At 42.2% G+C, this 134,397-nt stretch overlaps 3 protein-coding genes across 4 annotated transcripts; 2 read left to right on the forward strand and 1 right to left on the reverse strand.

Moving 5' to 3' along the window:
• Nucleotides 1–40,367: 40,367 nt before the first annotated feature.
• Nucleotides 40,368–85,566, forward strand: LOC132829235 (arrestin domain-containing protein 5-like). Its single transcript, XM_060846605.1, has 4 exons — nucleotides 40,368–40,644; nucleotides 62,308–62,534; nucleotides 66,224–66,584; nucleotides 85,427–85,566. The coding sequence occupies exons 1-4, from the start codon at nucleotides 40,368–40,370 to the stop codon at nucleotides 85,564–85,566; spliced, it is 1,005 nt and encodes a 334-aa protein (XP_060702588.1).
• On the forward strand, nucleotides 85,275–107,333 carry ticam1 (TIR domain containing adaptor molecule 1). Of its 2 annotated transcripts, none has more exons than XM_060846216.1 (2): nucleotides 85,275–85,639; nucleotides 103,027–107,333. In XM_060846216.1, exon 2 carries the CDS (start codon nucleotides 103,250–103,252, stop codon nucleotides 105,362–105,364), a length of 2,115 nt encoding a protein of 704 aa, XP_060702199.1. In that variant the 5' UTR covers nucleotides 85,275–85,639; nucleotides 103,027–103,249; the 3' UTR covers nucleotides 105,365–107,333. The 2 variants fall into 2 exon arrangements, with proteins under 2 accessions (XP_060702199.1, XP_060702200.1); XM_060846217.1 differs by having other exon boundaries at nucleotides 85,275–85,567.
• Nucleotides 107,334–107,628: 295 nt separating this feature from the next.
• On the reverse strand, nucleotides 107,629–117,013 carry LOC132828976 (protein fem-1 homolog C-like). The gene has a single exon (XM_060846218.1). The coding sequence runs from the start codon at nucleotides 116,821–116,823 to the stop codon at nucleotides 114,973–114,975; it is 1,851 nt and encodes a 616-aa protein (XP_060702201.1). The 5' UTR covers nucleotides 116,824–117,013; the 3' UTR covers nucleotides 107,629–114,972.
• Nucleotides 117,014–134,397: the final 17,384 nt, after the last annotated feature.

Below are 134,397 nucleotides of genomic sequence, written 5' to 3' on the forward strand. Positions count from 1 at the left end.
TTTCTTTTCTTTTGAATGAACCTCTGTACTGTATCCTTTATTACACCGAGAAACTCCCGCCATTGTTTCTCTACTGTCTTCCCCACCAGACTCTGCTTCCAGTCGATTTTCATCAGTTCCTCTCTCATGCCCCTGTAATTACCTTTACTTAACTATAAGACCATTACATCCAATTTTGCCTTCTCTCTTTCAAACTGCAGACTGAACTCTATCCTATTATGATTGTTGCCTCTAAAGTGTTCCCTTACTTTATAATCTTTCATAAAATCGGGCTCATTATATAGCACTAATTCCAGAATAGCCTGCTCTCTTGTGGGCATCTATCACAAGCTGTTCCAAAAAGCCATCCTGTAAGCATTCCATGAATTCCCTTTCTTTGGATCCACCAGCAACATTATTCACCCAGTCCACATGGATATTGAAGTCCCCCATGGTCACCATGACCTTGCCTTTCTGACATGCCCTATTCTACTTCCCAGTACATCTTGCACCTCTGGTCCTGATCACTGTTGGGAGGTCTGTACATAACTCCCTTTATGGTTTTTTGCCTTTGTGGTCCCTCAACCCCACCCACACAGACTCCACATCATCTGACTCTATGTCATTCAGTGCCATAGATTTAATTTCATTCTTAACTAACAAGGCAACCCTGCCCCCTCTGCCCACCTCCCTGTCTTTTCAATAAGTCATAAATCCTTGGATGTTAAACTGCCAGTCCTGAACCACCAGCAGCTATGTCTTTGTGATGCCTACAACATCATAATCATTCGCGATGATGTGTCCAAATATTAATAACTTTGAGGACCTCCTTTTTAAATTCCTGCCTAACTTTCTATATTCTCCCTTCAGAATCTCATCTTTTTCCCTTCCTATGTCGTTGGTGCCAATGTGTACAACTATGTGTACCACTACCTCTGGCAGCCCATTCCAGATACCCATCACCCTCTGTGTGAAAACATTGCCATTTGGACCCTTTTGTATCTCTCCCCTCTCACCTTGAACCCATGCCACCTAGTTTTTAATGCCCCTACTGTGGGGAAAAGCTGTCTACGATCTATCTATGCTTCTCATAGTTTTATTGTACAATGACCTCCTGCTGGCCCCTCTCCCCTTTGAGAACATTCTGCACCCTCTCTGAGACATCCTCGATCCTGCCACCAGGGAGGCAACACACCATTCTGATTTTTCGCTGCTGGCTCCTAACTAGAGAGTCCCCCAACAGAAACGATTACTTGGAATCCGATGTACCCCTCATTATATTAGAGCCAGTCTTGATACCAGAAACTTGGCTGTTCATGCTACATTCCTCTGAAAGTCCATCATCCCCTATTTGTTCCAAAACAGCATTATTTTTTGAAATGGGGATAGCCACAGAAGAGAGCTGAAAATGTGTTGCTGGAAAAGCGCCACAGAAGACTCCTGTACTATCTTTCCTACCTTTATTGGAGTTAACCCATCTACCTGACTATATATACGGCTTTTCTCCCGTCATATTACTACCATCCATCACAACCCCGAGCTCTTGTAAATTCCTCATTGCCTCTAACTGTCTCGCCAACTGATCCATTTGATCTGATAGGATTCACAACCAACAGCATTTATTGCAGATATAATCCTCAGTAACATGTAAACTCTCCTTAAACTCCCACATCCAAGAAGAGCATATCTCTCTACTAAAGGCTACAGACTTAGAAAATAGCACTGCCTTATTCCTCTACAAAACATTACTCCAGGTTAATTTAATACTTATGGCTCATATTTGTAATCAAGAGACAAATCCCAATAAAAACATATAATGAAGAAAGAATGCACTCTACTCACTATTGTAGATTTACAGTAAGGCTATAAGTAAAACTATTCACTTATCTGTTTCTGTGCTGTGACCTTTTCCAAACAGGTTGCTCCAAGATCAGTTGTGAATTTCACTATTTGTTAAGTTTTCCTAGATACACTGTGATGTCACGCGATACATGAATTCAAATGGCAAAGGCAGTAACTGCATAGATTCACTGTTATGTCAGTTAGCAGTGTGGGTTTCTTTCTCTCTCTCCCTTACAGAACATGTGCTTGCTGCCTTTGTCTGTCTTTCTTCCTTTTAAAATCCATATGTTTGACGGTAACTATAATTGGAGATAAGGGTTTTGAGTATATCATTGGTGAATATTGAAGGTAACAAATAAACAGTTCATAAAGAGAAAGGTTTAAGTATTTATTTATTGAAAGGGAGGAAATTTCACTAAAGATTCCACTGTGATAACACAGATTACAAGATCATAGAGTCATAAAGGTTTACAGAATGGAAAAAGGCCCTTCCGCCCAACTTATTTATGCTGCCCACTTTTCACAATTAAACTAGTACCATTGCCTGTGTTTGGTCCACATCTTTGCATACCTATCCTATCCATGTACTTGTCCAAATGTTTTCTTAAATAACGAAATTGTACTTGCCTCCACCACTACCTCTGGCAGCCCATTCCAGATACCCATCACCCTCTGTGTGAAAACATTGCCATTTGGACCCTTTTGTATCTCTCACCTTGAACCTATGCCACCTAGTTTTTAATGCCCCTACTGTGGGGAAAAGCTGTCTACGATCTATCTATGCTTCTCATAGTTTTATCAACCTCTATAAGGTCACCCCTCAGTCTCCTACTCTCCAGGGAAAAAAGTTCTCAGCTTATCCAGCCTCTCATTATAACTCAAACCTTCCAGTTCAGGTAGTATCCTAGTAACTCTTTCTAATTAAACAGTATCCTTTCTATAGTATGCTGTGCTCTGACCAATGAAACCAAGCATGCAAAAAACCTTTTCACCACCCTGTCTACCTGTAACTCTACTTTCAAACATCTATGAACCTGTACCCCTAGATCTCTTTGTTCTATGACATTCACCAGGACCCTACCATTGACTGTCCTACCAAAATGCAACATCTCGCATTTATCTAAATTACAATCTATCTGCAATTCCTCAGCCCACTGGCCCAGTTGATCAAGATCTCACTGTTTTCCAAGATAACCTTCTTCATTGTCCACTTTCCCACCAATCTTAATGTCTTTTGCAAACTTACTAATCATAGCTCCTAAATAATCATCCAAATAATTTATATAAATGATAAATAACAGTGGACCCAGTACCAATCCCTGTAACACACTGCTGGTCATGGGCATCCAGTTTGAAAAACAACCTTCTACCACCATGCTCTGTCCTTTATTTTCAAGCCAACTTTGTATCCAGTTGGCTAGCTCTACCTGAATCCTCCCAGATTTAACTTTACTCAACAACGTACCATAAGGTACCTTGTCAAAGGCCTGGTTAAAGTCCATGTAGACAACATCTACTATACTATCCTCATCTACTTTCTTCAAAAAGTTAAGGACACCTCATACAGGACAGCTACACAACACTATCATAATAGGCATATGACAACAGAGCACAGGTATTGTAGATTGATGACAACATAGCATTTTGACATGTGATGACTATGGACAACAAATTTAAATGTAGCAAATAGCATGATAGTCATTGCGTTACAAATGGATAATGTCACGATAGTGATAAAGTATGGACTATTAATTTTCAATGTCTAGCATCTAATTATAATCGAGAGTGTGATGCTGAAAAAGCACAGCAGATCAGGTGGCATCCGAGGAGCAGGAGAATCGATATTTCATGCATAAGTCCTTCATCAGGAATGAGGCTTGTGGGCAAGGGGAGCTGAGAGATAGATGGGAGGGGTGTAGTGCTGGGGATAGGTAATTGAGAATGCAATAGGAAGGTGAAGGTGGGAAGAGGGTGATATATCAGAGAGGAGGGTGGAGCGGATAGATGGAAAAGATGATGGAAAGTTCAATAGAACAGTGTCATGTTGGAGGTTTGGGTCTGGGATAAGGAAGGGGGAGGGAAAATGAGGAAATTGATGATATCCACATTAATCCCCTGTAGTTGCAGGGTGCCAAGGCAGAAGATGAGGCATTCTTCCTCCAGGCATCAGGTGGTTAGGTTTTGGTGATGGTAGAGGCCCAAGACCTGCATGTCCTTGGTGGAGTGGGAGGGAGAGTTGAAGTGTTCAGCCACAGGGCAGTGGGAATGGTTGGTGCAGGTATCTCAGAGATGTTCTCTGAACTGATCTGCAAGTTGGCGTCCTATCTCCCTGGTGCAGAGGAGACCATATTGGGTGCAATAGATACCATAGATGATGTTTGTGGAGGTACAGGTAAATTTCTATCAGATGTGGAAGTTTCCTTTGGGGTCTTGGATGGAGGTGAGGGGGAGGTGTGGGTGCAGCTTTTGCACTTCCTGCATGGCAAGGGAAGGTGCTGGGCATGGGGTGAGGGCTGTTCGGGGAGGCATAGATCTGACAAGATCCACACTTTCCACCTCATTAACCTCTATGTACATCACATTATCCTCTGCCACATCTACCAACTACAAACAGACCCTACCACTAGGGGATATATTCCCCTCCTCACCCCTATCAGCATTCCAGAGAGACCATTACATCTGCGACTCCCTTGTCAGATTCATGCCCCCCACCAGACCTGACCCCATGCCCGACACCTTGCCCTGCCACCACAGGAAGTGCAAACCCTGCACCCACACCTCCCCCCTCAACTCCATCCAACACCCTAAAGGGAACTTCCATATCTGACAGAAATTTATCTGTACCTCCACAAATGTCATCTACTCTATCTGTTGCACCCGATGTGGTCGCCTCTACATCAGGGAGACAGGACACCAACTTGCAGATCATTTCAAAGAACAGTGTCTGGGACACCCACCGCCCCATGGCTGAACACTTCAACTCTCCTCCCACTCCACCAAGGACATGCAGGTCCTGGGCCTCCTCCGTCACCAAACCCTAACCACCTGATGCCTGGAGAAAGAATGCCTCATCTTCTGCCTTGACCCTGCAACCACATGGGAGTAATGTGGATTTCACCAGTTTCCTCATTTCCCCTCCCACCACCTTATGCCAGTCCCAAGCCTCCAACTCAGATCGCTCTATTGACCTGTCAATCATCTTTCCCATTTATCCACTCCACCCTCCTCTCCTGTCTGACCTTCTCCCCCACCTTCACCTACTCATTGCATTCTCAGCTACCTTCCCCCCAGCCCTACTCACCTCCCATTTATCTCTCAGTCCCACGGCCCACAAACCTCATTCCTGATGAAGGCTTATGCTTAAAACATCAATTCTCCTGCTCCTCAGATGTTGCCTGACCTTCTGTGCTTTTCCAGCAACACATTCATCTCCAGCATCTGCAGTCCTCACTTTCTCCATCTAATTTTAATGCCTGCCACCTTTGTTTTAAGGAACATGAAACATGGATTTGTGATGGCCATATAGGTCTCATGAACAGATTGAGTCAACTTCATGCAGCCAATGTGAGATAAACAAGACAGCCTAGACAAACTTAACATTTTATCAAAAGGCACAAAAACTCATTCATGTACGAACAAATCCTTGTTTCCTATTTTTGATTTACATCTTTCTGAAGGTTTCATATACTAGAATAAAGGTTGCCTGTGGATTATCCAGTTTGGGAAGAACCAATCACACCAGATATGAAAATACACAAGTGGACAATGTATTTCAAAAAATACAGCTTTTGCCAGGTGAGAGAATGAACATGGATTGGTAATAGCAGTTACTGAAAAATTCCCTTCCTCATTATTTTCTTCTTAGCATCTTGAAAGTCTGCACCAATGACACAACAAATCAGAGAAACATTAATTTATCAAGAACCGAATTTAACCAAGTTAATAATTAAAGTGTTACCCAAGAAAACGTTGTCATTGGCTCCTTAAGTTTGACCAGTACATTGTTTTAATTGAAGCATGAAATGGCAACATGCTAAAAGAATTTAAAGTATTTATTGCAACCAACTGAGGAAGTTAAAAAGAGGGGAGCAGATTTCCACCCCCCCACCCCCCACCCCCCCCAACTTTGCCTGGTCATAACTGTATTAATTCAATATGAGTATTATTACCAAAGATTACGATCACAATGCTAGAAATTTAAATTGCACATTGTAAGAGTAAGGAGGATCCGTAAGTACATACACACTGCAGTGGCTATAAGTTTACTTAACAGTGTCTTGGAAAGGCTAAGGCATGAGTTTACATCTGTCATTCCCCACAAGCTGAATTTGGGATCTCATCTCTGCAATTGGTAGACAACAGACAAAATTTTGCTTTGGGAAAGCACAAAGAGGGGGAAAAAGGGTAACTGTACTTCCAATTGTATATTTTCTAGTGACCATTTTCCAGTAGGGTGGCACTGGTGGTCACTGCAAGGCACATTAGCCCACATGGTGTCTCAGATCAGATGATATACAGCACTGGCAGACTATTGAAGGAGAAAAGTGTGTGAAGGGTCATTACAAAAAAAACAGGAAGTTTTGAAGCCTTTCACTGCACCTCTTTTTTATGCATGTAGCTTATGACTAATGAGTAGCTTACATTTCCTTTTGAAGATATTCTTGGACTTCAGACTTCCCAGATGACTAATTTGCAGTCATCTAATTTCTTTAATTTATGCCTTTTATATCCCTGTTTGAAATAAAACTTTATTGTTGAAAAAGAATGATGTTATCTGAGTCTTCGCACAAAGGTAACGTAACTTATTTACAACTAATGCTCTGACTCAGCCAATTGAGAAAACATGACAGATTTTCTCACTTTTTGCAGATTCATTCTTCATGAAGGTATCCAGTGTCAGCTTCCAAGTGACTCACTGCCAGTATGATTACAGCCCTTTTCGTAAAGGGCTACTGATCTGTACCAGTAAACATTGTAATAGATATCACATTGTGTGATAATATTATTTAGGAACATAGCTTCACACGGGATTAGAACTGCATACTGAGTGCAGAGAAACAAGGGGCTTTCTGTAGTGGAAGGATATTTAATTTATCCATGAAGGTGTATATGTTTCAAACTGAGATCATTTAGCATGATATTTTATTCCCTTTAACTGTTTCATATCAGTAAAAGATTAAAGGCTCTTTTTGTTCCACTGTCTGTTAACTGTTTCACAACTTATGTGAACATAAGTACAGTTGCTATCATGTGTAGATATGGGGTCACTTGCACATATACACTAATGACATCCAGTACTGTGTCTCCATCACCTCAGAATTCCTCAATTATCTACTGGTCATACATCCAGCCTTGAGTGATTGTGTGATGTCCCTTAAGTTCAACATTGGAAAGATACCATTATCTACATTTCACTCTGACCAAAAACTACAATATATTGTCACTAATTCTATCCCCTCAGATGTATTGATTCTGAGTCAAGATGTGGTGCTGGAAAAGCACAGCAAGTCAGGCAGCATCTGAGGAGCAGGAGAATTGACATTTCTCATGAAGGATTTTTGCCCGAATTGTCGATTCTCCTGCTCCTCGGATTCTGCCTGACCTGCTGTGCTTTTCCAGCAGCACACTCTCAACTCTGATCTCCAGATCAGAGTCCTCACTTTCTTCTTTATTGATTCTGAGCTAAGTTTTAGACTCCACTTCAGATCATAAGCCTCTAATTACACCACCTCTAACAGGATGCCATCACCAACATGTATTCTCCTCTCTACCCTTGTCAGCATTCCACAAGGCCATTCTATGCGGGACACCCTAGTCCTCTCCTCCTCCACTCACAACACTATTCCACACCCCCATGGCACCTTCCCCATTGCAACTGCAGAAATTGCCTGTTTACCTCCTCACAACCCAAGGCCCCAGACACACCTTCCAGGTGAAGTAGCAATTTACCCAAACTTCATTCAAACTAGGTCAACAAAGGTGGCACTGGAAAGGTACAGCAGGTCAGGCAGCATCTGAGGAGCCTAAGAGTCAATGTTTCAGGCATAAGTCTACTATATTCACTGCTCACAATGTGATCTCAACACTGGGGCGACAAAACACAGGCTGTATGACCGCTTTGTAGAACAACTACATTCTGAACCTAAAAAGGTGACCTCAAACTCCAGTTGCTTGCCATTTCAACAACCACCATGTTACTTGGCCAATATTTTTTGTCTCAGGCCTGATGCAGTGGTCCAGTGAAGCTCAACATAAGCTAGAAAAACAACACATCAATTTCTGCTTGGGGACATAACAGCACTCAAGACTCAATATTGAGTTTAACAATTTTAGAGCATGACCACCCTTTTCCATGTCTATTATTTACCCCCACACTCTGTTAAAAGGGAGAGGAACAGACAAAGGCAGCACATAGTCTGTCAGTGCAGGAGAGAGAGAGAGAGAGAAAAAAAAAGATACCCACACACTACTAACTGACACAGCAGTGGACCTGCACAGTTACTACCTTTGCTGTTTGAATTCATATTGCCGGACATCAGAGTGTGTCTGGTAAAATTAACAAACAGTGAAATTCACAACTGATCTTGGAGGAACCTGTTTTGAAGAGGTCACAGCACAGAAACAGATAAGTGAATAATTTTAAGTGTAGCTTTAGGGAGTGGAGTGGGTTCTTTCTTGATTATATGTTTTATTGAGATATGACTCTTGACTAAACTTAAAAATATAAGCATAAGTATTACGTTAGCCTGGAGCAGTGTTTTGTAGAGGAATAAGACAGTGCTATTTTCTGGATCTGCAGATTGAAAGAAGCAAAACTGGCCTTTAGTTGAGTGAGATGCTCTTCTTGTTGGATGTGGGAGCTTAGGGAGAGTTTATGGGTTACTGAGGATTATATCTGCAATAAATGCCGTTGGTTGCGAATCCTATCAGATCAAATGGATTGGTTAGAGAGACAGTTAGAGGCAATGAGGAATTTACAAAAGCAAGGGGGTGTGATGAATGGCAGTTATAGGAAGGGAGAAAAGTTACAGATACAGTCACATAGATGGGTTAACTCCAGGAAAGGTAAGAGAGGTAGGCAAGTAGTGCAGTAGTCTTCTGTGGCTATCCCCATTTCAAACAAGTATGCTGTTTTTGAAAATGTAGGGGGTGATGGATTCTCAGAGGAATGTGGCATGAACAACCAAGTGTCTGGTATCGAGACTGGCTCTAATGTAATGAGGGATACGTCGGGTTCCAAGAGATCAATTGTGTTAGGGGACTCTGTGGTCCAAGACACAGTCAGACAATTCTGTGGCCAGCAGCGAAAAATCAGAATGGTGTGTTGCCTTCCTGGTGCCAGGATCATATATGTCTCAAAGAGGGTGTAGAATGTTCTCAGGGGGAGAGGGCTCAGCAGGAGGTCATTGTACACACTGGAACCATTGACACAGGCAGGGAAAAGGATGAGATTCTAAAGGGAGAATATATAGAGTTAGGAAGGAATTTTAAAAGGCGGTCCTTGGGGGTAGTAATATCTGGATTACTCCCAATGTTGCGAGCTAGTGAGGGTAGGAATAAGAGGATAGGGCAGATAAATGCTTGGCTGAGGAGCTGGCGCATGGGCGAAGGATTCACATTTTTGGATCTTTGGAATCTCTTCTGGGGTAAAAGTGACCTGTACAAGAAGGACAGATTGAACCTGAATTGGAAGGGGATGAATATTCTGGCAGGGAGATTTACTCGAGCTGCTCAGGAAGATTTAAACTTCAAAGTTTGTGAGAAGATTTGTAGCTTGGGTGCTCGTTGTTGTGGTTCTGATCGCCGAGCTGGGAATTTGTGTTGCAGACATTCCGTCCCCTGTCTAGGTGACATCCTTGGGAGCCTCCTGTGAAGTGCTTCTGTGATGTTTCCTCCGACATTTATGGTGATTTGTATCTGCCGCTTCCAGTTGTCAGTTCCCGCTGTCCGCTGTAGTGGTCGGTATATTGGGTCCAGGTTGATGTGCTTGTTGATTGAATCAGTGGATGAGTGCCAAACCTCTAGGAATTCCCTGGCTGTTCACTGTTTGACTTGTCCTATAATAGTAGTGTTGTCCAGTCAAACTCATGTTGCTTGTCTTCTGTGTGTGTGGCTACTGGGATATGTAGTTTACATGCATTAGTTAGGGGAAATGTAGAGTAATAGGGTAGGAGTATGGGTCTGGGTGGGTTTTCTTCAGAGGGTCGATGTGGACTTGTTGGGCCAAATGGCCTGTTTCCACACTGTCGGGATTCTATGATTCTATGAGCATTACACTATAGCGAACCATCTAGTCTCTAACTGCTCTCTCTCTTCCAGACTTTTACATTCAAAACTGCTCAGCGATATTTTAGGAAAGCCTGTCACCCAATTTCACAAAGGCTTCCTCCGTACCCTTCCCATTTCAAAGGCCATCACAATGACAATGTGAATCAAATGAGCCTCGTATCCAGGTAGTGATGCTAATTAGTCATGCTTGAAACTTCAGCTTGCTTTCATTTTGGAACTAAACAGAAGAACAATTGTTTTCAACCCAATAATTTTTTACAACTTTGGGGACACAGTCAATGTACTTTTAAGACACAGGCTGCTGTTGTTTGCAGGTGTTGTAGACATTCTGCACTTGCATTTCCTTCCTAGGAAAATAATTTGGACCTCCCCTAATTTCTAAAAATCAAACCACGTTCTGTCTGACAGACTTCAGAATAAGTACTTGACACCCTTAACTTAAAAGTTCCAAATCTCATTGTTGTAACAACTGTTTTGCTTGGAAGTCCAGTTAATGAAGAATCATATTGAACCGATCTTAACTCAGATACATTCGTTTGCAGATTGATACAGTACAATCCCACACATTTTTGCACAAATATTGTTCGTGTCTCGCAATTTGACAAACCGACCCCTTTTTGCAATATATATAGTTACAGAAAGTTTCTCATTATATGTGTTCAAGTGAAAAGTAAAAATCCTCTCTACCTACAAATAATTAAACATAACTAAAAATAATACAATTAACATTAAGTAAACTCATCACATTGCAGGCTAATTAGATTGATAACAAATGTAAAGATTAGGGCTACAAGAAACATATACCAATTACACATTTTCAGTTGATGAAAATCCCACTCCGTACTGTTGTATTTCATGTGGTCTTTGCATTTGTTTTTGCTACCACCATGTTGCTATCTTCCTCTCCTAAGATTGTTGACATTTCCTGAATTGTAGTTGCATGGGTGTTGGCCATTGTGTTAGTGGATACTACACGTATCCAGCAGTCTTGTGGATTTAAAATCTGCTGCGAACTATTACGGTTTCTTCCTTATCTATATTTGTAATTAATTAATAGTTCACTGCACGTCCATAAAGTAAATAAAGTTAGAATGCTTGATGGTAGATGTTAGCTTTACCTGTTGCATATTTTCTTACTCCAAAAGTAAGAACATGTGGTATAAAACTGAGACTCATTGGCAGATTAGTCTCTCGGAGGGGCCTGCTTTATTTGACCATCAACAATCCTTCAGCCTACCCTACAAGCTTGGTTCAAAGTTCTTCCATAGTATGTTTGTGGGTCTTCCACTGTGAAGCCCCAGTGATTTGATTTAATGATTTGTTTAATATTACTGCCATTTTCTTTATCTCATTATCATTTGCCCTTTAGAATTGAATTGAATTTATTGTCACGTGTACCGAGACACAGTGAAAAGCTTTGTCTTGCGGGCAATACAGGCAGATCACAGAGTTAAATAGCATAGATAAGTAAATAATAGGTAGACAGTGGCAAAAACAAAAACACAGGTACAGGCGAATGTTCAGAGTTTGTGAGTCCATTCAGTATTCTAACAACAGTAGGGGACACATATTTTGAAACCGGCTGGTGCATGTGTTCAGGCTTCTGTACCTTCTCCCCAATGGTAGAAGCCGTAGAAAACTATTGCTAGGGTGAGATGGATCTTCGAGAATGCTGGCAGCCTTTCCTTGACAGCGGGCCTGGTGGGTGGATTCTGTAGATGGGAGGTTGGCCTTTGTGATTGTCCGGGCCGAATTCACCACTCTCTCTATCCGTCTCCGATCTTGAATGGTACAGTTGCCATACCAGGTAGTGATACATCCAGACAGAATGCTCTTGATGGAACACCTATAAAAGTTGCAAGGGTATTCACTGTCATGCCAAATTTCTGCAGCTGCCTGAGGAACAAGAGGTGTTGTTGGGCCTTTGTAACCAGTGCGTCCACATGAACAGTCCAAGAAAGCTTGTTGTGGATGACCACTCCCAGAAGCTTGACACTCTCCATGCGTTCTACCTCTGCTGTTAATGGGTAGGGGGGCATGAGTAACATCCCGCCGAAAGTCAATAATGAGTTCCTTGGTTTTGCCAGCATTGAGAGCTAGGTTGTTCTCAGTGCACCATTTTTCCTGGTCTTGCACCTCCTGTCTGTAGTCTGTTTCATCGCCATCTGAGATTCAACTAACTATGGTGGTGTCATCAGCGAACTTGCAAATGGCATTAGTCTGGTATTGGTGATGTAGTCATAGGTATACAGCGAGTACAGGACGGGGCTGAGTACGCATCCCTGGGCGGTTCCAGTGCTGAGTGTTAGTGAGGATGAAATATTGTCCTCAAACTTCTGTGATTGTTGCCTGTGGATCAGGAAACAGGATCCAGTTGCAGAGAGTGGTGCTTGGTACGAGATCACTAAGTTTAGTAATCAGTCTCAAGGGGATAATAGTGTTAGAGGCTGAACTGTAGTCAATGAGTAGGATTCTTACGTAGCTGTTCTTGGTGTCAACATGTTCGAGGGAGGAGTGAGGGCAAGTGATATGGCATCTGATGTCGATCTGTTGGCCTGATAGGCAGATTGGAATCGGTCAAGAGTAGTGGGGAAGCCTTTCAAAGCACTTCATGACCACTGAAGTTAGGGCCACTGGGCATTAGGGGACCCAGTGTCTACTTTTGTAGCTGGTATTCTTTTTATATACTTGTAAACTTATTTATCCACTCTATGAAGAATATAGGCCATAACTATTATATTATATTTGATATAGGCTCCTCCTTTTGATTAATATTCTGTCCAGCAACAAAGTCACAATTGTAGGACTATAAACTACTTCCTATATTTTTCATTGCACCTTATTATTTCTTGTCTCCACCCATAGAGAATCTATTTTCTGAGCCAGAATCTCCCCTTACAAAGACCTTTATCATCCTTTAGTGTCATGGCCAACAACTACCCCACTCCCTACCCACACTCCACACCATCTTTCATATTTTCTGTTGTTTCAAAGTGTCAAATAACCTTGAGTGTTTAGTTCCTAATTTTGGTCACCGTGCTATTGTGCCTCCAAACTGGCTACTAGACTAACCCAATTTATCTTTACTTGAGCCATTAATTTGCATGTCTTCTCCAAATAGAAGTCAAGAAAAGTTAAAAAGAAGGAACTTATGTGAATACATTATTGAACAGGCTGATTAAAGAAATATGTACCCAAGTGTTTTCTGGCAGCAGGCCACTCATCCAGTCTGCTGGAGGAGTAGGACTAGAACAGTTTAGTAAAGGGAGAATGCTGGAAGGAGACCAATGGTATCTACTTTGTTGTGATTGGGAGTTCATGATCCTGTAGTGTCATTTTGTAAAGTGGGTTTTGCTGAAAACAGTTGTAATTCCTCAGTATTTTATTTGTGGCCTCTTTTCCACCTATGCTTTCTATCATCCTTGTGGCATCAAATCAGATGTAAGTGATCTAATCTGTATAGAGTTTGCGTATCTGTTTTATGTCTCATTAACATTTTATTTATATTCCATAACACATCCCATCAGTCTTATGAAAGTGCGAAAGCAAATGTAACATTTATTTTTGAATTTTAGTGAGCAAAACACATTCAGATAAAAAATGCATACATTATTTCCAGCAGGTTAATGATCATAGAATCCCTACGGTCTGAAAACGACCCTCTGAAGATTAAACCACACAGACCCATTCCCTTACCCTATTATTCTACATTTCCCCTGAGTAATACACATAACCTATACATCCCTGGACACTACGGGCATTGAGAATGGCTAATTCACCTAATCTGCACACCTTTGGACAGTGAGAGGAAACCGGAGCACCTGGACGAAACACATGTAGACATGGGGAGAATGTGCAAACTCTTTCATACATAATGTAATGCTAATCACAGAAGTGATAACGCTTTCATGATCTCTTTAAAAGCATCTGATGTGAAACTTATTCTTGTTTCATGCCTCATACAGTAAGCAGATGCCTGAGTTATTTTTATCCTGATTCACTTTGCTTCACAGGTGTCTCAGCTCAACGTGTTACAGGAACAACAACCCTGTGGTGAATTTGAATAACAGTGGGATTTGATTTCTGCCTTTCATTATCATTTCCCAAATTTATTTCCAACACCAATCCTGGCAGCAAATTACTTTTCCTCTGTTATTGTTAGCCATTCAGTCCCTCAATCCTGTGCAGATATTCAATTAGGAGGAGAAAGTGAGGACTGCAGATGCTGGGGATCAAAGCTGAAACTGTGTTGCTGGAAAAGCGCAACAGGTCAGGCAGCATCCAAGGAACAGGAGATTCGACGTTTCGGGCATAAGCCCTTCATTCCTGATTTTCAGATATTCAATTAGATCACATCTGATATACCTTACCAAAGAAATCCTGTTTCATGACTACTTACTGTGTCTTCCAATTGTTGCCCAATATCACTTTGATTGCTTCATTATAGCAATAAAGCAAATGATAAAATCAAAATAAATGATATTTAAATTAATCTTTTCTCAGAAACAAAGCTTCCAATTTTATATGCTTATCCCGTAAGATCAATAAAAACCTTTCATCCATGATAAAGCTAAACTATCTTTTCTATCTTGCAATACTTTCTAACTAAAGCCGCAGTTGTAGGGCTTTAAACTACTTCCAATATTTTTCATTGCCGGGATTATGTCTTATCTCCACCCATACAGAATCTATTTCCTGATTTTTTGAGCCAAAGTCTCTCCTCACATCTCTCATCCTTTAGTGTCATGGCCACCAGCTAACCCACTCTCTAACCACACATTCACACCATCTTTCAAACATTTACTTACTTTCCAAACATTCCAATAGATTTGTTATGTAAGAACAGTGTTCACCACGTGCAAACACATCAAAGTATATCCTTGTACAGAAAGGTAAAGGACTTTTAATTCCCAAACAGTCAAGGGTACACATGTAACATGCAGCTTTATTTTCTCTTGTTAAAACATGTTTTACATTTAAAATGATATAAAATTTTAAAAACAGCTTAAGTTTGAATAGTGGGAGAAAGTGAGGACTTCAGATGCTGGAGATCAGAGCTGAAAAATGTGTCGCTGGAAAAGCGCAGCGGGTAAGGCAGCATGCAAGGAGCAGGAGAATCGGGCATAAGCCCTTCTTCAGGAATGAGGAAGGTGTGCCAAGCAGGCTAAGATAAAAGGTAGGGAGGAGGGACTTGGGCAGGGGCGTTGGGAATGCGATAGGTGGAAGGAGGTTAAGGTGAGGGTGATAGGCCGGAGAGGGGGTGGGGGCGGAGAGGTCAGGAAGAAGATTGCAGGTCAAGAAGGCGGTGCTGAGTCCAAGGATTGGCACTGAGATAAGGTGGGGGGGAGGGGAAATGAGGAAGGTGGAGAAATCTGCATTCAGATGAATAGTACCTATCCATTTTTTTCTACTATCAATTTCTATTCATGCGAACTGAATGAAGTGAATTTGTTTCCCATCTGATGGCAGTCACTGAATGAGAAATTTCAAAGCACAAAAGTATAAGTTATAAACACAAGGAGTTTAATCAAAATAAGAATTTACCTTCCCAAAGACTTTGAACTTACTGTTTAAAAGATCTTAGTGGTAGTGGCTATCCCTCAATTTGTGGATGACCGCGACTCAGCGTCCCATGATTCTGTAACGGCACATCATACAATGCAGAGGCCCTTTGGCCCATCATGCAACTGAATAGTGGCAATTTCTGACCCACGTTGGATAGGCCATATAGCAAGGTAAGGGATCCAGACTGAAGGATGTGCTTCTTTTTCTTTCCTTCTCTACTGCTGCTCTGCTCATCATTAAAACTTCTGAGCTCAAGCATTGTGCAGCTTGATGGACAAGTTATCACATTGTGATTGGTTGGTATTAAGGTTCTCCCCGTCATTACGATTAGTGTTACTCAAGATACATTTCAAAGTGTCTTTGAAGCATTTTCTCCATTGTCATTTGAAAGTTGAGAGAATAGGTCCTGGTAGGGGAAGATTGTTTGCAGCCATCCAGATGAGTGTCCGATCTATCAAATTTGCATGAGTTTTGGCCGAAAGCTTGTGAATTGGCTTCACAAAAGATACTAATATTTGTTCAATGATCCTTATATTGAGCCTTTAGAATATAGCAGTGACGTTGCTGATGGAACAGGACATTGAGATATTTTTATTATTTCTTTCTCCACAATTTCAAAACAGTTGTTAAGGGTTTGATTTAAATTAATGACGAATTAGTTAACCCAGAATACAGAAGTAAATAATAACAGGCATGCTAGCATGTTTGTTATCAACACCAAAGAATAATTGCAACTTTAAAATTCCTTACAGTTTCAGGTTCACGTCAAATCGTTCACCATTTACTTCCATTTCATAGAAATCCTGATCTAAACATCTCATAGAGAAACTAAACTCCCACAATTACGTTTTTTTTTATTATTAGACAAATAACGCTCTTCTTAAATACACTAATCTTTATCATCTGTTTCTTATTGTTATGGTTAAAACATTGCTTGGTAATTTATTTGAGCCAGCTGCACTGCAAGAAATGACAGCTAAATCCTGTAAATACTGCTTTTGTAAAGCCTAATGTTCAAGGTCTGTTCTTAGCTGGGAGTGAAAAATATTTTATAGCACACATGATTACAATAGTTTCCTCCAAAATACATGGATTCTTGTTCAACCTGATGTTTCAAGGAAAGCAGTAATCTGGTTAATTTATGTACATCAAGCCTGCTTCTATCTAATCTTAAACTTACTGTTGTGATGATGCTGTCACTTTAACAAGGTTATTTTGTCCTTGGGGTTTTTTTTAAGAGAGGTCGTAAGGGCAGAGGTGCCCGGGGGTCGAGAATGAACCTGGTTTAACAAAGGCAGGGGAGCAGCCAGTTCTCCCAATTCAGGTTTTTTCTAGTTTGATTTAGGGGCAGTCACAAAGTGCTGGAGTCCACGCAAGGTTGAGCTTCAGCAGATGATTCCTGACTGACTTTCTCTCTGAAATTTCTTTAGATGTTGTTCCCTCCTGCCTTTAAGAATCAGTGTTTCAATCTATCTTTTTGCCAAGGGTTGTGATTATGGAATGTTACTGGCTTGGAACAATTCTTTACTTAAGTGTCTGTATCAGGTCAGTTATGTTTTCCAATAGGTAAAAACAAGGACTGCAGATGCTGGAAACCAGAGTCTAGATTAGAGTGGTGCTGGAAAAGCACAGCAGGTCAGGCAGCATCCAAGGAGCAGGAAAATCAATGTTTCAGGCAAAAGCCCTTCATCAGGAATAAGGGCTTTTGCCCAAAACGTCGATTTTCCTGCTCCTTCGATGCTGCCTGACCAGCTGTGCTTTTGCAGCTGTACTCTAATCTAGTACCTATGTTTTCCAACAGTTAAGTTTTTCTAAATTCCATTGTCTTTTGTTTTTGTTTCAACTGTAGTGTTTAAATAAATTGTCTTGCTTAAAGCTGAGTGATTTGACCAGCTGTATCATATCTGGAATATCCATTTCACATCTGCCTTTAAAATAAACAGTTAGGGTTTAGGCTGCCTTCTTAGAATATTTTGAAGGTGTCTCTGTAATTGAGTATAGTCGATGGTTTTGTTTTTATTTCATATACAACAGACCGTCTAAAATGTTTTGAATTTTAACAGTATATCCTCACTTCTCTACAAAAACAGAAGTTGCCAGAAAAGCTCAGCAGCTCTGGCAGCATCTGTGAACAGAAATCAAAGTTAACATTTCAGATCCAGTGATCCTTCCTCAGAACTGATGGTAGCTCAGAAAATGTTGTTTTATATGCAGAAGATAGGGGGAGGGGGCAAAGAGTAAACGTTAGGAAGTGATATTGCCCAAAGAGAGAGAACAGTTGATGAAGGGTCCTGTCCAAAAAGTCGACTCTCCTGCTCCTCAGATGCTGCCTGACCTGCTGTGGTTTTTCCAGCGCCACACTCTGTCTACTCTGATCTCTGGCATTTGCAGTTTTCATTATCTCCTAGAATAGCTTGACAGACAAAGGAGTCGATAACAATTTGGCTGGGTGGGTGAATACTTATTAATGGAGACTGTTAGTAGCTAACAATAGGTAGTGTGAAATGGCAGACTATGTGATAACAAGGTCTGGTGTGTGTGGTAGGGGGCTCAGGCCCCAGAACTATTGAATTCAATATTGAGTCTGGAGGGCTGCAGAAAATGAGGTGCTTTTCTACCAGACTGCACTGTGCTTTACTGGAAGACTGCAACAAACCTAACAGAGACGTTGACCAGGGAACACGGTGATGTGTTAAAGTGGCAGGCAGCTGGAAGGTCAGGGTCTTTTTTGCAGGCAAAATGTAGATGTTCTTCAAAGCAGTCACCCAGTCTATGCTTCATTTCCCCTGAGGAGAGGAGACCACATTGCAGCAAAAGCAGTAGATTAGATTGTGAGAAGGACAAAGTGAGGACTGAAGATGCTGGAGGTCAGAGTGAAAAGGTATGGTGCTGGAAAAGCACTGCCAGTCAGGCAGCATCTGAGGAGCAGGAGAGACGATGTTTCGTGCATAAGCTCTTTATCAGGAATGTGAGATGTGCAGGTAAAGTGCTGCTTCATCTGGGAAGTATGTTTGGGTCCTTGGATACTGAGAAGGTAGGTGTTACACCTTTGGCAGTTGCAAGGGAAGGTGCTGTGGGGCTGTTCAAGGGTATTGGGTCGTGGTGTCCAGGAGGGAACTGTCCCTATGGAAGGCAGACAAGGGAGGGGAGGGGAGGGGAATTATGTTTGGTGGTGGCATCTCGCTGGTGGTGATGGAAATGGCATTGGGGAAATGGAGCATGGACTGCTTGACCGCTTTGCTGAACGTCTATGCTCTGCCTGCACAAAAGACCCTGAGCATCCAGTTGCCTGCCACATTAACAGACCACCTTGTCCCCCGGCCAATATCTCTGTCTCAGGCTTGTTGCAGTGTTCCAGTGAAGCAGAGCACAAGCTGGAAGCACAGCACCTCATTTTCCCTTTGGGGACCCGCAGCCCTCTGGGCTCAATATTGAGTTCAATAATTTTAGGGCCTGAATTCTCCCATGTCTGAGCCCCCCTACCCCATACACCAGGCCTTGTTATCACATGCTTAGTCAGCCATTACACAGTACATTTTGTTAGCCACTCACAGTTTCCGTTAACATCCACTCACTTTCTGAGCCAGATCGTTACCCTGACGAGGAAAGTAAACAGCGGTCCAACTTTTCTGTCTCTTTGGGCTGTATCCCCACCCATTGTTTACTCCTTACCCCCTCCCCCATCCTATCTCCTGCATATAAACCAACATTTTCCTAGCTACCATCAGTTCTGAGGAAGGTTCACTGGATCTGATATGTTAACTTTGATTTCTCTTCACAGATTGCAACAAGACCTGCTGAGTTGCTTTCCCAGCAACTTGTTTTTGTTTCTGATTTACAGCATCCACAGTTCTTTTGGTTTTACTTCTCTACAGCTGTTTATTCCCCCAAGGCTCCCCTACCCTGCACTGAGAAAGTGAGATGTGTACACAGCCCTTAATGTTACTTTGAAAATGGAACAATGTGCCTCAGAAGCTTTTCCCCCTTTCTTTCCCTGTCCCTAACCCCCAATTCTTGCTGGATGTGCTGAGTAACACTGGGATATACATTTTCATAGTTGCCTCACTCAAGCAGGCCTGTGAAAAGGTACATAAATGTCAGGCTATTCCACGTAGCAATTTGTTCCTGTGTCATTGCCTCACTCAAGGGCTTTTCTTAAAATGACCTGCTCAGCATTTCCAGTATCAATAAGTTTTATTTTGGGCTTCCAGCATCCACAAAATTGCTATTTTGTACCAAGATAACAATAAATCTGTCTTTTTCTCACTGGGGTTCAAATTGGAGCATGGTAGGGAGTTTGTGCAGGAGAAAGTGGCAATTTCTTATATTCAAATACTAATTAAGCAAAAGTGAAATATTGCAGATGTCTGAAATCTAAAATAAAAAGAGAAAAAGGTGCATACACTTAGCAGGCCAGGCAACTTCTTTTTAAAATCTTTTATGTGTACATTGTTGCAAAAGCAGTTTGACTCTGTAGTTGCATATCAAGTAAATAAACAAAACATTGGATTTTGCCTCTATCCAAAAAAAAATCAAAGACCTCTCTTACACAAATAATACTAATATTTGAGGCATTAAGAGGGTCAGATAACTGGACGGAGGACCCATTTACCTTCAGCAGGAAACCCTCAGACCACTGCCTTTCCTCACTGCACCTTGGCAGGCAACAACTTTCAGGAGAGAAACAGAGATAACATTTAATATTGATGACCTTGCATTAGACTGGAAGAAGCAAAATATTTAATCATTTATCAGTAAGTACAAAAGGCAGAGAGGTGACAAGATGATGAAGGGAATGAACAAAAGGCAATGTCTGTGAGGGTGGAGCCCAGGACTAGTTAAATTACAAAAGCGCACAGCAAATGGAACAATACAGAATCTAATGGAACAATATAAAACAAGATAATAGAGCTAAAGGAGGTGTAAATAGCAACATTCGAACCGGTGCCAGGATCTGCGAATTGAGAAAAATGGGAGTGGTGATTAAGATCTGAAACTGTTGAACACTATATCAGAGCTGAAACTAATTACATTACACTGAATTGGATAGCCAGGAATGTTGATATATGCATAAAGTGTGTTTTTTCTCTCAATTGAAGTTAATAGAACAGACTATAGATGATTAGAAGGCTTCAGTCCACTACTTATTCACTTTGATTAAAATTTATTTGACCACAAAGGAAAACATTTTGACCACCAAATGGAAAGGTGCCTTTAAAAACCAAACGTATTTTGACTCTTAAATTCACTGGGCTGAAGTTTCTGATGAAGGGCTTATGCTCGAAACGTCGAATTCTCTATTCCTGAGATGCTGCCTGGCCTGCTGTGCTTTGACCAGCAACACATTTGCAGCTGTGATCTCCAGCATCTGCAGACCTCATTTTTTACTTGAAGTTTCTAACAAATCACCTCAGTGTCAATATTATGAGCTTCATTGAGGTTTCTATCCATGAGCCCTAGTGAGATTTTTTATTGTATTCTCCACATACGCCTCTTTAGCTATGCACATGTCTCTGGTGCCCCACTCATCCTATGCCCCTCTTGGTGTGGACTGGTTGGGCCGAAGGGCCTGTTTCCACACTGTAGGCAATCTAATCTTGTCAGAGATGAAAGGACAGTACTTGCTCCTGCTGGGAACTCCTGGATTTCTGATGCTGGCTCCACTTTTGAAGCCCAGCCATGCATTGTCAGACATTAGTTGCCCTTCATGGAGTGAGAGAGGAACCAAAAAGATCGGCTTCTCAGGGCACATCGACGACATGGCTAACACTTCACGGCAAGATTAAAAATCACACAACACCACGTTATAGTCGGCATGGTGGCACAGTGGTTAGCACTGCTGCCTCACAGCGCCAGAGACCTGGGTTCAATTCCCGCCTCAGGCAACTGTTTGTGTGGAGTTTGCACATTCTCCCCGTGTCTGCGTGGGTACCCTCTGCGTGCTCGGTTTCCTCCCACAGTCCAAAAATGTGCAGCTTAGGTGAATTGGCCATGCTAAATTGCCTGTAGTGTTAGGTGAAGGGGTAAATGTAGGGGAATGGGTCTAGGTGGGTTGCTCTTCGGAGGGTCAGTATGGACTTGTTGGGCTGAAGGGCCTGTTTCCACACTGTAAGTAATCTAATCTAATAGTCCAACAGGTTTATTTGGAAGCACTGCTCCTTCATCAGGTGGTTATAGAGTCATAGAGACGTACAGCATGGAAACAGACCCTTTGGTCCAACCCATCCATGCCGACCAGATATCCCAACCCAATCTAGTCCCACCTGCCAGCATCCGGCCCTTATCCCGCCAAACCTTCCTAATCATATACCCATCCAAATGCCTCTTAAATGTTGCAATTGTACCAGCCTCCACCACTTCCTCTGGAGCTTATTTCATACACGTACCACCCTCTGCATGAAAAAGTTGCCCCTTAGGTCTATTTTACATCTTTCCCCTCTCACCCAAAACCTATGCCGTTTGTTGTGGACTCCCCGACCCCAGGGAAAAGCTTTGTCGATTTATCCTATCCATGCCCCTCATAATTTTGTAAACCTCGATAAGGTCACACCTTAGCCTCCGATGCTCCAGGGAAAACAGCCTCAGCCTGTTCAGCCTCTCCCTGTAACTCAGATCCTCCAACCCTGTCAACATCCTTGTAAATCTTTTCTGAACCCTTTCAAGTTTCACAACATCTTTCCGATAGGAAGGAGACCAGAATTGCATGCAATATTCCAACAGTGGCCTAACCAATGTCCTGTACAGCCGCAACATGACCTCCCAACTCCTGTACTCAATACTCTGACCAATAAAGGAAAGCATACCAAACACCTTCTTCACTATCATATCTACCTGCGACTCCACTTTCAAGGAGCTATGAACTTGCACTCCAAGGTCTCTTTGTTCACCAACACTTCCTAGGACCTTACCATTAAGGTAAGTGTATAAGTCCTGCTAAGATTTGCTTTCCCAAAATGCAGCACCTCACATTTATCTGAATTAAAATCCATCTGCCACTTCTCAGCCCATGAGCCCACCTGGTCCAGATCCTGTTGTAATCTGAGGTAACCCTCTTCACTGTCCAGTACACCTCCAATTTTGGTGTCAACTGCAAACTTACTAACTGTACCTCTTATGCTCACATCCAAATCATTTATGTAAATGACAAAATGACCGATCATTGTGGCACTCCACTGGTCACAGGCCTCCAGTCTGAAAAACAACCCTCTACCACCACCCTCTGTCTTCTACCTTTGAGCCAGTTATGTATCCAAATGGCTAGTTCTCCCTGTATTCCATGAGGTCTAACCTTGCTAATCAGTCTCCCATGGGAACCTTGTCGAAAGCCTTACTGAAGTCCATACAGATCACATCTACTGCTCTGCCCTCATCAATCTTCTTTGTTACTTCTTCAAAAAATGCAATCAAGTTTGTGAGACATGATTTCCCATGCACAAAGCCATGTTGACTATCCCGAATCAGTCCTTGCTTTTCCAAATACATGTACATCCTGTCCCTCAGGATTCCTGGCCCAACACCGAGGTCAGGCTCACTGGTCTATAGTTCCCTGGCTCCGTCTTTATCGCCCTTCTTCAACAGTGGCACCACGTTTGCCAACCTCCAGCTTCCGGCATCTCACCTGTGATGATCGGTGATACAAATATCTCAGCAAGTGGCCCAGCAATCACTGCTCTAGCTTCCCACAGAGCTCTCAGGTACACCTGATCAGGTCCTGGGGATTTATCCACCTTTAACCGTTTCAAGACATCCAACACTTCCTCCTCTGTAATCTGGACATTTTGCAAAATGTCACCATCTTTTCCCTCCAGTCTATATCTTCCATAGATTTTCCACAGTAAATACTGATGCAAAATATTCATTTAGTATCTCCCCCATTTTCTGTGGCTCCACACAAAAGCCGCCTTGTTGATCTTTGAGGGGCCCTATTCTCTCCCTAGTTACCATTTTGTCCTTAACATATTTGTAAAACCATTTAGATTCTCCTTACTTCTATTTACCAAAGCTATCCCTTTTTGCCCTCCTGATTTCCCTCTTAAGTATACTCCTACTTCCTTTATACTCTTCTAAGGATTCACTCGATCCATCCTGTCTATACATGACATATGCTTCCTTCTTTTTCTTAACCAAACCCTCAATTTCTTTAATCATCCAGCATTCCCTATACCTACCAGCCTTCCCTTTCACCTTGACAGGAATATACTTTCTCTGGATTCTTGTTATCTCATTTCTGAAGGCATCCCATTTTCCAGCCCTCCCTTTGCCTGCGAACATCTGCCTCCAATCAACTTTCGAAAGAGGCTTCATGAGCAATCCTAGGAAGAATTCAGTAAAATAAATAGTGGGCACAGCTGCCAGGTCATTATTGCAGTGAGGTAAAAACAATGACTGCAGATGCTGGAAACCAGATTCTGGATTAGTGGTGCTGGAAGAGCACAGCAGTTCAGGCAGCATCCAAAGTGCAATGAAATCGACGTTTCGGGCAAAAGCCCTTCATCAGGAATAAAGGCAGTGAGCCTGAAGCATGGAGAGATAAGCTAGAGAAGGGTGGGGGTGGGGAGAAAGTAGCATAGAGTACAACGGGTGAGTGGGGAGGGGATGAAGGTGATAGGTCAGGGAGGAGAAGGTGGAGTGGATAGGTGGAAAAGGTAATAGGCAGGTAGGACAAGTCCGGACAAGTCATGGGGCCAGTGCTGAGCTGGAAGTTTGGAACTAGGGTGAGGTGGGGGAAGGGGAAATGAGGAAATTGTTGAAGTCCACATTGATGCCCTGGGGTTGAAGTGTTCCGAGGCAGAAGATGTGGCGTTCTTCCTCCAGGTGTCTGGTGGTGAGGGAACGGCGGTGAAGGAGGCCCAGGACCTCCATGTCCTCGGCAGAGTGGGAGGGGGAGTTGAAATATTGGGCCACGGGGCGGTGTGGTTGATTGGTGCGGGTGTCCCAGAGATGTTCCCTAAAGTGCTCTGCTAGGAGGCGCCCAGTCTCCCCAATGTAGAGGAAACCGCATCAGGAGCAATGGATACAATAAATGATATTAGTGGATGTGCAGGTAAAACTTTGATGGATGTAGAAGGCTCCTTTAGGGCCTTGGATAGAGGTAAGGGAGGAGGTTTGGGCACAGGTTTTATAGTTCCTGTGGTGGCAGGGGAAGGTGCCAGGATGGGAGGGTGGGTTGTAGGGGGATGTGGACCTGACCAGGTCGTCACAGAGGGAATGGTCTTTGCGGAAAGCGGAAAGGGGTGTGGAGAGAAATATATCCCTGGTGGTGGGGTCTTTTTGGAGGTGGCGGATGATTTGGTTTATGCGAAGGTTGGTAAGGTGGAAGGTGAGCACCAGGGGCGTTCTGTCCTTGTTACGGTTGGAGGGTTGGGATCAATGTGGACAAGATGCATTGGAGGGCATCTTTAACCATGTGGGAAGGGAAATTGCGGTCTCCAAAGAAGGAGTGTTCTATGGTGGAACTGGTACTCCTGGGAGCAGAAACGGCGGAGGTGGACGAATTGGGAATATGGAATGGCATTTTTGCAAGAGGTAGGGTGGGAAGAGGTGTAATCCAAGCAGCTGTGGGAATCGGTGGGTTTGTAAAAAATGTCAGTGTCAAGTCGGTCATCATTAATGGAGATGGAGAGGTCCAGGAAGGGGAGGGAGGGGTCAGAGATGGTCCAGGTAAATTTAAGGTCAGGGTGGAATGTGTTGGTGAAGTTGATGAATTGCTCAACCTCCTCGTGGGAGCACGAGGTGGCGCCAATGCAGTCATCAATGTAGCGGAGGAAGAGGTGGGGAGTGGTGCCGGTGTAATTACGGAAGATGGACTGTTCTACGTAGCCAACAAAGAGACAGGCATAGCTGGGACCCATACATGTGCCCATGGCTACCCCTTTGGTCTGGTGGAAGTGGGAGGATTCGAAGGAGAAATTGTTAAGGGTGAGGACCAGTTCGGCCAAACGAATGAGAGTGTCAGTGGAAGGGTACTGTTGGGGACGTCTGGAGAGGATAAAATGGAGGGCTTGGAGGCCCTGGTCATGGCGGATGGAGGTGTGGAGGGATTGGATATCCATGGTGAAGATGAGGCATTGGGAGCTGGAGAAACAGAAGTCTTGGAGGAGGTGGAGGGCGTGGGTGGTGTCTCGAATGTATGTGGGGAGTTCCTGAACTAGGGGGGATAGGAAAGTGTCAAGGTAGGTAGAGATGAGTTCAGTGGGGCAGGAGAATGGTGAGAGAATGGGTTTGCCAGGGTGTCAGGCTTGTGGATCGTGGGAAGGAGGTAGAACTGGGCAGTGCGGGGTTCCCGGACTATGAGGTTGGAAGCTGTGGATGGGAGATCTCCTGAGGTGATGACGTTCTGTATGGTCTGGGAGTTGATGGTTTGGTGATGGGGGGTGGGGTCGTGGTCAAGGGGGCAATAGAAAGAGGTGTCCTTGAGTTGGCATTTGGCTTCAGCAGTGTACAGATCAGTGCGCCAGACTACCACTGCGCCCCCTTTATCCACTGGCTTGATGGTAAGGTTGGGATTGGAGCAGAGGGATTGGAGGGCTGCGCGTTGTGAGGGTGAGAGGTTGGAGTGGGGGAGGGGGATAGACAGGTTGAGGCGGTTAATGTCCCAGCGGCAGTTGGAAATGAAGAGGTCGAGGGCAGGTAATAGGCCAGCGCGGGGTGTCCAGGTGGATGCAGTGTGTTGGAGGTGGGCGAAGGGGTCTTTGGAAGGTGGGCGGGAATCCTGATTGTGAAAGTAATCTTGGAGGCGGAGGCGACGGAAGACTTCCCCAGAAGGCAGCCAGCATTGGAACAATAGGCTGCAGCAATGTCAGGAGATCCTTTTTAAGATTGCCCTCAATTGTTGCTCACAATGCAGTCTCCTGGTGAGGTCATTTGCCGACTAGGTGACTGCTTTGAGGAACATCTCCACTCTGTCCTTAGGAATGACCCTGAATTCTCTATTCCTGAGATGCTGCCTAACCTGCTGTGCTTTGACCAGCAACACATTTGCAGCTGTGATCTCCAGCATCTGCAGACCTCATTTTTTACTCGAATGACCCTGACCTCCCAGTTTCTTGCCATTCCAATAAAGTATCATGCTCTCATGTTAACTTTATGGGCCTGCAGCAATGTTCTAATGCGAAGCACAACACAAGCTCATGGAACGTCTTATTTTTGGTGAGGCACTTTACATTCTCGAGGTATCAACATTGAATTTAGTAACTTCAGAAACTGTCTGCATTGTGTCTGTTCTCCATTTATCTTACAACTGCTCCCCCCACCCCTCCTCCACCCCTCCACCACACCCTCATTCTTTTTTTTTAGATTAGACTTACAGTGTGGAAACAGGCCCTTCGGCCCAACAAGTCCACACCGACCCGCTGAAGCGAAACCCACCCATACCCCTACATTACCCCTTACCTAACACTACGGGCAATTTAGCATGGCCAATTCACCTGACCCGCACATCTTTGGACTGTGGGAGGAAACCGGAGTACCCGGAGGAAACCCACGCAGACACGGGGAGAACGTGCAAACTCCACACAGTCAGTCGCCTGAGTCGGGAATTGAACCCGGGTCTTCAGGCGCTGTGAGGCAGCAGTGCTAACCACTGTGCCACCGTGCCGCCCGTCTTGTCTTGTCTTGTTTGTGTCTTTTTTACTTTGCTCTTAGTTGAGTGAGCCCATTCTCTCCCTTTTGACACTCTAATCAAGACCCATTTTACACCATTTTCTCTTTCACCACCATTAACAACACCTTTGTCTATTGCATTTGGCCTCTCCACAATCTGCCCCTTACTCTTCCTCATATCTCAGAAATATATTTTAAAACTTGCCAACACCATTCAATTCTGAAGCAAAGTCACACCGGACTTAAAATGTTAATTCTATTTCTCTTGTTTTCGATGCTGCCAGACCTGCTGAGTTATTCCAGCATTCTCTGTTTGTTTGACACTTGGTTAACCACCAATGAAAGTTGGGTAGCCATCATCCCCAGGAGATGTTTCTCTGAAAATACACAGCAGGCATGATCATGACCACAGACTAGAATACTTTTCCAGTGTCTTGTGGACTGTTGGTCTCACACAGAAAGACACATTTGGGCAAGATGCCAAAAATCTAATATCACAGCAATGCACAGTACCTCTCAGAAGAGATAATGGGCCTGATGAGGGAAGAATAATTGCAATTCGTTGCCCTTCCCCACGCAGTCACAGTTATTGTACTACTTTCTTTTTAAATCTGACAGTGATGTTTATCTAATTTTATTAGGTTTCGATGTTAAGGTCTTTACACAATAACAAAGGCCTGTCCCGACTGTTTTAGAATTATCTTCTCTATTTCACTTCCTTTGCCAGTGTGGCAACAAGTCCACTACAGAGACTAAAATGTGTAAACCACGCTTTACTGAACCTGAATGGATTCGTATTGTTGAGATTTGCCTGTGTGTGGTTTCAGTTTTCAATGAAAATTTACAATTCTATTTTCCCAGCAATTAGAATCCTGCTAAACTATATATTACCGGCACAAATGACTGTTCAGAATCTCAGGCGTCTCAGAAAGGAGCCTGTCAGTTGCAATGAGAAATATGAAACATAATCAAAACTTTGTGGAATAGTAAGACCAGCGTGGAACTAATAAAGAGTATTGCATTTCACTGTGCAAATTTAAGAGGCTCCCTTCACTAAGCACTTATCGTTTTTCAGAGAAGGGACATGGGATGTGATCCAAGAGAGCACAATGAACTTAAAGGCTAACACGATTTGTACACATCACATCTTACAAAGGCATTTAGTCAATCATTGAGGAACATATGGGATCTGGGAGCATGCTGTGCTTATATACAGCTAGCGCTGTCTGTGTGTGTGTTTTTGCCTTCGGGGAGGTCACTTACGGCTGATTCCGCTCAAGTGAATACCTGATAAGTGAATGTTTCCACTAAACAATTTGAGAACAGGAAACCCAAACCCATTTTCTGTCTGCGGTCTCTTATTCCCACACATTCCTAATCGGTGAATATTTTCAATTGCACATTTGTTACATCTCTTCTGGGTTTGATCGTTGCCAAAAGAAACTCCACCAAACAAGACAAGTTAGTGAATAGCTATTCTGAACAAGCAACATACAACAGACCTGTGCAGCAGCAGGATAGGGAATATGTTGAGGCTCAACACATATTCACAAAGCAAGCCCTGCCAAGTCCCAGCACTGTGAAAGAATAATGGTAGTATTGCTAAGCTGATCACAGAGGTGTACAGCAAGAGGACAACAACTCAGTTGCGTTCCATAACAGATGTACTCATCAGCAAATTAGTAGCATCACAGAATCCCAAAGCAGAGACAGTAACAACAGGATGCCAGCTGTCACAGTCCTATCGAGAGAGACAATTATCATTTAGCTCTTCAAAGCAGTGGCACATAACATCAAATTCTTACTTCTAATCAAACCCGAACAAAGAATAATTGCTTAAATGATTTCATTCTGTTTTCCACAAAAAGACAACCCAATCATCTGGTGGATTCTAGTTCCAATGAACTGATGTATGTCTCAGCAAAACGACTTTGTTAAGTCTAGAAGGTAAAATGATACCATATTAGCTGACCGTCTCGATAATGGAAAGAGACAAAGGACAGAATCTTCACAGCCACTGAACAAGGGCGGCACGGTGGCACAGTGGTTAGCACTGCTGCCTCACAGCGCCAGGGACCTGGGTTCAATTCCCGCCTCAGGCGACTGACTGTGTGGAGTTTGCACGTTCTCCCCGTGTCTGCGTGGGTTTCCTCCGGGTGCTCCGGTTTCCTCCCACAGTCCAAAGATGTGCGGGTCAGGTGAATTGGCCATGCTAAATTGCCCGTAGTGTTAGGTAAGGGGTAAATGTAGGGGTATGGGTGGGCTTCGCTTCGGCGGGTCGGTGTGGACTTGTTGGGCCGAAGGGCCTGTTTCCACACTGTAAGTCTAATCTAATCTAAAAAAAAAGTACGATTTGGTGAGAAAGTGGGAAAATAGAGTGAGACCAGCTTTCAGGAGATTCTCAATGTTGACTAACCGAGTGCAAAATTATGAATTGGAGCTCTCATTGTGAGCAGTGAGAGGTGTATTTACATTCTTTGGCATTAAACCCTCATGGTACACCTCCAACCCAGTTATCAAATGGTTCTGTAGCTCAGTGCTACACTTTGGAGTGTGTTGACCTCCATCATTGGAATGCTGCTGCTGGGACACTTTGCATAGTCAGGCAGTCATCTCATGGATTGGGCCAGGGTGTACCTCAAGACTTCTCACTTCATGTCTTAGCACTCATTAACTTTGCATCTACTTGGATGATCATAGCATCTCTGCCTTGCTTTGCCCTGTTATAGAATCATAGAGATGTACAGCAAGGAAACAGACTGTTTGATCCAACGTGTTCATGCTGACCAGATATCCCAACCTAATCTAGTCCCATTTGCCAGCACTTGGCCCATACCCCTCTAAACCCTTCCTATTCATATACCCATCCAGATGCTTTTAAATGTAATTGTACCAGCCTCCACTGCTTTCTCTGGCAGCTCATTCCATACACACACCACCCTATGCGTTGAAAAGTTGTCCCCTCTCACCATAAACCTGTGGCCTCTAGTTCTGGTCTCCTAGTTCTGGAAAAATCCTTGTAAATCTTTTCTAAACACTTTCAAGTTTCACAACATCCATTTTCTCCTCATTCATATCTTAAAGGCTCACAGTACTTCTGTCTTTACTTGACCTTTAGCCTTGTTGCTAATCATAAGACAATAAGACCATAAATCATAGGAGCAGAAATTAGGGCATTCGGCCTATTGAGACTGTTTCACCATTCGATCATGGCTAATAGATTTCTCAACCCCATTCTTCCACTTTCTCCCTTTAACCTTTAACAATCAAGAACCCATCTATCTCTGTCTTAAATATACTCAATCACCTGGCCTCCACAGCCTTCTGTGGCAATGAATTCCTTAGATTCACCACTCTCTGGCTGAAGAAGTTTCTCCTCATCTCTGTTCCAAAGGGTTTTCTCTTTACTATATGGGCTGTGCCCTAGGGTCCTAGTCTCTCCTACTAATGGAAGCATCTTCCCAACGTCCATTTTATCCAGGCTTTTCAGTATTCTGTAAGTTTCAATCAGATCCCCCCTCATTCTTCTAACCTCCATCAAGTATAAACCCAGAGTCTTCAAATGTTCCTCATATGATAAGCTTTTCCTTCCTGGTATCATTCTCGTGAACCTCCTCTGGACCTGCTCCAGGACCAGTACATCCTGATTGAGGTATGCGGCCCAAAATTGATCACAATATTCTAAATGTGGTCTGACCAGTGCCTGAGACCGCCTCAGAAGCACATCCCTGCTTTTATATTCAAGTCTTCTCGAAATAAGTGTCAACATTGTATTTGCCTTCCTAACTACCGTCGCAACATGCAAGTTAATCTTTAGAGAATCCTGGACTAGGACTCCCAAGTCGCTTCCCACTTCAGATTTCTGAATTTTATTCCCATTTAGAAAATAGACCATGCCTCTATGCTTCCCACCAAAATGCATGGCTTCACACTTCCCCACATTGTATTTCATCTGCCACTTCTTTGCCCACTCTCCTAACCTGTCTAAATCTTTCTACAGCCTCCCTACTTTGTCAATACTACTCGTTCCTCCACTTATCTTTGTTTAATGTGGTCAGAATGCTTTCAGTTCCTTCATCTAGATCATTAATGTATAAAGTAGAAAGTTGTAGTCCCAACACTGAGCCTTGAGGAACACCACTAGTCACCAGTTGCCATCCTGAGAAGGACCCCTTCATCCCCACTCTTTGCGTTCTGCCAGACAGCCAAGCTTCTAGCCATGCTAGTACCTTGCCTCAAACACTATGGGCTTTTATCTTACTGAGTAGCCTCCTGTGTGGCACCCTATCAAATCCTTCTGGAAGTCCAAGTAGATAACACTCATTTGTTGTCCTTTGTCTAACCTTCTTATTATCTCCTCAAAGAATTGTAAAAAATTTGTCAGGCCCCTTGATGAAACCATACTGACTTTCCCATATTTTACAATGCACTTCTAATTCAGAAATCTCACCCTTCACAATGGACTCTAAAACCTTACCAACAATGAGGTGAAGTTAATCAGCCCATATATTTCCTGTCTTTTACCTCACTCCCTTCTTAAACAGGAGGATTATATTAGTGATTTCCCAGTCCTGTGCGACCGTCCCTGACTCCAGTGATTCCTGGAAGATCAGCATTAAGGCCTCCACTTTCTCCTTCAGAAATGTGGGGTGTAGTTCATTTGATACAAGTGATTTATCCACCATCAGTTTTGCTAGCACCTTCTCCTTGATGATGATCACTATACTCATCTCTTCCCCTGACTCTCTTGAATTTTTGGGATGTTACTCCTGTCTTCCATCGACAGGAAGCACTTATTCAGTTCCTCTGCTGTTTTTTTTGTTCCCCAATACTACTTCTCCAACATAATTTTCTAGTGGCCCAATGTCCACATTTGCCTCTCTTTTGCCCTTTATATATCTAAAGAAACTCTTGCAAAGTTTTTTTTGTATTACTGGCTGGCTTATGCTCATATTTAATCTTTTCTCTCCTTTTTTAGTTGTCCTCTGTTTATGTTTGTAGAATTCCCAATCCCTGGATTCCCACTGCCTTTTGCTGCATTATATGCTTTCACTTTTGCTTTTATGGAGTCCCTGAATTCCCTTGTCAGCCATGATGTATCTTTCGCCTAGGGATGAATTTTTGCTGTGTCTCCTGAATTACTCTGAGAAATTCCTGCCATTGCTGTTCCACAATCTTTCCTGATAGGTTTCTCTCCCAGTCAATTCTGGCCATCTCCTTCCTCATGTCTCTGTGATTGCCTTTATTCAACTGTAATACCATTTGATTCCAGCTTCTCCCTCTCAAATTGCAGAAAAAAATGCTATCATTTTATGGTCGCTGCCTCCTAAGGGTTCCTTCACCTTAAGCTCCTTCATCAAGTCTGCTTTATTGAAAATCACTAAATCCAGAACTGCCCATTTGTCAACAGTCATCAGTCAAGAACTTGTTGTTGTATAGTACTGTGCTTTATCAATCTCACAGATGCACCATGTGCCAGCAGTGTATACAGTAAACACACTGTATGTGCAACAATTAAATGGTTATGTCTTAAATTCCAAGGAAAGTGGTCCTCTGTCAAGTCAGAAACACCCTTCATCAGAGGCTCCCAGCACAGTAAGTGAATATATCGATCCAATATCAGACCAGGGGCTTGAGCACATTCAGTCAGTTGCTCAGAGTTGTCAGGGTTAGGGGTCCGTATCTCTACAGTTCAGGGAGAGGGCCATGGTCAGCCCTTTGGGTCCAATGCTACCTGTGTAAGGAATTGCACTAAATCAGTCGATAAGGTGCACAGATATCAGTCACGGCTCTGATCAGGCATCAGTCAGGGCTGTCCATCCAGTCTAGGTAGTCAGTCACAGTCAGTCCGAGGGATCCATGAATAAAAGTCAAGGGGAGTTATTAGGGCCACAGCAGGAGAGAAGCAAGGAATCTCAGTTGTGGGGACTGGAGGCAGCACATTGAGGTGCAGAAGGGATAACAATTGTGAAAGAGGAAAGTCCACATATAAAAGTGTGAGATATTAGACCATGGGAGGGAAAGGGGTACTGTGGGAGTGGGGGAATCATCAACAGTCAGCATCTTGGCTTCAATGGAGGTACAATGCATAACTGTGCCTAGCAAGATGACTTCGGCTAAGAGGGTGAAGTGTGGAGATAAACAGTTAAAAACACCTAAGAATACTTAATGAAGTGGCCCTAGAAATAGAGAATGCAGTGGTGGTGATCTTCCCAGACTCTTTAGACTCTGAAACAGTGGATTGGAGATAAGTGGAGCTAATATAACCCCACTTTTGACAAAATGAGGTAGAGACATAACGAAGAATTGCCATTCTTGGAATTTGTAAAGTACTTTTTGTGAGTAATAAATAGTTATTCCTGTTGTATGTAAAACAAATGGTATCACGGGTCTACGTAATAAGTATAGCTGAGATGCTTTAAATTGAGAGAGAGGTTAATTGGGAGAAGTTACCGCAGTAACTTCACAAAACTTTCATCTCATCTTGGTGTTTGTCCATATGGATAATTCAGTGTCCATGACATAATTAACCATATGGACAACACAAAGTGGAGATTACGATGACTTATGACACCATTTCTTTAACATAAAACAGGAATAACTACTTATTACTGATGAAAAATTCCAGGATTTACAAAACTCCAAGAATGGCAATGATAAAAATTCTTAAAAGCCACTAACTAACTACGCAGATTATTAGCCCAAAATCCCACTTTTTCCCGAAATCATCATTTAAACCTCACAGACAGGAGAAAGGGTTAGTGGTGGAGGTTTAAATAGAGTATAGAGTTATAGAGAGAAACAGCACAGAAACAGACTCTTCGGTCCAACTCATCCATGCCAAACAAATATTGAAAGTAAATCTAATCACATTTGCTAGCATTTGGCCCACATCCCTCTAAACCCTTACCATTCAAATCCCTATCCATATGCCTTTAAAATGTTGTAATTGTACCAAACTGCATCACTTCCTCTGGCAGCACATTCCATACATGCGCCACCCTCTGTGTGAAAAAGATCCCCCTCAAGTCTCTTTTAAATCCATCTACTTTCACCTTAAATGTATGCCCTCTAGTTTTGGACTCCCCCACCCTGGAGAAAAGACATTGTCTATTAACCATGCCCCTCAGGATTTTATAACCCTGTATAAGGTCATCCATTAGCTTCTGACACTCCAGGGAAAATAGTCTTTGTCTATTCAGCCTCTCCCTATAGCTCAAACCCTCCAACCCTGTCAACATCCTTGTGAATCTTTGCTGAATCCTTGCACGTTTCACAACATCCTTTCTATAGGAGGAAGACCAGAATTGCATACAATATGCCAATAATGCCTTATACAGCTGCAACATGACCTCCCAACTCCTATACTCAATCCACTGACCAACAAAGGAAAGCATACCAAATGCCTTCTTTGCTATCCGAACTACCTGCATCCCCACTTTCAAGGAGCTACAAACCTGCACTCCAAGGTCTCTTTGTTCAGCAACACTCCCTAGGACCTTACCATTAAGTGTATTTTGCCTTTCCAAAATGCAACACCTCACATTTATCTGAATTAAACTCCATTTGCCACTCCTCGGCCCATTAGACCATTTGATCAAGATCCTGTTGTACTTTGAGGTAACCGTTTACATTGTCCATGATACCTCAATGTTTGGTGTCATCTGCAAACTTACTAACCATACCTCATATGTTCACATCCAAATCATTTATATAAATGATGAAAAGCAGTGGACCCAGCATCGATCCTTGTGGCACACCACTGATACAGGACTCCAGTCTGAAAAGCAACCCTCTTCCACCACCCTCTGTCTTTTATCTTCAAGCCAGCTCTGTATCCAGGTAGCTAGTTCTTCCTGTATTCTGTGTGGTCTAACTTTGCTAACCAGTCTACATAAGAAACCTTGTTGAATACCTTACTGATATAGATCACACCCACTGCTCTGCCCTCACCAATCTTCGTTATTACTTAGTGTCATAGAGTCATAGAGATGTACAGCACGGAAACAGACCCTTCAGTCCAACTTGTCCATGCAATCCAAACTAGTCCCACCAGCCAGCACCAGATCCATATCCTTCCAAACCCTTGCTATTCATATACCCATCCAGATGCCTTTTAGATGTTGTAATTATACCAGCCTCCACCACTTCCTTTGGCTCATTCCATACACGTACCACCCTCTGCGTGAAAATGTTGCCCCATAGGTCTCTTTTATATCTTTCACCTCTCATCCTAAACCTAAACTCCTCACCCCAGAGAAAAGACTTTGTCTATTTATCTTATCCATGCTCCTCATAATTTTGTAAACCTATATAAGGTCATCCCTCAGCCTCCGACCTCCAGGGAAAACAGCCCCGGCCTGTCCAGCACAAATCCTCCAACCCTGGCAACATCCTTGTAAATCTTTTCTGAACCCTTTCAAGTTTCACAACAGCCTTCTGATAGGAAGGAGACCAGAATTGCATGTAATATTCCAACAGTGGCCAAACCAATGTCCTGTACAGCTGCAACATGACCTCCCAAATCCTGAACTCAATACTCTGACCAATAAAAGTAAGCATACCAAATGCCTTCTTCACTATCCTATCTACCTGTGACACCAATTTCAAGGAGCTATGAACCTGCACTCCAAGGTCTCTTTGTTCACCAACACTCCCTAGGACCTTACCATTAAGTGTATAAGTCCTGCTAAGATTTGCTTTCCCAAAATGTAGAATGTTGCATTTATCAGAATTAAACTCCATCTGCCACTTCTCAGCCCATTGACCCATCTGTCCAGATCCAATTGTAATCTGAGGTAACCTTCTTTGCCATCCACCACATCTCCAATTTTGGTGTCATCTGCAAACTTACTAACTGTACCTCTTATGCTCACATCCAAATCATTCACATGAAATAGCTTTGGTGAATAGGGTAAAAGAGAATCTAAAGTGATTCTACAAATACATTAAGGACAAAAGGCTAACTAGGGAGAGAATAGGTCGCTTTAAAGAACAGCAAGACCGCCATGGGTGGAGCCACAGGAGATGGGGTTATATTAAATGAGTATTTTTGCATGTGTTTACTGTGTAGAAGGACATGGAAGATATAAAATGTGGGGAAATAGATGGTGACAGCTTGAAAAATGTTAACTTTTAGATCCAGTCTAACCTTATCCATCATTGTCTTAAAACAAATAGGTCACTGGCACCAAAGTGCTCCCCCATTGACACCTTAGTCACTTGCCCTGCCTTAATTCCTGAGAGTCGGTCAAGTTTTGCACTTTCTCTAATAGGTACATCCAGATACTGAATCAGAAAATTTTCTTGCGCATACTTAACAAATTCCTCTCCATCCAAGACCTTAATACTACGGCATTCCCAGTCTATGTTTAGAAAGTTAAAATCCCCTACCATAAGTACCCTGTTATAGATAACTGAGATCGCCTTACAAATTTGTTTTTCAATTTCCCATTGACTATTAAAAATTAAAGATAGAAAGAGAGAAAGATGACAAGCCAAGTTGCTGGACTCAAGAGTATTTGAATCTTGGGCTAGCAGTTCCAACTTCCAAATGTGCTAAATCCCTCTGAGCATCTACACCACAGTTTGATCATAAAAGAGCTGAAACCTTTGAAAGGGTTACTGAGTTGAGTTGTTTTTTTATTCTGCACAGTTTCTTCATGACACCCCACCAATCAAACCCTCATGTGAAAATGGTCTTCCAGATCAACCTTCCCTGCTCCAATCACAGTTATTTATTCTTTGCTTCAAGCAGCATCTCTGTGGTTCTCTACCAACTGGTCACTCACAGAGTGCCTCCTCTCAAGGAGGAATCCTTTCTTAGACCTCATTGCTCCAGTTCAAGCTGTTGACTCCTCACACAGGGCTGCAGGGTTTGGCTGTGTAAATTCGGCCCCCCGATTTTACCAGTTGCTTTTGTACTTGTCGCGAGGTCATGTGGGTCTTAGCTTTGGTTGGCTTCCTGGAGTGTCAAAGTGACCAATCAGTGGCCAATCCCGATCCATGCTGATTCCTGCTGTCTTCAAGATTGATTGATCAGCAGGGAAGGATGGAGTTGGCTCGATCAGTCAACCTAACATTGGTCGTAGGGAAAATGCTGCAGTCTATTATAACAGATTTAATTGCGGAGCACTTGAAAAATAATTACAGGATTGGACAGAGTTAGTATTGATTTACAAAAGGGAAATCACTCTTGACAAATCTACTAGAAGCTTTTGAGGATGTAACTAGTAAAATTGATGAAGCGTTAATCGTTGAAGTTTACTTGTACTGACATGGATAGAGAACTAGTGAACTAATTGGCAGAAAGGAAACAAAGAGTAGAAATAAAAGTTTTTTTTCAAATGGCAGGTGGTGACTAGTGGGATCCAGGTGAAATATCTCCACAGAGGCTGGTATCCTGTCACCAAATCATCCATATTTACATGTGGTGAAAGTGAGGAGAGCAGATGCTGGATTTTAGAGTCGAGAGTGAGGTGCTGGAAAAGCACAGTAGGTCAGACAGCATCCGAGGAGAATGATAGTCAACATTTCAGGCAAAAGCCTTTCATCAGGAAGTCAATGTTTAGGGCAAAAGCTCTTCATCAGGAATGAAGAAGGGCTGATGAAGGGCTTTTGCCCAAAACGTTGACTCTCCTGCTCCTCGGACGCTGCCTGACCTGCTGTGTTTTTCCAGCATCACACTCTCGACTATGTTTACATGTGGAGAGTCCTTGACACTGATCCATCTCCCTCAGAGCCTTCTCTCAAAATGAACAGGATGTCTGAGACTCCTGTTTATACCTGTCAGCCAGGGTCCACAGATTGGGGCTGTTAATCTTGTCTCATATTCTATGAGGTCCATCTGGCTGACCTCATTACTATCATGATAAAAGGGATCAGTGCTTAGACCCCAGGTATTCACAAAATATATTATTGACTTAGATGAGGGAACTAAATGTGGGTGACACAATAGTTCACACTACTGCCTCACAGTGCCAGGGACCCAGGGTTAATTCCTGTCAGAGGTGACTGTGTGGAGTTTGCATGTTCTCCCCGTGTCTGCTTGGGTTTCTGCCAGGTGCTCCAGTTTCCTCCCATAGTCCAAAAATGTGCAGGTTAGATGGATTGGCCATTCTCAATTGCCCGTAGTGTTCAGGGATGTGCAGGCTAGGTGGATTAGCCATGGTAATGTTTGGAAGGTCAGTCAGAAACTCATTGACCTCTTTGTGCACTGTAGGAATCCTATGATCTAAACGTAATATCTCGAATTTTGCATGTGGTACAAAGCTGAGCTGTGACGAGGTTTCAGAGATGCTTATGTGTGATTTGGACAAGTTAAGTAAGTGGACAAATCCAAGGCCGTTGAAGTGTATAAATATTTGGTTTTCCACTTTGTAACAAAAACAGAGAGCCAGATTAATTTTTCAATGGTGATAGATTGAGAAAGGGATAGGTGTCCTTCTCCATCTGTCACTAAAGATAAGCAGGAAGGCGGCAAATGGTATGTTGGCCTCCATAGTGAGAGGTTCAAGCATAGGAATGGGGATGTGTTGCTGGTTAAAGCACAGCAGGTTAGGCAGCATCCAAGGAACAGGAAATTCGACGTTTCGGGCCAGAGCTCTTCATCAGGAATGACATTTTCAGCTCTGATCTCCAGCATCTGCAGACCTCACTTTTTACTCTAGGAATGGGGATGCCTTGTGGAAGTTGTACAGGGCCTTGGTGAGACTGCATCTTGAGTACAGTGTACAGTTTCGATCTGTTTATCTGAAGAAGGATGTTCTGACTATGCAGGGAGTGCTGCAAAGGTTTACCAGAGTAATTCTTACGTTGGCAGGTCTGACATATAAAGACACTGAGTTGGCTAGGAGTTTATTCATTGCAGCTTAAAGGAATGAGAGGGGTGGAATCTCATAAACACCCATAAGATTCTAACCGGACTGGACAAGAAGGATATTCCTGATGACTGGGAGTCCACAGCCTGAGGTCATAGTCGAAGAATATAACATGATGTCCGCATTCTTATGCAACCCTGTATTCTAGAAAAATCACACTTTAGAAACAGCACTTAAAGTGTTGGTGATGTAATTGCATTACAGCCAACAGACTTTTTTAAAAGTTCATGCTTTAGAAATAGTGACCCCAATTCGTCAATTGCGTGATAGCAAATTCGTGTTAACGAAGGGCGCCTTACAGCAGAACGACCTGTAGGCCATTTAGGACTGAGATGAAGAGCAATTTCTTCACTCAGAGAATGGTGAGCTTGTGGAACTCTTGCCAAGAAAGTGGTTGAGGCCAAAATATTAACCATCTTTAAGAAGGAGTTACATGTAGCCCTTAGGCTGACCAGTAATGATCATATTGAATAGGGAATGGGCTTGAAGGGTTGAGTAGCTTATTCCTGCTCCTACTTTCTAAATTTCTTTGTGTTCTTAACCCTATCGTAAGATACTTCAGCTGACTCTCCAGTTCAATGTTTAGGGTGTGTTGGACTGGTGATGGTTTTAGAGGAGTTCTTCCTGGTATTCTCACCACCATTTGTCTTTCAGCTAGCATCATGAAAACAAGATGATCCAGTGATACTCACATTGCTATTGTGCTCAATTTAGCTACTGCATTTCCTACAATTTGAAAAAAAAGCATATCCATTTGGCTGCAAACGCCCTAAGCTCTTAAAGAGGCTGCATGAATGCAAGATTTTTTTTAACTAAGAGAGTTTATGGTGATGCCACAGAGCTCTTCCTTATCCCATCCCAATTGTCTATAGCACACAACTATCATCACAGTCCACATTATGAACAATAAAGAAATATGGAAAAAGAAAACAACACATTCTAGATTAACACCACCAATCTTCATGCAAGTAATACAGAAGATGTACATGGTAGTGTTTTCAATTAGTCTGTTTTGTTGCCCACTGTTGTGACATCAGATAAATAATTACACAACAAAAGAGTATTCGACTATTAATGCTGTGAGACGAGCTGTCATTCCATTCGTGACATCATAATCATCTTTGACCTTTGAGCAGAGGAGCTCCTAAACTGCTCAAGGTATCCAGAGCGAAAACAATCAGTACCTGGGCCGTTCAAAGGCCTGTCCCTGTCATGGGGACAGTTTCTATATTTGTCCCCATACCAAAGGTTACGAAGTTGGAACTGATTTTTAAAGATCAAGTTTATCTGGCTGGTGAGACAATTGATGGCAAAGTTATCCTGGAGCTGAATGAACCTTTGTTCCTTTATTCGGTAAAGTTAAAGATCGCAGGAAAAGGATTTGTGGAGTGGATTGGAGAATCCGACGAAAATCTAGATTACACCAGGAAAATCCACTGCAGTAATAGAGAAGATTATTTTCATCATATCTTCACACTTTGGGGAGCAGGTACAAAGTTGAGATCAATAACTGAAAACAGGACAGCATTTGGAGACGGGCATGTGAAATCTGACAAACAGGATTATTCATACTTTGTGGTAGAAAAAAATACTGTGCCTTTCTTTCAGATCCTTTTTAAGATTTTGATGCACTTAAGTGGGGTCTGTAGTATACAATAATGTAACGCTGTATTGTGCAAATCAGAGAATGTGGTGGAATAAATGAGTTCAGATTATAATTAACTTGGGATGATAGTAAAAAAAACTGACCATGAATTTGTGGCTGAAAGCATGTCAGATAAACTTGTTACAGAGAGTAAATATGATATTCATTACATGCAATACAATACAAACTTTTAAGTATTTTAGACAAACATAGAATTTGAAAAAGGCATAGTTTTTTTTTAGCTGGCCTCTTTGGTGTTATATAAAAAAATGCCTTTAAATATATTTTCTTTAATGACTACAGGATGTACGAAAGCACTTTAAAACCAGTTAATAATTTTTGATATTAGGTCACTGTTATAATAAAGGAAACACAGCAATAATCTGCTCATAGCAAGATCACAGAAACTATAACATGATAAAGACCGGATATGTGCTTTTTTTGTGCTGTTGATAAAGGAGTAATTGTTGGTGTGGATACTCAGGAGAACACCACTTCATCGAAGAAGTGACGTGAGATCTTTTAGATCCACCTCGGAGAACAAACAAGGCTTCAAAGTGTTTCACTTGAAAGGCAACTTCACTGACAATGCAGCATTGAGCTGTCAGCTTAGATTTCTGCGCTCAAGGCTCTCAAGGTAGTTAACAACTCCTTGATAAAGGGGCAAGAGTGCTACTACTGAACCATAACTCACCTCAAAAAACTCTAGAAGTACTCAAAATTAAAATCTCGCTCTATCACGATTTTCCTTTTTGAAGACAAATAAATACGTAAGAAATACGAGCAGGAGTAGACCACCAGACCCCTCGAGCTTACTCTGCCATTCAATAAGATCATGGCTCCATTTACCCGCCTGCTCACCATAACCCATAATTCCTTTAATTGTTCAAAAATCTATCTTTGCCTTAGAAACATTCAACTAAGGAGCCTCGACTAATTTACTGGGCAGGGAATTCCATGGATTCACAACCCTTTGGATGAAGAAGTTCCTCCTCAACGCCGTCCTAAATCTGTTCCTCCTTATTTTGACGCTGTGCCCCCTAATTCTAGTTTCACCAACCAGTGAAAACAACCTCCCTGCTTCTCTCTTATCTACTCCCTTCATAATTTTGTATGTTTCTTTAACATCCTCCCCTCAACCTTCTAAATTCCACTGAATATATTCCCAATCTACTCAATCATTCCACATTAGGCAACCCTCTCAACTCCGGAATCAACCTTGTGAACTTCCTCTGCCTCCCTCCAACGCCGTTATATCTCAAATAATGTCATAACATATTGCATCAATCTTGAAAAGGGATTGATTAAAGTTTTAATGAATGGGATAATACAAGCAAAAATCACAATGAATAATTATCAAATAATACAGAATGATATTGGTTTTAGTATCGTCCAGTTTTCTTGTCCCCGGTTCCCTATGCAAAAGGCTGCCTGACTGTTTTAGTGAATTATCTCAGACAGTTAATACACAGTCCCATCCAATGTTGACAATGTTACCTGTTTTGTTTGGAGGCATTCCTGCAGGTTGGATCATGTAACATCACTTTCCCACTATTTATATCATTCCCTCCAAAATAAAAATATTTGGGGACAAAAACTAACAAAAGGATCATGATGCAGTATTAAATTGCAATTGTTTCTTTTAACGCAGGCAGCCCTTAAATATGAGGTTTGCCTGATGGTTTAAATCACAGGAGCATGAAGCCCAGTGCTGAATGTGCAGAGCTGATGTTCTTGTGAAAAGAAGGAACAACTCAAGCTGAGCTGCACCTCCTGGTTGCAGAATGTGCTGGAAGTGGCTGAAAGTAAAATTCTTGGAGAAAGAGAGTGAATGAGTTGTGAAAGGGAAGTAACTGAGCTCCCAAAGTCTCTGACTCAGTTCTGGAGTTCTTATTATAAGAGTTGGACAGGAAAGAGTGTGGTCCTCTACTTACAAGGGCGAAGAGGAGCAAACACCCTCCCTGTTTATTGCCAGACAGACACGGAGAATGGAAGCTTTAGAAATGAATCACTCATCATACACACACCACTCAATTCATCATGCACAACTCACTCACTTACTCACAATTATTTTCAATCAGGACCAACAAGTGACATTCATAATTTTACATCATTCCCACAAACTTAGTGTTGCTGCGTGACTCACAACCACATCTCACAGCTTGAACACACTGCAAGTTATTCAACCATGAAAATCAATAACCCCAGACACAGTCACGCTCATACTTAATCCTCTTCCTTCTCATATCCTAGTTCCTCCACAGCCCACAAAGGCACGGGGGTTGGGGGGAGGAGGGTGTGTGGCAGCTGATGGATAATGGAAATACACACACATGGCCACCATCACTTTTACACAATGCTTTCCCTGCTCCCACGCTGCAGCTCAGCCTGTGACGAGTGGCAGGTTTCAATGAACATCTCTCAATGCATTGGAGGCTTCATATCAGCCATTCTTTTATGGATTTGACGAATGGATTAAAAGCCAAATGTCCTTCCTGCAGCTAAACCTACCAATTTATCTGTGCTGAGAAACCACTCCCTCTAGTGGATGAGAAAAAAGTAATAAGGATGCATCCAGTAATATGAAGATTTTGACTCTATCTCATAAGTTATACGCTGAAGCAGTATGTTTGCAGGAAAAACTACAGATCATAACAGATGTGCAATCCAGAGCAATAGTCTTACTGGGCACGACATTGTGTTTATTTACAAACACACTGTCCATGGCAACATAATGGCCATTAAGGCACAATTAACTCAGCTAGATCCGGTAGGAGCAGTTGAGGGACAAGGAATGTCCATATGACAAAGGCCCAGAAAGCTGGCCTTCTGGCCTTGAAAAGGTGGTTTGAGTATCAACAGTTTTTACAATTATAGAACATGCATTCGGGACACTTGGGAATCAGCACCTGCACAGTTAGAGCTCAATGTGATGGGTCTTGGATCTCGAAAGACATTGAGGAGCTCATTATCGATTGTGAGACTTGTGCCATTGACTGACTGTAGCGATGAGAGCTGTTCCTCCTCACCATACTCCCCATACAGGTCCATGTGCCAGGAAAAATAATTTGTGAATTTTCCTGTTGAATGGAGATTAAGAAGATACATACCACAGATATTGTTATCCAAGTCTTACATATAATGTCCTTGATGTGGTCATTTCTGACGACAGGCCACATTTCACGAATGAGTCCACTCCATATTTACTCCTACAGTACTATCAAAATGTTCACAATAAGGAGCCATTCTGTGGTGCGCAACTGGCCACACACTATATTAAGCAGCAGTGTGCAAGCCAATTGTAACACTTAGGACAGGGACACAGGACCTGAACAGAAAATAAATAAACAGTCATCCACAGAGCTGGAGACCCACAGAGATTGTACTTTGTTCATACCCCCAATGGAATCATACAAAGGAACCACAGAAAACTTATTCCATTACAGGTGAATTGACCAACACATTGGTTGATTGGGGATGAAGCCAGTGGTGAACTTAATAATACAAGTAGTCCTAAAGCCCTCAGACTGTCAGGAAGAAGATCAAAAACAGTGGTCTTCCACCTATCAAGCTACCAGTGTTCCGAGAGAAAAAGTGACACCTTCAGATCACCTGAACTTTTAAAACCATAGATTTAGAGGTAATTGTAATTATCCACACAAATGTACAATATTTATAATGAGAATTAACATTCGGGCATGGAGATGTGTGCAGCATGCTGCAATACAGAGAGACTGGGAGTCCTTGTGCATGAATCACAGAAGGTTGGTCTGCAGGTACAACAGGTAATTAGGAAGGCACATGGAATTTTGTCCTTCATTGCTAAAGGGATTTGAGTTTAAAAAGCAGGAAGGTCATGTTACAGTTGTACATGGTGCTGGTAAGGCCACACCTGGAGTACCGTGTGCTGTTTTGGTCTCCTAACCTGAGAAAGGATGTACTGGAGGGGGTGCAGAGGAGGTTCACTCGGTTGATTCGAGAGTTGAAGGGGTTGGCTTGTGAGAAGAGACTGAGTAGACTGGGATTATATTCACTGGAATTCAGAAAAATGAGGGGGGACCTTATAGAAACATATAAAGTTATGAAGGGCATCAATAAAATAGAAGTAGAGAGGGTGTTTGCACTGATGGATGAGACTAGGACAAGAGGGTATGGCCTCAAGATTAGAGGAAGCATGTTTAGGACTGAATTGAGAAGGAACTTCATCACCCAGAGGGTTGTGAATCCATGGAACTCCCTGCCAAGAGAAGTAGTTGACGTTACTTCAGTAAATGTTTTTAAAGCTAAGATAGTTTTTTTTGAACAATAATGAAATTAAGGGATACAGTGAGAACGCGAGTAAGTGGATCTGAGTCCACAAAACGATCAGCCATGATCTTATTGAATGGCGGAGCAGACTCGAAGGGCCAGGTGACCCACTCCTGCTCCTAGCTCTTATGTCTTTACATGGTACATTGATATAAACAGATCTGAAAGGGTTAACTTTGAGGAATGATATAAACGCCAACCTAACATGACGTGATATGGACTTGTGAATGGAACACTGCGGACCCCAAGGGAGCAAAACCTAACATCTAGTGGTCCTCCTAGTCTCTGTATGAATATCTATCACAATGGCTCCCAACCTTTCTAGTATCAAGGCACACTTATTGCATAAATCTTCGAGTAAAAAATGAGGTCTGCAGATGCTGGAGATCACAGCTGAAAATGTGTTGCTGGTTAAAACACAGCAGGTTAGGCAGCATCTCAGGAATAGGGAATTCGACGTTTCGAGCATAAGCCCTTCATCAGGAAACGTCAAATTCCCTATTCCTGAGATGCTGCCTAACCTGCTGTGTTTTAACCAGCAACACATTTTCAACACTTATTGCATAACTGAGCAAATTCTTTTCTCTCCTGTGCATGCACGGTGTCAAATGTCAGCAGGTACTGCTTTCAACATTGGACAGTGAGGATCCAGAGCAGATCAGCTGCACAGATGTGAAGATTTCGTAGCACACTTCTCACCTTGTTGTACACTGTTTGAAAACTAGTGATCTGCCATAACAATGTAACTGGTAACTAGTTGCTAACTAACAGTAAACAGTATGAATTATAAGATACCAGGAAGTGGTTTTTCCTCTACCTCAGCAGAAACCCAGACCCTATAGACTTTAAGATGATTGAGGTGGTAATTTGCATCATGAGCTGTAGCTCATGCAGCATTGTGAGCTGAGTGCCATTACAACAGTAATTAGATCAGTCACAATCTTACCGAATGGTGCAGCAAATTCAAGGGGCCAAATGACCTGCATCTCCTAATTTGTACAGATTCATTCAGGAATTCATGAGTTCAAGAATCTTCCAGTCATTCCTCAATGATGAGAAATCCGAAATGTCAGATCAGTCATCTTTCGTGCTGAATAGGCTAGGGATGTTTTCCCTGGAGCGTCTGAGGCTGAGGGCTGACCTTATAGAGGTTTATAAAATCATGAAGGGCATGGATAGGGGAAATACACAGGTTTTTTCCCTGGAATGTGGGAGTCCAGAACTAGAGGGCATAGGTTCAGGATGAGAGGGGAAAACATTTAAAAGTGACCTCAGGGGCAACTTTTTCACACAGAGGGTGGTACATGTATGGAATGAGCTGCCAGGGGAAGTGGTGGAGGCTGGTACAATTGCAGCATTTAAAAGACATCTGGATGGGTATGTGAATAGGAAGGGCTTTGAGGGATATGGGCCGGGTGCTGGCAATGACACCACATTAGTTTATGATATCTGGTCGGCATGGATGAGTTGGACTGAATGGCCTGTTTCCACGCTGTACATCTCTATGACAGGCACCCATGGGGTACGGGACCCTGCATCCTAAGTTGAGCCCCATTGATCTGTTTTATATTCAAATAACAGATGTAACAAGATCCAATTTCTACCGTATAGTGTTACTTTCTAAAGGCGAAGCAGAAATTTGATATTGACACTGAGATATAAATCACAAACTGACCTTTGATCTTCAGGTTAAAGGTTACTCTACCATAAAATGTAATCTGCCTTTGAGCAGAGGGAGCATGCGGCATTTTTAGATTCCAATCCTGTACTAAAAGATATATTTTTTACTTGCATTTGGAAGACGTTAACAAAATCTAAATGAAATCAAAGTGCTAACAGCACAGGAGAAGCAACAGTACTGTCATAGTAGCACAGAGTACAGTTGCAAAAGCAGGAAAACAAAGCTCACAAAAGCACCAAGTAGAGCCAACAGCAGTGAGGCAGTAGTGATATGCAAGCTGCCAAAAACATGCCTCTATTATGCAGAATCTTATGTTGTGGAGCATGCATGAGATGGGATAACAATTAAGGAATGATGAAGATCGAGGGAACCGAATGCACAGGGGTTTCTGAAAAATTTGAAGCAAGTGATGGAGGAAACAATAAATACTTGCATTTACGTAGCAACTTTAATGTAGGAAAGTACTCTGAGATGCTTCACGGACAGAAAAGAAGTTGGAACTGGTCGAATGCACAACGAAGAGTTAGGTTTTCAGGAAGATTATAAAAATGAGGAGATTGTAGGGAGAGATTTTCAATGTGATGATGATGTTAGAGTAGAAGGGGAATAATTGGGAAGATGAGAGGGTAAAATCATGATAGACCAGAGAGGGCAAATTGGAGGGTGTCACCAGAACAAAGCCACACAAGGAAAGAAAAGTCAAAGGACAAAATATGCAGAAGGACAGAGAGATAAACCTCTTTTTGTTCCAAAGGTTTTTACATCTGATGGGTACCTTTTGGAAATGGTGAGGACTGCTGATGCTGGAAGACAGGATTGATAAATAGTGGAGTTGGAAATCCTAATGAAGGATCCTGACCCAAAACATTAAGTTTCCTGCTCCCCGATGATGCCTGACCTGCTGTGCCTCTCCAGCTCCATTTTTGACTGACTAAGTCTTAACAATTTGTCACTTGCTATAATGTAGAGAAACACAATAGCCAATTTATACACATCAAACTTTCACAAACAATAATATAATAATTCAGTCATGTTGGGTGCAGAATAAATACTGGCCAGGACATTAGGAAGAACTTCCCTGTTCTTCAAATAGTGCCAAGGAATCATTCACAACCACCTGAGAAAGCAGATAAGACTTCAATATAACGTCCCATCTAAAAGACAGCATGTCAACAGTGCAGTACACCCTCAGTTCTGCACTGGATTGTCAGTGTAGATTTTCTGTTCAAATCCCTGAAGCACTTCATAAACCCACAAGCTTCTGGCCTCAGAGATGACATTGTCTTTGACTGAGTCAGAATTGACAACTTTGAGAGATGGGGTGGCACGGTGGCTCAGTGGTTCACACAGCTGCCTCACAGTGCCAGGGACCCAAATTCAACTCCCACCTTGGGTGACTGTCTGTGTGGAGTTTGCACATTCTCCCTTGTCTGCGTGAGTTTCCTGTGGGTGCTCTCGTTTCCTCCCACAGTCCAACGATGTGCAGGTCAGGTGGATTGGCCATGCTAAATTGCCCAGAGTGTTAGGTACATTAGTCAGAGGGAAATGGGGTTGGATGGGTTACTCTTCAAAAGGCCAGTGTGGACTTGTTGGGCCAAATGGCCTGTTTCCACACTGTAGGAAATCTAATCTTTAAAAAAAAGAACAGGACATATTGCAGCATTGAATGACACAGAACGGAACAGGCCAGAAGAGAAATGCCTGGAGATATTTTCTAATTAACCCTGTTCAGCGATGTTATTACACACTCTTTGAATTACATGGACAGAGGTTGGGACATTGCACCACACCATAAGACACCTCCCCCCCAACCACACCCCCTCCCCCAGATCTGGGCACTATAATTCAGAGAAGCAGCAGCTGCAACTTTAAAGCCACCAAATTGAAAAATGGATTACAGGTGTATTTTACTTTATGTAATTCTCAGCAGCACTACAAGTGGTTAAAATAGACCCAATATATCTGCACTGAGTCATCTTTCAACCCCAGCATATCTCACAAACCACCAGATAAATCTATGTAAATCATTAATTTGTAATCCCCCAGCTCATTTGAAACATTCTTACTTGTGTATAAAGTGCTTCCTACTTTGTCCTTAGTTGCAGACGTAAATGGATTCACCAGCATTGAACACGTGTACTGAATAAAACTGTATGTGGTTATGCAGCTGCAATGGACCTTGGCGCGGTATGAGAGGATGTGGAGTTGGTGGCCCTGATTAGGTGATGGGAATGAGCGCAAGCCCAGTGCCTTCCCAAAGCTGGGGAAGTCAGAAAACCCAGGGTACTTAGAACAAACTGTCACATGAAAGCCTCCTCTGGCTGGTCACTATGCCTAACCACTGATAGGCCTGCCAGCTGCAATCTTGGCCAGGGCTACGATAGGTCAAAAGATGTAGGAACAGAATAAGGCTTTTTGGCCTATTGAGTCTGCGCCAGCATTTGATCATGATATGTTTCTCAATTCCATTCTTCTGCTATCTCCCCATAACCCTTGATCCCCTTAGTAATGAAGAACCTATCTAACTCAATCTTAAATACTCTGAATGACTTGGCCTCCACAGCCCTCCTGCAGCAATGATGCACCACCCTCTGGCTAAAGAATGTCCACCTTATCTCAGCACTTCAACTCAGTAAGCATAGGAGATTTGCAACGTAAATATAGGATGGGGTTTGGATGTAAAAGAAAAGTGTACATTTATATGACACTTTTGATGACCTCTGGATATGTGAAAGCACTTTAAGGTCAATGAAGAATTTATAGTGCAGGTACTGCTGTAATTTAACAAATATGGCAGCCACTTTGATCACAGCAGAGTCCCAGATACAGTAATAATGCAATGCCTGGATAATCTTTCTTAGGTGTTGGTTAGAACTAAATGTTAGCCAGTACAGCAGGAGGGCTATACTAAAGGGTAAATGTGGCTTCAATTTAATGTCTCATTCAAAAATGACTCCTGCAACAGTGCAGTACTAGAGTGTTATGAATGAGCAGGTCCAAAATCTATCATCTTCCAACTCAGAGGCAGTTCCCAAGAAATTCTTCTTCAGGTGAAATGTTGTGAGCCTATCTGTTTTTCTCCTCAATTTTCTGTTTACATTCTTGGAAATGACACATATAAAAATCTGTATATTCTGTATGTTTCATAGAGAGCATCTTGCTACTGATTTTCATTAAAATGATATTTATGCGCTGAATTATTTGAAATCTTCCAGTCCCCATATTTGACTGCAAAGAATGATTTCCTGTGTCATCTGCGTTGTTGAGAATTAGAAAGCAGTTGCATAATGACATCAATGTATGCGTGAAGTCAGTTGATTGTAGGGTGAGATGAGATCTTTACTAACACACTTAAAATCCTTAAGATCTTGCCTTGTTGATCCTGAAAAAAACTATTCATCACACTCAAAAGGATTGGCTGTGGGATGGGGGAAGTGTTCATGTAACGCAGCTCTGAAAAAAGGAAATAAATAGAAAAGTCAAGTGTAAGTACTTCACAGGGAGGGTAGCTGGTTCAATGGGGTTGCAAAGGAAGATTATCTAGTTAAAAATCATACAACACCAGATTATAGTCCAACAGGTTTAATTGGAAGCACACTAGCTTTCGGAGCGACGTTTCTTTATCAGGTGATTCTCCAAATCATGAAGATTATCTAGGTTGATTGCAACAGAAATTTTAAGAGTGATAGACAAGGATTCAATGAGAAAACATCGGGCCATGAGTAGTGGATTCAATTCTCAATTTAGAGCAGAACATTTCTCGTTTGTAATGTGTCAGGAGTTGAAAATAATACTTCTGTCCTATTACTGCCCCCTAGTGCTCTCCTCCTTTATTAGACTAACTTCTGAGTTCTCACAGGATTGTTCCCATAACATTCCTGAATCGGTGAAAAGAAAGGATTTGCTATAGAGATGTTCATTTAATGCTAAGCATATTAGGACAAATATTAATTGCTAGTTTATAAAAATTCATTCGGGGGCATGGCTGTTGCTGGCTGAGCAGCAGCTATTGCCAATCTCTTGTTGCTCTTGAGAAGATGCATTGAGCTGCGTTCTTGAACTGCTGCAGTCATTGGGTTGTAGAAACACCCAGTGCAGGGTATTTGGGAGGGAGTTCCCGACATTGTGAGGGCAATATCTTTCCAAATCTGGACGGTGAGCAGCTTTGAGAAGAAGCTGCAGGTGGTACCTGCCTCTCTCGTGTTCCTCACGGGTCGTGGTTGACAGTTTGGAAGGTGTTGTTGAAGAAGCCTTGCTACATTTCTCCAGTGCATCTTACAAATAGTACACACTGCTGCAATCATGCATTGATGGTGGAGGGAGTCAACGGTTTTGGATGCAGTGGCAATAAAACAGGCTGCTTTGTGGTGTCAAGCCTCTTGATTGTTGTTTGAGCTGCACTCACCCAGATAAGGGGGGAGCATTCCATTACATTCCTGACTTAGTTCAAAATCACACAACACCAGGTTATAGTCCAACAGGTTTATTTGGAACTAGCGTTCGGAGCGCTGCTGCTTCGTCAGGAAGCTGTGTTCAGTTCTTCCCAGGAGAGGAGAAACTCTGCCATGTTCTTCGCAGCCTGAAACACATCATCGATGAGGATGGGCACCTCGCCAAGACCCCCCCAACACCTCCACGTTTTATCTTTAAACAACTGTCAAACCTTAAACAGACCATTGTTCGCAGCAAACTGCCCAGTCTTCAGGACAACATCGACCATAACACCGTACAACCCTGTCAAGGCAAGCACAAGACATGTCAGAGCGTTGACACAGACACCACCATTACATGTGGGGACATCACCCATCATATCTGCGGAATGTACTCATTGACTCAGCCAGTATTGTCGATCTCATACACTGCAGGCAAAGATGTCCCAAGGCCTGGTACATTGGCAGGACCAAGCAGACGCTATGACAATGGATGAATGGACACTGCACAACATTCATTGGACAGGGTTGTTCCCTCCCAGTCAGGGAACACTTCAGCGTTCAGGGACATTCGGCCTCGGATCTTCAGGTGAGCATCCTCCAAGGTGGACTTTGGGATACACAACAATGCAGAGTGGCTAAGCAGAGGCTGATAGTCAAGTTCAGTACCCATCAGGATGGTCTCAACTGGGACTTTAGGTTCATGTCATACCACAGGTGAGCCCACTATGCACGCACACATGTCTCACGTGCACTCACACGCGCACTCTCACTCTCTCTCTCATGCACACAGACATACATATTACTCTATGGGGAGAGTTTGCATTTGCAGAATGTGGTTGCAGATACATTCTATTTTGCTCAAAAAGTGCACAATCTGCAATCAATGAAGGTAGTCAATCCAACGAACATTTTATAAATTCACTGCTGCAGCCCTGGGTTTGATTCCTTGTCAGGGAAGTAACATTTAGAAGACCTAACAACATGTATTTGTTTCCAAGTCATGTTGGTGCGGTAATGTAAATAGTTTTCACATAACTATTCCAGCTGCAATATATTAGGGATGGCACAGTGGCTCACAGCACCAGGGTCCCAGGTTCGATTCCAGCCTCGGGTGACTGTCTGTATGGAGTTTGCCCATTCCCCCATGTCTGAGTGGGTTTCCTCCGGGTGATCCTGTTTCCTCCCACAGTCACAAAGATGTGCAGGTCAGGTGAATTGCCCATTGTGTTAGGTGCCTTAGTCAGAGGGAAATGGGTCTGAGTGGGTTACTCTTCAGAGAGTCGGTGTGGACTGGTTGGGCCGGTTTCCACAGTCAGGAATCTAATCTTAAAAAGAAATTCCTACTTTTGAAATAGAACCAGTCAGACTCAAGATTGAAATACAGACAGATTCTAACCTCACACCTTTAATGCATTGTCTGAGCTGAGATGTCACTTGTTTTTTATAAAAATGAGAGTTATCTTGAGAATGTGACTTAAAAGGAGTTCAGGGTTTACATATTAATGAACTGAAACCTGCAACCCATTCTAAAAAATGAAAGACTTAACATCAATCGAGGTTTGTTCAATATATCGTTTCAGTTGCATCACACCATAATTTTTTGCTATAAATTTTGTCTTATGATCCTGCTCCACAGCTACCTGAGGAAGGAGCAGTGCTCCGAAAGCTAGTGCATCCAAATACACCTGCTGGACTATAACCAGGTGTTGTGTGATTTTTAACTTTGTCCACCACAGTCCAACAACAGCACCTCCACATCATCCCTGACCTTTGCCTTGTACATGGTAAGTAGGTTTTGAGCTGTCAGAATATGAGTTTGACCCTGCAGGCTTCCTTGCATCTGAATTACAACAATATTTATGGTTACTCCAGTTCAATGCATGTTCAATGATAACTACCAGGATGTTGACAGTAGGGGGAGCAAGAGACTCCTAAAAGGAAAATGTTTCTCTCGTATAATTTGTGTGATTGCACATAGAGTTATAGAGTCATAGAGATGTACAGCATGGAAACAGACCCTTCAGTCCAACCGTCCATGCCGACCAGATATCCCACCTGCCAGCATCTGGTCCATATCCCTCCAAACCCTTCCTATTCATATACCCATCCAAATGCCTCTTAAATGTTGCAATTGTACCAGCCTCCACCACATCCTCTGGCAGCTCATTCCATACATGTACCACCCTCTGCGTGAAAATGTTGCCCCTTAGGTCTCTTTTATATCTTTCCCCTCTCACCCTAAACCTGTGCCCTCTAGTTCTGGACTCCCCAACTCCATGGAAAAGGCTTTGTCTATTTATCCTATCCATGGCTCTCATAATTTTGTAAACCTCTATAAGGTCACCCCTCAGCTTCCGATGCTCCAGGGAAAACAGCCCCAGCCTGTTCAGCCTCTCCCTAAAGCTCAAATCCTCCAACTCTGGCAGCATCCATGTAAATCTTGTCTGAAAAACAACCCTCCACCACTACCATCTGTCTTCTACCTTTGAGCCATTTCTGTGTCCAAATGGCTAGTTCTCCCTGTATTCCATGAGATCTAACCTTGCTAATCAGTCTCCCATGGGGAACCTTGTCGAACGCCTTACTGAAGTCTATATAGATCACATCTGCTGCTCTGCCCTCATCAATCTTCTTTGTTACTTCTTCAAAAAACTCAATCAAGTTTGTGAAACATGATTTTCTACGCACAAAACCATGTTGACTATCCCTAATCAGTTCTTGCCTTTTCAAATACATGTACATCCTGTCCCTCAGGATTCCCTCCAACAACTTGCCCACCACTGAGGTCAGGCTCACTGGTCTATAGTTCCCTGGCTTGTCTTTACCGCTCTTCTTAAAGAGTGGCACCACGTTTGCAACCTCCAGTCTTCCGGTACCTCACCTATGACTGTCAATGATACAAATATCTCAGCAAGAGGCCCAGCAATCACTTCTCTAGCTTCCCACAGAGTTCTCAGGTAGACGTGATCTGGTCCTGGGGATTTATCCACCTTTAACCGTTTCAAGACATCCAGCTCTTCCTCCTCTGTAATCTGGACATTTTGCAAGATGTCACCATCTATTTCCTACAGTCTATATCTTCCATATCCTTTTCCACAGTAAATACTGGTGCAAAATATTCATTTAGTATCTCCCCCATTTTCTGTGGCTCCACACAAAGGCTGCCTTGCTGATCTTTGAGGGGCCTTATTCTCTCCCTAGTTATCCTTAACATATTTGTAAAAACCCTTTGGATTCTCCTTAATTCTATTTGCCAAAGCTATCTCATGTCCCTTTTTACCCTCCTGATTTCCCTCTTAAGTATACTCCTACTTCCTTTATACTCTTCTAAGGATTCACTCAATCTATCCTGTCTATACCTGACATATGCTTCCTTCTTTTTCTTAACCAAACTCTCACCCTCACCTTGACCTCCTTCCACCTATCACATTTCCATCGCCCCTCCCCCAAGTCCCTCCTCCCTACCTTTTATCTTAGCCTGCTGGACACAGTTTCCTCATTCCTGATGAAGGGCTTATGCCCGAAATGTCGAATTTCCTGTTCCTTGGATGTTGCCTGACCTGCTGCGCTTTTCCAGCAACACATTTTCACCTCAATTACTTTAGTCATCCAGCATTCCCTATACCTACCAGCCTTCCCTTTCACCCTGACAGGAATATACTTTCTCTGGATTCTTGTTATCTCATTTCTGAAGGTTTCCCATTTTCCAGTCATCCCTTTACCAGCGAACATCTGCCCCCAATCAGCTGTCGAAAGTTCTTGCCAAATACTGTCTAAATTGACCTTTCTCCAATTTAGAACTTCAACTTTTAGATCTGGTCTATCCTTTTCCATCACTATTTTAAAACGAATAGAATTATAGTTGCTGGCCGCAAAGTGCTCCCTCACTGACACCTCAGTCACCTGCCCTGCCTTATTTCCCAAGAGTAGGTCAAGTTTTGCACCTTCTCTAGGAGGTACATCCACACACTGAATCAGAAAATTGTCTTGTACGCACTTAAGAAATTTCTCTCCATCGAAACCTTTAACACTATGGCAGTCCCAGTCAATGTTTGGAAAGTTAAAATCTCCTACCACAACTACCCTATTATTCCTACAGATAGCTGAGATCTCCTTACAAGTTTGTTTCTCAATTTCCCTCTCACTATTAGGGGGTCTATAATACAATCCCAATAAGGTGATCATCCCTTTCTTATTTCTCAGTTCCACCCAAATAACTTCCCTGGATGTATTTCCGGGGAATATCCTCCCTCAGCACAGCTGTAATGCTATCCCTATCAAATATGCCACTCCCTCTCCTCTCTTGCTTCTCTTTCTATCCTTCCTGTAGCATTTGTATCCTGGAACATTATGCTGTCAGTCCTGCCCACCCTGAGCCATGGTTCTGTCATTGCTATGATATCCCAATCCCATGCTCCTAACCATGCCCTGAGTTCATCTGCCTACCCTGTTAGGCCCCTTGCATTGAAATAAATGCAGTTTAATTTATTAGTCCCACCTTGTCCCTGCCTGCCCTGACTGTTTGACTCGCCTCTGCTCTCAACTATACCCGTCTCAGATCGATCTCTTTCCTCACTATCTCCCTGGGACCACCCCCCTCCCCCAACAACCCCCCCCCACCTTCCTAGCTTAAATCCTCCCAAGCAGTTCTTGCAAATTTCCCCGCCAGTATATTAGTTCTCTTCCAATTTAGGTGCAATCCGTCCTTCTTGTACACGTCACTTCTACCCCAAAAGAGATTTCAATGTTCCAAATATGTGAATTCTTCTCCCATACATCAGCTCCTCAGCCATGCATTCATCTGCTCTATCCACATATTTATACTAAGTCCTTATTTGGGGAAAATTGGAAATAACACCAGTTTTATTTCATCATGTCAATTTGAAGTGTTTATTAATTTAACCCTAACATATTTTCAATTGTCTAAATTGGCTCAATGGCATCTTGTCCTCTTACAAAACAGATAGAGGTACAACAATTATGACAGAGAGGCTATTTGGCCTGTTGTGCCATTGTTGGCTTTCTGCAAAAGCCATTCAATGAAGCACAATGCCCAGCTCATTCCCTAATGAAGCCCTGAAACATGTTTTCCCCTAAGTTGCTGATCGAATTCTACGTTGAAAGCCCAATTACTTCCACTAGAGTCTCAAGCAATCAATACAGTTCCTAAACATTTGCTTCATAAAATTATTTTCCTTATATTGCAGGGTTTCCTTCAGTCAATCACCTTAAGTTGATATTTTATGGTTCTTGACCTTTCCGACCATTGGAACAGGCATTCCCTATCTATTCTGACATAGTTACTATGGCTTTGAATATTTCGATCAAATTTCCTGAAATGCTTTTCTACAGAGAACAAACCCAGCTTCTATAATTTACTTTCACAGTTGAAGTTTCTTGTTTTGAAACCATTCTCAAATCTTTCCTGCATCTTCACAAACGCCTTTACATTTTTCTTATATGCAGTATCTAGAATTGGACACAGTACTCCATTTGAAGGCCAACGAGTATTTTACAAAGGTTTATCATAACTCATGTGCTAATGCAATCAAAACCTCCATTTTAAAAACCCAGGATCTCTATGCATTTTAACCACATTGTCAATCTACCCAGTCACCAATGATGTATTCACACAATCCCACAAGTCCCTTTGCAGATTACTGTAGTTTTAAAAAGTAATATTGCCTCTTCGTCTTCTGCCAAGCTATATTTATCACTTCACACTTTGCTACATTAAATTTCATCTGCTACTTACTTTCTGATCTCCAGGTCTCTCTTCCATACTTCGACAGTCCCCGTGATATTCCCTGACATCCTGGAGATATTGACGAATGTTCTTTATTTCCTTCTTGACCATGAGATTCACTTGAATTGCATTTGATGTCTGAATTTACCTTTTCTCCTGCCAACATGTTTTACCATGTGATCAGGATTTAACTAACTTTAATCTCCAAGTACTGTTACCTGAGTTAAAGGTCCTTTGTTAAATCATAGAATCCCTAAAGTATGGAAGCAGGCCATTTGACCCATCGAGTCCACACTGCCCTTCTGAAGTACATCCCACCCAGACCCACCATCACCATAACTCTACATTTCTCATGGCTAACCCACCAGGCAGCATATCTCTGGACACTGTGGGCAAGTTAGCATTATCAATCCAGCTAACCTGCACAGAGAGGAGCACCCCGAGGGCACCTGCACAGACCCGGGGAGAATGTGCAAACTCCCCACAGGCAGTCGCCCAAGGGTGGAATTGAACCCAGGTCCCTGGTGCCGTGGGGCAATATTGCTAACCATGGAGCCACTTAAAATGAAGCCACTTATTTTAACTCTAGATTGCCCATTTTTATTTCTATAAATAAGCTAAATCACATTATCCAATGATCACTGTTCCCTAAATGTATCCTGATTAATCCCCAACCTGCCTTGCTCTCTAGAACCAGACCAGATCCCACAATGCATTCTTCCTCACTGGGCCAGAGCATAACAATAATATGATCATCCTAAATGCACTTCTTTACTCACTCTGTCCTTTTTCATGTTAATATCCCAGTTTATATTAACATTTCCCATTATCATAACTTTATAGTACCTCTGTAATTTCCTTGTAAATATGCTCCCATATTATTTTTCCCATAACAGACCATATCAGTGGTATATGGGCACTTCAAATGTTTCTTAACCCCATCACCAAAGTTTTTTAAATACCTCCCAGAACTTCTTTTCTCTTCAGTCCTGTAATATTCCCCATAATCTTTTCTGTCACCCTCCTTTGTTTCCCACTTTGTTTTATTTGAATACTTTCAATCTAGTTAAAAATCACACTACTCCAGGTTATAGTCCAACAGGTTTATTTGGAAGCACTAGCTTTTGGAGCGACGATCCTTCATCAGGTGAGTGTGGAGAATAAGGTCATAATCACAGAATTTATAGCCAATGGAAGTGTGATACATTTGGCAATTTTAGATTAAACCTTTCAGCTCTTATAAGGGCACAACTTTACCTTGCTCCAGCCTCCTATTTTTACACTCATTAGCATGTGGCACAGAGTAATTCAGAGATTGTTACTTCTCAGGTCCTGCTTGCATGTCTCTTTCTTAGCTCCCCAAAAATTAGCTGGCAAGATTTTCTTTCTCTTTCTACTGATATTGTTGGTATTGATATGGACTATGGTTTCAGGCTTCCCCGGACAGCTTTGTAGGCCTCGGGTTCCATCTTTAACTGTGAGGTAGTATGTCAGCATGGTTTCATCTCTGCTGCTGTAGAAAGCCAGGTCAGTTTCTCTAACCACAAAATCTCCTGTTAAAGTTGCTGTCCCAAACATTTTCCTTTGCCTCTCAACTGATCCACACATTGCTGTAGCTGCACTCCCCAGAAGGCCACTTCCCACTGGCACCAGTAGGCAGGGTGTGTTTCAGTCCTTCCCTTTCCTACAGCACTCTCTGACGTTACAGTGTGACTGCGCCCAGAAACATACTTTCCACATAGTTCACAGACACTTGTGGCTGATGAGAGCTGAAACTGACAAGCAGCATCTTGGAACAGGATGTGCATTACACTGAACTGGTGTGTTCTGCCTTTATTTATCAGACTGACTAAACTTCAAGAGAAATGTATTAAAGAGGTGCAAAAGAATACCCTTCCTTGTGCTGGTGTCATTTTTAGTTTCCACTAACCTCCCTCCCTGACACTTGTGTTCACTGCACCAGCCCTGAAGTCATTCAGCAGCTCACCTCCAGGCTTTCTGAATTTCCAAAAGGAAGAAATTACTTTTTTTTTCACCCACCCCATCTGCCCGCCCTCCAAATTCCACCTGATTAAATATTGTGATGTCAATCTAAATTCCGAGAGTGCTCCGGCATTTGTATTAGATGATTACTCCCTCCTTCTATTCTGTTTCGTCTTGGCTGGCCTCCTCCCTTGGTCTCTATGCTTTCAACTTTTATAACTCAATCACTTTCAGTTTTGGTTCTGCCCAGTTTTATGGGCAAAATTTTAATTGATTTTTCAATTAAAATAACAATGTCAACTCCGGATGCTGTGCTAACCACCTTACAAAGTCTTCACTGTTTAAAACTCTCAAACGAGATAATAATGAGACCTGGGTATATTGTCAGCTGTGACTCAGTGGTAACACTCTTAATCGAGTTGAGAGTGTGGTGCTGGAAAAGCACAGCAGGCCAGGCAGCATCTGAGGAGCAAGAGAATCGACATTTTGGGCATAAGCCCTTCATCAGGAATGAGGCTTGTGGACCAAGGGGTGGACAGATAAAAGGGAGGGGGATAGGGCTGGGGGTAAAATAGCTGAGAGTGAGATAGGTAGATGTAAGGTGGGGATAATCAGAGAGGAGTATGGAACAGAGAGGTGGGAAGAAAGATGGACAGGTAGGACAGGTCTTCAGGGCAGTGCTGAGTGGAAAGGTTAGAACTGGAATAAGGTGGGATGGAGAGAAAATGAGGAAACTGGTGAAATCCACGTTAATCCTGTGTGGTTGGAAGGTTCCAAGACAAAAGATGAGGCATTCTTCCTCCAGGAGCGAGTGGTTAGAGTTTGACGATGGAGGAGGCCCAGCACCTGCACGTCCCTGGCGGAGTGGGAGGGAGAGTTAAAGTTTTCGGCCACGGGGCGATGGCTCAGTTTAAACTATTGAGCATGAAATCTAGTGCAGCATTCTAGGAATTGTGCAATGTAGGAGATGTGGCATTTTGGATAACATGTTAAACAGAGGCCTGCTGGACAAACCTTCCTGAAGTCAGGAAGACTACAGACCTTGATCATTGGGGGTCAGAAGGCAAATGCAGAAATCCTGCCCTCTATATCAAACAGCTATCAGTAATTCTTGCCAAATTGGACATATGCAGGGAATGATTCTCAGGAGAGATTCAAGCAAAGCAGGGCTATTTGAATTTAGTACTGAGTTTGTTTGTTAATTCACAGTGGGGGAAGTGAGGACTGCAGATGCTGGAGATTCAGAGTGCAGGAGCGACAAGTCATGGAGTGGATGCAAACTCTTGGGGTGTGGATCAGATCTGTTCAAGTGACATGATCCCCATCCCCAGCTCCTTAAACCCGGAACACAAAAGAGGCTAAGCTATCAGTCAGAGTAAAAGAAATGATGATCTGCTGAAATCCTTTGGTTAAGTAGCCATCTAGAATAGATGAAAAAATAAAACATGACTACCCACTCCACAATTTAAACAGAGTGCTTTGACATTCTCCAAGAACAATTATGTCATCTTGGAATGATTAATAGAGTTTCAAAAGATACAATTATCTAAGCAGGAGATATTGGAATAATGTATTGACAGTTTAAAGAGACTAATAAAGTACTAAGTTCTGATGACATCACCAGACTCAAAACCTCAGGAAGGACATACTTAGGAAAGATGTGGAAGCTTTGGAGAGGGTGCAGAGAAGATTTACCAGGATGTTGCCTGGAATGGAGAATAGGTCGTACGAGGATAGGTTGAGAGTCCTCGGCCTTTTCTCGTTGGAACGGCGAAGGATGAGGGGTGACTTGATAGAGGTTTATAAGATGATCAGAGGAATAGATAGAGTAGACAGTCAGAAACTTTTTCCCCGGGTACAACAGAGTGTTACAAGGGGACATAAATTTAAGGTGAAGGGTGGAAGGTATAGGGGAGATGTCAGGGGTGGGTTCTTTACCCAGAGAGTGGTGGGGGCATGGAATGCGCTGCCCGTGGGAGTGGTAGAGTCAGAATCATTGGCGACCTTTAAGCGGCAATTGGATAGGTACATGGATGGGTGCTTAATCTAGGATAGATGTTCGGCACAACATCGTGGGCCGAAGGGCCTGTTCTGTGCTGTATTGTTCCATGTTCTATGTTCTATGGCACTGGAACGTGTCCAGCGGAGATTCACACGGATGATCCCTGGAATGGTTGGTCTAACATATGAGGAACGGCTGAGGGTCCTGGGATTGTATTCATTGGAGTTTAGAAGATTAAGGGGAGATTTAATAGAAACTTACAAGATAACACATGGCTTGGAAAGGGTGGATGCTAGGAAATTTTTTCCATTAGGCGAGGAGACTAGGACTCGTGGACATAGCCTTAAAATTAGAGGGGGTCAATTCAGAACAGAAATGCGGAGACATTTCTTCAGCCAGAGAGTGGTGAGCCTGTGGAATTCATTGCCGCAGAGTGCAGTGTAGGCCGGGACACTAAGTGTCTTCAAGGCAGAGATTGATAGATTCTTGATGTCACGAGGAATTAAGGGCTACGTGGAGAATGCGGGTAAGTGGAGTTGAAATGCCCATCAGCCATGATTGAATGGCGAAGTGGACTCAATGGGCCAAATGGCCTTGCTTCCACTCCTATGTCTTATGGTCTTATGGTGTTATTAACTCTGCTTTCTCCCCACAGATGCTCACAGACTTGATTTCACCAAAAATTTGTTTTTGTTTCAGATCTCTAGCATCCACAGTTCTTTTTTTTTGTTCTATGTTAAAGGAGTAACTATCTTTGATATAAAGACTACCCACTTGAGAGTTTTAAAAGATTTGAATGGATTGTAAGTTTCACGAAAGGGAGATTTTCTCACTGTCAGGTAGATTGGGAGTACTGTCCACTATCTACTTTCGAGTCAATGGTCCTAACTCTATTCAGCCTCAGCAAAACCCACCCCACTGGAGTGAAAATTGGTGTAACAAAAGCCCTTTAAACTGAGGTGTGTGACTCCAAGCTACATGCTTTGGTGATGAAAATACCGCCTCACATCTCTCAAATTAACATAAAAAATCCAAAGGCATTAATTCAAAGAGAGCAGGGTTCTTTCTCTAATGTCCTGGTGAATATTTATCAATTTATTCCTCAACCAACATCACCAACAGATTATCCGTCCACTTATTCCATAAACGTGAGAGCCTGCTGTGCAATAAATGACTGCCATATTTCCTACAGTACCAAAGCAACTGAAATTAAAATTGCTTCATTTGCGATAAAGCACTTCGGGATGTTCTGAGATCATAAAAAGTGCTGTACAAACATAACTCTTATCTCCAAGAGCTAGCTTTTACCTAAAATGTACTCACTAATCACAATATCCAACTTTTTTCTCCATAGATCATGATGCAGAGGGATTGGAACAAGCCCTGGAAGCTGGCCCCCATGTTTTCCAGTTCAGCTACAAACTAGAAGATGCCCTCCCATCTACCTTTAGTGGCAGTCATGGGAAAATCCGATATTTCATACGGGCGTTCTGCACAGCAGTTGGGGGAACTCTAGCACAGGTGGAGAAGATCTTGAAGATACAGGAAACATTCAACCTTAATCTCGATCCCAGTAACAAGGTAGCTACTAGTTATGACGCATTCTAGAATGAGCTAATAGTGTAACAAAGGATAAATTGATACTGCTTGACCTGCTGTGTTTTTTCCAGCTCCACACTTTATCAACTCTGACTTTTCGGCAGCTCCAGTCCACACTATCTCCAATAAATCGTAAAGTTAACAAAACACTCCCATCACTTGGATTTCTTAAGGCCAAATTATGTTTAGCTATGCTATTGTGTTTTTTGTCAAGTGAACAGAAAGAGTTGGTGAGGATAATATGTGGTGTAGACAGGTTTCCAAATGGCGTTTCATAAAGTGTAGCACAACCGACTTGTCAGCAAAGTTAGAGCTCATGGAGTAATAACAAATAAAATCAGATCAGATATGAAATTGCCTCACGGTAAAGAGTTGCTTTTCAGATTAGAGTAAGGTTTATATTGGTGCTTTCCAGGGGTCAATGTTAAGATCTGTTTTTCCTGATCTTCATTATGACCTGGACCTTGATGAACAGGGAACAAAATCAACATTTTGCGATGATACAAAACTTATAAATATTGTCTCCTAGGAAGGTGTCAGTAGATCTTCAGCAGGTAGAAGTAAAGTTTACATAAAGTGTTGGAATGGATAGATTGGTGGAAGATAAAACTTAATTAGAGAAGTGTGCAATGATCTGATTGAAGTTAATAAAAAAAGGTACAATTCTAAAGGTGTTGGGGGACTTTTGGGAACTGAGGGACCTGGATGTTTATAGAGAAACCTGTAAATGGGAAGGACAGGTGAAGCAAACAGTTAACTAAACATTAGGGATAATGGGATTGATAAATGAGACACAGTGCACAAAGGCAGGGAAGTAACATTAAACATTCCTGAAGAAGGGCTTATGCCCGAAACGTCGAATCTCCTGTTCCTTGGATGCTGCCTGACCTGCTGCGCTTTTCCAGCAACACATTTTCAGCTTAAACATAACTGGATCAACCTCACCTGAGTACTGAGACCATTTCTAGACACTACATTTCAGGAAGGCTGTGAAGGCATGAGAGAGTGGAGAAAAAGTTCAAGAGAACGATTCCAGCGTTGAAGAAGTTCAGTTATGTAAATAGATTTTAGAATCTGGAACAGTTGTCCATCGAGTAGAGAAACTGGACTTAAGCCCTCCTCAAGAGAAGATTCAGAGGAGATCTGATGGAGGTATTCAAACTCATGAAGCGTTTATAGAGAGTTGGTGAGGAGATGGGAGGATGAAGAACGAGAGGGCACGGATTTAAGCTAGCTGGCAATAGAGGCAAAGACAATGTGTGAAGAAACTTTTTACACACAGGGAATGGGAAGGCTGTGGAGCGTGCTGATTAAACGCATGTTCAATCAGTGTACTCCAGGTGAAATTAAAGTTTTCAACAGAAAATGGTATCATTCCCTGAAAAAGGGAAAATATACACTGCTGCAGGGAAAAGGCTGGAGAGGTACAAGTTGAGTTATTCCTTTAGACAGCCAATACAGGCATGATGAGTCACATGACCTCCTTCTGTATCGTAACGATTCCATGACTGTATGGAAAACAGGCATTTGGCTCAACAAGTCCACACTGACCCTCTGAAGAGTAACCCACTCAGACCCATTCCCCCTAAGTTATGCACCTAATGCTCTGGGAAATTTAGCCAATTCACCTGACCTGCACATCTTTGGATTGTGGGAGGAAACTGGAGCACCCAAAGGAAACCCACACAGAGCAGGGAGAATGTCCAAACATCACACAGTCACCTGAGGCTGGAATTGAACCCAGGTCCCTGGTGCTGTGAGCCACCGTGTCGCCCCAAAGAGTAATCTGTGGGTTGGTTTTATGGATACAATGGTCCTTGAGCCCACTCTGAGACTTAAAAAAAATCAACACTAATCCTGGAGTCATTTTACACTCAGCGGATCATTAACTTGTTCAATGTGAAACCTCCACCCCTGCCTGGACAGATATAGTATATCCTGCATAAGTGAGCTGTCAGTCGATTGTAGCAGCAGCGCCACGTTCAAGTAGTGGCCACTGCTGGGACTGCAAACAGTGTCACAAAGAAGACAAAAGTTATGGAAGTCAGGCCCTGACTGCAGACCGTAGTCAGGGTAAGCGGGGTATGCAGTACCAGGTGTGGGACATGATGGGGCTGGTTTAAAGGGGGTGAGAGGGATGTGTATCCCATGCGCACAGGGGACCTCTTCAAAAGGAGATTCCTCAATCACCCTCTTGTTTGAAACAAGTCCACCCAACTATATCTGCTGGATTCCCACTTGGCATGATACTCACCCTGCCTGTGGCCAAATAGCCAAGGGGAAAAAGTGTGGCCATTAACTGACCACTTAAGTGCCTCAGTAGACTCGAGCATGTCAGCCATTTAATATTGCCACTACCCTTTGTAAAGTGGGTCAGGGTATGTGTCTGGGAGTGCCACTTACTGCATTTTATAAAATTCATTCACCTTTTCTGCCAGTGGAGTATAAAAACCAGTTTCTATTTTGTGCTCAAATCTCTAGAATTGACTTCGAATTGAACAAAAATTGACATTCAACACCAGCAAAGAGAAAAGCCAATTTGATGTGGAAATAGAGTCATAGAAATGTACAGCACGGCAACAGACCCTTCGGTCCAACCCGTCCATGCCAACCAGATATCCCAACCTAATCTAGTCCGACCTGCTAGCACCCGGCCCATACCCCTCCAAACCCTTCCTATTCACATATCTATCCAAATGCCTTTTAAATGTTGCAATTGAACCAGCCTCCACCACTTCCTCTGGCAGCTCATTCCATACACATGTCACCCTCTGTGTGAAAAAGTTGCCCTGTAGGTCTCTTTTATTTCTTTCCCTTCTCACCCTAAACCTATGCCCTCTAGTTCTGGACTCCCTGACCCCAGGGAAAGACTTTGCCTATTTACCCTATCCATGCCGCTCATAATTTTGTAAACCTCAATAAGGTCACCCCTCAGCCTCCGACGCTCCAGGGAAAACATGTACCTCAAGCAATGTAATCTTACAGCATAAAGACCAATGCCACAGAAACAGGCAATTTGGCTCAACTGGTCCAAGCTGGTTTTTATGCTTCACATGAATGTCATCAATTGCACTTCAGCTAACCCTATTCAGAAAATATTTACAAGGGTGTTGCCAGGGTTGGAGGATTTGAGCTATAGGGAGAGGCTGAATAGGCTGGGGCTGTTTTCCCTTGAGTGTGGCTGAGGGATGACTTTACAAAAGTTTCTGAAATCATGAAGGGCATAGAGAGGGTAAATAGACAAGGGCTTTTCCCTGGGGTGGGGGGAGTTCAGAACTAGAGGGCATAGGTTTAGGGTGAAAGGGGAAAAATTTAAAAGAGACCTAAGGGGCAACTTTATCATGCAGAGGGTGGTACGTATATGGAATGAGCTGCCAGAAGAAGTAATGGAGACTGGTACAGTTACAACATTTAAAGGTATCTGGATTGGTAAAGGAATAGGAAGGGTTTAGAAGGATATGGGACAAGTGCTGGCAAATGGGACTAGATTAGGTTAGGATATCTGGTTGGCATGGACAAGTTGGACTGAAGGTTCTGCTGTCGTGCTGTACATCTGTATGACTCTAAACTGACCTGTTGTGATCCTCGGGAACTTTTCATTTCATCTTTAAAGCTATATTATTCTATTTTTCAACAGTGTCAGTGATCCCATTTATTCCTTCTGTCTCCAGCTTCCTCTGAAGTTGACAGCTGAGAAAGAAATTTCATACTGGTGCTGGAGGATGCCGGGGATTTCTATGAACGTGACAGTGGACAAGAGTGGGTTCGTCCCTGGTGAAGACATCATCATCACATCTGAAATCGACAACCGAACGATGAGATTTCTCCGGATAATCTGTTACTCCATTGCAGCTGAGATCAAGTACAAGGCATTTGTTCAGGAAGCTCTGTGCGACCATTACCGCGAGTTCATAGAGAATAGTGAAGTTAAGAAGATGGAGGCAGTGATCGAGGCTCCACCAAGAGAAGTTACAAAAATCCTCGGATCCTTACAGCTGCCTAAACCAATGTTTATCAGCGACATGTCAAGGTGTAAGATTATTTCAATCTCATATCAGCTGCATGTTACAATTCCCATCCCAGCGTATCACGTCACAGTGTCAGCCTCAGCCCCCATTAAGATTGGAACAATTCCAGTGCACATTTCTCTGTAGAACTAGCAATTGTATCACTTAAATAATCAACTTCTATTTAATTCATATGGGAACCCAGGACCAGATAATTCTGTATGTTACGTAGGTATAAACATTACTAAATTCAAGCAAGTGCGTATCTTTTTCTAAAATAAATGTTTTATTTAAGTTTTCAGCTGTGTCATTTTATTTAATGGATGTGGTACAAAAATGACAGGCAAGTATTTGGAGAGGCAATGATTAGGAACAGTCAGCATGGTTTTGCATTAGGGAGATACTGTCTCACAAACTTGACTGTGTTTTTTGAGGAAATAACCAAGAAGATTCATTTGGGCAAAGCAGTAGACATTTCTTACTTGGACTTCAGTAAAACCTTTAACGACGTTCCGCATGGTTAGATTATTTAGTAAATGGGATTGAAGGTAAGCTTGCCAGTTTGGTACAAAATTGGCTGAATGACAGGAGACAGAGAGTGGTGGTGGAGGGTTGTTTTTCAGCCTGCGGGTCTGTTGCCAGCAGTGTTCCACAGGGATCGATGCTGGGCCCACTTTTGTTTGTAATTTAAATAAATTATTTTGATGAGAAGATAGAAGACATGGGCAAATATTTCTGCGGATGACACCAAAATTGAGGGTATAGTGGATAGTCATAGAGATATACAGCATAGAAACAGACCCTTCGGTCCAACTCGCCCATACCGACCAGATATCCCAACCCAATCGAGTCCCACCTGCTAGCACCTGCCGCATAACCCTCCAAACCCTTCCAATTCATATACCCATCCAGATGCACTTTAAATGTTGCAATTGTACCAGCCTCCACCACTTCCTTTGGCAGCTCATTCCATACATGTATCACACTCTGTGTGAAAATGTTGCCTCTTAGGTCTCTTTTATATCTTATTCTCTCACCCTAAATCTATGCCCTCTAGTACTGGAGTCCACCACCCCAAGGAAAGACTTTGGCTATTTATCCTATCCATGACCCTCATGATTTTATAAACTGCTATAAAGTCTTCCCTCAGCCTCTGACGCTCCAGGGAAAACAGCCCAAGCCTATTCAACCCCTCCCCATAGCTCAAATCCTCCAACCCTGGCAATGTCCTTGTAAATCTTTTCTGAATGCTTTCAAGTTTCACAACATCTTTATGTTAGGACAGAGACCAGAATTGTAAGCAATATTCCAATAGTGGCCTAACCAATGTCCTGTACAGCCGCAACATGACCTTCCAACTCCTGTATTCAATACTCTGACCAATAAAGGAAAGCATACCAAACACTTTCTTCACTATCCTATCTACCTGCGACTCCACTTTCAAGGAGCTATGAACCTGCACTCCAAGGTTTCTTTGTTCAGCAACACTCCCTAGGACCTTACCATTAAGTGTATGTGTCCTGCTAAGATTTGCTTTCCCAAAATGCAGCACCTCACATTTATCTAAATTAAACTCCATCTGCCACTTCTCAGCCCATTGGCCCACCTGATCGAGATCCCGTCGTAACCTTCTTCGCTGTCCACTACACCTCCAATTTTGGTGTCATCTCCAAATTTACTAACTATACCTCTTAAGTTCACATCCAAATCATTTATGTAAATGACAAAAAGTAGAGGACCCAGCACCAATCCTTGTGGTCACAGGCCTCCGGTCTGAAAAACAACCCTCCACCACCCCCCTCTGTCTTCTACTTTGAGCCAGTTCTGTATCCAAATGCCTGGTTCTCCCTGTATTGCATGAGAATTAACTTTGATAACCAGTCTCCCATGTGGATCCTTGTCAAACACCTTACTGAAGTCCATATAGATCACATCTACCGCTCTGCCCTCATCAATCCTCTTTGTTACTTCTTCAAAAAACTCAATCAAATTTGTGGACATGGTTTCCCACACACAAAGCCATGTTGACTATCCCTAATCAGTCCTTGCCTTTCCAAAAGCATGTACATCCTATCCCTCAGGATTCCCTCCAACAACTTGCCCACTACCAATGTTAGGCTCACTAGTCTATCATTCCCTGGCTTTTCCTTGCCACCCTTCTTAAACAGTTGCAGCATGTTTGCCAACCTCCGGTCTTTCAGCACATCACTTGTGACTATCGGTGATACAAATATTTCAGTAAAAGGCCCAGCAATCACTTTCCTAGCTTCCCACAGAGTTCTAGAGTACACCTGATCACGTCTTGTGGATTTATCCACTTTTATGCGTTTCAAGATATCCAGCACTTCCTCCTCTGTAATATGGACATTTTTCAAGATGTCACCATCTATTTCCCTACAGTCTATATCTTCCATGTCCTTTTCCACAGTAAATCCAGATGCAAAATACTCATTTAATATCTCTCCTATCTCCTACACAAAGGCCACCTTCCTGATCTTTGAGGGGCCCTATTGTCTCCCTAGTTACCCATTTGTCCTTAATGTATTTGTAAATACCATTTTGGATTCTCCTTAACTCTATTTGCCAAAGCTATCTCATGTCCCTGTTTTGCCCTCCTGATTTCTCTTTTAAGTATACTCCTACTGCCTTTATACTCTTCTAAGGATTCACTTGATCTATCCTATCTGACATATGCTTCCTTCTTTTTTTAACCAAACCCTCAATTTCTTTAATCATCTAGCATTCCCTGTACCTACCAGCCTTTCCTTTCACCCTAACAGGAATATACTTTCTCTGCATTCTTGTTATCTAATTTCTGAAGGCTTCCCATTTCCAGCCGTCCCTTTACCAGCGAACATCTGCCTCCAATCAGCTTTTGAATATTCTTGCCTAATACCATCAAAGTTGGCTTTCCACCAATTTAGAACTTCAACTTTTAGATCTGGTCTATCCTTTTCCATCACTATTTTAAAACGAATAGAATTATGGTTGCTGGCCCCAAAGTGCTTCCCCACTGACACCTCAGTCACCTGCCCTGCCTTATTTCCCAAGAGTAAGTCAAGTTTTGCACTTCTCTAGTAAGTACATCCACATACTGAATCAGAATTTTTTTCTGTATACACTTAACAAATTCCTCTCCTAAACTCTTAACACTATGGCAGTCCCAGTCTATGTTTGGAAAGTTAAAATCCCCTAACATACCCACCCTATTATTCTTATAGAAAACTGAGATCTCCTTATAAATTTGTTTCTCAATTTCCTGCTGGTTTTTAGGGCTTCTACAGTATAATCCCAATCGGGTGATCATCCCTTTCTTATTTCTCAGTTCCATCCAAATAACTTCCCTGGATGTATTTCCAGGAATATCCTCCCTCAGTACAGCTGCAATGCTATCCCTTATCAAAAATGCCACTCCCCCTCCTCTCTTCCCTCCTTTTCTATCCTTCATGTAGCATTTGTATCCTGGAACATTAAGCTGCCAGTCCTGTCCATCTCTGAGCCATGTTTCTGTAATTGCTGTGATGTCCCAGTCCCATGTTCCTAACCATGCCCTGAGTTCATCTGCCTACCCTGTTAGGCCCCTTGCATTGAAATAAATGCAGTTTAATTATCAGTCCTCCCTCGTTCTCTGCTTTGTCCCTGCCTGCCCTAACTGTTTGACTCACCTTTGTTCTCAACTGTACCAGTCTCAGATTGATCTCTTTCCTCACCATCTCCCTGGGTCCCAACCACTCTCCCCCTTACTGGTTTAAATCCTCCAGCAAATCTCCCCGCCAGTATATTAGTCCCCTTCCAATTCGGGTGCAATCAGTCCCTCTGATGCAGGTCATGTCTACACCAAATGAGTAGATCCAAAAATGTGAATCCTTTTCCCATACACTAGTTCCTCAGCCATGCATTCATCTGCTCTATCCTCCCATTCCTGCCCGCACTACCTCATAGTACTGGGAGCAATCCAGATATTACTACTCTAAAAGACCTCCTTTTTAATTTCCTGTCTAACTCTCTGTAATCTCCTTTCAGAATCTCAACCTTTTCCCTTCCTATGTCATTGGTTGCAATGTGTACAATGTCCTCCGGCTGGCCTCTCTTCCCCGTGAGAACATTCTGCACCCTCTCTGAGGTATCCTTGATCCTGGCACCAGGGAAGCAACACATCATTCTGATTTTTTCACTGCTGGCCACAGAAACGTCTGTCTGTACCTCGGACTACAGAATCTCCGAACACAATTGATCTCTTGAAACTCGACATACCCCTCATTGCATTAGAGCTAGTCTCAATACCAGAAACTTGGATGTTGGTGCTACATTCCCCTGAAAGTCCATCACCCCCTACATTTTCCAAAACAGCACACTTGTTTGAAATGGGGATAGCCACAGAAGATCCCTGCACTACCTGCCTACCTCTCTCACCTTTCCTGGAGTTAACCCATCTATGTGACTGTATCTGAAACTTTTCCCCCTTCCTATACCTGCCATCCATCACATCCCCTTGCTCTTGTAAATTCCTCATTGCCTCAAACGGTCTCTCCAACTGATCCATTTGATCTGATAGGATTCATAACGAACAGCATTTATTGCAGATATAATTCTCAGTAACACATAAACTCTCCCTAAACTCCCACATTCAACAGGAAGAGCATCTCACTCTACTAAAGGCCATTTTTGCTTCTTTCAATCTGCAGACCCAGAAAGTAGCACTGTCTTATTCCTCTACAAAACACTGCTCCAGGTTAAATTAATATGACTTATATTTTAAGTTTAATCAAGAGACATATCTCAATAAAACATATAATCAAGAAAGAACCCACTCTACTTACTACTGCAGACTTACTATCAGGCCACACTTGAAATATTCACTCCCAAAAAGGTTCCTCCGAGGTCAGTTGTGAATTTCACTGTTTGTTTATTTTCCCAGATGCACTCTGATGTCCACGAATACATGAATTCAAACAGCAAAGGCAGTAACTGTGCAGGTTCACTGCTCTGTCAGTTAGCAGTGTAGGTTTCTTTCTTTCTTTCTCTCTCCCTCTCTCTCCTGCACTGACCTCACATGTGCTTCCTTTGTCTGTATCTCTCTCTTTTAAAAAGTGCTGTTGTTTTGACTTTATTTTTCCCAAAGTTGCAAAACAATGCAACAGCATATAAAACAGTAATTGTTGCTCCTGGAATTCGAAGAAATCACCTAGAAGGTTATCTAAGAATACAAAGAGATCTTGATCAATTGAGTCAATGGGCTGACGAGTGGCAAATGGAGATTAATTTGGATAAATGAGAAGTATTGCATTTTGCTAACACAAACAAGCAGAATTTATATAATTAAATGTAGGGCCTTAGGTAGTGTTGTAGAACAGAGACCTGGCATTTCAGTTACATAATTCTTTGAAGTTTGCATGACATATAGACAGGAGAAAGTGAGGACTGCAGATGCTGGAGATCAGAGCTGAAAATGTGTTGCTGGAAAAGTGCAGCAGGTCAGGCAGCATCCAAGGATCAGGAGAATTGACGTTTCGGGCATGAGCCCTTCTTCAGGAATAGCATATTCCTGATATATAGATAGGGTGGTTAAGAAGACGTTTTGCTTGCTTGCTCTCGTTGCTCAGACCTTTGAGGATAGGAGTTAGACATCATGTTGAGGTTTTACAGGACATTGGTGAGGCCTCTTCTGGAGTACTGCTGGATAGGCTGGGATTTTTTTCACTGCAGCATACAAGGTTGAGGGGTGACCTTATAGAGTTTCATTAAGTCATGAGGGTCATAGATTAGATGTATGGCAGAAGTCTTTTTCCAAAAGTGGGAGATTTCAACATAAGGGAGCATTTTTTTTTAGGTGAGAGGAGAAAGATTAAAAAAAAGATATGAGGGGCAAGTTTTTTACATAAAGAGTGGTTCATGTGGAATGAACTTCCAGAGGAGGTAGTGGATACATTTACAACATTTAACAGACATTTGGATAAGTACATGAACAAGAAATGTTTGCCGGGATATGGGCCAAGTGCAGGCAGGCAGGACTAGTTTAGTTAGGAATTATGGTCTGCATGAACTGATTGGACTGAAGGGTCTACTTCCATGCTGTATGACTGTATTAAAAAAGGACCATCAAGCCTGGCTCACATTCATGTGACTACATACTTCTTCACCACCATCCAAACCCTGCCTCACCCCATTTCCCTCTTCTCTGCTGTCCAAACTCCTTCAAGTTACAAAAGAGAGAGAACACTCTGAAAAATTTTCTTGATTCTGTTGTGCAGTTATTGGACTGAATAGTCTATTTTTTGCTGCTACTGACTTATGGAAGTAAGTCCGAGAGATCATTTTATTTTTATGCTTTCATGGAATGTGGACATCTCCAGTATTTGTTGCTTATCCCTAATTAGTCTTGAGAAAGAGTAGATGAATTGCCGTCTTAAACTACTAAACATGATCTGCTGTACCTCCACTCAAATGCTACTAGGGAGTTCCAGAATCTTGATCCAATGAGAGTGAAGAAACTTGGACCAAATCTTAACTGTGAAGCTATTTATGTACTTTACGATGAGATCTCTGTTGAATGCATGCAGAAAAGCAGCACTCAGGGCACCAGCCAATAACACTGTTGAGTAGTCAACAAGTCGCAAGCTTTAAAAATTTCTAAATTCTGTGCAATTTTAACAAAAAGCTGAGAATTCTGGAAATCAGAAATAATATGTTGGAAACGCTTATGTGAGAGGTGGATCTTTCAAGCATGACCCTTCATTGCCATTGGTCAACCTCTGCATTTGCTGATTCCTGCGATGATAAATGTTTGGTCAGGAATGATATTGGCCTGGATATGGTTTACTGTATACAACTGATTTAATCCAACGTCAAACCCTCAAGCAGGATTAGCAAAAGATATGTTCATGATAGGTAACGTATGTAATCGGTTAACAAGATGATCAGGATGAATGATTTATGAAGAGCCTACGTAATTGGATGGATTTTATAATCCTAATGTCAGCTCCTTCCATTCCTACTGAGTGAGGGAAGGGCAAAATCATTCCTGATTAATATCCAGTGACTCCAATGAGGACAAAGCTAAAAATCACACAACACCAGGTTATCGTTGAACAGGTTTATTTGAAAGTATTAGCTTTCAGAGCACTGTTCCTTCATCAGGTAACCAGTGGGGCAGGACAATAAGGCACAGAATTTATAGCAAAAGATCACAGTGTCGTTCAGTTAAAATAATATATTAAACAAACCTAGATTATTGTTAAGTCTTTCATCTTTTAGAATGGATTGAAGGTTTCAGTTTATTAATATGTAAATCCCAGAACTTCTAAGTCACATTCTCGAGCTAACTTAAGGTTTCATAAAAAAAGGTGACATCTCAGCTCTGACAATGTATTAAACATGTGAGGTTCGAGTCTGTCCGTATCCCAATCTTGAGTCAGACTGGTTCTAACTCCAAAGTAGGAATTTATAAAATGTTATACGGATTGACTGTCTGCAGATTGTGTGCTTTTTGAACAAAAATAGAATGTATCTGCAAATACAATTCTGCAAATGCAAATTCACCCTATAGACTTGTGTTTGCGTGTGCGCGTGGGTGTGAATGTGGAGGGGTGTATGTGTGTGTGTCTGAGAGCATGTATATGAGAGAGCGTCTGTGTGTGTGAAAGAGTGTGTGTGTATGTGTGCTTGTGTGTGAGTGAATAGTGTAGTGGGGTCACCTGTAGTGTGACATGAACCCAATATCCTGGTTGAGGCCATCCTCAAGGGTACTGAACCTGGCTATCAGCCTCTAATGAGGTACTTGAGGGTGAAAGTTGCTGGGGAATAGTGCTCTGCCTGGAGAAAATACCATGGTGGGAGGGGTGAATAAATCAAAAGAAGGAAATAAATTCTAACACTAGTTATGGAATTATCAGGCTGTGATGAAGGGTCACAGCAGAAATGTTAACCTGTCTTTCTTTTTAAGATAAAGTGAGGACTGCAGATGCTGGAGATCAGAGTCAAAACGTATGGTGCTAGAAAAGCACAGCAGGTCAGGCAGCATCTGCCTGACAAAGGGCTTATGCATGAAACATCGATTCCCCTGCGTCTCAGATGTTTTTTGACTCTTTTTAAGATGCTGAACTACCTACTATGCATTTCGAAAATGTCCTTTTTTTTCATATTCTTTCCAGATGTTTTTATTACAAAATAATATTCCAAACACACGTGAGGAGTAAAAGGCCTCTTGAGCCTGCTCAGCCATTCTGTAGTTGATCAGATTGTGATCTCAACTCCACATTCCTACCTATTCCCAATAACCTTTGATTCTGTTACTAGTCAAGATTCTCCCTCTGCAGTAAAACTCTGCCTCCACTGCACTCTGGAGAAGAAGGCTTCTACAATTCATGAACAAACAAAATGGAGGAAGGTGATCAACCAGTATTGTGAAGTCTCATGTAACATGGGAAAAGCTGTAAAAAAGAGCAAGGGAGAGCTACTGGGATTAGGTTTTGTCCCTAATTTCAGAATTGAAATGGTTTCAAGAGGTACCTATTCTTTTATTGAGAAAGGTAGATAAAAGTCTATAGTGCTGCACACTAGCGAGATTGGAAAAAGTAACAGAGAAAACGAGATTACAAATGATCATTAGGTGGTTTCATGGTTACAGTTTAAGTTGTGTCAAATGGACAAGGAAGTGAAAGCTGAAGGAGGAAAGAAGTTCCATACTTTTGAGGTTCTGAGAATGAACAAGTGAGAACAGAAAGTTCCAATAAATTTTGATTTGTTTTCCTTCTACTAAATATTGACAAAATGCAGTGTTTCAGGTTATTTACCTGTCAATCCTTTCCAATTCACCTCTGATCAAATCTTTCAGTACTAATTTGTGAAGATAGATTTCAGGTGATATTAAAATAAACAACATTTGTGTGATCTATTAACAAGGTGCACTTGAAAAATGGTAGAAATAAACATTTTCTCAATAATTTCAATTTGGTAAACTGTTACTGTGAATTGAATGGTGTTTCAATGGGGCAATATCTTCTGGGACACAGCTTGCTTTCTGAGAAAAATAACTTTGTAAGTCCAGAATAATATTTACGGGTCTTCATATGCTGGTCTAGTTACATTCTCAAAATACTTCACAGGCTTGCTGGGACACAGCTTGCTTTCTGAGAAAAATAACTTTGTAAGTCCAGAATAACATTTAACTCTTGCACCAATATCTTCTTGTAGACCTATAAAGGTGTCAATCCAACAAATTGTCTTAATTCCAAATAATGTCATGTCAGATTATTCAAATGTTTAAATCGCAGGTCAGAAGTATAGCAGACTGTCACAACAGACCTAATTTTCCTGTGGACTTTGGGTCTCTGGAGGGATTGATTGGGGATCTTGACTCTGCACTTGCTGGGAAAGGGGCCTTGTTGGACATTATTGGAGATCTCCAACTTGGTTGTTATCCAATAAAAGATGGTAGGCTGACTCGTCAGAGGGTCAGCAGATCTGGAACCTCAAAAGCCTAATCGGGAGAGGTAGGCACGCTGGGGAAGGACAAATAATAGGAGTTATAAAATTACTAAATATTTGTAGCAGCCAAAGAGGCAGCCCTTCAATTGGAGGGAAAGTTGGTGTCATGGGCCCTTCCCTACAAGCAACTCTGTCTTTAAGGATGGAGCTCTCTAGACCACTGCAGGGAGGCTGCTTCTAGTATTTTGTCACTGTATGTTGAGGGGAGGGGGTACTGCACCAGAAGTAGAAAATTGCCTCTCACTAGGATATTATAACTTAAATTTATTGCCTGTTTCCATTGAGTTGGGCAATTGATCCATTGCTGGGCTGCTCTAATTTTCTAGCCTACCCCTGCTCCCAAGCCATCAGGCTAGTGATGAAAAATGCCACCCCTATAAGGTGACTATATGAATGTGTTGTGGATTTACCACCCTGCAATAAATACCAGAACAATGAGGACAAGCAAAACAAAGATGGTCTTTTACGAAAGATGGGGAACGTACAAAGGTATCCAAAATACCAACTTAGAAATTGCAAACCTCCAGCAGTATCTTGAGTTAATGAAGTACTTTTAAAGTATTAGTACTGTTGCAATTTCAGAAACATGACAATCAATTTGTGAAACAAAATTGTACAAGCTCCCATGACCAGATGATGTGTTAATGATACTAATAGCAGGATAAACATTGGTTAAGGCACTGCACCACTCTTAACTGTGGCTTCTCTTCAATCAGTGCTAAGGATTTTCTAACATCCACCCAAGGAGAAAAACAGGGCCCCCAGTTTAACATTTAATCTGAAAGACATTAGCTTCAACAATGCTGCTGTACTGTATTGGAAGGGTGACTTGAGCTATGTACTCACGTCTCTTGAGTGGGATTTGAACACATGATCTTCTGACTTAGAGGTGAGTGTGTTACCATGTGGCTAAGGCTGACATTTTCACACAGCCTATTTACTAACCTAGTAACTTGTATTTTAAGGTACCCCAAAACAATTCCTTGTTCCTTCTTCCATCAGTACATTACAGTTGTATTTGTGTAATCATATGAAGAGTCTTGAGCTCCATGTTATCCAATGATGGAGATGGATTTGTGCCCCTCATTTGGAGTGCCTAATTACACTGTCAAAAGTGGCTGGCATAAGCTGAGCTGTTCCAGACCTGGGCAAGGCAGAATTACTGAAAGTGAATTGAAGCAAAACTGACCAGCTTGACTACCCTTTCAGCCAGTTGGCTGTTCCTTCATTGGTCAAAATCACTGAAACTCCTTGACAGCTCCACCATTATGACTGCAGCAGCTCAAGATGAAGATCCATCATCACATTCTGAAAAGCCGCTAAGAACCATAAATAAATGTAGTTTTGGCAGCAATGCTGATAACTTGAGAATACATTTCTAAATATTTCTTTTATATGAGTTTGCTGATGTCAGTGGAAGTTCCACACTTATCCAGCTAAGTGCTGGACATAAGAGCATATTGGTCACTCAACACTACAGTTTAGGAAGAGTAAAGAGAGCAGCTGGGGACATAGTCTTCGGCTTCTGAAATTGTTGGTTACTGAGTAGATGTCAGGACGCGATTTCACAAGAGTCTGGGGTATAAAGGAAGAAAATAGGAAATAACTCACAAAAGACATTAAAGTTGTTAGAAGCAACTGAAAATTGAGCAACAGCAAAAATTATGAATTTAGCATATGAATGCCAAAATTTGAATACAAATTAGCATTTGAAGTAAGATTGGACTTTCTCCTCAGTTTCCAATCAGATTTAATTGAATGCAGAATGTAAGATTTAACTCTTGTCTCTTTGTTAAGGTCAGACTTCCTCTTTATTGAACTATTTTTCTCCTGTTCCTCTTTCTTTTTGTTGAGATTTAACAATATTTACAGGGCTCAATGCTCAAACATAAACTTGTGACCGTGTCTGCTGCTCATGTCTGTTAACATGATGCTGTTGTTTCAGTCAAACTAAGCAGATGAAGGAGACCCTTATACCCCTTGCAATCCTGCTCCAGTTTTGTGACTTGATGGTGCAGCTCTTGAAAACAGCAAAAATGTGAGATTTCAAAGCTATCCAGTCTCCATTGAAAACAGCAAAATAATATGCCTCACAGAAATGTCATGCTATCACATTCTTTGAAAAGAACAAATCTTTCCACCTCCTCTTCATGCTCATTACTGACTATCTATCAATCCACATCCTGGGGTTACCACTGACCAAAAGCTCACAGTCTAATAAGTGCCAAGAGGTCAAAGGGTTGTCAGAGGCTGGGCATTCTGCAGTAAACAGCTCTCTTCCTGCCTCCTAAAAACTTTGCCACCAGGTAAATGCCTGATGTTTGATGGTTAATGTTCTGATCACTGGCCTGGACTCAAGAAGCTTGACACTAACAAAAACACAGCTGTCTGTCATCAGTGCACTATTAGGTTAAACATGCATTCCCTCAGCACACAGATACAGGAGTGTATCTACCATTTGGAACACACTTCAGGAACTTGCCAAGATTTCTTCAACAGCAGAGCGACTGGCACCACCTTCTAGTCATTCACCATTTCAATTTGAACATCTGCTACTGTTCCTTCATTGGTCAAAAATCACAAACTCCCTGACAGCACTACGGGACAGCTTCACCATTATGACTGCAGCAGCTCAAGATGAAAGGCTACCATCACATTCTGAAAAGCCGCTAAGAATCATAAATAAATGTAGTTTTGGCAGCAATGCTCATAACTTGAGAATACATTTTTTTTTGTAGATATTTTTATTGAAATGTAACATTTTTGCAAATTTACAAAAATAAACAAAACTCTCAAATACAAACATTGATGTACAATTAAATCATATATACAATAGTCATAATTTAACAAAGAAAAGAGAAAGAAAGAAAACAAAAAGAGAAAAAAAAACGAAAAAAGAAAGAAAAAAAAACTCAACTTTCTACTAATCTAACCTATAACTAACCAGAGTGTATACCCAAGTCTCTTACATGCTCGGAATGTATAAACATCAAATATAATAAAACCCGTATTCGCGCAGGATTCCTCTCCCAAGGGGCCCCGGAGCAGCCCGGTCTGAAATCTTCACTAAATAAAAGCCCTTGTTAGGATAGCCGAAATATCTGCATTTATATAATTCAAAAAGGGCTGCCATATTTTATAAAATAATTCAGTCTTTCGGTGCACCATATTTGTGAGGAAGTCAAGGGGGATATATTCCATAATTAACCTGTGCCAATTTGAAAGTCCAGGGGGGCCCTCAGCCACCCAGTTCACCAAAATCTTTTTCCTTGCACAGAAAGAGAGAATAGAAAATAGTCTCTTCCCATGCATATCCAGAGATGAGAGGTTCGAAAAGCCCAAAAGGAGAGATACAGGGTCCACCCTAATTTCCGTTCCTAAAATTTCTGTCAGGGTATTTGCCACCGGATTTTCTGACAAGTCCACAGACAATGTGCAAGAGTACCCACCTCTATTTTGCATTTGGGACACATTGGAGATGCTCCTGCCTTAAATTTTGCCAGTCGAGCCGGAGCTATATGGGCCCTATGAAGTATCTTTAGTTGGATAGCCTGAGTTCTGTTACAGATAGCAATTCTTCTAGCATTTTCCCAAATGTCATTCCACATATCCTCAGAGATTTCTAGCCCCAAGTCCTGCTCCCATGTTTTAAGCAGGTCATCCATGTCTCCTGAGACTCCATCATGTAGCAAATGGTATATAGTACTAACGGAGGATGCCCCCGCTGGTCGTAAGACATTACGTTCTCTGTCTGATTTATAAAGACTATCTATTAATGTAGTCTTCCTCTGTATATAATCTCGAACTTGGAAGTATCGAAAGAGATCCCCATTAGGTATTCCGAATTTCAGACGCAGCTGCTCAAAGGACATCAGGATCCCATCTTTAAATAGGTCCCCTAAGCATGAGATGCCCCTGGTTCTCCAGAGTTTAAAGGTGGCATCTGTAATCCCCGGTTGGAATCCCCATGCGCCTACTATTGGTGCATGGGGGCATGTTTTATGTGAGTTACCCTCATTTTGCCGCATTATATTCCAGGCCTTAAGTGTGTTTAATATTATGGGATTTTTACAGTGGTCTGTAATGATTTTCCTCTTATCTGAAAATAAAAGGTTAATAAGTGGGTATTTTACTTGGGAGGCTTCGATATCCAGCCAAATTGATTGTGGATCAGATGAAACCCAATCAGCTATGTAACTTAGTAGGGAGCTTAACTGATATTTCCTAAAGTCTGGGAAGTCCAGTCCTCCCCTTTCCTGTGGAAGCTGTAGCTTCTTCAGCTTAATAAGGGGCCGTCTATGGTTCCAAATAAAGGAGCCCAACCAGCCATATAATTTACGTAGGGCTAGCCTTGGCAGCATCAGCGGGAGCATTCTCATAGGATATAAGAGACGGGGCAGAACATTCATTTTAATTAATGCTATTCTCCCTAGCCAGGAAGTCGGAAGGTCTCTCCATCGCTGGAGGTCCTGCCTTATCCTTTCCATTAATTGTACAAAATTAGCCCTATACAGCTGATCAAATACTGGCGTGATAAAAATACCCAAATATAAGAAGCCCTCCAGGGACCAACGGAAGGGAAAAGGGGATCCGTCCATTAAGTGGGGTATCATAGCCAGACCACCCACTGGCATGGCTTCCGATTTTGAAAAATTAATTTTATAGCCTGAGAATGCACTAAATGTATTAATAACTTGAATTAGACGAGGCACTGACATTAAAGGATTACTGAGGAATAAGAGAACGTCATCTGCATAGAGGGTAATTTTGTGTTTACCTGTACCAATCCTCGGGGCCGTTATATTAGGATCAGTCCGGATGGCTTCTGCTAATGGTTCGATTATCAGTGTAAACAACAATGGTGAGAGAGGATATCCTTGACGGCAGCCCCTACCCACACTGAAGCCATCCGATCTTAACCCATTAGTAATAACAGCTGCTTTGGGGTCATTATACAATGTTGAAACCCATTTGGTAAACACCTGTCCAACGCCAAACCTTTCCAATGTGTAAAATAAATATGACCATTCAACCCTATCAAATGCCTTTTCCGCATCCAATGAAATTACTACTCCTGGTATCTTTCCCTGATGACAGGCTTGGATCATATTCAAGACCCTTCTGATATTATTGGATGATCTGCGGCCCTTAATAAATCCCGTCTGGTCCTCCTTTATAATATATGGCAGTACCCTTTCTAGTCTTAGTGCTAACATTTTTGAGAGAATTTTAAAGTCTACATTTAGTAAGGATATTGGTCTGTAAGATGCACAATCTTCTGGGTCTTTTCCTTTTTTGAGGATAAGAGAAATATTTGCTTCTTTCAGCGTGGGCGGGAGACAGACCTGACTATGCGCAAAATTATACATATCCATAAGTGGGTCAACCAATATTCCTGTAAATTCTTTATAGAATTCAGCTTGAAAACCATCCGGGCCCGGTGCTTTTCCGCTCTGAAGTTGCCTAATTGCCTCAAGTATTTCTTGGACTGTTAAAGGGGTATTTAGGGCCGACACCTGTTCCGGAGTCAGGCCCGGGAAGGTCAAATTTTTTAAAAATGACTGCATCCTCCTAATCCTATCTTCACAACCCTGTGATCTATATAGTTCAGAATAAAATTCTTTAAAGGTCGCATTGATCTTTTTATGATCATGAGTCAGGGTACCTGTACTTTCCTTGATGGTCGGAATAGTTTGAGGGGCTTTCTTTTTCTTTGCAAGAAATGCTAAGTATCTACCCGGTTTGTCGCCATATTCATATAATCTTTGTTTCGCAAATAATATTTCCCTTTTAGCCGTTTGAGTAAGCGCGGTGTTTAAAGCTGTCCTAAGAGCTGTAATCCTCTGCAATTTTGTGATAGAAGGTCTATCAGCGTATGCTGTTTCGGCTGCTTTTAGGCGAGCTTCGAGCAGACGCTGTCGCTCTCCCTTCATTTTCCTCTGGGTCGCTGAATAGGAGATGATCAAACCTCGTGCATAAGCTTTGATGGTCTCCCACATCATTGACGGATTGCTAGCCGTACCAGTATTAATTTCTAAAAAAGTTTTAAGTTCTTGGGAGAAGTACTTTAAACATTTGCTATCTTTTATCAGGAAGGGGTCCATACGCCAATGCCGAGCGGATGTCCCATTGTTCTTTACCTTAGTTTCCATGTATACAGCGGCATGGTCAGAGATTGCTATAGTACCTATTTTACAGGTTGCTATAGAATTTAGAAAAATCGATGGGGCAAAAAACATATCAATTCTTGTGTGACATTTATGTGGATTAGAGTAGAAAGAAAAATCTCTACCCTGTGGATGGAGACATCTCCATACATCTACCAATCCTAATTCTTTATTCAGGTCCGCCAGTTGTCTAGATCTGGGAGATACTCCAGCGGCACTCTTGGGAATCCTGTCTATTTCCGGATCCATAATACAATTAAAGTCTCCCCCTATAATTGTATGACGGGCACCAAAGGCCATCAGTTTTGAAAAAGCTTCCGTTATGAATTTAAAGGGGTGTGCCGGGGGGCAGTACACATTTAAGATCCCATATTCCTCTCCATTTATGAGGGCTTTAATCAAAATATATCGTCCAGATTCGTCTTTTATCTGATTTAGAATTTTCAAAGGGAAGTTCTTCCGGACAAGGATAACGACTCCCCTGCTTTTTGAATTAAAAGAGGAAAAAAAGGCCTGATCAAATCCGCCCTGTCGTAATTTTAAGTGTTCTTTATCCGACAGGTGTGTCTCCTGTAGGAGAGCCATTTCAACTCTCTCCTTCTTAAGATTTGATAATATTTTCTTCCTTTTAACTGGCGAATTACTCCCCCTGACATTCCAGGTGCACCACTTAACCGACTGTTCAGCCATAATCATCTGGACAGATCCGAGACCCCTCGGGAGGGGAAACCCTATCTAGAACATCCCGAGCATGGAGCATACAAGATTTACAAAAGTAAAGACTCTCTGATACACTCAAAACAATATGACAAAAAACTCTTTCTAAGTATAAAAGATATAAAACATTCCGAATTGGAGATTTTCTCCCTTGTTCCCAGGGAGCGTCACTTCCTCTCCCACAGTCCATCTTACCCTCTTCCAACCAGTGCCCCACCCTTGACCCAGGTGTTCCTCAATAAAATGAGGAGAATTCAAATATAATATAAAGCTAGAGTTAACAGTGAACAGCCCACCCCCACCCACACCCACATCTAAATATATTTGAGAATATTAATACCATATATAACTATAAGATTACAATCTCAACATGTAATACTTAAATATAATACCACAAAATAACAGGGGAAAGAAAAACAACCCCGCTCCTAAAAACAGAAGTAAAATAGAATAAGGTGACCACCTCTCCCCATCAACATTAACCAAACGCCCCAACATATATATATATATATATATATATATACACACATACACATACACACATAGGGGGAAAGATAAGAAAAGATGAAGGGATGTAAACCAAAATAATGGGAAAGGCAGACCAGCGTCCACAATCTCTTACAGTTTATCTAAGAGAGTCCAAGAATTCCTTAGCCTTCTCCGGTGATCCGAAGTTATATATGGATCCTTCGTGGCTAAGGCGTAGCGTCGCTGGATATTGTAAGGAGTACTGAATATTTAAGTACCTTAAACGCTTCTTCGCCTCATCGAATGCCTTCCTCTTTCGGACCAAAGCTGGGGAGAAGTCCTGGAACAGCATGATCCTGGATCCTTTGTGGGTCATAGCTTGGGGATCTTTTCCCAGATTTCTTGAGGCTTCCAGGAGCATCTGCCTCTCCCTATAGCTCTGCAGCTGGAACAGGACCGGGCGTGGGCGCTGGGTTGAGCCGGGCCCACGTACTGTGACCCGGTAGGCCCATTCTACCCTTACCTGGCCTGATCCAGCCTGCAGATTTAAAAGTTGTGGCAGCCAATGCTCTAAGAATGCTGTCAGCTGACCTCCCTCATCCTGCTCGGGCAGGCCCAACAACCGAATATTTTTTCTACGACATCGATTTTCGAGGTCATCAATGTGGTTTTCTAGGTTCTGGACTCGATTCTCGAGAAAACGGATGTGGTCGGCTGCCGATTTTAATCGCAGTCTCTGAGGCTGCGGCCTTCGACTCCACCCTGACTCGGCACTCCAATTCCTGAATGTCTCTGCCCTGCTTCTGCAGCTCGGCTGATTGAGTCTCGGCAGAGCAGAGAAGCACTTCGATAAAAGCATCAATCTTCGCCTCCCACCTGGCAAACATCTCCTTAAAGCTCATCTTCATTGGTAAATCTCCTGAAGTAGCTGAAGACACCTTTGTTGCAGCTGAAGAGGGAGAGGGTGGGGGAGGGGTCCCTGCTTTCTTAGAGCCGCCTGTTCCCTTCCCTTTACTCATTTTCCAGCTAGTATTAGACTATTTAAATGTACTAATAGGTAACTATTTAAGGTTAACAACTATTATAAATGGTTTAGTGAGTGTGGTGGGGGTGGATAGCCCACTTTGCCCAAGTTTTGGGTAGAGCACTGTGGACTCAATCTTGCTGGGTCGCTGCCATCTTGGATCCCCGAGAATACATTTCTAAATATTTCTTTTATATGAGTTTGCTGATGTCTGTGGAAGTTCCACACTTATCCAGCTAAGTGCTGGACATAAGAGCATATTTGGTCACTCAACACCACAGTTTAGGAAGAGTAAAGAGAGCAGTTGGGGACATAGTCTTCGGCTTCTGTCACTTTTGGTTACTTAGTGGATGTCAGGAAGTATATGAGAGTTCATGCTCCCCTCTCAAGGACAGAGTACCTTGCCTTTCATACCCTGACGAAACATTTAACTCTGCATTTTCTTGTTCCCAGTGCAGTGATAAGAATAGCAGAAGGCAGCACTGGAGTGTGAGAGGTTGGTGGAAGAATTCCCTTTCCCTGCCCCTCACAGCCCCGTCCCTCCACAGCTCGGCTGGATTTGACCGTGTCTTCTGTTTAGCTTCCCACTTTTCTCTCCTAAAAGGTGGCCGTCCTCTGGGACACAGTACTGGGACTGTACAATTTCAGGACGTATTTTGCCAAGGAACAAAGTGTTCCTTTGAACATTAACGTGTTCAAAGAGAGCAGTTGACATTGGGCCCGGAGTCCTGGTCAATATTTTTCCCTTAACCTGAAATAATCAGCTCAGCATCGTAGATGGGATCTTGCTGCGCACACATGACTGATGACGTTTGGTATACTTGGAATCTCGCCAAACTCTGTGGGCGCCATAGAAATGCAAGTCTTAGTATCAAGTGGAATTGTTTTCAGAGGCGGGAGCATGCCTTAGCAAAGGGCTTGAATCCCTGTGCAGGGAGGAAGGTCCTCACCTTCTCAGGATCCCCCGGGGTGTCTCTGCTTTCGTTTTGTTGGGTTCGCCATCAGGTGCTGTCACTGCCCTCGTCAGCAAACAGCGATTCGGAAACAGGTCGGTTCTGGCTTTGTGGGCGTTCTTCTGGCGAAGTGGTAGTGCCCCGACCTTTGGGCACAAGAGGACGGCGTTCAAGTACCGCCTGCAACCCTGAGGTGTGTTTTATATATAAAAAAAAATCCTCTGGATCAGGGGGAAATAGCGCCAGCGGACCAGACAAGTGAGAGGTAAGTGTCTGGAGGACAGCAGTCGGGGAGATGAAGGCTTCTCTGTCCAGGCCGGGGGCAGTCCCGAACCTGCTCCGCGCGGCCCGGCTGCAGTTTCATTTCCATCTCCTCCACAAACTTGAGATCTTTCCCCACTCACCCCCGGGGGCAGCCTTGGAAGCTTATTTAAAGGCGTTTTGGGGAAGCGTTCAGGGGAGGGGGAAAAATGCACACTCACCAAAAAAATAATCATGCGGGTCAGCCAGCAACACGCATACAGACAGGCGTTGAGGGGAAAAGAAACAGTCAAAAGGAAAGGGGAGAGGCTTGGACACCATCGAAGGTCAGGGAAAAGTAAAATGATTTCACTTTAGATTGGGAATTTTGCCATCCATGGTACAGAGAGCAGAGCCGGGGAGGGTACTGAGTACAACAAAGTATTTCATATCACTCACCAAAAGACAGGCTTGTAGCTAGGATCCATGTGTTACACCCCCTTCCCTCTTTTATCTGGGATCGGAATAGGTTTAGTCCACAGCTACGTTCACGCCCTTAGAGATGGAGGATGTGGTGTCTCCATGCCTTTAGAGAGAGGTGGACACTGCAGGGAGTAGAGTGCCCTTCCAACACCATTTTTGATTTAACCTCCCTCTCTCTCTCCTTTGATGGTCTGCATAAATTAATCAATTGTAAAGCACAGGTGATTTACTAGCCATGTTTAATAGATTAAAATTTTTTAAATTTATTTTTTATTTCAAAAATATACTTTATTCATAAAATATTCATAAAATAATTTGATACACTGTACATTAGGTAATGCCATACATATTTCCACATTTACATACACAGCTCAGAATTTTCATTATTACATACAGATCTGTGCATTTCTCACTCATATATTGAGCTGAGGTGTCAGCAGAGCCCAAATGACTGCATGGGCCCCCGGATCTTCTTTAGACAGGCAGATGTTAAATGGTGGTCTTTCCCCACTGCGCCTTGGCGGCAGCTGCCCCAAGCTTCAGCGCGTCCCTCAACACGTAGTCCTGGACCTTGGAATGTGCCAGTCTGCAACAGTCAGTCGGGGTCAACTCCTTCAGCTGGAAGATCAACAGGTTTCGGACCACCCAGAGAGCGTCCTTCACCGAGTTGATGATCCTCCAGGCGCAGTTGATATTCGTCTCGGTGTGCGTCCCGGGGAACAGGCCGTAGAGCACGGAGTCCCGAGTCACGGCGCTGTTCGGGACGAACCTCGACAAATACCACTGCATTCCTCTCCAGACTTCCTCTGCATAGGCACATTCCAGAAGGAGGTGTATGACAGTCTCGTCCCCCCCGCAGCCGCTTCGAGGGCAGCGTGCGGTGCGGCTGAGAGTCCGGGCATGCATAAATGATCTCACAGGTAGAGCCCTTCTCACCACCAGTCAAGCCATGTCTTGGTGCTTGTTGGAAAGTTCTGGCGACAGTCTGCTTTGACAGTCTGCTCAGGGAACCACTCAACAGGATCCGCCCTCTCCTTTTCCCGAAGGGTCTCAAGGACGCTACGTGCTGACCACTTCCTGATGGATTGTGGTCAAAGGTGTTTTTCTTCAGAAATTTCTCCACGAAGGACAGGTTGTACGGAACGGTCCAACTACTTGGAGCGTTCCGCGGGAGCGAGGCCAGGCCCATCCTTCGCAACACCAGGGACAGGTAGAACCTCAGTACGTAGTGACACTTGGTGTTTGCGTACCGGGGATCCACGCACAGCTTGATGCAGCCACACACAAAGGTGGCCATCAGGGCGAGGGTGGCATTGGGAGTGTTTTTTCCCCCATTGCACCGGTCTTTGTACATGGTGTCTCTTTGGACCCGGTCTATCTTTGATCTCCACATGAAGTGGAAGATGGCCTGGGTGACTGCGGCAGCACAGGTTCTGGGGATAGGCCAGGCCTGTGCCACATACAACAATACTGAGAGTACCTCGCACCTGATGACCAGGTTTTTTCCTGCGATGAAGAGCAACCGTTGCTCCCATCTGCCTAGTTTCTGTCTCATCTTCCTGATCCGCTCCTCCCAAGACTTGGCGCACGCCCCAGCCCCCCCGAACCAAATCCCCAGCACCTTCAGGTGGTCAGTCCTGACAGTGAAGGGGATATATGATTGGTCGGCCCAGTTCCCGAAGAGCATGGCCTCGCTCTTGCCTCGGTTTACCTTGGCCCCCGAGGCCCGTTCGAACTGGTCGCAGATGCACATGAGTCTGTGCACGGACAGCGGATCCGAGCAGAAAACGGCGACGTCATCCATGTACAGGGAGGCCTTAACCTGTAGGCCCCCGCTGCCAGGAATAGTCACCCCTCTCAGGCTCGCATCCTTCCTGATGGATTCAGCAAATGGCTCTATGCAACACACAAACAAGGCAGGAGAGAGTGGGCAGCCCTGCCTGACTCCAGATCTTACAGGGAAGCTATCTGATTCCCACCCATTGATTGAGACTGCACTGACGATGTTGGTGTAGAGCAGTCTGATCCAATTGCAGATTCCCTCCCCAAAGCCCATTTTGGAGAGGACATCCCTCGTATATGTATGCGATATCCTGTCAAAGGCTTTCTCCTGGTCCAGGTTGATGAGGCAGGTGTCCACCCCCCTGTCCTGCACGTAGGCGATCGTATCCCTGAGGAGTGCGAGACTCTCAGAGATCTTCCCCGGTACAGCACAGGTTTGGTCAGGGTGGATCACCGCTCCCAGAGCAGACCTGACCCGGTTGGCGAATAGATTAAAAAATACCACGAGTGATTTGGTGATGGGGTAAAGAATGTTCAGTTTTGTGTAACAGCGTTGCTGGATATAAGGAGAAGAACAAGTTTGGTGAGTTGGAGAGTGGACTGTTGTTGAAGGAGGAAGCAAAGTTTGGGAAAGCCTTGTTGGAGGGGAACAGAAAGGTCACAAGGAATTTGATAGACTAGAGTTGAGACAGTGGAATGCTGTAAATTTAGTTGGATTTAGATTGAAGGGAGTGAGAGAAGTAGTGAAAATGGAATGGTTGATATGACAGTGGTAGATGTCCAATTAAAATGGCTGGAGGGTAAGGTGGAGGAGAATTAGGAAGGACAGCCAGAATGGCAGATTTACTGAGGGAGATGTCATTGGCCTCCTGGACAACAAAATAAGATACCGTGTTTACAACATCAGTTGAAAGAGCTATTCTGAGTTAGGATAAAAGGTCTTTCATAAGACATAGGAGCAGAAATTAGGCCTTTCGATCCATTGGCCATTCAATTATAGCTGATAAGTTTCTCAACCTCATTCTCCACATAATGTTGGATGCCCTTGACAATCAATAACCTATCCGTCTCTGACTTAATATACTCAATGGCCTGGCCTCCACAGCTTTCAGTGTCAATGAATTCCATAGATTCACCACTCTCTGGCTGAAGAAGCTTCTCCTCATCTCCTTTCTAAGTGTCTTTCCTTTACTCCTCATCTCTCCTGCTTATGGAACCATCTTTCCGTCTACTCTGTCCAGGCCATTCAGTATTCTGTAAGGGTCAGAAACAGCAAAATCGAGGAGAGGTTGTAAAAGACAAGATGATGAGAGAGGATTGGAAGAAAGAGAAGTGGAATTGTAGGGTGTTAGTTTTTGTTGCTTAAAAGGCTGAATTATTTTCTTAAACACTTGAAAGGAATGAGGGATGATATGGATTAGAAGCTAAATGATCTGAAATATTAAATGGACTAATTCTGCTGAAGATATACGTTCAGAGCATGTGGAATGCAATTAGAAAGAGATGGACTTCGATGTAATAAAGACATGGGAAAATCACCGTGTGAGGAATTAATGTACTTTGCAAGTTTTTAAGTTCTTATGTTAAAATTGTAACATTTGAAAATATATATTCAGATACAGTTAACATTTCTGATTGCTGATTTGTAGTCTTTATGGTAAAGCTAATTAGTGGTTATCCTAAATCCAATAATATAAATGGAAAAACCTATGATTTTGTGCAATAAAAAATAGCAATTTCACTGCAAATCAACAGGACTAATTAGAAAATAAATCAATTTGATTCCTAATCATCAATAAAATTCCTGCAGTCACATAAAATATTTTGAAAAATTGATTTGATATTATTGGATATTAGATTCTCTGCAAAAATCAGTAGCCTTCATGATAATATAAACCAAGTTGTTCCTGTTGTGAGCAATTGTGTAACAGTTGTATTTTAATGTTATGTAAATTAAAACTAAAATTGGTGTCACAGGACAAGAAATATTGTCAAACATATTAGCACAGAAATTTTGCCCCTAAGAAAGATGACATTTAGCTTTTCTTTCTATGTTTCTAAGAATTATGGACATTATAGAATATAAACAAGTGTTAGGAAAATATAACATGCTTCGTTTACTGTTCACAACAGAAGGAAATACAATGAGTACTTTCATGCCATTTCTGTATTAGTATTGCTGTCTCCCAGCATTCCATACTGGTATTTCCATGCTGTGCAGCTGACCCTTGCTGTAGCACTGGGAATCCAAAAAGGGAATTTTGTCTACTAATGGATTACTTGGAGAGAAGAGGTTATATATAGAAATGTGGAGAGCTTTAAAGACACTGTAACCTATCGAGAGTTTTAGGTAACATCAGGGTCTCAAGAGTGAAGCTTTATCTGTTTGTGAACCCTGAGTCTTCTTGATTAGATTAGATTAGATTACTTACAGTGTGGAAACAGGCCCTTCGGCCCAACAAGTCCACACTGACCCGCCGAAGCGCAACCCACCCATACCCCTACATTTACCCCTTACCTAACACTACGGGCAATTTAGCATGGCCAATTCACCTATCCCACACATCTTTGGACTGTGGGAGGAAACCGGAGGAAACCCACGCAGACACGGGGAGAACGTGCAAACTCCACACAGTCAGTCGCCTGAGTCGGGAATTGAACCCGGGTCTCAGGCGCTGTGAGGCAGCAGTGCTAACCACTGTGCCACCGTGCCGCCCACAATTGTTGCCTTGAACTCACCCCTAGTACCAGCATTATAATAAAATTATCATTAAACATTAAATAAATTTAACCACCTGGAAATACTGAACAGGCTGTATAGTCCTTGAGGTACAAATGGTGATTGTAGAAGCTCCAGTTTCTTCCCATTTCATTGATGACTATGAATCTTTCCTGATTTCCCTGCTTACATTGTGTTGGAAGGATTTACAAGCTGATACTCAGTCTGTTTAGTTGTGTTACGAATATGCCTTCCTTGACTGCTAAGTGCTGGAGTGGTATGTCTGGTTCAGCAGTCACAGCCGAGTTTGATTCCAGGTCAGATGACTGTCTTTGTAGAGTTTACATGTTCTCCCCATGTCTGCATGGCTTTCCTTTGAAGAAGGCGTTTGGTATGCTTTCTTTTATTGGTCAGAGTATTGAGTACAGGAGTTGGGAGATCATATTGCAGCTGTACAGGACATTGGTTTGGCCACTTTTGGAATATTGCGTGCAATTCTGTTCTCCTTCCTATCGGAAGGATATTGTGAAACTTGAAAGGGTTCAGAAAAGATTTAAAAGAATGTTGCCAGAGTTGGAGGATTTGAGCTACAGGGAGAGGTTGAATAGGCTGGGACTGTTTTCCCTGGAAGGTCAGAGGCTGAGGGGTGATGTTATAGAGGTTACTAAATTCATAAGGGAGATGGGTAGGATAAATAGACAAAGTCTCTTCCTTGGGATGGGGAAGTCCAGAAGGTTTAGGGTGAGAAGTGAAAGCTATCAAAGAGACCTGAGGGGCAACGTTTTCATGCAGACAGTGGTATGTGTATGGAATGAGCTGCCAGAGGAAGTGGAGGCTGGTACAATTGTAACATTTAAAAGGCATCTGGATGGGTATATGATTAGGAAGGGTTTGGAGGGATATGGGCCGGGTGCTGGCAGGTGGGACTAGATTGAGTTGGGATATCTGGTTAGTATGGATGGGTTGGATTGAAGGGTTTGTTTTCAAGCTGTACATCTCTATGACTATCCTCCAGTTTCCTGCCACAGTCCAAAGACGTGCAAGTTGGGTGGATTGGCGACATTAAATTGCCCATAGTGTTCAGGCATGTGTTGGCAAGGTCATTAGCCGTGGGAAATGCAGGGTTGTGGGGGAATGGGTCTGGATGGCATGCTCTTTGCTGTGGATGTATTAGGCTGACTGGCCTGTTTCCACACTTTGGGGATTCTATGAGCAGCACAATACTGCAGCACAAGACCTGATTTGGTGATGTAATATGAGTTTTTAATTTATGAATGGATTTAATAGTGGTGTGGAGACGCTGTTTTCACTTCTGACGCTTTGAGAAACCAGACGCCATATGTTTAAGATGTCCACTAATAAATGCCATAAGGAGTGCAGGAGAAACATTTGAATATGGAACTTTGACCTCTAAACATCAAGGCCAGCAACCTGAAAGATCCCTTGGGTTCTCTTCAAATTTATAGAGTCATAGTCATAGATTTGTACAGCCAGGAAACAGACCCTTGGTCCAACCCGTTAAAGGGATTTTGTGCAGAAACAATCTTTCTAACATAAAATTAGAACATACATTGCCTGTTATCATATGAAGTAGTTGAAGTGAATAGGATAGATATACAGTAGCGCCTCGACTTACAAACTTAATCCGTTCCGAGACCCGGTTCGCGAACCGAAAAGTTCGTGAACTGAATCAATTTTCCCATTGTTCGGATATTTCCGGAGTCTTTTCTCTTTTTTGTCTCTTGGAGGTTGGTGATGCCACAAGAAAACGATCCAGAGAAACTTGTTTTTTCCTTTGTTGCAGAATTTTCCGAAAATGGGACATCCCATTGTCATTTAAAATGTTCACCTTCGTTCGTACCTTGAATTTTGTAGTACATTGAAGCAAACTTTTACGTACAATCCTGTTCGTAAACCGATTTGTTCGTGAATGGGGTAGTTCGTATGTTGAGGCCCTACTGTATTTCAATGTGAGAATATGTGAGATGAAACGAAATAGAATGTACTGATGAGGTGAGATGAAGAGAGTTAGGAGAAGGCTTGTCTGGACTATTAATGAAATCAAAGACCACTTGGGCTGAATGGTGTGTTTTCATACTGGAACTGCAATACACACACTTCAATATCAGCTAGGCTGGGAAGGGGTAAGAGAATGGATGGGATTGTATTGTTTTTTCCTTGCAGTGGCTTCTCATGTTAATCTACCTTCCTGCGGTGTGGTCACCTTAGTGGTGGCTCTTCTGTGATAACTTGCCTCAGTGGTTGTTGTTTGGACACTACCTTGAACATATACATTTAAAAATTGCAGTTTAGGGGAGAAGATAGGAGACTGGGACCAGCTGTGTAGCACTTGCAAGACCCTGACATGCACATGGTTACCCAAATTGCGACCTTCTGTATTCTGGTCGTTTCTTTGACTGTTAAATTGCTAAATAATCTGTTTCAGTAGTGTTGCTAGAGGTACAACATATCAAGGGAATGTCCTTGCTCTAACCTAAGGAAGAGGAAGAAAACATCGAAAGTGAAAGACACATCTGTCAGTGCTGCTACAGTGGAGTTGAGTAGCAGAAATCTTCATCTTTGTAATTATAGTTTCTTAGCTCTGGCATCATCCAGGAGAACATTTGATAGATGTGATCTTTTGTGACATTAATGTCTACTCTGTAACCAGATTCCCAAAACCTTATACCCACCTGTTATACCCATGTACAGATAATGGTAGATATTTATTAGCATCAGAATTCATTGATTTTTTTGGATTCTTTATGGGAATCATTGGCTGTGATTGACTCATTTAGCAAGTCCTTAGGATCTGGAATGCATTGAGCAAGTCAAATGTGGACCTTTTGTTTCTGTTTAGTTCAGTTTCATATGGGGTACTATATTTCCCATTGACGGACAGGTGAGACTTTGTGTCACTATCAGACTGGGCAATACTGTTAACCAACAGGAATACAGGTAGCCCCTACTATCCAAAAGTAGAGCATTCCCAGGAACTCCTCATAAGCTGAAAATAGAATAAAGCAAAGGTGCATGATTTATATGGGAAATAGTATCTCAGTTTTGCGTAAAAGCGAAAATCCTCTTCGGATTTGCGAAAACAGGTACTAATGTGGGTCTTTCATAAAAGTGAAATTGCGTAAAGCGAACGTTTGAAAAGCAGGATATAGCTGGAGTTGAATGGTTTCAGCTAACTAATGTTAGTTGTTAAACTATATTAGCTTCACCAATCTAACCTTTGCACTATTGAATACCTTGATGCTGCACAAGTTAGTATCAGGACTCGTGCTGCAGTTGTGTGACCTTCACCTAAAGCAATGGACACACAAAAAGCATTGGCCAAGGAATCCCAGATCGCTGTCTGAGTTTCCCAGCTATTAGTTGGATGAAAAACTCGAACGTTATCGGGTCATAGATTTCAAACCAATGGCTTTGTACTTGATTGTGGGATAGTCATAAAGAATAGTAATAAGGGGAAATTGCTGGAGAAAAGGTAGAGATAATGAAGGTAAAGATTAGATTACTAACAGTGTGTAAAATGGCCGTTCAACCCAACAAGTCTACACCGACCCTCCGAAGAGCAACCCACCCAGACCATTCCCCTCCATTTACCCCTTCACCTAACACTACAGGCAATTTAGCAGCATTCACCTAACCTGCACATTTTTGGACTGTGGGAGGAAACTGGAACACCCAGAGGAGACCCACGCAGACACAGGGAGAATGTGCAAACTCCACATAGATAGTTGCTTAAGGTGAGAATTGAACCCGGGTCTCTGGCGTTGTGAGGCAGCAGTGCTAACCACTGTGCCACCATGCCGCCTAAAACAAGTTTGTAAATCATTTTACAAATTCCACAGTAGGCTTCTGTAGCCACACAGTGAAATTGGTAACATTCTTTCTTTGCTATCAGTAGAAACATTTTTTGTGTTTCAGCACCATTTCAGTGAAAGAAAACAAGAGTGACTAATTTGGGAGTGGTAGGATCGACAATGTTTCCCTCTCTCTTGTCACTCAGATTCTTTCCCTCTATTTTATTTTCTTGTTCGGTTCAGTGTCTACATCCCCATTCCATTCATGACTTTCCTTAGGTGTCATATTGTTTCCTGAAATCTCTGTCTTGTACAGTTTCTATTCCTACCATAGAGTGTCATACCAATTCTCTGCTCGTCTGTCCTTCCCAACGGCAAATATTAAAAGGAGGCCCGATAATTTTTCTTGTGAAAAAAGGTGAGTATGTTGAAGGGTCTTTTGTTTCAACCATTTCAAAAGCGACGCAGGCTAAGGCCTGAGAGTAGTTTCTAGATGCTGTTATTGTGTGGCCTTGGGGGATGAGGGGAAAACCAAACTGAGATAGTAGTGAATATGAAATTTCACCAAAAACATTGCATTTCAAAGCAACTTATAACACATTGTGTCCGACTGAAATTTGGTATCAGTTGTAACCTTTTAATAATGGAGAGTTATTGTGAAAACAATAAAAGTACTGCGGATACTGGAAATCCGCAGAAATAAAAACAAAAATTTTTTGAAAAACTCAGCAGGTCAGGCAGCATCTGTGGAGAGAAAGCAGAGTTAATGTTTCAGGTCCAGTAACACTTCTCCAGAATTATCGTGAGCTTGGTTTGACTATCGTACCTTGGCACAACTCCAGTTGGTGTCATGAGATATAAAAGTTCTCCTTCCTAAACATGTCAGTGTTTTTGCAGGGATTGGAGCCTTCTTTATTTTTACAAGTGTGGTTTTATTGGCCATACACAGTATTTGGAATTAGGGGAGAAGTTGCCTCTATCTAAAGATGTCTCTAAGGCTGTGTTGATGGTCACCAAATTTTACACCTTTATATTTAGGATTTGATACACATTGATTGAAGTTAAAGTGTTCAATAGTACATTTGGTGTGGTCAGGGCCTGGGGAAGGGAGTACATTAGGTGTTAATTACTGGGATCCCACCCTATGTCTTAAGGCAAGCTCAGCAGAACTGCCCTCTCTTCTAAGAGAGAACCAACCAGAGCAACGTCATCCTTGTAGACAGATCAGGAAATATTTTTCTCCTAAACTGTTGAGTGTCTTTGAAATTCGCTCTCTCAAATGACAATGAATGTGGAACCGTTAATTATTCTTAAGGCAGAGGTAAATTTACAATTACAAAGGAGATGAAAGATGATTGGAGGTGTGCTGGAATGTAGAACTGAGGTTAAACTCATCAGCCATGGTCTTATTGAATGCTAGAGCAGCCTTGAAAGGCCAAGTGGCCAACTCTTGTTTCCTGTTTGTATGTACCTAAGAGAGACAGAATCTGAGAATCAGCTCCTCAGATTAAATTCTGTCTCTCTCATTTTTCAACAATCACAGGCTGTTCCTCGCCTGGGTCCAAACCTCAGGGTTGCAGTCGCCTGGGTGTAGGGATTGCTGTTGTCTGGGTCCTGAGGTATATGTGGGTAGGAGGGGAGGGCGATGGAAGGGGAGAGGAGGGTGGTGCAAGGAGAAGAGCAGGCTGCAGGAACTGGTGATGGAGGTCACAGGTGATGAGGAGGGAAGAGTCTGCAGGGGATGTAGGGAAAGGGGAGAGGCTGCACGTTGGGGTGATAAGAAAGAGGTTCAAAAGTGGAGGGAAAAAGGAGAAGTTTGAAAGGTGCATCAAGATTGAAGAGCTTAAAATTTATTGCCAGAAGAAAACTCAGTTAACTGGGACCCAGGAAAACTTGAATGTTGAAATGATTACCCGTTAGATTTTTGTGATATATAGGTTCCCCCCGTTCCCAGGGTTGTTTGGTGTGGGGGGTGATATGTTCCAAGACCTACTGCGGATGCTCGAAACCGCAGATAGAAGTGAACCTAATCATTTAAATGGGAAATTTGCCTCCCCAACAGGCCCCTGGAATTATTTCTGGACAATTCCATGTAATATTTTCGGGCCGCAGATAACTGAAACTGTGGAAACTGAATCTGTACATATGGGATTTCTACTCAAAAAAACCTCCTAAATCCATTTGTGCTGCAGAATCTAGAGTCTATCTCCATTTAAATAATATTCAGCTCCTCTATTCCTCCTGCCAAAGTGTATAACCTCCTATTTTTTCCACATTAGATAGCATTTGGCAAGTTTTTTTTCCTACACACTTAGCCAATCTCTATCTCTCTGTAGACTTCTTGTGTCATCCTCATTACTTGCCTCACCACCTGTTTTGTCTGTAATCTTGATGATAGTGCATTCACTTCCATCAATCAAGCCTTGTATTATAAATAATTATGGCCCCAGAAATGATCTGTAATACTAGTTAGCTGATGAAAGAGCAGTGCTGTGAAAGCTCGTACTTCTAAATAAACCTGTTGGACTATAACCTGGTATTATGTGATGCTTAACTTTGTCCACCCTAGTCCAACAGCAGCACCCCCACATCATTTTGTTTTGTCATCTTTTGTCGATTTTTAAAACTTTCCTAATTCTTTGATTTCCCACTAATCATTGCCACATTGCAGGCATTTAACTTCCAATTTGATGCTGTTCTTGATGTCCCTTGTTAACCATTGCTGTTTTACCCCTTGTTCCTCACTGGGACATATCTTTGCTGTGAGTCGTGAGCTAATTTTTATACATCTGCCATCGTTCATCAACCAACTTTTCTATCAAATGCCTTCCTAGTCTCCTGCAGCTAATTCTGCCCTTATTTCCATATAATTATCCATGTTTAGGTTTAGAACATTTGTTCCCAACTGTAGTGATTGGAACGAAGGCCAGGTGGATCTCATTGACTGTGACGTCCTTGATTGGAGTTGTTAACCTGGCCAATCAGGGAGCCTGGCTGAATAGAAGATTCAGAGAGTCTCCTCAGTCTTGGGACTGGCTCTGAGCAATCTAGTCAGAGTCCACAGACTGCAGTAAATAAAAGGTGACATGGTGACAGGATACCTGCCTCCTTGGAATTATTTCACCAACCCAAGTTTCTAATTCTCAAAGTGAATGTGAAATCCTACCATGTTATGATCTCTGTTCCCGGGGGCTCATTTATTCTGGGATAATTTACTAAATTTGTCTTATAACTAACTACTAGATCCAATTAGCCTGATCCCTGGTTGGATTCATAGCATATTGTTCTGGGAAACTATCCTAAATACAGTCTATGAATTCTTCATCATGGTTACCTTTGCCAATTTGATTTTCCTAATCCATATGAAGATTAATGTCTTCCAGGCTTAATGGACTGCTGTTATATATGCCCTCATTATGGCTTGATTTCTTCTTTGACATACAGAACATCCTTTGCTCAAGGCATCTATAGATTATTCCCAGTGTCTTCTTCTACTTTTTTTTATGTCCATCCATATGATTTCTGTATCATCTGATCCAAGAGAATTCTATCTCATCTAAACCAAAGCCATGCTGCCTCTCTTCCCTTCCTATCTGTCCTTTTGAAATGTCACATACCCCTGAATATTTAGTTCCCAGCTTTGATCTCTTTATAACCATATAACAGCAATGGCTATAAAATCATGACCAACTGATGAAGGAGCAGCGTTCTGAAAGCTAGTGCTTCCAATTAAACCTGTTGGACTATAACCTGGTGTTGTGTGATTTTTAACTTTGTACAACCCAGTCCAACACTGGCTCATCCAAGTTATAAAATCATGTGTATTAATCTCTATTTATACGGTTAGTTCATTTCTTTTGTTCTGAATACTATGTGCATTCAAGAAAAGAACCATAGATTTGGCTTTATTCTCGGTGTCCATTTTTCCTACTTTTTTTTGCTTGTATATTCTGTCCCTTCTTGTCCATTCTGGATATCATTGTTAAAACAGCTGCCCAGCAATGCTGCCATCTCCTTCTGCTTTGTAAACCTATGTTTCTCCACTCCTAAACACCCCCCTCCCCAAATAGTTACAAGCCCTCTCTACAGCCCTTATGCAGGTCACCAGTCTGAATGAAGCCAACACAGTTGTACTACCTGCTTTACTGTGCTCATGAACTGAACCTCATTCCCCCCACATGCATTTAAATACTTTGTTTACCCTAAGCCAGTTTGCCATGTTAGTCACCCTGAGGCTATCACCTTGGAGGTTTAGCTCCTAACTATTGAAAATTTTTCAGCAGAGCCTCCTCCCCAGTCCTATCAGTGTTGTTTGTAACAATGTAGATGATAACAACTTGATCCTTCCCCTTCTGCACCAAGTTCCTCTCCAGTCCTGAGGAGATAATCATAGAATCTTGACAGTGTGGAAACGGGCCACTTAGTCCAACAAGTCCACGCTGGCCCTCCGAGAGTAACCCACCCAGATCCATTCCCTGTTCTGGAACTGTACATTTCCCCTGACTAATGCACCTAGCTTACACATCCCTGAACACTATGGGCAATTTAGCATGGCCAATTCATCTAACCTGCACACCTTTGGGCTATGGGAGGAAACCCATGCAGACACAGAGAGAATGTGCAAACTCCACACAGACAGTCACCCCAGGCTGGAATCGAACCCAGGTCCCTGGTGCTGTGAGGCAATAGTGCTAACCACTGAGCCACCATGCCACCCTGTCTTTAACTCTGGCATTGAGCATGCAATGCAGCCTTTGGGACTCATGCTCCTGGTTGAAGGATCAAATCTATTCTCCTAATTATACTGTCCCCAACCACTACCAGATTCCTATTTCCTCATCCCACTCGAATGGTCTTCTGTACCATGGTGTGAGATACCTCATCCTCCTTGACATCCCCATTCTCATCCACATAGGTTGCAAAGACCTCATTTATGCTGGAACAATTACAGGGAGTGAGGCCCCACGAGAGCTGCCCTTTTGGGTCCCCACATGTGTCTCACCTACAATCACCTCCACCTGTCCTTGATCACAGCCCAACTTTGAATGACCTAATTGAGTGCCTCCTGGAGCAAAGTATCCAGGTGACTTTCCCCCTCCCTGATATGGTGCAGTGTCTACAGCTCAAACTCCAGAGCCCCATCTTACATCTAAAGTTGCTCAACCTGCAAACGCTTGTTATTGATGTGTTCAATGTTGATCCTGGTGCCCTCACAGATCTCACATCATCCAACCTGCTATCTGTATCCAATTTACTGAAGTTATTAACTACAATTACTCCGGTACTCTTGCTGTTTATACTTTATTGTATGTCCTTTTTTTAATGCACTAGTATCAATCTCATACCTAACAAGCTATTAAAAAAAAACAAGGAAAAGACCTGAATGTGAATTAGAAACATTACTTTTCCTTTAAAGGCTAGAGAGACTCACCAATCATCTGCTTTATTTTGGCAAAAATCAACTGAACACTTCTCTCCTTCCTCTGCTCAATTCCTTCAGCTGCTGGACTCCCACAGATTTAAAAAAAAGTACTTGTTTACAGATGTTATGACTTCACACTTGCATCTTATTTTTAACTGAAGTTGTTTAATATATCATTCCAACCCCATGACACTGTAACACCTTTACTATAAATTCTGTGTCGTATGGTCCTGTTCCACAACCACCTGATTAAGAGGCAGTGTCTCGAAAGCTAGTGCTTCCAAATAAACTGTTGGACTATAACCTGGTGTTGTGTGATTTTTAATCTTATTGTAAGAAGCATTCAAGTGCTCAGTGGTGCTGAGTTAGCTACTTAAATTTGTTTGCAACACAGAGGACCTATCTCACTCAGTAAATGAGGATCCAGTTTCAGCCAGTTCTTAATTAGACTCTTTCAATGCACCACCTGAAAATAAGCCTACTCAAAGCTTGCATTTCTCTAAAGCAAACTACAAATTACAATCTATTGAAGATTTAAATACCTACATACTCAGCAAATGCATGCTCACTTACTCTAATGCTGCATTTGATTTCCTTGCAGAATTATGTTCCCAATTGGAAAGGCCTAGCTCACTCAGAGAAGTGTCTCACTTGCAGAGAGAAAAAAGGAAAAAACAATTTGGGGTTGGATGGCAGTGGTTGAACTGACAGAATTTCTTTTGGAAATAACTGGACAGGCCTGATGGATTGAATGATTTCCTGAGTTGCACTATTCTATTATCTATGTCTCAAAATGCATCAGAAAGTTGCTTAATGAGACCTGTCAAGAGTTAAAAATTGGGGTTGTTGGATATTGACCCATTATTTCTCTTCCTGGCCCTGTGTGTGGTGAATGTGACTGAATTGCTAGGGAGACTGTTGTGGGAGTGGTTTGAATAGGATTGTGAATCACAATGATCTGCTACCACCCAAGGTGCAGATTAAACACCTTTACATCATTAAATCCTATTGTACAATACTAGAAACGTACAGTTGGAATCCTGAGGGGTGATACAGTATATTGATGTGAAACTAGATTCTTAATCATCAACACAATTTGTCATCTCAATACAAGGGGAGGCAATGGCCTAGTGGTATTATCACTTGACCGAAATTAGAGACCCAAGTAATGTGCTAGGGACCTGGATTTGAATCCAGCTATGGCAAATTCTTAAATTTGATTAGATTAGATTACTTAGATTAGATTACTTACAGTGTGGAAACAGGCCCTTCGGCCCAACAAGTCCACACCGACCCGCCGAAGCGCAACCCACCCATACCCCTTACCTAACACTACGGGCAATTTAGCATGGCCAATTCACCTGACCCACACATCTTTGGGCTGTGGGAGGAAACCCAAGCAGACACGGGGAGAACATGCAAACTCCACACAGTCAGTCGCCTGAGGTGGGAATTGAACCCAGGTCCCTGGTGCTGTAAGGCAGCAGTGCTAACCACTGTGCCACCGTGCCACCCTAATTTGAATTCAGTTTTGAAAAAATTTGGAATTAAGAATCTAACGATGACTACAAATCCACTGTTATGGAAACACCATCTGGTTCATGAATGTTCTTTAGGAAGGTAATTAACATACCTTAGCTAGTCTGGCCTTCATGTGTCTCCAGACCCAGAGCAATGTGGTTGACTCTTAACTGCTCTCTGGACAATTAGAGATGGGCAATCAATGCTGGCCTAGCCAACCACACCCTAATCCCATTAATGAATTAAAAATAAACATCTTCATGTCAACAACATTGGAATGAGAGTAGGTCATGTAGCCTTTTGATTTGCACCTAATCCCCTGTTCAGTTAAGTCATGGCTGATTTGTGAGTTAACTTCATATAACACCTTAGGCTTTTTTTTTGTTAATAAATACTTATCAATTTCAAATTTAAAAATAACAATTGGTGCCTGGCAACAGTGGCCTTATGTAGAATATTTCTTCATTTAATTCCTGAAAGGTCTAGCTCTATTTTTTAGACTACATTCCCTAATCCTAGACTTGCCAATTGGTGGATCTAGTTCCTTTCTACTTTATCTGTTTCCTTTAATATCAGGAGATGTTATGCAGAGAACCAGACAGATTGCTACAGGAAGGGAAGGAAGAACAAGGATGTTAATTCTAGCATCAGTTTTAATGAATGTTTGGGCAGCTTAAATCTCTCAACTTTTCATCCAAATATGAACAATGATACAGAGGTGCATAATACCCAGTTGATTTGAAATTTGCAGTTTGGATCAGTCAGTAGCAGTCTGACCTCTGTTTCACTAGTTTGTGTATATAATCTAAAAATGTTAACTCTATTTCTCTCATATATTGTTGAAAGACATTGAGTTAAGTTTGGTTTACAGCAAAAATACTTCTAATATCTTCAATGGAACTAACATAATAATAATAGGTATACATGTTCACTGATTTTTGTGTTGTTAAATTCTTCTGTTTTAAATCATGAATCATGTGGCTATATTTCAATAAATACCTTGGTTTTTGAATTTCCAAAACAAATAACCAAAATGTTATCAGTTTCTACCAAGATCATGATAATGGTATATTTATATCATGTAACACCCCCTCCCGTTTCTAAAACAGTTCAACATCTGGTGTATGAGGAGCAATGCCATGGGATGTTTTCTAACCATAATATATTTAATGGGGAAATAAGACTTCATGAATTTAGAGTATAATGAGAGGATTGTTTAAGTTTATTTTGTTTCTGTTGTATAAAGCAGAATTGTCCTAATGACACTATGGAACCAGATGTGGCTCATTGATATGATTCAATGTAGCAACGAACCACAACAATGAAAGATATGAATTTGAACACCAAATCGCATTGAGTTAGCTGGTTTCAACTGGAGTAACATTAGGCTCCTATAGTGCAATATGCGCAAAGATGGGCATCTTACTCTTGAGTGTCATTCATTGTCTCCCATTGTAATGAGAGTGTATGGGCATAATTGAAGGGAAGAGAAATCTATCCTGTGATATTCTCGATGGCTAATTCAGGTTCACACCTGAAGATTGGCTACCTAGCTATGGAATTGGTTCTCTGTACAAAAAAAGCATAAAATAGGAGAGAGAAACATGTACAGTATTAATTTTGAAAATGTTGTCAAAAAGAAAAATTATTATAGTGTTCCCTTTCTGTTTCAGACTGAACTGATGAAGCCTAGCAAAGTATCTTAATCAACCTAAGAAGTGGCATTACAAGTTGCCTTCACATCTGTAGACGAACAAACTTCACATCCAGTGATGCGCCTAAGAGATTAGCTTCCATTGTCAGATCAGCCTAAATGGAATTGGAAGTAAAGTCGTAATACAGGCTGGTTCCTTCATGTTCCATTAGGTTGATCCCAGCTTGACATTAGGTGCAATTATGGCAGAAGATTATGATCACATTCCATCTCTCGATGATTTGTTTCACATTTTGTCTGAAGTTGCTGAGCAAAGGTTGTTCAGCCTATGGTATAAGTTTTATTCTAACAACTCAAGAACTTCAAAAGTCCATCAACTACTTTATAGCATCATATCATTCTTCTTGAAAAAGACAGATGAGGCCGAGAGAGCAGCAATGTTAGTGTTAAATGAAATGCCAAATGACAGATCGGCTTTGTACATTCTCAACAAAATTCGAGGTTTAGCACAGCGAGAACAGAAAACATCTGAAATATCAAATGAAGAGTTTTCTGCAGAAGATGGTAATGTTCTCAAAGACGTGGCTTTGATGCTTGCATTGCTAGTGGAAGAAAATTTGTGCAACTCTTCCATGAGGAACCAAGCATGCCAAGCTGCCATCAAAGCATTCAAGTCCAACAGTCAAAACCACAGAATGGATCTTCAGGAACTTATTGAGGAATTTAGGTGGCAGTTTGGTCCCATATCTTTCGAAGGTGAGGAGAATGCTGAAGTATCAGCTCTGAAGTCAACTGAAGAACAAATTCCAAGTATAAGATCAACAATTGAATGCAGGACTAATCCAGTAACTGACTCACTGAACAATTCAGAAATTACAATTCCCACTCATTTTGAAATCAGTGCATCTCCCACTGCATCATTCATTTCCAATTCACACAGGGACAACTTAAATTCCCCAATAGCAAACTCTGAAGAGAGTACCGTTAACCTCAGTCATTCTATGAAAAGACAATTGAATCTGTCTTCTGACAAATCTTTGGGAGAGATGAAGGTGACCAATGGCATTGGAGTTAAATGTGTAAAACAGAAGAATGTTCCTTCAGCTTGTCTAATTGAAGGTTCTTCACACACACAAGTGAATGAAGTGAGACCAACAGAATGTACAGGAGAAAGAAACAGTAGCCAGTTAGTTAGTTCAAAGTCAAAAATGTCAGAGGACTGGGGGACAGGGAATGAAGAGCATACCAATTCCGTTTCACACGATCCTTCACTGGGAGCAACCAAGCTGCCAACAGGTGACCAGTCAAACTCCACTGAAACCACATCTGTAAAATTCAGTCCTTCAACACCACCTCCTCCGGCAGATGAGGAAATCTTTGAGAACAAATTTTACTCTTTTGTTGTCTTGCATGCCCGAGAAGATGCGGAAATAGCAGAAAATGTTCAGTTGAGACTAGAATCATTAGTGAAAATGGAGGGGGCAACGTTTTCTGAGGAATTCTCTCTTCCAGGACGATCTCCAATAAAGTGTATTGAAGATGCAATTAACAACTCTGCATTCACAATCCTCCTCCTCACGCACAAGTTTAACAGTCGCTGGGAAGAGTACAAGACCAATAGTGTTCTGATGCATTCAATTAGAAATGAGCACAAGTACAACACAGTCATTCCACTGCTACCGAAGAAGAATCGGATGTGTAAAAATGACATCCCTTTTGCACTGACTGCTATCAATAGTCTCGATGAGAATTCGAGACACTTTGAAAGACATGTAAAAAAGACATTTACTTGGAATGTACTTGAGAGGCATAAAAAGAGTTGGCTTCAAGAGCAAGAACGTAAACAGATAGAAGAAAAAACAGCACAGGCCCAAAAAGACTATCAAAGTGCCTTGAAAACCCTATCAGCTAACTGGAATTATATGCAGATTTGTAGCCAACTTGCACAGAGTTATCATCACTTCCAAGCAATGCATCCACCCCATCCTGGACCTGCTGCAGTTAATGGACATGCACAGCCTGTGCTACACCCACCACCTTATCCCAACCTCCCTGTATTTCCTGGGTTTAATATTCCTCTGTCACCTTTACCGAACCAACCAAATTTCAACCCGCAGTGTGCCATGTTCCAGATTATGCAACCACCCTTTCAGTTCATTAACCCTAGCAATAGCCAGGGAGGTCAAAATGTAAATGTCAGTAGTTCCACACAACAGCAAGGTCAAGGCACTAACATAATCCAGATTCAGCATGCCAAAAATGTACAGATAGGCGACTCTAACCAGATGACAATAACAGATTTGACTGAGAGTTGTGAGAGCACAGATGATGAGGACAGAGAAAGTGAGCACAATTAGATGTCTTGCAACTTTTTTTTCATTGGAGAAATCAAAGATCTGTAGGATTGTGGATTTTATTAAATGTACTCTCTGAAATGAAACTCAATGTAACCACCCGGCATGGCAGCTCAGCTGATTTCCAGTTTGCAGCTTCTCCCCATGTGTGCATTGGTTTCTGCCAGGTCCTCTGGTTTCCTTCCATGGTCCAGGGATATGCAGCTTGGGTGGATTAGCTATGATAAATGTAGGGTTAGGACAGGTTAGCGCTGGGTCAGGGTGGGGTGCAGTTCGGAGGGTCAGTGCAGATTCAATGGGTTGAATGATCTCTTTCCACACTGTAGGGATTCTGTGATTCCAAATGTAAATTTTCTTTCCCTTGGTGGTAACTGCTCTACAGAAACGTGACCGCTGACAAAGCAGAGCATCTGTTTTTATTATATAGTGTACTTTGCCACTCTGAGCTCAGTTCTCTAATTACTGCAAGGCTTTGACAGGAAAGCTGTACTTAGCCATGAGTTGCTGCAGCTTAGTCAATCTGCTCCTGATTGCAATCCACTGACTCTGTGTCTGATGAATGTGTATCAAAGTAGACAGTGTGGTGCTGATCCTTTCCACAATGCCACTGTCAGTCAATGAAGTAGAATGATCATTTGATCTTTGGAAAGAAGAAAATTACTGTCCAGCAGTGTTGAGACATACAGTAATGATGACTGAATGAATGCCTCAGTGGAAAAATAGCTGCTGAAAGAACTAATAACATTGTGAGGAAAAACATTTTTTCTACACATCCAGTAATTAAAATCTGAATTACATTTATTGAGAAGGTTGTCATGGACTAGTTGAACTGAAGCGTCTGTTTCCATGCTGTATGACTCTACGAGAAAGTGTGAGGGACCTTGCCAGTTGTATCTAGTTTCCTTGTGACGGCCACAGTAGCTTTATTTGATTCCTAAAATTGAACTACTTAAAATAATTAACTTAATCCTTTTTCTTGGGTTTTTCCAACTTCACCCTTGGTCATCATTATTACTGTGCATTAACTCTTGTTTCAAGCCAAATATTTGCATCGTAAAGTTGGTGGAGCTGGCATTGTTGATTGTTGACACAAGTTATCTGACTTTGTAAAACTTTTGAAAATCAACAACCCAGTCAGTACTGAACTGATACGGAGTTGTGCAAGTCACAAATCTTAGCTTCGCTTTTCACCTCTGGCCTCCCTCAAGGAGGCACATTTCAAGGTTACTGTTCATTTGTCCTAAGTGACCACCATTCATGATGTGCCCAAGCAGCAAGTCTGTTCCACAGTGACAAACATTCTAGCTGGTCCCTTCTGTCAATTAGAATTCAAGACTTGTTTCCAGCAAACAAAATGCTGGAAAGCTGCATGTAACCTGCAATGATGTATGATCCTTTAGGCTGAAATTACCCTTCTTGGGGAGCAGATAAAGTGAGCCCAGGCACTGATTAGGAATGCTTGGAGAAAAGTTTGGAATTAAATACTCTCAGCATCTGTAATATATTACTTGAACTAGGCAAATCTACAATATCCCAGGTTTCTGTTGATGTCTACCCAGGCAGTCCTGATTTATTTTAGATTTGGGAGTGGCAAGCAAGGATTCTTTCCACACAACACTGGATAATCCTCCCAGCCATTGCCCAAGTTTTTAAGGTAGTCCTAGCCAGATAAGCTGTGGACAGATTAACAGTGTTGAGCCCTTCTTAACCTCCAGCAGTGGCAATTTGCACCTTAGCTCTTGGGTTTAGTTTGAGAAAGCAGCGTAACCTTGCACACATTGTGTACACTCTAGATTAGAGAAACGGAAACTCTGTTAATGATTTTTCGGTAATTTAGGCTCTGAACGATGGGTTTCTTCTACTCAGGTTCCCAAATGATCAAAATTTGTTTAGAAAAATTGAATTTCCTGGTTACAAATGGTGAAAACACACTTAAATTGTTTGAGGGATAAATTTACAGAGCACAGGTTGCATCTCTAATTTTGTTTGACAATTAAAAATCTTTTTAATTGTCAAACAACATTTGAGAAGCAACCTGGGCTCTGTAAACTTTTAAGATTTTTAATTGTCCAGATGAACTATTAAAATGTGACTAACTCCTGCTGCCAACTGGACATGTAGCAAGTTGTATTTGTGCACTCGACTCTCACTGCAGTCTCTGGCATGAGAGCACCTCTTCCTGCTGCTATTTTTTGTGAAGCAGCCTGTTTATATCACACTGAATGAATGTTGATACAATATTTGGCAACTTGATTTATTAAAGGTAGAGAAATGACTACACATTGAGAAATCAACAGCCCCATTCCCCAGAGAATATGTATTAATCTGAATAAATAAGCCCATGAAAAATAAACAAATGTATGAGTTTATTTATATGCTCATTTTTACCCAGTCATTTGAGACTTTGTCCGGGAAGCCCAGAAAACTTAGCTTCAGTTGGATAATGGTCAAACTCTTAATCTCAGTGGTATTGTTTCAAATCCTCTATGAGCTAATAAATTTCAGTTTTCAAATTGTTTTGTTTTTTTCTTTTTATCTAAACATTTTATGATCAGTTTTCCTCTCGTTTACTTAAAAGTTTTGGTTATATTTCTTCATTGGCTGTCAAAAGCATATTTTAAAGGGAACAGTGGATAAATGGTAGTTCAAGTACCAAAAGGAAATTGCATTTGGTTAAAGACAACACAGTATTATTAGTCTGCATCAAGCCAACTTGTTTAATGCAGCAGCTGCCACTCTGACACTGACATTGTGATTGCATGTGTAGGGGAAATGCTCCCTGCTACTGTGGTACAAACAGCCAGAAAATTGTGGTCTTGAAGTTGTGGGATAGTTACAAGCATTTAACGTTTAGTTAGACACTTCTACTAGAATAATGAAGAGACACATTTCAGACTGAATGGGTCAAATTTATGCATGTTGATATTCTCAAGGTCAAAGTGTATCTGAAATTTAAAGGAAACAACTAGAAGCAACTGAAGCTCAAGGAATGACTGGAAGAAGAAAGAGAGATTAATGTTTTATGTGGGCTTACCTTAATTTCCTTTTTTTTATAAGCAAAGGGTTGCACTTTCTTTACACCATGCAACTTATTGTATTACACTGTACAAACAAAATATTTGTGCATTGTCACTGCCATTTCCTCAATCTGAATGACCAGTTAATCCAAGGGATAAGGAGTTAAAATGGACCTGAACACTTCCGCTTAAAACGCTGGGGTACTATGAATTAAAGCAGCTTCGAAACAGTGACAGGATTGGACAGTCAGTTCTGATTTATGGAAGGGAAATAATGCTTGACAAATATATTGGAATTTTGAGGATGTAACTAGTAGAGTTGATGAGGGCGAGTCAATGCATGTGCTTGGACTTTCAGGCCATTTTCATTGAGGTCTCACATAAGAGAAATATCATGTAAAATAAAGAGGATGGAATTGGGGATAGTGCCATGTCACAGTTGGAGAATTTGTTGGCAGACAGGAAACAAAGAGGAGGAATAAATAGGTCTTTTCCTCCCAAGTGACAGGCAGTGATCACAGGGATCAGTACTTGGACCTAGGCTATTCACAATATAAATAAGGAGAACTAAATGTAAATCTCCCAAGTTTTCGAAAGACACAAAGCTGGGTTGGATGGTGAACTATGAGGATGCAGCAAAGATGCTGCAGTGTGAATTGGACAAGTGAGTTGGCAACTGCGTAATAGATAAATATAATATAGCTAAATGTGAGGTTATCCAGTTTGCAAGCAAAAACAAGGTGGCAGATTATGTTGTAACTGCTGATAGATTAGGAAAGGGGGATTATGTTGTAACTGCTGATAGATTAGGAAAGGGGGACATGTAGTGAGATCTGGGTATCCTTGTCAGCATGAAGATAGGGAGGAATGTAAATGGGATGTTGGCCTTCAAGGCAAAAGGATTTGACTACAGGAGCAGGGATATCTTGTTGCAATTGTACAAGTTATTGATGAGACCACATGGAGTATTGTGTACAGTTTTGATTTCCTTACCTGAGGAAGTATATTCTGGCTACAAAGGTTTACCAGAAGGATTCTTGGGATGACAAGACTGATGTTTGAAGTGGGACTATATCTGGGAATTTGAAGAATGAGGAGTTATCTTGTTGAAGCCTTTAAAACTCTTAACAGGATTAGACAGGGGAAACACAGGAAGGATGTTCTTGTTGACTTTTTAAAAAAAAATTCACAGGATGAGGGCATCACTAGTTAGGCCAGCATTTATTGCCCATTCCTAATTGCCCAGAGGACAGTTGAGTTAACCACATTGCTGTGGGTCTGGAATCACATGTAGGTCAGACCAGGTAAGGATGGCAGTTTCCTTCCCTAAAGGACATTAGTGCACCAGATGGGTTTTTCTGATAATTGATAATGAATTCATGTTCACTAGACTGTTAATTCAGATTCTTTTAAAAATTGAGTTCAACTTCCACCATTTACTGTAGCAGGATTCAAACCCAGGTGCCCAGAACATTATCTGGTCTCTGGATTAACAGGCCAGCGATAATACCATTGGGCCATTGCCTCCCTACTGTGGAGTCCAAAAGTAGGAGTTACAGTCTAAGGACATGAGACAGGCCATTTAGAACTGAGATGAGAATTTTCTTAACCGACAAGAGTATTGAGTCTGTGAGATTCTCTGCCACAGAAAGCAACTGAAACCAAAACATTGAATATTTTTCAATAAGGAGTTAGTTTTTTTAAAAAGGGTACAGAGAGAAAGCAGGAACAGAATATTGATTTGGATAATCAGTCATGTTCATATTAAAGGGTGAAGCAGACTCAAATGGCCTACTCCTGCTTCTATATTTCTTTGAATTGAAAACTATATAGGGGAGAATGCCAGTGAAAAAGTTCAAGTAGTGAATGGTTGAAGATGCAAAGTCCTTTTTATTCAAAGCGACCAATTACCACCTTTAAGGGTAGCCTGAGTTTTCCAACAACAAATTTATACAGCACCTTTCACCTAAAATATTTTTTTACGGCAAGAGGAGAAAGACTTACAAGGGACCTGAAGGACAATGTTTTCACACAAAGGATGGTTTGTGTGCAGAATGAACTGCCAAAGAAAGTGGTAGAGGCAAGTACAGTTACAATATTTAAAAGCTTGTTGGACAGGTACATGAATAGGAAAGGTTTACAGGGATCTGGGCCAAACGTAGGCAAGTGGGTCTAGTTTAGTTTGGAAAGCTTTGTCATGGCATGGATGAGTTGGATTGAACAGTCTGCTTCTGTACTGTACGTCTTTTATCACTGTGTTGTAAGGCACTTCCACGTGGATGTCAGAACATGGGATATTAGAAGAGATAATCAAAAGTTTGATCAAAAGGGTAAAGGAATCCTCCCTTAAAGGAAGTACAATGAGAAACAGAAGGGATTTTATAAGAGGGAACTCTCAATCCTCGGACCTAACTATCTGAATTTGAAGCTACCAAGGAAGCAGTTAAAATTGTGGATGCTTAGAGACCAGGTAAGTTGGAGGGTGATGGGACTGGAAGACTTTACAAAGAGTTGATGGCTTAAGAACAGAGGCATTCAAAAACAAGAGAATAGATCCTTGTATCTTCCATTATCCAGATTTTAGAGTCTCTGTTGCTAAAGTTACTAGCAAGTTCAATTCTTCTGACATTATAAATATATACCTTTATTCTGCTAATTATTAGAACACTATCCATCCAACATTTTAGCACTGATCACCATATAATGAGGCACTACTGAATTCTCCATTTAATGTCTGGAGGGACTAGAGTGTTAACATTTTTAATCATTTTACAAAATTGATGTGATGGTCATTGTTTGTGAACTTGTTTTGCTTTCTTCTCCCGTTGAAGTCAAGGAGGCATCGACTTCTTCCATAAACATTTGTGAAATCCTAAAGTTCAACTCCCTAGCTCTGGTCTTTCCTTCCTAATATGATCTATAGGTATCCTTTTCCTAGATTTATCATTTGTTTTTAAGGCATGAATAATTAGTTTTCTAAATCAGCTGGTTTTAGATATACATTTATTATAAGTGCCACACAGTCACAAGTGTAGCTCAGCAGCAATTTACATTTAATACTCTTCAAGCCAAACAATTGAGTGTAAACTCTGGGCAAAGAATGTGCTAAAATAAATAGGTTCCAAAAGCTACATTTAAGAGTATTCTGAAAAAGGTATCGATATTAGCATTCTTGTGCATGTGTGAAAACATGCAGTCACACAGTGCAAGATCCCCATAAAATAAAGCCCTATTAGAACAAATTAGATCTATACATAGTGCCTTTAACATTCCAAGTATTTACAACAGTGTTTAAAATCTCTGCCTTCCTTTAAAATTAAAATGTCTTTATTGTAACTATAGTTACACTTTTACACTAAAATAAAACCCACACACATCTGTTTCACTTTTTCAGAGAACAACTGATCTATTGAGCCACAAGGCTGTTCATAAAGGTCAAATGACAAACATATCCAGTGCGAAGAAAAACGCTTTTTGCAGTTAACAAACGTGCAAGCTTCAAAAGATGTTATATACCCAAAAACGGTATCTGCTCTGTTTGTGCCTGTGACAAAACATTTTCCTTGCTTTTTTTATTGCAATTCACTGCTGTTACAACACATTCATTTGAACGTTTTTTTCTTCTGAACATTCGCAAATCACGAAACTGAAATTGCATGGCCACTTCCTTTCCAAATGTTCTAAATCATCAAAGGGTTACAGTTTGGTGAAATACCGAGTGAAGTGTTCAGGCTGCTAATTGTCATTTGCAGTAAACAACTTAAATCTAGTTTTCGGTCTCCTCTACATTGGGGAGACCAGACACTTCCTCGCAGAGCGCTTCAGAGAATGGTGCGGGTGTCCTGGAGACAATCAACCCCAACACCCTGTGGCTGAACATTTCACCCCCGACTCCAAGTCTGCCGAGGGCGTGCAGGTCCTGGGTCTCCTCCATCACCACTCCCTCACCACCTGAAGCCTGGAGGAAGAACGCCTCATCTTCTGCCTCAGGACCCTTCAATCCCAGGGCATCAATGTGGACTTCACCAGCTTTCTCATTTCCCCTCCCCCCACTATAACCCAGTTCCAACCTTCCAGCTTAGCACTGTCCTCGTGATCTGTCCCATCTGTCAATCTTCCTTCCCACCTATCCACTGTAACCACCTCTCTGACCTATCACGTTTACCCCCACCTCCATCCACCTGTTGGACTCTTAGCTACCTTCTCCCTAGCCCCATCCCCCACACACTTATCTCTCCAACCCTGAGGCACTCAGCCTCAGGCCTGACAAACGGCTTTTGCCCAAAACGTTGACTTTCCTGCTCCTCGGATGCTGCCTGACCTGCTGTGCTTTTCCAGCACCACTCTAATCTTGACTTAAATCTAGTTTGTATAGCCTTTTGATGTTTTTGTGACAACAGAGCAAAAACAAAAAGGTGTGTATATATTTGTGATGGGTAATATCTAAAGACTGACTACGTGGATGCAGGGCAAGTACAAAAATAATTGGATGCATTACTGAATTCAAACAAACATGTCTGCTTTCTAATAGCCATGTACCCTTCACTGATGCCAAAGGTTCAAGTTGAGAGTTAGACCTTATAACCAAAACGGTTAGTCCCTGGAAGGGGATAGGTACACATCAGACAGCAAGAGCTACAGCTGGGGGAAAGGCAATTAGACAAGATTTAGGATAGCGTAAGAAACTGCAGGGAATGGGCACAAAAGAAACGTGGAGTTTATTCAAGGAACAGCTACTATGTGTCCTTGATAAGTATGTACCTGTCAGACAGGGAGAGTGTTGTTGAGCACAGGAGCATGGTTTACTAAGAAAGTTGAATCTCTTGTCAAAAGGAAAAAGGCAGCTGATGTTAGAATGAGATGTGAAGGCTGTTAGGGTGATTGAAGATAGTTTCTTAACTCAAGAGTAGTAGGGATGTGGAACACACTGCCTGCAACAATTGTAGAATTGCCAACTTTACGGGCATTTACATGGTCATTGGTTAGGCATAATCGATGAGAATGGAATAGTGTAGGTTAGATCGGCTTCAGATTGTTATCACAGGGTGGTGCAACATGGAGAGCCGAAGAGTAACGTTCTACGGTCTAGAAGCTTGCTCATACAAATGAAGTTATTTGTAAAAACAAGGGATGATCCTGTCCAAAGTGAATTGTTTTAAGTATTAGTTGCTTTGAGTGGAGTATGATATTTTCTGAAAGATCAGCTTAGCTACAATAGTGAACCTCAATTTTTAAAAATATTCTTGATCAATTCTTGGAATTTAGGACTGATGTCACTTCAATGTTTCAGTAAAAAGTGAGACATTGGTGCCAAAAGGCAGTGAACAAAGTCCATCAGCCGCAGGGAGGGTACCCAATTCAGTTCCAATTGTTTAAAAATAAAATACAAAAATTGTAAAAATCTACACTTTTATGAAAATCATGGACAGAAGTAAGTAGGTAGGACATATCCACCAAACATTAGAACTTTCTAAATATTTACTGAAGAGGACTTTCAAAGTGCCTATAACTTCTTTCCATTGTTTCATCCCTCTGCCTAACCATTGAAGAATCCTTCATAAACTCCATCTCAAAAGAAATGTTTCAAACAGAAGATTTTTCAATGCTGAAGAGCATAATGTTAAAATCATTAGGTTACAAATGATTTCAACATTACAGTAATATTTGAAGGTAAAATAAGCCCACAGGTTTAACAAACTAGTTCTTAGGCCTACCAATAAAAGTAGAATCTAGATTTACTAAACGCTGTCTACCAAAATTGTCAAGCGTTCTGAAGATTTATTATAACATCAGTGTACATAACTCGGAAACCATGTCTAATGTTGGGACAGTAAATGATGCAACTCAATAGATTGATAGGAATCTGAAATTAACAGACATCTGACATAGAACAGCACACTGCTTGTTTCCAGCTCTGATGTTATTTCCACTTTATAGTGGTCAGGAGATACTGATAGATCTTTACCCTGATGTTCTATCGAGTCTATGACGTGTTTCATTTTGGTAACCTATACCATATTGAAATTTAAAATGTAACTCACACTCGTGCATGTTCTTTGGACCTTGTTGCACTTAGTGGATATTTTATTTGCTGAATCTTAAAAAGCAGCTGAAATGCACAGGTGCCACCGGATTTATTGGGTGTGTTAAAATTTAATTTTCCTACAATAATGAAGTACAGCTGAGGAAATGCTGTGCGTAGAACTTAAAAATCCACAAAACAAAATGGTATGAGCTGTGATCCATTCAGTCAGGGAGGCAGCAGTGGTGCAACAGGGAAATTAAGTGAAGAGTTTATAAGACTTTTTAAAAATTGCAGATTATTAACTAATTTTCTCTAAATGAATTAGAATTCCCTTCACCCAAACATCTGGTCTTTTGGTATAATTCAGAATGGACAACAGAGCAGATAGCAACCAGCATATATTCTGCAAGACTAAATTTTGTTTGTTCTGTGGTCTTAGCCCTATAAGATTGAAATAGCCCTTCAGGAGGCGGACTGATTTTAATCTCACTGAAGTGTCTGTCATATTTATGTCAGTGAGTTGTTCAATCCCCATGTGAACCAATTTTATAAAGACTTAATTTAGCACTTCAATGTAGTTGAATGAAAGCATCCAGTTCTTCTGGAATTAATCCTTTGTAAATGACCTTATGTTTTTCAACAGCACGAGCAGCAAGGCACTGCAGAGTGATGTGGTTGATGGGTTGAATCAAATTCTTGGCCATCTTCTTTTCATCCAACAAATCCCAAGCAGTTTTCTTGGAAGAATTGGTGGCATCAAAATGTGCACCGGTGTCAATTAACATGTTCATAATATCAAGATTGTTGTTGAATGCAGCTATATGTAGAGGAGTGTTGTTCTCATAATCTCTTGAGTCAACGTCAGCACCACATTCCAGCAGTACCGAGGTCACTTGCAACGAAGGGAACTTGCAAACTGGATAACGGCCAACTGATGTTGTGTCCTTGTCAACTGCTAGATGTAACGGGGTAAATCCACCCTTTCCTCTTGGGTTCAGCTTCAAAAGCCGATAGATGGTTTGCTTCTTGTAATGTTCCTGATCAGGGCTACATTCTACCTTTTCTAACAAGGAAATCAAGTGTAAAATAATAGATAAAGCTTTTGTGAATTGTGCAACATCAGGTGGGTTCTCCCGCTGATTCACTGCTCGTTCAACTTCACGGACACTTTTACACAAGATGCCCATAAGATCAGTGAAAGATACTTTCATGGCCAGGGTGCCTTTTGGACGGTCTTGCAGGACAAAAGAAAAAAGCTCAGCAAAGGAGAGCAAACTACTGGCAGTCATAGGGCTCAGTGGGTCTAAATTGTTCTGCTGCATATCCAATGCATATTTCCACAAATTGATGCATCTTTCAAAGTTTCCAGAATCAGCATAAACTGCACCTCGATAACGAATATAGTAGGAAGTGTCTGGATGGGATGGACCAAGAATTCTCTCTCGGATCAACAAGGCTTGCATCCTCATCTCATCTGGGTCAGTAATCAAGGCTTCCAGCTCTTCAGATGTTGTAACCTCTTTGGCATAATCATAAGCTAACACCAGTTGTCCCACCTGTGGCTTCTTAACTATTTTGCTTTTGTCACTGTGCCTCTTCTCCATTGCTCTCTTCCAAAACTTCATCGCTCCCAGCAAGTCTCTTTTCTTATCAACAAACGTAGCTCCCAATAGTTCAAGTGCATCAATTCGGTCTTCCTTCTTGGTCTGCACGTGATTAATAAGAAACTCCACAATATTCATGTGACCTGTGACACTGGCAGCAAGTAAGGGGGTCATTCCATAGCCATCCTTTTCCATCTTAGCCCCACATTTTAGCAGCATTTTCATTATTTCCAGACTGCCTGACTCTGCGCAGTCGTGCAAAGCAGTGTTCCCCTTCACACTCTTCCTATTCACATCCGCACCCTTCTCCAGCAGATACTTGGCAATCTCCTTGTGCCCCTTATAGCATGAGATCATGAGGCAGGTATGCCCGTGCCTGTTCGCCACTTCCATGTCCGCCCTGTGCTCGATGAGGTACTTGACGATCTCCAGGTGGCCGTCGAAGCAGGCGGCCCGCAGTGGGGTGGAGTTGGTCAGGGTGGTGTTGTTGACGGACGCCCCGTGCTCCAGCAGGGTCCGGACCACCGACAGGTGCCCGGCGGCCGACGCTGCCCACAGCGGCGGGGCCCCTTCGATGGTCTCCCCGTCGAAATTGACCGAGCCGCCCAGCTCCACCTTGGCCTTGCAGTGTTCCATTAGGTAGTCGACGACCTGCAGGTGGCCGTACCTGGAGGCGATGAGCAGGGGGGTGCCGCCATTGGTTTTCTCCAGTGTCACCGCCTCCAGCTCCTCCGCGCTCCGGTTGTTCAGCAACTTCTGCATAAGTTTCAACTTGCCGTCCCGAGCTGCGTTGAAAACTGCCGTCTTGATATCCATGGTCGGGCCCCGGCTGCCATTTAAACTCCGGCCGGCCCAACGGGGAAGGGGTGTGGCGGGGAAGGTGAGGAGACAGAGGGTGGCGGGCAGTCGGTCGGTCGCCTGGGCCCTGCCCGAACGGCCGATATTATCTCCCGAAAGTAAAATGGAGACCCTCCGGCTGACAGCTCCGACCCTGTGGGGCTCACCGCGCATGCGCCACCGCGGCGAATGCTGGTCTGGCGTCACGTGATACGTGCCGGTGGCACTACAACCCCCAGAAGACACCGCGGAACCGTCGAGACGATTGGCTCAACCTGCCCCCTAACCGACATTAGCAGTAGCCAATGAGGAGATAGAGCCGTGCGCGAGGGGGCCGGTACAACAATGGGATTCGCCAATGGGTTTGGCGAGGAGGCGGGTGTTTATTTGAAGGGTGGAGATGGCGGTGAGCAGGTGAGGTGAGCTGCCCAAGTTCGTTCCAATGGCAAAGCAGTTCGTTGAATCTGGAAATCCCACACCGTGACCTTATAAGTGTGATTCGCCGTGCTTCATTTTCACTGTGCTGAAAAGAAGACGAAGTGACCTGTCAGATTTACACAGAAGGATCCCACAGACATCAGTGAGGAAATGGCTAGTTAATCTGAAATGGTAACTGAATATCAGATGTACTCGTTTTAATGTAGAGAGAACGTGCAAAATACGAAGAGTAAGCCACACAGCCCGACAGGCCTGCTGTGCCATTCAATAAGACCTGGCTGAATTGCATCCATTTCTCTTTTTCATTCTATTCTCATTGTCCTTGATTCCCATTGTGCCCTCAGATCTGATCTCTAATGCTCACTAATTAAATGGCTACAACTCATAGAGTCTGTAAAGATGTATAGTATGGAAACAGAACCTTTCATCCATGCCAATCAGACATTCTAAATTATACTAATCCCATTTTCCAGCATTTGGCTCATACCCCTCCAAACCATTCCTCTTCATATTTCTGTCCAGATGCCTTTAAATGTAAGTTTATCAGTCTCTACCACTTCCTTGCATTCCAATCTCTGCATGGAAAAAGTTGTTCTTTAGGTCCCTTTTAAATCTTTCCCCACTCACCTTAAACCTGGGACACCCCTATCATGGGGAAAAGACCTTGACTATTCACCCTATCCATGCCCCTTGTGATCTTATAAATGTCTATAAGGTCAGCCCTCAGCCTTTGATGTTCCAGGGAAAACAACCCCAGCCTATTCAGCCTTTCCTTACAACTCATACCCTCCAATCCTGGCAACATTCCTGTAAAATCTCTTCTGAATCCTTTCAAGTTTAACAACATATCTTCTAGAGCCGGGACACCAAAATTGAATGCAGTATTCCCAAAGTGACCAACCAATGTCCTATACAGGTGTAAAATGACCTTCCAACTTGGATACTCAATGCACTGACCAAAAAAGTAAGCATACCATACACCTCCTGCATCACTCTGTCTACCCACGAGTCTACTTTCAAGGAACTATGAACCTGCCCTCCAAGGTCTCCCCAGGGTCTTACCATTAAATGTATAAGTCTTTCTCTGATTTGCCATACCAAAATGTAGCACCTCACATTTATCTAGATTAAACTCCATCTGCGACTCCTAAGCCCTTTGGCTCATCTGAGGCAATCTTCTTTACTACCCATTAGACCACCAAGTTTGAATACTGAGTTCCCAACCTTTGTCACTGTGTCATGACATTGTAATGTTAGCTACATATTTACTTCTAGTTATTAATTATAATTTGATTTCATTAATTTATCTAACTTGTAATGTGTACTTTCACTTTCAAATGTGGCATCTTTAATTTTCACATTTTTAGATCTGATGTATCCTTAATCACTAATGCCCATATTATCATTATTAAGCTCCCTAGCTTATGATTTAGCCTGCTGGATTTCACTCAAATCTGCTGTAGACCTGACCTTCCTTTTCAGACTTATAATGTTTTCTTCGACTAGACTGAAGCTGAAGGAAGTGAGAAACCAGTCACTAACCTTTCCCCAAATGCAGTACAGTGATGGTGTGCCATGTGATAAACTCTGAGTGAATTTTACCAGGCCTTCAGAGATTAGTTTGAAGTTGGACAAGGATAAGCAAAATTGGGTGAGGGCTTTAATTTAATGGGGAGTGGAGGAGTCATAATCTATGAGGTTCACTTGGCTAACCTCGTTATAATCCTACAACAATAACAGAAAAGGAACAGCAATATATTTTCAAGTCAGGTGTGTGTGGAGTTTGGGGAGAAACTTGCACCTGGTGGTATACCAGTGCGTCAGCTGTCCTTGCCTTATTAGGTGGTAGATGTTTAGGAGGTACTGTTGAAGGTGCTTTGCTAAATTGATATCACATATCATAGAGTTACACAGCACAGAAACAGACCCCTCAGCTCAATTTGCCCATGTCAACTAAGTTTCCCAAACTGAACTTATCTGATTTGCTTGCATTTGGCCCCACAACCTTTCCTATCCATGTTTTGTAAATATTGTAATTGTACTCACTTCCACCACTTCCTTTGGCAGCTGGTTCCATTAATGCACCACCCTCTTGTAAACAAGTTGCCCCATAGATTCCTTTTAAATCTTGGTCCTCTCTCGAAAATTATGTCCTCTAGTTTTGAACTCCCCTAACCTAGGCAAAAGACTGTTGCTACTCACTCTATCCATGCCCCTCATGATTTTATAAACCTCTATAAGGTGACTCCTCAGACTTCTACGCTCCAGGGAAAAAAGTTCCAGTCTATCCAGCCTCTCCTTATAACTCAAACCTTTCAGTCTTGGTAACATTCTTGTAAATCTCTTTTGCATCTTTTCCAGTTTAATAACACCCTTCCTATAGTAGAGTGACCAGAACTGTATACAATGCTCCAAATGTGGTCTTACCAATGTCTTGCACAGCTATAACGTCCTAACTCCTGTACTCAATGCTCTGACCAATGAAAGCAAGCGTGCCAAATGTCTTCTCCACCTCCAACCCTGTCTACCTGTGATGCCACTTTGAAGAAACTATGCAACTTCACTGCTCGGTCTCTCTGTTCAACAACACTACCTAGGGTCCTACCGTTACCAGGTCCTGTCCCAACTTATCTCCCCAAAATGCAACCCCTAAACTAAACTCTATGTGCAATTCCTCAGCCCACTGGCCCAGTTGATCAAGATCCCTTCTGCACTGCCCACTATTTCACCAATTTTGGTGTTATCTGCAAATTTACTAACCATGCCTCCTAATTCTTATCCAAATCATTCATATAAATGATGAACAACAGTGGAACCAGGCACTGATGTTCATGGCACACTGCTGGTCACAGACCTCCAGTTTGAACAACAACCCTTTACCACCATCCTCTGTCTTCTACAGTCAAGCCAATTTTGTATCCAGTTGGCTAGCTCTCCCTAGATTCCATGTGATCTAACTTACTAACCAGTCTACTATGTGGAACTTTGTTGAAGGCTTTGCTAAAGTTCATGTAAACAACACCTACCGCTCTGCCTTCATCTATCAGCTTAGTCACTTCTTCAGAAAACTCATTCAAGTTTTTGAGACACGATTTTGCATGTGCAAAGCCATGCTGAATATCCCTAATCAGTCTTTACCTTTCCAAAACAAGTAAATCTTGTCTCTCAGAATTCCCTCCAAAAACCTACTCACTACTGACATCAGGATCATTGATCTATTGTTTCCTGGCTTTACCTTGCAGCCTTTTGTAAATAATGACACAACGTTAGCCACTGTCCAGTCTTCTGGCATCTCACCTGTGGCTATCAATGATATAATTATCTAAGGATCCTGCAGTTTCTTCCTTATATTCCCAAAATGTCCTGGAAATTTACCTACCTTTTTACATTTTAAGACCTCCAGCATCTCTTCGGTGATTTGTACTGTTTTCAAGATATTACTGTTTATTTTACCAAGTTCCCTAGCTTTCATGTCTTTCTCCACAGTAAACATTGAAGCAAAATATTCATTTAGGATCTCACCCATCTCCAATGGTTCATTGCATAGATGGCCTCATTGTTCTTTAAGAAATCTTATGCTCTCTCTAGTTACTCTTTTGCCCTATGACTGATGGTGAATGGGGGTCCACTGTAGCAGGTTTGAATCTTGTGTACAGTTAGCATAGAAGTTTCAGCCCTTGACCCACTTTTGTAGCTGGTCCAGTTCAATTTCTAGGCAATGAAAAACCCTAGATTGTTGGTTGTGTTGGATTCAGCAATAATGCTGCTATTGAATGCAATGGGGAGATGTTTTGATTCTGTCCTATTTGAGATGATCAATGTCTGGTACTTGCGAAATCAACTCAAGCCTGAAAGTTGTCCAGTTCTTGCAATATTTGGATATCAATAGCTCCAGTATCTGAGAAATTGTGAATCGTGCAAAAAATTGTGCAACCCTGTATTAAAGTTCCTACTTCTGACCTCACGATGGAAGGAAGGAAGGACATAGATGAAACCGCTGAACATGATTGGGCTTAGGAATGACACTTAGAAACCCCTTCCATGATATCGTGGTGCTGAGATGATTGACTACCATTTTTCTTTATGCTTAGTATCACTCCAACCACTGGAGGGTATTCCTTTTGGCTTCAGGTTTGCTCGAATTCATTGATGTGACATTCAGTTAATGCCGCCTTGATATCAAGGACAGTCACTCTCACCACACCTCCAGACTTTACAGAACATAGAATTATATAGTAAAGGAACGCACCATTCGCACCACAATGTTGTGCTGAACATGATGCCAAATTAAACTAATCCCTTCTGCGTGCCCTTCCTCCAATTCCTGCATATTCATGTACTTATCTTAAAGTCTCTTAAATGCTTCTATCATATCTGCCTCCACACTACCCTTGGCAGCACATTCTACAATCCTGCCGTTCTCTCACATCTCCTTTGAACTTTCCCCCTCTCACCTTAAATGCATGTCCCCTAGTTTTTGACATTTCAACTCTGGGAAAAAGTTTCTGACTGCGAACCTGAACTATGCATCTTATAATTTTATATATTTCTGTCAAATAAGTTTGTAAGTTTTTACTTTTGTTGTTAGCAAGTTTGCGGTTGACACCAAAATTTGTGGCATAGTAGACAGTGAAGGAAGTTTTCTAAGATTACAAAAGGATCTTGATCAAACAGGTCAATGAGCTGAAAAACAGCAGATGGAGTTCAATCTGGATAAATGTGAGGTATTGTGTTTTGATACAACAAACAAGAGTAACGTTTATGCAACTAATGGTAGGACCTTGGGTAGTATTGTAAATCAGAGGGATTCGGGTGCAGGTACATAATTCTTTAAAATTTGCATCGCATATAGACAGGATGATTAAAAAGCATTGCCACACCTTCATTGCTCAGTCCTTTGATTTTGGGAGTTGAGACGTTATGTTGAGGTTGTACAGGACATTGGTGAGGCCTCTTCTGGAATACTGTGTCCAGTTTTGGTCACCCAGTTATAGGAAGGATATTATCAAACTGGAGAAGGTTCAGAAAAGGTTTACCAGGATGTTGCTAGGTATGGAAGGTTTCAGTTATAAAGAAAGTTTGGATAGGCTGGGACTTTTCTCACTGGAGTGTAGGAGTTCGAGAGGTGACCGGATAGAAGTTTATAAAATAATGAAAGGTATAGATGGTGGTTGAAATTCCCCATCTTGGGTAAAAGACAAGACTAGAAGGCACATTTTTAAGGTGAGAAGAGAGATTTTAAAAAGACATGAGAAGTAAATTTTTTACATGGAGGGTAATTCACGTGTGGAATGAGATCCTGAGGCAGTGGTGGATGCAGATACATTTACAACTTTTAAAAGATATTTGGATAGATACATGAATAGGAAAAGTTTATAGGACATAGCCGGGAGCTGGTAGGTGGGAATAGTTTAGTTTGGGATTATGTCCCGTATGGACTAGTTGGACAGAAGGGTCTGTTTCCGTGCTCTATGACTCTTAAGTCTCCTCTCAGCCTCCTCCGCTCCAGAGAAAATAACCCATGTTTTTCTAGCCTCTTCTTATAGTTTATGCTCTCTAATCCAGACAGCATCCTGGTAAACTTCTTCTGCACCCTCTCCAAAGTCTCCACATCCTTCCCATAATGTGGCAACCAGAATTGAACGCAGTACTCTGTGTAGCCTAACCAAAGTCTTCTAAAACTGCAGCATGACATCTTGACTCTTGTACTCAATTCCCTGACCAATAAAGACAGGCATATCATACACTGTCTTCACCACCCTATCGACTTGCATGGCCACTTTCAAGGAGCTATGGACTTGAATGCCAAGCTCCCTCTGTACATCAATGCTGTTCAGGATCTGCCATTAACTGTATACTTTTCCTTTACATTTGATCTCCCAAAGTACAGCACCTCACACTTAACCGGGTTAAACTCCATCTGCTGTTTCTCCACCCATATCTGCAACTGATCTATATCCCACTGTGTCCTTTGACAAACTTCTACAACTATCCACAACTCCACCGATCTTTGTTATCTGCAAACTTACTAACCCACCCATCTACATTCTCATCCAAGTCATTTATATATATCATAAACAGCAGAAGTCTTAGTACTGATCCCTGCAGAACACTACTAGTCACTTTAGCTTTTTTGTCCAAGTTTGGACCAAGGCTGTAATGAGGTCAGGAGACCAGTGGCCCTGACAGAATCCAAATTGAGCCTTAGTGAGTTTTGCAAATCATTTTGCAAGGGCTATTTGATCACGCTGTCACTTACCCAATCCACTACTTTGCTGAGATTGCGAGTAGACTGAGAATGATAATTGATTAGGTTATTTTTGTTCTGCTCTTTGTATAGAATATACCTGGGTAGTTCTGGAGCAAATATTTTCAGGACTAATTGCTTAAATGTTGTCAGGGCCCTTGCCCTTTGCAGTATCCAGTGCCTTTAGTTGTTTCTTAATATCAAGTGGAGTGAATCAAATTGACAGAAGACTGACACATAATACTGGGGACCTCCAGACGAAGCAGAGATGGATCAGAGGTTGACTTCTTTCTGAAAGTGGCTGCAAATGCTTCAGCCTTATCTTTTGCACTGATATATTGTGTACTCCCTTTGTTAAGAATGCAGATCTTTAATGGAATCTTGTCCTTCCATTAGTTGTTTAATTGACTACCAATGATGTGGCAGGATTCCACAACTTAGATCTGATCTTGGGGGTTGTGTGATTAGCCCTATTAAATGCAGCTTCTGTTGTTTGGTGATAATGGTAGGATGAGGGGTTTGATGGGTCATAAGGTTTCAGATTGCAGTTATATACAGTTTTGCTTCTACAGATGGTGCACATTGCCTCAAGGATGCACATTTCCAAATTGCCAAACCTGTTTGAAATCTATCCCATTGAGCATGGTAGTAAATGACCCAGCACAATGGAGGATATCCTCAATCTGAAAGTGGGACTTTGGCTCCACAAAGTCAGTGCAATGGTCACTTCTAATAATACTGTCAGGGACACATGAATCTTATTTATGGTATGAATTTATTGGTAAGGATAAGGTCATGGAGTGTATGTTTTTCTCTTTCGTTGGTTCTCTCTCCACCTGCTGCAGACATAGCAGTTATGTCCTTTAGGATTTGACCAGCTCAATCAGTTGTGGTGCTACTGAGCCACACCTTGTAAAGGACATTGAAGTTCCCTAACTACAGTACATTCTGTGCCTTTGCCACTCTCTTTGCTTCTTCCAATTGGTGTTCAACATGGAAGAGTACTGCTTTAACAGATGATGGAGGAGTGTTATGTTGTTGTAGTTAGCAGGAGGTTTCCTTGCCCATGTTTTGGGCACGCTGTGATATTTCATTTGGTTTAGAGTCAATATTGATCACTCCTAGGGCAACTCCTTCCCACTGTTTATCTCCGTACCACTGCCTCTGGTTCTACCAATAAGTTAGGACATATCCAGAGATGGTAATAATGCAACATTGTAAGCAGTAATTCAGCAAGTATGATTATATGAGGCTGTTCCATAACTAGTCTCTCCACAATAACCCATGCTTGCTCATGTGAGACATTTATATCCTCTGCAATCAAAGGATTTGGTCCAGGCATTGCAACTTTTTCTAAACAAAAGGAAAGCATATGCTACAAGGATCAGTGCTGGATCCACTGCTTTTTGTCATTTACATAAATGATTTGAATGTGAATATAGAACGTATGGTTCGTAAGTTTTCAACTGAAACAAAATAGGTGGGGTAGTGGAAAGGGAATAAGATTATTTCAGAGTATAACAGGATCTAGATCAGATGGGCCAATGGACCGCGGACTGGCACATGGAGTTTAATTTGGATAAATGTGAAGTGTTGCATTTTGGTGAGGCAAACCAGGGCAAGACTTACACAGTAAGTTGTAGGCCCTTGGGGAGTGTTGCCAAACAGAGACCTAGGGTTGCAGGTGCATAATTCCTTGAAAGTAGAGTCGCAAGTAGACAGGGTGGTGAAGAACGCCACACTAACCTTTATTGGTCATAACATTGACTGTAGGAGTTGGGATGTCATGTTCCGCCAAATCAGACATTGGTGAGTCCACTTTTGGAATACTGCGTACAATTCTGGTTGCCTTTCTACAGGAAGGATGTTAAATTTGGAGTGCAGAAAAGATTTCAAGGATGATGCTAGGACTGTTTGAGCTGTAGGGAGAGGCTGACTAGGCTGGAGCTTTTTTCCCTGGAGCGTCCGACACGGAGGGGTGATCTCAGAGATTTGTAAAATCATTAAGGGCATGATTGGTGAAGAGCAAAGGTCTTTTTCCTAGAGTGGTGGAGACCAAAACTAGAGGACCTGAGGGGTAACTTTTTCACACACAGGGTGGTTCATGTCAGGAACGAGCTCCCAAAGAAAGTGGTGGAGGTGAGTACAATTAAAACTCCTATTCATATCCAGACACCATTTAAAAGGCTTTGTTTCTGTGCTGTATGACTCTCTGGCTCTATGTAGAAAATAATGCCCAGGTCATTCCCCATAGCAATGCCTCACCTAATCGGAATCAATTTGTCAATTGATCAGCATGCTTTCTAATGCAATATAAATTGTTTCTTCCTTTGAAATTTGGTATTCTTGCATTTATTACAATGAGTGTAAGACAAAAACTTTCAACAGCATGGCATCTTCTTTCGGCAATACATTAAAGAATTAAATATTCTGTGTTATATATTAAATAGAAAACAGGTTGTTCTGCTATTAACATGACAGTTGTATTCCTCTGCAGCTTAAGACCATAAGACATAGGAGTGGAAGTAAGGCCATTCAGCCCATCGAGTCCACTCCGCCATTCAATCATGGCTGATGGGCATTTCAACTCCACTTACCAGCGTTCTCCCCGTAGCCCTTAATTCCTCAAGACAACAAGAATCTATCGATCTCGGCCTTGAAGACATTTAGTGTCCCGGCCTCCACTACACTCCGTGGCAATGAATTCCACAGGCCCACCACTCTCTGGCTGAAGAAATGTTTCCGCATTTCTGTTCTGAATTGACCCCCTCTAATTCTAAGGCTGTGTCCACGGGTCCTAGTCTCCTCGCCTAACGGAAACAATTTCCTAGCGTCCACCCTTTCCAAGCCATGTATTATCTTGTACGTCTCTATTAAGTCTCCCCTCAATCTTCTAAACTCCAACGAATACAATCCCAGGATCCTTAGCCGTTCCTCATATGTTAGACCTTCACGCGATAGAAAATCCCACTCGGGAAAGCTGTTCTAGAAAATTGTCCTGTCGAGGATCGCTAATAGAAAATTGCTATACCTGTTCAGTAGAAAGTTTGCATTATCCAAAAAATGCTCACAATCTGTCAATCACGTTATAGCCAATTCGTGCTGTCGAAACAGGCGTTATAGCAAAACGACCTGTATTAGAATAAATTCAAGTGCGTCTCTTTATGACTGTGGGAAATTAATTGTGAACATTTTATCTGTAACTATTTAATTTATTTTTACATTTTACCAGTTCCTGTGACTGAGCTGTGTATTAATTTGATATAATTGAGAGTTTAAGTAGATAGGGTTTATGGAGACATCTTTTATCCTCCAAACGTGTGTGTTTGTTCACCAGTGTGGGGTGTATCTTGCTGAGTTCTTCTCCCACCCAGCAGGCAGTGTTTTTGATTGCTATCTGCTGGGAATCTTGTGGTCCCTTTGTGACGTAATGCAGGAAAAAAAGCAGTCTGAGAAAACAGTGGCCCAGGGAGATTGGAAACAAGTAGGAATGAGGTTGGAGGGACATTACTGTCAGCAGGCTAGAGGCTAAGCTAAATAGTCATTGAAGAAGCAACCACAGCAGATTCAGACACCAGCAGTAAGGATATTATTTAATTCAGTCTTGTTCAGAATTAAAAATCTTTATCAATTGCTTTTTTTCAGTTTGTAGGGTGCACATTAAGTTAGAAGGTAACATAAATACCTGCTTGCCCTACATGTTGTGATCAGCATTTCTTAAGATTTATTTCATAATCAACATCACAAAAAACCCCAAAATTTTATAATTATCACATTGTTGTTTCTGGGAGTTTGCGATGTAGAAATTGGGAGCTGTATTTCTAATGTTACAACTTCAAAAGTTCTTGATTGGCAGTAATTGCTTGAACGAGGTGGTGCTTGCAAAATCTTTTTAAAAAATGTTAAAGGTGTTCTATTTGCCTGCCACACAATAATTGCTCATGTATTGTGAGACTAAATCATCAACTTGTATTCAGTGATAGATTTGCACCACTGGATGGCACCACAAGCAGCTATTTCCTTGTTACAAACGCACAGACTAGAAACTGATCATCCAGCCCATCTCTTCCCTACTGGTGTTCAAACACCACATAAACTTTTCCCCACCCCTATTCATGAGGACGCAGGCGAGGTAGATGAAGGGTTGGGAATGTGATCCCAATAAGGAGAGAGGAAAACATATGAGTATGGAGGAGGAAAGGGAAAGGCAGTAAGTGAGGGCTTGATGTCCCCCACCATTCCCGACTCCAAATTTAACCTGCACCCATTATTGTTTTTTTTCTCCCTCCTGCATCATATTGTGCCATCTTCCATCTTTCAACTAAAAAGCAGGAAGAAATAAAATGAACAACTGAAAAAAAAAGTGCAGGAAATAGGATGAAGGTAAAAAATACAGGTAAGAGAAAGGTCATATTCCATGACCTCACATATGAAGTAACATAAAAAGGATTATAAATGTTAAATTAAATCTGGTACCAGCGATCTATGGATGTACAAAGAGGAAACCATGAGTAGCAGTTGAAATTGGATTGACTTCTTATTCTAGCAAGGCAGAAGGACGATTGAAATTTTGCAAGTTTCCTTTAAAGAAGACTATAAATAAATTCATCTTGACCTGCTCCAAAGGTCCCCAGCATTGCATATGCCAGTCTTCAGCTGGTTTGATCCACTCTGTATGATATCAAGAAACAGTTGGATGCATTGGATACTGCAAAGTATATGGGTCCTGATAATATTCCAGCAATAGAACTTGCTGCACTCTTAACTAAGTTATTCTAGTACAGCTACAATACTAGTATTCACACAACAATATAGAAATTTGCCTAGGTCTGTCATGTACACAAAAAGCTGGATAAATCCAACTTGGCCAATTCCTGCCCATCAGCCTTTATCATCAGTAAAGTGAAGGAAGGTGTTATCATGTGTACTATCAAGCAGCACCTGCTCATTGACCCTCACTTTGGGTGTTGGAGGTCAGTCATCTCAGTTTCAAGACATCTCTACAGGAATTCCTCAGAGTAGATATTTTCTAATTAACCTACACAGTAATGTTACTAGTTACCTCTAAAGCAACTGGGACTTGAAACCAGGCCTCCTGGCTCAGACGTAAGGACACTACCACTGCACCACAAGAGCACTTAAATTCTTCAGGATAGTGTCCTGAGCCCAACCATCTTCAGTTGCTTTATCACCAAGATTCCATCCATCATCAGGTCAGAAATGGAGATGTTCAGTGGTGATTACACAAGATTCAGCACCGTACTGAGTACTGAAGCAACATTAAGGGCGGCACGGTGGCACAGTGGTTAGCACTGCTTCCTCACAGCGCCTGTAGACCCGGGTTCAATTCCCGACTCAGGCGACTGACTGTGTGGAGTTTGCACGTTCTCCCCGTGTCTGCGTGGGTTTCCTCTGGGTGCTCCGGTTTCCTCCCACAGTCACAAAGATGTGTGGGTCAGGTGAATTGACCAAGCTAAATTGCCCATAGTGTTAGGTAAGGGGTAAATGTAGGGGTATGGGTGGGTTGCGCTTCGGCGGGTCGGTGTGGACTTGTTGGGCCGAAGGGCCTGTTTCCACACTGTAAGTTTAATCTAATATGTCTAAATGCAACAAGGTCTGAACAATATCCAGGCTTAGACTGAAAAGTGACAAACCACATTTGTGCCCAACAAATGCCAGACAATAACCAATTCCAACAAGACACAGTTAACCATCACTCTTTAACATTCAGTGGCATTACAATCACTTAATTCCCCCATGATTCACATTCTGGAAGTTACTATGAACCAGAAACTGAATTGGACTAGCTATAAATACAGTGGTACAAGAAGAGGTCAGAGGTTACAAACCCTGCAGTGAGTATATCATCTCCTATCTCCCCAAAGCATGGCTACCATCTGCAAGTAAGGATTGTGATGGAATACTCCCCACTTGTCTGAAAGAATGCAGTTCCAGCAATACCCAAGTGGCAAGACACTCTCCAGGACAAAGCAGTCCTCTTGATTGGCACTGAAACCATAAACATTCACTTCATTCAGCAGCAGCAGTGTGTACTACCAACTGGATATACTGTAGAAATTCATGGAAGCTCTCTAGACAGCATCCTCCAGAATCATTGAGTTCTACAACACTGAGACAGGCTGTTTGGCACAAACTGGTACATGCCAATGAAAATGTCCAACCTCATTTCCGTGGACTTGGCCCATATTCTTCTAAACCTTTCTTATCCGTGGATATAGGTTTGCTCACTCAGACGTTTCATCAACATACTAGGTAATATCTTCAGTGAGCCTCCGGATGAAGCACTACTGATGATTCCTGCTTTTTATTTATATGTTTAGGTTTCTTTGGGTGCCAGAAGTCATTCTATATGCAAAAATCCTCTTTTTACAAAAAAAATTGCCCCTCAGATTCCCTTTTATTCTTTCCCCTCTAACATTAAACTGATGCCCTCTAGTCCTTGATTCCCCAATTTTGGGAAAAAAGACTGAGTGCATTCACCCAATCCATCCCTCTCATGATCTTATACTCTTCGATAAGATCACCCCTCAGTCTCCTATGCTCTAAAGAAAAAAATCCTCGCTTGTTCAACCTCTTCCGATAGCTCATATTCTTAAGTCCTGGCAACATCCTTGTAAATTTCTTCTATACTCTTTCCAGTTTAATAACATCCTTCCTTCAGCAAGGAGACCAAAACTGAACACAGTATTTCAAGTGCAGCCTCACCAACATCCTGTACAACTGCAACATAACTTGCCAACTTCTATACTCAGTGCCCTGACTGATGAAGACCAGTGTGCCAAAAAGCCGCCTTCACTGCCCTGTCTACCCGTGACTCCACTTTCAGAGAACCATGCACCTGAAATCCAAGGTCCGTGTTCCACTACACTCCACTCACCATGGAATTCCTACCTTGATCTGACCTTTCAAAATGCAAGACTTCACACCTGTCTATATTAAACTTCATTTGCCATTTCTCAGCCCATTTCCCCAGCTGATCAAGGTCCTGCTCCAATTTCTGACAACCTTCCTCATTGTCCACAATGCTGCCTATTATTGTGTTATCTGCAAACTTTCTAATCATGCCTTGTAAATTCTCATCCAAGTCATTGATATAGATAACAAACAGCAATGGGCCCAGCACTGACCCCTGAGGCACTTCACTAGTCACAGGTCGCCAGCCCAACAAGCATCCTTCCACTATTACCCTCTGCTTCCTACAATCAAGCCAATTGTGTATCCAATATCCCAGCTCCCCTGGATTCCATGCAATCTAACCTTCCAGAGCAACCTACCATGTAGAAACCTTATCAAAGGCCTTACTGAAATCCATACAGACCACGTCTCCAGCCCTGCCCTTGTCAACCTTCTTGTTCACTACATCAAAGCACTCTAACAGGTTTGTGAGGCATTATCTCCCATGCGCATGACCTCCTGTGCTAACTGCTCCTAAACAAGCCATGTCTTTCCAAATGCATGTACATCTTATCTCTCAGAATCTTCTCGAGTAACTTACCCAACACAGATGTTAGGCTTACTGATCTATAGTTCCCAGGTTTTTCTTTGCATCCCTTCTTGAATAAGGGCGCAACAGTCGCTACCCTCTAGTCTTCTGGGATCTCACTCGTGGCTAACAATGATGTAAAAATATCAGCCAGGACCCCCGCATTTCCTTCTCTTGCAGTGTTCTTGGATTTATCTGGTCAAGACCAGGAGATTTATCCACCTTTGTGCATTCTAATAGGTCCAACACTTTCTCTACTGTGATATGGACTATCCCCAAGATATGACCACTAACTTCCCCAAGATCCCAAGTCTTTGTGTCTTTCTCCACAGTAAAAGCAGAGGAGAAATATTCATAAGATTAGAATAATAGAATCCCTACAGTGTGGAAACAAGCTATTTGGCTCAACAAGTCCACACCGACTCTCCAATGAGTATTCAACCCAGACCCATTCTCCAACTTTATTCCTCTACATTTACCCTGACTAATGCACCTAATCTACACATCCCTAAACACTGTGAGCAATTTAGCATAGCCAATTCATCTAACCAGCACATCTTTGGACTATGGGAGGAAACTGGAACAAACGAAGGGCCTGTTTCCACATTGTAGGGAATCTAATCTAATCTAATCTAAACCTGTGCAGACGTGGGGAGAATGTACAAACTCCTCATAAATGGTCACCTGAAGGTGGAATCAAACCTGGGTCCCTTGTGCTGTGAGGCAACAGTGCTAACGCAGAGAAAAATGAGGTACGAAGATAAACTGGCCAATAATATAAAGGAGGATAGTAAAAGCTTTTTTAAGTATGTGCAAGGCAAAAAAATGGTTAGGACTAAAATTGGGCCCTTGAAGACAAAAACAGGGGAATATATTACGGGGAACAAAGAAATGGCAGAAGAATTAAATGGGTACTTCAGATCTGTGTTCACTGGGGAAGACACAAGCAATCTCCCTGGGGTAACAGTGACTGAAGGACCTGAACTTAAGGGAATCTGTATTTGCCAGGATTTGGTGCTGGAGAGACTGTTAGGTCTGAAGGTTGATAAGTCCCCGGGGCTTGATGGTCTACATCCCAGGGTACTGAAGGAGGTGGCTCGGGAAATCATGGATGAGTTGGTGATTATTTTCCAGAGTTCGATAGATTCGGGGTCGGTTCCTGAGGATTGGAGGGTGGCTAATGTTATACCACTTTTTAAGAAAGGTGGGAGAGAGAAGGCAGGAAATTATAGACCAGTTAGTCTGACCTCAGTGGTGGGAAAGATGCTGGAGTCTATTATAAAGGATGAAAGTACGGCACATCTGGATAGTAGTAACAGGATAGAACAGAGTCAGCATGGATTTATGAAGGGGAAATCATGCTTGACTAATCTTCTTGAATTTTCTGAGGATGTAACTCTGAAGATGGACGAGGGAAATCCAGTAGATGTAGTGTACCTGGACTTTCAGAAAGCTTTTGATAAAGTCCCACACAGGAGGTTAGTGAGTAAAATTAGGGCGCATGATATTAGGGGCAAAGTACTAGATTGGATTGAAAATTGGTTGACTGATAGGAAACAAAGGGTAGTGATAAACGGCTCCATTTAGGAAAGGCAGGCAGTGACCAGTGAGTTACTGCAGGGATCCGTGCTGGGACCGCAGCTTTTTACAATATATGTTCATGATGTAGAAGATGGTATCAGCAATAACATTAGCAAATTTGCTGATGATACAAAGCTGGGTGGCAGGGTGAAATGTGATGAGGATGTTAGGAGATTACAGGGTGACCTGGACAAGTTAGGTGAGTGGGCAGATGCATGGCAGATGCAGTTTAATGTGGATAAATGTATGGTTATCCACTTTGGTGGCAAGAACAGGAAGGCAGATTACTACCTCAATGGAATCAATTTAGGTAAAGGGGCAGTACAGAGAGATCTGGGTGGTCTTGTACACCAGTCAATGAAGGTAAGCATGCAGGTACAGCAGGCAGTGAAGAAGGCTCATAGCATGCTGGCCTTCATAACAGGAGGAATTGAATATAGAAACAAAGAGGTTCTTCTGCAGCTGTACAGGGCCCTGGTGAGACCACACCTGGAGTACTGTGTGCAGTTCTGGTCTCCAAATTTGAGGAAAGACATTCTGGCTATTGAGGGAGTGCAGCGTAGGTTCACAAGGTCAATTCCTGGAATGGCGGGATTACCTTACACTGAAAGACTGAAGCGACTGGGCTTGTATACCCTTGAGTGTAGAAGACTGAGAGGGGATCTGATTGAGACATATAAGATTGTGAAAGGATTGGACACTCTGGCAGCAGGAAACATGTTTCCGCTGATGGGTGAGTGCCGAACCAGAGGACACAGCTTAAAAATACGGGGTAGACCATTTAGGACAGAGATGAGGAGAAACTTCTTCACCCAGAGAGTGGTGGCTGTGTGGAATGCCCTGCTCCAGAGGGCAGTGGAGGCCCAGTCTCTGGATTCATTTAAGAAAGAGTTGGATAGAGCTCTCAAAGATAGTGGAATCAAGGGTTATGGAGACAAGGCAGGAAGAGGATATTAATTAGGAATGATCAGACATGATCATATTGAATGGTGGTGCAGGCTCGAAGGGCTGAATGGCCCACTCCTGCACCTATTGTCTAACCACTGAGCCACCATGCTGCCCTAAATATTCTTTGAGGACATCGTCCATTTCCTGTGGTTCTACACTTTGGTCCATATTCTCTTTCTAGTTATTCTTTTCACTCTAATATACTTCCATCTTGAATAACAAGGGCAGCAGATACATGGGAACACTACCACCTACAAGCTCCCCTCCAAGACCACCCACCATTCTGATTGAAATGTATTGCCATTCTTTCTGTGTCACTGGGTGAAAAACTCGAATTCCCTCCTTAACACATTGTGGGTCTAAATATAATACATGGATTGCAGTGATTCAAGAAGGCAGCTCATCACAACCTTCTCAAGAGCAACTAGGGACAAGCAATAAATGCTGCCCGGCCAATAATGCCCACATCCCATGAGAATTAGAAAAATATCTAAAACAAAACTGTTCTTAATGCATCAAAACTGAGACTCAAATACACATTCAAAATCTAAGTCAATCCAAAAGCAATGTGATAGATTAGCAAGTTAAGTCAGACTCTGGCTGCTGAGCGAGGAGGTATGTATGAGCATTTAAATTTTGTGGGACATGGAAAATGAAGAGAAATGGAAGCCCAGCTGCATACGACAAACTTGGAAATCTGGGTCAACCTGCAATTTATTGCCCTGTTCCTCATCCATATTAGTTAGTTATGATTGCTAAGCTTCCAATTAGGTGGGGAACAATATGGAGGAGGAGACAGGATCAGTTGAATCTGAGCTCAATGCCCAGAAGCTAG

Source organism: Hemiscyllium ocellatum, chromosome 28 (genome assembly GCF_020745735.1).
Source record: "Hemiscyllium ocellatum isolate sHemOce1 chromosome 28, sHemOce1.pat.X.cur, whole genome shotgun sequence".
In the NCBI taxonomy this organism is placed as follows: domain Eukaryota; kingdom Metazoa; phylum Chordata; class Chondrichthyes; order Orectolobiformes; family Hemiscylliidae; genus Hemiscyllium; species Hemiscyllium ocellatum.

What these genes read in the sequence shown, in the direction of transcription:
- LOC132829235 (XM_060846605.1), top strand. Translation starts at nt 40,368, where the DNA reads ATGGGGACAGTTTCTATATTTGTCCCCATACCAAAGGTTACGAAGTTG. An exon ending in CTTCACACTTTGGGGAGCAG is followed by an intron (nt 40,645 to 62,307) that starts GTACAAAGTTGA and finishes TTTTCTCCATAG; the next exon opens with ATCATGATGCAGAGGGATTG. An exon ending in ATCTCGATCCCAGTAACAAG is followed by an intron (nt 62,535 to 66,223) that starts GTAGCTACTAGT and finishes TTCTGTCTCCAG; the next exon opens with CTTCCTCTGAAGTTGACAGC.
- ticam1 (XM_060846216.1), top strand. Translation starts at nt 103,250, where the DNA reads ATGGCAGAAGATTATGATCACATTCCATCTCTCGATGATTTGTTTCAC.
- LOC132828976 (XM_060846218.1), bottom strand. Translation starts at nt 116,823, where the DNA reads ATGGATATCAAGACGGCAGTTTTCAACGCAGCTCGGGACGGCAAGTTG.